The sequence below is a fragment of the Anthonomus grandis genome, chromosome 21 (genome assembly GCF_022605725.1).
Source record: "Anthonomus grandis grandis chromosome 21, icAntGran1.3, whole genome shotgun sequence".
Classification (NCBI taxonomy): domain Eukaryota; kingdom Metazoa; phylum Arthropoda; class Insecta; order Coleoptera; family Curculionidae; genus Anthonomus; species Anthonomus grandis.
In genome coordinates this window covers 69,490-213,668 of record NC_065566.1, presented here as the reverse complement: position 1 = coordinate 213,668, position 144,179 = coordinate 69,490, and the positions used below count along the sequence as shown (strand labels likewise).

Below are 144,179 nucleotides of genomic sequence, written 5' to 3'. Positions count from 1 at the left end.
ACACTATCTGGCTATAATCCACTAAAAACCGTTTTTCTTCAAATGTTACCGTTTTTCCGCAACGAGCTGTTATTTAAGAAAAACCCCCAAAAATAGGCCGTTCCAATCAACCAGTCATACCCTCGAGACACAGGGAGCCATCTCATGGTACAATAACGTTGGCGGTCCAGCACCAAATTGACCCAATGTAAAGGCATACGGACGACTATCACTATCGAGTCGCACATGGCTAGATGACGTAAGCGCGGGGTTTTCGGGGTATTGTGGCGGCAAATTCGGCCCGTTTGCGCTACGAGTTAGAGTAGGAAAAGCGGTTTGAGAGAAGGATGGAGGATGTCTGGCAACAATTATAAACGCGTCGTGTTCGTCTCGTGACGTCATGAGTTATTTTATTAATGAATATTATTAGTATTATGGGGACAATTTTACGCGGTTTCTTGATAAATTATTAGGATAAATAAAACGAATATAAATATTAATAAATATATATTTGAAATATACAGAGGGTATTGATATTATGGAACATTTATGAGGATAATAATAGTACATAAATAGAATTATACGGGGGGTTTTAAGGCATTTATAAGGAAAATATTACTTATAATTATAGTAATCATATTATAAAGGGTGTTTGAAGGTTTAATGACATTTACAAGAAAGATAATATTTATAAAAATAGTAATAGCAGCATAAAGTCAAGGTATAAATATCTGGAAAAAAAATAGTAATAATAGTTTTATTTTAGTTAGGGTTCTTTTAGTGGGGGTTGCTAAATTGGTAATAAATTTATATTAATAGTTTATCAATTTAGAAAAAAAAGACATTGATGCGGTGTCAAAAAAGGTGTATTTTTATATTTTTTTTACTATATTATTGAGATCACGGCTTTCATAGCTTCAATTCAATAAGTTGATAAATTTTTTTATTCGTTTTTTTTTTCTTTAAATTTTTTTTATTTTATTATAATTGCCTTTTAAAATAAAAATTAAAAAAAATACAAGAAACAAACCACTTTTTCCTATCCTAATACATTGCTTCTTATGGGACCTAATGTTTCTCTTTATATTGTGACACTCGTATAAATCGTGGAAAATTTTGTCATAAAGCTTTTTCACTAGTTTTTGAATGGACATTAACTAGAAAAAAGAATTTTTGAATTCGGAGCATATTTTGAAAAAATGGTCATTTTGACCCCGGATTTGGTTCGAAAATCGAAAATTGCAAAGAAATAGGGTTTCTGTTCATTTTAGAGTCAAATTGATAATAACCTTTTTTAAGGGTACTCTGAAGTAGTGTAGGATAGAAAAATAAAAAATTGACATTTTTCCATAGGGCTCTTGATAATTCGATATTTATGTTTTCCAGTTTTTTTCAATTTTCTCCGATTCTATAATAGCTAGAACCGATTTATTTTGACATGCGGATACCTCATAGAATTCCTGAGAACTTTTATTTGAAACAAAAAGTTGTCAGAGTTACAGTTAATTTAGAAAAAAATAAAAATCATTTTTTCGAAATTTTTCGTGGGTATGCCCCTTTCGATTTTTGACCAAAAAAAAATTATTTTTTTATTGAGTTTTTTTACTGGAAATTATTAGTTTAGGGTTTACTTTAAAATTTGCCAATAATTATTTTAGGAAAAAAAAATGGTACCATGGGAAAAAACGAGTTTTCTTTTGTTTTTTCCACCTTTTTATTAATATCTCGGTTTCTATAGCTTCGACTCAATTCACTGATGGTTTTTTTTACTCCTTTTTCTTCATCTGTCTACTCCTTTCATATTTATTTAGTATTGGCTTTCAAAAATAAAACTGAAAAATGACAAAAATCCACGAAAAAACCCGATTTTCTTATCCCAAACATCAATTCTTATGGGACCTAATCTTTCTATTTATATTGTGCCACTCGTATGAATCGTGGAAAAATTTGTCATGAAGCTTTTTTACTACTTTTTAAGTTGTCTTTAAGCAGAAAAAAGAAATTTTAAATTCGGAACATATTTTGAAAAAATGCTCATTTTGACCCGGATTTTGTTCGAAAATCGAAAAATGCAAAGAAATAGGTTTTCCGTTTGTTTTAGAGTCAAATCGATAATAACCTTTTTTAAAGGTACTTCGAAGTAGTACAGGATAGAAAAATAAAAAATTAAAATTTTTCCATAGGGCTCATGATAATTCGATATTTATGTCTTATAGTTTTTTTTAATTTTCTCCGATTCTATGATAGCTAGAACCGATTCGTTTTGACATACGGATACCTCGTAAAATTCCTGAGAACTTTTATTTGAAACAAAAAATTGTCAGGGTTACAGTTAATTTAGAAAAAAATAAAAATCATTTTTTCGATTTTCGACCAAAAAAAAATTATTTTTTTATTTAGTTTTTTTACTGGAAATTGTTAGTTAAGGGTTTACTTTAAAATTTGCCAATAATTATTTTAGGAAAAAAAATGGTACCATGGGAAAAAACAAGTTTTCTTTTGTTTTTTCCACCTTTTTATTAATATCTCGGTTTCTATAGCTTCGACTTAATTCACTGATGGTTTTTTTTACTCCTTTTTCTTCATCTGTCTACTCCTTTCATATATAATTAGTATTGGCTTTCAAAAATAAAACTGAAAAATTACAAAAATCCACGAAAAAACCCGATTTTCTTATCCCCAAACATCAATTCTTATGGGACCTAATCTTTCTATTTATATTGTGCCACTCGTATGAATCGTGGAAAAATTTGTCATGAAGCTTTTTTACTACTTTTTAAGTCGTCTTTAAGTAGAAAAACGAAATTTTGAATTCGGAGCATATTTTGAAAAAATGCTCATTTTGACCCGGATTTTGTTCGAAAATCGAAAAATGCAAAGAAATAGGTTTTCCGTTCGTTTTAGAGTCAAATCGGTAATAATCTTTTTTAAAGGTACTCTGAAGTAGTATAGGATAGAAAAATAAAAAATTGAAATTTTTCCATAGGGCTCATGATAATTCAATATTTATGTTTTATAGTTTTTTTCAATTTTCTCCGATTCTATGATAGCTACAACCGATTTATTTTGACATACGCATACCTCGTGATATGCCTGAGAACTTTTATTTAATACAAAAAGTTGTCAGAGTTATATTTTATTTATAAAAAAATAAAAACCATTTTTTCGAAATTTTTCGTGGGTTCGATTTTTGACCAAAAAAAAAATTATTTTTTTATTGGGTTTTTTTAATAGAAATTGTTAGTTTAGGGCTTACTTTGAAATTTGCCAATAATCATTTTAGGAAAAAAAAATGGTACGGTGGGAAAAAAACAGTTTTCTTTTGTTTTTCCCACATTTTTACTTATATCTCGGCTTCTATAGTTTCGATTCATTTCGTTTTTGGTTTCTTTTATTCCTTATTCTCCTCATGTCAATTCTTTTTATATCTTATTACTATAAGCTTTCAAAAATAAATTTGAAAAATAAAAAAAATCGACATAAAAACACGGTTGTCTTATTCCAATACTCTAATAAATGGGACCCTCTTTTTCCTTTATCTTGTGGCATGGATAAATCGTGGAAAATTTATTTATAAATCTTTTTACTTAATTTTGAATGGCCTTTAAGGTAAAAAAATACATTTTGAATTTGGAGCATAATTTAAAAACGTAAATGAAATTATCTGCATACTATGGCGAATACGCCATAACGTTCGTCAGTACAACAGTGTATTATAATTGAGGACTCTGTTTTAGCGTATTTACCATAGATGGCGCATTATAATAAACTAAGAAGGTATCATTGAATTTTGGTTATATTTATACGAGTGTCTTGAGAGCGGAGCGTATTGTAACACATCATGGTTCTCTGAAGCATGATACCCAGAAATAAGTAAGTAATATTTCAATAAAATTTATTTCTGATTATAATAGATAATGAGACCTTCCCTTTTCTCTCTGTATTTACTATAGATGTTAATTTTTTCGAAGTACTAAAATAAGAAAAAGTGGGGTAGAGCACCATGCCGAGGCTAAGGTTTGAACTCAGAGCCTTATGAGGATACGGAGGCAGGTCTCTTGCCCACCGCGTGTTTAGGGCACTCCTTGGATAATTTTGGAGATTTTTTTTTGTAATACTGACAAAAATTTTAAAAAATTCTACTGGTCCCCACGGACCAAAGTAGACGCAAAGCGTCTACTTGTTATATAGTCGCAGACTATATTATGCACGCAACGTCGGGCCCGAAAAATCGTGTTTTTTTGGAAATAAAAATTCATATCTTTGGCTGTATGGTTAGCGAAACGATGAAATTTGGCATAGGGTCTCTCAATACATTGAGAATGATGGATCCGTAAACAATTTTTTTTTTCCGGTACCACCAAACGGAGCGGTACTGTCTCAAAATCAAAAATTCGTAAAAAAATGGGTCAAAATTCATTTTTGCACAAGATCTCAATTTTAACGCTGTCAAAAAAATTGAAATTTTTAGGCATAAAAGACTTTATAGTAATTCATGTCTGTATACTTTTTGGGCCCGATCGGTATACAGGGTGAGTTGTTATAAGCGAACAAAAGTGACTAAAAAAAAAATTCAAACTTCTCCAGAGGCTAAAAAAAAATTTTTATAAAAAAAGTGTTTCGGCGAAAAGTCTTCGTTTTATAAGAGATTTAACATACTTGGAGCTTTTTTTTGTAAAAAATTTATTTTTCGAGTTCTGGCATTTTCAGTTTTTTGGGATTTTCCGCCAAACGATACTTATTTTGGGAAATTTTTTTTTTTCAAAAAATAACTTCATCCTTTACCTTTCATATGCCATATAACCGAAATTTTTGGAAACCATACAGGGCGAGCAATAATGAACTTCACCCATGAAGGTCCGACCCGAAAATCACATTTTATTTAATAACTTTTTCGTAGTGGCACCTGGACCATTTATATTCTCAGGCATTAAATACTTTAATAACCCCATTATTTATGTAAAATTACAATCTTCCAACATTAATAGGTTCTGAGCAATTCGAATTTTCGCGTTTAATTCATTTGCCACGTCCCTGTACATGGTGAAAAGATCAGACATCATCTAAAAGATCCGAAATTTTGTTTTACAACACATACTAAAATTTCAGGGTTCCAGCGATAGTACAAGTACCCGAAAAATGCGATTTTATGAAAAAAGTCCATTTTTTTGCGTTTTTGCAGGTAATTGGAGGTGTCAACCTAAACTCTGATGAAATGGCTAGTGGGAACAATACTTTGACGCATGGTGGATACAAATTTTTTGCTCGTGACAGGTGGCCGGGACTTGGTTTGGTTTTTTGTAAAATTATGAATGAAAATGAACCGGAAACGATCAGGGAAAGGAAGCACCGAATCAGAAAATGAATGGGCTTTCCGAATCTGTGCATATCAATTGGGGAAATTGTGTATTGCGGCCAGGAAAATTCGGCAAACATTTTGACGTCTTCGAAAAATGCCGTTTTTTTGAAAAGTCAGTGGTTTCATACCGGGGTGAGACGAAATGAAATTTGCCCGATTATTTTATTAAAATTATTCGAATATATACACGGGTCAGTCGTAATGATCTATTTAATTTAAAATAAAAATTTAGATATTAGGTGAGTTTTTACTACTTAGTTTATTATTAATATATGTTAATAATTCTTAAACATTGCTTTTGGGTTATAAATAAAATTTTTTTGAAATGATTGATTTTTAAGGTTAGTCGAGTATCATAACTTTTTTGGTATTGGTGCGATTTGGTTGAAATTTGGTACCTAGTACCTATTTCGGATAAGATTAATAAATTTTGACAGATATTTGACATGACTATGTTTTAAGGTCACGTGACTACCTTAACTTTCTTCCTATTTGTCCGATTTGATTGAAATTTTGTATTTGGGGTTTATTTAGGATGCAATTATTAATTTTTCACAGATATTTGACATTTGACTTCCGGGTCACGTGACTATTGTAACTTTTTTGCTATTGGTCTGATTGGGTTCAAATTTGGTATTTGGGCTTTATTTAGAATGCAATTATTAATTTTTGACTAATATTTGACATTTGACTTCCGGGTCACGTGACTATTGTAACTTTTTTGCTATGGGTCCGATTGGGTTCAAATTTGGTATTTATGCTTTATTTAGGATACAATTAATAAATTTTAACAGATAATTGACAAATTATATTTTAAAGTCACGTGACTTTCATAATTCTTTTGCTATTGATCTGATTGGGTTGAAATTTGAAATTTGGGCTTTATTTAAGATGCAAGTAATAAATTATGACAGAAATTTGACATATTGAATTTTAAAGTCACGTGACTTCCATAACTTATTTGCTATTGATCCGATTGGGTTGAAATTTGGTATTTAGAGTTTTATTAGGATGCCATTATTGAATTTTTACAAATTTTTAAAATATTGCGTTTTTAAGTCACGTGACTATCAAAATTTCTTTCGTATTCGCCCGATTTGATTGAAATTTTCTATTAGATTATATGTATATATTTATAGATAAAATTTTGTAGTACCCTATTGCTTTTAACTTAATTGTTTCTTAGATTTGCCTTTGAAAAACAAATTAAAAAATCATCGGTTCGAATACATAGGCTTTAAAGGGAACTTATCTTCTTTTTTGAAAAATTTTGTCATAAAGCTTTTTCATTACTTTTTGAATGGTCTTTAGCCAGAAAAAAGAAATTTTGAATTTGGAGCATGTTTTGAAAAATTTTCATTTTGGGCCGGATTTTGTTCGAAAATCGATAAATGCAAATAAATAGGTTTTCTGTTCATTTTAGAGTCAAATCGATAATAACCTTTTTAAAAGGTATCCTGGAGTAGTACAAGATAGAAAAATAAAAAATTGAAATTTTTCCATAGGGCTCTTGATATTTCGATATTTATGTTTAATAGTTTTTTACAATTTTCTCCGATTCTGTGATAGCTATAATCAATTCGTTTTAACATTCGGATACCTCGTAATATTCCCGAAAACTTTTGTTTAAGACAAAAAGTTGTCAGAGTTATAGTTTATTTAGAAAAAAATAAAAACCATTTTTTCACAATTTTTCATGGCTATACCCCTTTCGATTTTGGAGCAAAAAAAAATTTTTTTTTCTTGGGTTTTTTTTACTGGAAATTGCCAACTTAGGGCTTACATTATAATTTGTCGATTATAATTTTAAGAAAAAAAATGGTACCGTGGGAAAAAACGAGTTTTCTTTTATTTTTTTTCACATTTTTACTAATATCTCGACTTGTATAGCTTCGATTCAATTCGTTGATAGTTTCTAATATTCCTTATTCTCCTCCTGTTAATTCTTTTTATATTTTATTACAATTGCCTTTCGAAATAAAACTGAAAAATCTTAAAAATCGACGTAAATACATAGACTCTTATGGGACCTAATTTTACCTTTATATTGTGCCACTCGTATAAATCGTGGAAATTTTTGTTATTAGGCTTTTTTACTAGTTTTTGAATGGTCTTTAACCAGAAAAAAGAAATTTTGAATTCGGAGTATATTTTGAAAAAATGATCATTTTGACCCCGGATTTTGTACGAAAATCGAAAAATGCAAAGAAATAGGTTTTCCGTTCATTTTAGAGTCAAATCGGTAATAACCCTTTTTAAAGATACTCTGAAGTAGTACAGGATAGAAAAATAAAAAATTGAAATTTTTCCATAGGGCTCTTGATAATTCGATATTTATGTTTAATAGTTTTTTCCAATTTTCTCCGATTGTATAATAGCTAGAACCGATTCGTTTTAACAGGCGAATACCCCTTAATATAGCGAAGAACTCTTATTTAATACAAAAAGTTGTCAGATTTATAGTTTATTAATAAAAAAATAAAAACCATTTTTTTGAAATTTTTCGTGGGTATACCCCTTTCGATTTTTGACCAAAAAAAAAATTTTTTTTCTTGGGTTTTTTTAGTGAAAATTGCCAGTTTAGGGCTAAAACTAAAATTTGTCAATAATTATTTCAAGAAAAAAAATGATACCGTGGGAAAAAACCAATTTTCTTTTTTTCCCACATTTTTACTAATATCTCGGCTTCTATAGCTTCGATTCAATTCGTTGATGGTTTCTTTTATTTCCTATTCTCCTCCTGTCAATTCTTTTGATATTTTATTACTATTACTTTTCAAAATAAAGAGAAAAATTAAAACAAATCGACGTAAAATCCCGTTTGTTCTTTCTTACAATAAATAGACCCTTATGGGAACTTCTCTCTGAATTTGGTATTTATGGTTTATTTAGGATACAACTAATAAATTATGACAGATAACTGACATTTGAGTTTCAGCCTAGGTCAGGTGACCGTAAGTGCAAGTACCGTAACTTTTTTGCTATTGGTCCGATTCTGTTCGAATTTGGTATTCAGGCTTTATTTAGAATACAATTAATATACTTTCACAGATATTTGAAATATAAGACAGTATATTGACACACAACGCGACTATATAACAAATTATGGTTCTTTGAAGCATGATACCCCAACAACTGGTCCTCTCTTTCCTTGGCAGATAAACGTTAGCCTCACCTAAGTACACCTGATAATTTGCGATTTTTTTTAAGAAATCCTCTAAGGCCCATCACTGACAAGACCTAAAGGTTCCAAACTGGTCCCCACGGACCAAAAGTATAGGAGCGAAGCGACTATACTTGTTATATAGGAGCGTCTGCGACTATATTAAGCACGCCACCTCGGGTCCGAAAAATCGTGTTTTTTTGGAAATAAAAATTCATATCTTTGGCTGTATGGTTAGCGAAACGATGAAATTTGGCATAGGGTCTCTCAATACATTGAGAATGATGGATCCGTAAACAATTTTTTTTTCCGGTACCACCAAACGGAGCGGTACTGTCTCAAAGTCAAAAATTCGTAAAAAAACCGGTCAAAATTCATTTTTGCACGAGATCTCAATTTTAACGCTGTCAAAAAAATTGAAATTTTTAGGCATAAAAGACTTTATAGTAATTCATGTCTGTATACTTTTTGGGCCCGATCGGTATACAGGGTGAGTTGTTATAAGCGAACAAAAGTGACTAAAAAAAAAATTCAAACTTCTCCAGAGGCTAAAAAAAAATTTTTATAAAAAAAGTGTTTCGGCGAAAAGACTTCATTTTATAAGAGATTTAACATACTTGGAGCTTTTTTGTGTAAAAAATTTATTTTACGAGTTCTGGCATTTTCAGTTTTTTGGGATTTTCCGCCAAACGATACTTATTTTGGGAAAATTTTTTTTTTCAAAAAATAACTTTATCTTTTACCTTTTATATGCCATATAACCGAAATTTTTGGGAACCATACAGGGTGAGCAATAATGAACTTTACCCATGAAGGTCCGACCTGAAAATCACTTTTTATTTAATAACTTTTCAGTGGTAGCACCTGGACCATTTATATTCTCAGGGATTAAATACTTTAATAACCCCATTATTTGTGTAAAATTACAATCTTCCAACTTTAATAGGTTCTGAGCAATTTGAATTTTCGCGTTTAATTCATTTGTCACGTCCCTGTACATGGTGAAAAGATTAAACAACATCTAACGGATCCGAAATTTTGTTTTACAATACATACTAAAATTTCAAGGTTCCAGCGATAGTACAAGTACCCGAAAAATGCGATTTTATGAAAAAAGTCCATTTTTTTGCGTTTTTGCAGGTAATTGGAGGTGTCAACCTAAACTCTGATGAAATGGCTGGTGGGAACAATACTTTGACGCATGGTGGATACAAATTTTTTGCTCGTGACAGGTGGCCGGGACTTGGTTGGGTTTTTTGTAAAATTATGAATGAAAATGAACCGGAAACGATCAGGGAAAGGAAGCACCGAATCAGAAAATGAATGGGCTTTCCGAATCTGTGCATATCAATTGGGGAAATTGTGTATTGCGGCCAGGAAAATTCGGCAAACATTTTGACGTCTTCGAAAAATGCCGTTTTTTTGAAATGTCAGTGTCTTTATACCGGGGTGAGACGAAATGAAATTTGCCCGATTATTTTATTAAAATTATTCGAATATATACACGGGTCAGTCGTATGATCTACTTAATTTAAAATAAGAATTTAGATATTAGGTGAGTTTTTACTATTTAGTTTATTATTAATAAATGTTAACAATTCTTAAACATTGCTTTTGGGATATAAATAAAAATTTTTTGAAATTATTGATTTTTAAGGTTAGTCGAGTATCATAACTTTTTTGGTATTGGTGCGATTTGGTTGAAATTTGGTACCTAGTACCTATTTCGGATAAGATTAATAAATTTTTACAGATATTTGACATGACTATGTTTTAGGGTCACGTGACTACCTTAACTTTCTTCCTATTTGTCCGATTTGATTGAAATTTGGTATTTGGGGTTTATTTAGGATGCAATTATGAATTTTTCACAGATATTTGACATTTGACTTATAGGTCACGTGACTATTGGTACTTTTTTGCTATTGGTCTGATTGGGTTCAAATTTGGTATTTGGGCTTTATTTAGGATGCAATTATTAATTTTTGACAGATATTTGACATTTGACTTCCGGGTCACGTGACTATTGTAACTTTTTTGCTATGGGTCCGATTGGGTTCAAATTTGGTATTTGGGCTTTATTTAGGATACAATTAATAAATTTTGACAGATAATTGACAAATTATATTTTAAAGTCACGTGACTTTCATAATTCTTTTGCGATTGATCCGATTGGGTTGAAATTTAGTATTTGGGCTTTATTTAGGATGCAAGTAATAAATTCTGACAGGAATTTGACATATTGAATTTTAAAGTCACGTGACTTCCATAACTTTTTTGCTATTGATCCGATTGGGTTCAAATTTGGAATTTGGGGTTTATTTAGGATGCAATTATTGATTTCTTACAAAATTTTAAAATATTAAGTTCTAGGGTCACGTGACTATCAAAATTTCCTATTTGATTGAAATTTGCTATTAGATGATATGTATATATTTGTAGATAATATTTTATATTACCCTATTCCTTTTATGTTAATTAGTTAAATTATTTCTTAAATTTGCCATTCAAAAAAAAAATTAAAAAATCATCTGTTCGAATACATAGGCTTTAAAGGAAACTTATCTTCTTTCATAATATTGTAGCAATATTATAGATTTTGAAAAATTTTGTCATAAAGCTTTTTCATTACTTTTTGAATGGTCTTTAGCCAGAAAAAAGAAATTTTGAATTTGGAGCATGTTTTAAAAAAATTTTCATTTTGGGCCGGATTTTGTTCGAAAATCGAAAAATGCAAAGAAATAGGTTTTCTGTTGATTTTAGAGTCAAATCGATAATAACCTTTTTGAAAGGTATCCTGAAGTAGTACAAGATAGAAAAATAAAAAGTTGAAATTTTTCCATAGGGCTCTTGATAATTCGATATTTATGATTAATAGTTTTTTACAATTTTCTCCGAATCTGTGATAGCTATAATCAATTACTTTTAACATTTGAATACCTCGTAATATTTCCTAGAACTTTTGCTTAGGACAAAAAGTTATCAGAGTTATAGTTTATTAAGAAAAAAATAAAAACCATTTTTTTGAAATTTTTAATGGCTATACCCCTTTCGATTTTGGAGCAAAAAAAAATTTTTTTTTCTTGGGTTTTTTTTAATGGATATTGCCAACTTAGGGCTTACATTATAATTTGTCGGTTATCATTTTAAGAAAAAAATGCTACCGTGGGAAAAAACGAGTTTTCTTTTATTTTTTTTCACATTTTTACTAATATCTCGAATTCTATAGCTTCGATTCAATTCGTGGATGGTTTCTATCATTCCTTATTCTCCTCCTGTTAATTCTTTTTATATTTTGTTACAATTGCCTTTCGAAATAAAACTGAAAAATTTAAAAAATCGACGTAAAATCCCGGTTGACTTATCCCTATACATAGGCTCTTATAGGACCTAATTTTTTCCTCTATATTATGGCACTCGTATAAATCGTGGAAAATTTTGTCATAAAGCTTTTTTGTTAGTATTTGAATGGTTTTCAACCAGAAAAAAGAAATTTTGAAATCGGAGCATATTTTGAAAAAATGCTCATTTTGAGCCCGGATTTTGCTTCAAAATCGAAAAATGCAAAGAAATAGGTTTTCCGTTTATTTTAGAGTCAAATCGATAATAACCTTTTTTAAAGGTACTTAAAAGTAGTACATGATAGAAGGATAAAAAACTTTAATTTTTCCATAGGACCCTTGATAATTCGATATTTATGTTTCATGGTTTTTCTTTATTTTCTCCGATTTTATGATAGCTAGAACCGATTCGTTTTAACGCACGGATACCTCGTAATATTCCCGAGAACTTTTATTTAAGACAAAAAGTTGTCAGAGTTATAGTTTATTAAGAAAAAAATAAAAACCGTTTTTTCGAAATTTTTCATGGCTATACCCCTTTCGATTTTGGAGCAAAAAAAATTTTTTTTTTCTTGGGTTTTTTTTACTGGAAATTGCCAACTTAGGGCTTACATTATAATTTGTCGGTTATCATTTTAAGAAAAAAAAATGATACCGTGGGAAAAAACCAGTTTTCTTTTGTTTTTCCCACATTTTTACTAATATCTCGGCTTCTATAGCTTCGATTCAATTCGTTGATGGTTTCTTTTATTTCTTATTCTCCTCCTGTCAATTCTTTTGATATTTTATGACTATTACTGTTGAAAATAAAAAGAAAAATTAAAACAAATCGACGTAAAATCCCGTTTGTTCTATTTCAATAAATAGACCCTTATGGGAACTTCTCTCTAATTTTGGTATTTATGGTTTATTTAGGATACAACTAATAAATTATGACAGATAACTGACATTTGAGTTTCAGCCCAGGTCACGTGACTACCGTAACTTTTTTGCTATTGGTCCGATTCTGTTGGAATTTGGTATTCAGGCTTAATTTAGAATACAATTAATATATTTTGACAGATATTTGAAATATAAGACAGTATATCGACACACAACGCGACTATATAACAAATTATGGTTCTTTGAAGCATGATACCCCAACCACTGGTCATCTCTTTCCTTGGCATATAAACGTTGGTACACCTGATAATTTTTGTTTTGTTTTAAGAAATCCTCTAAGGCCCATCACTGACAGGACTTAGAGGTTCCAAACTGGTCCCCACGGACCAAAAGTATAGGAGCGAAGCGACTATACTTGTTATATAGTCGCAGACTATATTATGCACGCCACGTCGGGCCCGAAAAATCGTGTTTTTTTGGAAATAAAAATTCATATCTTTGGCTGTATGGCTAGCGAAACGATGAAATTTGGCATAAGGTCTCTCAATACATTGGGAATGATGGATCCGTAAACGAATTTTTTTTCGGGTACCATCAAACGGAGCGGTACTGTCTCAAAGTCAAAAATTCGTAAAAAAATTGGTAAAAATCGAGTTGCTCACGAGATCTCAATTTTAAAGCGTTTAATCGAGCTGAAATTTTCAGGATATATGGGCTCTTGGGGCTTACGTGTCTGTATACTTTTTGGGCCAGATCGGTATACAGAGTGAGTTATTATAAGCGAACAAAAGTGACTAAAAAAAAAATTCAAACTTCTCCAGAGGCTAAAAAATAATTTTTATAAAAAAAGTGTTTCGGCGAAAAGACTTCATTTTATAAGAGATTTAACATACTTGGAGCTTTTTTTTGTAAAAAAATTATTTTACGAGTTCTAGCATTTTCAGTTTTTTGAGATTTCCCGCCAAACGATACTTATTTTGGGAAAATTTTTTTTTTCAAAAAATAACTTCATCCTTTACCTTTTATATGCCATATAACCAAAATTTTTGGGAACCATACAGCGCGAGCAATAATGAACTTTACCCATGAAGGTCCGACCTGAAAATCACATTTTATTTAATAACTTTTTAGTGGTGGCACCTGGATTATTTATGTTCTCAGGGATTAAATACTTTAATAACCCCATTATTTGTGTAAAATTACAATCTTCCAACATTAATAGGTTCTGAGCAATTCGAATTTTCGCGTTTAATTCATTTGCCACGTCCCTGTACATGGTGAAAAGATCAAACAACATCTAAAGGATCCGAAATTTTGTTTTACAACACATACTAAAATTTCAGGGTTCCAGCGATAGTACAAGTACCCGAAAAATGCGATTTTATGAAAAAAGTCCATTTTTTTGCGTTTTTGCAGGTAATTGGAGGTGTCAACCTAAACTCTGATGAAATGGCTAGTGGGAACAATACTTTGACGCATGGTGGATACAAATTTTTTGCTCGTGACAGGTGGCCGGGACTTGGTTTGGTTTTTTGTAAAATTATGAATGAAAATGAACCGGAAACGATCAGGGAAAGGAAGCACCGAATCAGAAAATGAATGGGCTTTCCGAATCTGTGCATATCAATTGGGGAAATTGTGTATTGCGGCCAGGAAAATTCGGCAAACATTTTGACGTCTTCGAAAAATGCCGTTTTTTTGAAAAGTCAGTGGTTTCATACCGGGGTGAGACGAAATGAAATTTGCCCGATTATTTTATTAAAATTATTCGAATATATACACGGGTCAGTCGTAATGATCTATTTAATTTAAAATAAAAATTTAGATATTAGGTGAGTTTTTACTACTTAGTTTATTATTAATATATGTTAATAATTCTTAAACATTGCTTTTGGGTTATAAATAAAAATTTTTTGAAATTATTGATTTTTAAGGTTAGTCGAGTATCATAACTTTTTTGGGATTGGTGCGATTTGGTTGAAATTTGGTATTTGGGGTTTATTTAGGATGCAATTATGAATTTTTCACAGATATTTGACATTTGACTTCCAGGTCACGTGACTATTGTAACTTTTTTGCTATTGGTCTGATTGGGTTCAAATTTGGTATTTGGGCTTTATTTAGAATGCAATTATTAATTTTTGACTAATATTTGACATTTGACTTCCGGGTCACGTGACTATTGTAACTTTTTTGCTATGGGTCCGATTGGGTTTAAATTTGGTATTTATGCTTTATTTAGGATACAATTAATAAATTTTAACAGATAATTGACAAATTATATTTTAAAGTCACGTGACTTTCATAATTCTTTTGCTATTGTTCCGATTGGGTTGAAATTTTGTATTTGGGCTTTATATAGGATGCAAGTAATAAATTTTGACAGAAATTTGACATGTTGAATTTTTTAAGTCACGTGACTTCTATAACTTTTTTGCTATTGATCCGATTGGGTTCAAATTTGGAATTTGGGGTTTATTTAGGATGCAATTGTTGATTTCTTACAAAATTTTAAAATATTAAGTTCTAGAGTCACGTGACTATCAACATTTCCTATTCGATTGAAATTTGCTATTAGATGATATGTATATATTTATAGATAGTATTTTGTATTACCCTATTCCTTTTATCTTAATTAGTTAAATTATTTCTTAAATTTGCCTTTAAAAAAAAAATTAAAAAAATCATCGGTTTGAATACATAGTCTTTAAAGGGAGCTTATCTTCTTTTGTAATATTGTAGCATTATTATAGATTTTGAAAAATTTTGTCATAAAGCTTTTTTATTACTTTTTGAATGGTCTTTAGCCAGAAAAAAGAAATTTTGAATTTGGAGCATGTTTAGAAAAATTTTCATTTTGGGCCGGATTTTGTTTGAAAATCGATAAATGCAAATAAATAGGTTTTCTGTTTATTTTAGAGTCAAATCGATAATAACCTTTTTGAAAGGTATCCTGAAGTAGTACAAGATAGATTAAAAAAAAATAATGTTTTTCTATAGGGCTCTTGATATTTCGATATTTATGATTAATAGTTTTTTACAATTTTCTCCGATTCTGTGATAGCTAGAATCAATTCGTTTTAACATTCGGATACCTCGTAATATTCCCGAAAACTTTTGTTTAAGACAAAAAGTTGTCAGAGTTATAGTTTATTTAGAAAAAAATAAAAACCATTTTTTCGAAATTTTTCATGGCTATACCCCTTTCGATTTTGGAGCAAAAAAAAATTTTTTTTTCTTGGGTTTTTTTTAATGGAAATTGCCAACTTAGGGCTTACATTATAATTTGTCGGTTATCATTTTAAGAAAAAAATGCTACCGTGGGAAAAAACCAGGTTTCTTTTATTTTTTTTCACATTTTTACTAATATCTCGACTTCTATAGCTTCGATTCAATTCGTTGATGTTTTCTATTATTCCTTATTCTTCTCCTGTTAATTCTTTTTATATTTTATTACAATTACCTTTCGAAATAAATCTAAAAAATTAAAAAAATCGACGTAGAAACCCGGTTGTCTTATCCCTATACATAGGCTCTTGTGGGACCTAGTATTTCCCTTTATATTATGGCACTCGTATAAATCGTGGAAAATTTTGTCATAAAGCTTTTTTGTTAGTATTTGAATGGTTTTTAACCAGAAAAAAGAAATTTTGAAATCGGAGCATATTTTGCAAAAATGCTCATTTTGAGCCCGGATTTTGCTTCAAAATCGAAAAATGCAAAGAAATAGGTTTTCCGTTTATTTTAGAGTCAAATCGGTAATAACCTTTTTTAAAGGTACTTAAAAGTAGTACATGATAGAAGGATAAAAAATTTTAACTTTTCCATAGGACCCTTGATAATTCGATATTTATATTTCATGGTTTTTCTTTATTTTCTCCGATTTTATGATAGCTAGAACCGATTCGTTTTAACGCACGGATACCTCGTAATATTTCCGAGAACTTTTATTCAAGACAAAAAGTTGTCAGAGTTATAGTTTATTTAGAAAAAAATAAAAACCATTTTTTCGAAATTTTTCATGGCTTTCGATTTTGGAGCAAAAAAAAATTTTTTTTTCTTGGGTTTTTTTTACTGAAAATTGCCAACTTAAGGCTTACATTATAATTTGTCGGTTATCATTTTAAGAAAAAAAATGCTACCGTGGGAAAAAACGAGTTTTCTTTTATTTTTTTTAACATTTTTACTAATATCTCGACTTCTATAGCTTCGATTCAATTCGTTGATGGTTTTTATTATTCGTTATTCTCCTCCTGTTAATTCTTTTTATATTTTATTACAATTGCCTTTCAAAATAAAACTGAAAAATTTTAAAAATCGACGTAAAATCCCGGTTGACTTATCCCTATACATAGGCTCTTATGGAACCTAGGTTTTCCCTTTATATTATGGCACTCGTATCAATCGTGGAAGATTTTGTCATAAAGCTTTTTTATTAGTTTTTGAATGGTCTTTAACCAGAAAAAAGAAATTTTGAATTCAGAGCATATTTTGATAAAATGGTCATTTTGACCCCGGATTTTGTTTGAAAATCGAAAAATGCAAAGAAATAGGTTTTCCGTTTATTTTAGAGTCAAATTGGTAATAATCTTTTTTAAAGATACTCTGAAGTAGTACAGGATAGAAAAATAAAAAATTGAAATTTTTCCATAGGGCTCTTGATAATTCGATATTTATGTTTAACAGTTTTTTCCAATTTTCTCCGATTGTATAATAGCTAGAACCGATTTGTTTTAACAGGCGAATACCCCTTAATATAGCGAAGAACTCTTATTTAATTCAAAAAGTTGTCAGATTTATAGTTTATTAATAAAAAAATAAAAACCATTTTTTTGAAATTTTTCGTGGGTATACCCCTTTTGATTTTCGACCAAAAAAAAAAATTTTTTTTTCTTGGGTTTTTTTAGTGAAAATATAATTTTTTTTTTAGCCAGTTTAGGGCTAAAACTAAAATTTGTCAATAATTATTAAAAAAAATTATATCGTGGGAAAAAACCAATTTTCTTTTGTTTTTCCCACATTTTTACTAATATCTCGGCTTCTGTAGCTTCGATTCAATTCGTTGATGGTTTCTTTTATTTCTTATTCTCCTCCTGTCAATTCTTTTGATATTTTATGACTATTACTGTTGAAAATAAAAAAAAAAATTAAAACAAATCGACGTAAAATCCCGTTTGTTCTATTTCAATAAATAGACCCTTATGGGAACTTCTCTCTAATTTTGGTATTTATGGTTTATTTAGGATACAACCAATAAATTATGACAGATAACTGATATTTGAGTTTCAGCCTAGGTCACGTGACTACCGTAACTTTTTTGCTATTGGTCCGATTCTGTTCGAATTTGGTATTCAGGCTTTATTTGGAATACAATTAATATACTTTGACAGATATTTGAAATATAAGACAGTATACTGACACACAACGCGACTATATAACAAATTATGGTTCTTTGAAGCATGATACCCCAACCACTGGTCATCTCTTTCCTTGGCATATAAACGTTGGTACACTTGATAATTTTTGTTTTTTTTTAAGAATTCCTTTATAGCCATTCACAGACAAGACCTAAAGGTTCCAAACTGGTCCCCACGGACCAAAAGTATAGGAGCGAAGCGACTATACTTGAAAATTACAAGTTTAGGGCTAAAACTAAAATTTGTCATAAATTATTTTAAGAAAAAAAATTATACCGTGGGAAAAAACCAGTTTTCTTTTGTTTTTCCCACATTTTTACTTATATCTCGGCTTCTATAGCTTCGATTCAATTTATTTATGGTTTTTTTTATTTCTTATTCTTCTCCTGTCAATTCTTTTGATATTTTATTACTATTACATTTTAAAATAAAAAGAAAAATTAAAACAAATCGACGTAAAATCCCGTTTATTCTATTTCAATAAATAGACCCTTATGGGAACTTCTCTCTGAATTTGGTATTTATGGTTTCTTTAGGATACAAGGAATAAATTATGACAGATAACTGACATTTGAGTCAGCCTAGGTCACATGACTACCGTAACTTTTTTGCTATTGGTCCGATTCTGTTCGAATTTGGTATTCAGGCTTTATTTAATATATTTTGACAGATATTTGAAATATAAGACAGTATATCGACACACAACGCGACTATATAACAAATTATGGTTCTTTGAAGCATGATACCCCAACCACTGGTCATCTCTTTCCTTGGCATATAAACGTTGGTACAGCTGATAATTTTTGTTTTTTTTTTAAGAATTCCTTTATAGCCCTTCACAGACAAGACCTAAAGGTTCCAAACTGGTCCCCACGGACCAAAAGTATAGGAGCGAAGCGACTATACTTGTTATATAGTCGCAGACTATATTATGCACGCGAGGTCGGGCCCGAAAAATCGTGTTTTTTTGGAAATAAAAATTCATATCTTTGGCTGTATGGCTAGCGAAACGATGAAATTTGGCATAGGGTCTCTCAACACATTGGGAATGATGGATCCGTAAACGAATTTTTTTTCCGGTACCACCAAACGGAGCGGTACTGTCTCAAAGTCAAAAATTCGTAAAAAAACCGGTCAAAATTCATTTTTGCACGAGATCTCAATTTTAACGCTGTCAAAAAAATTGAAATTTTTAGGCATAAAAGACTTTATAGTAATTCATGTCTGTATACTTTTTGGGCCCGATCGGTGTACAGGGTAAGTTGTTATAAGCGAACAAAAGTGACTAAAAAAAAAATTCAAACTTCTCCAGAGGCTAAAAAAAAATTTTTATAAAAAAAGTGTTTCGGCGAAAAGACTTCGTTTTATAAGAGATTTGACATACTTGGAGCTTTTTTTTGTAAAAAATTTATTTTACGAGTTCTGGCATTTTCAGTTTTTTGGGATTTTCCGCCAAACGATACTTATTTTGGGAAAAATTTTTTTTTCAAAAAATAACTTCATCCTTTACCTTTCATATGCCATATAACCGAAATTTTTGGGAACCATACAGGGCGAGCAATAATGAACTTTACCCATGAAGGTCCGACCCGAAAATCACATTTTATTTAATAACTTTTTCTTAGTGGCATCTGGACCATTTATATTCTCAGGCATTAAATACTTTAATAACCCCATTATTTATGTAAAATTACAATCTTCCAACTTTAATAGGTTCTGAGCAATTCGAATTTTCGCGTTTAATTCATTTGCCACGTCCCTGTACATGGTGAAAGGATCAAACAACATCTAAAGGATCCGAAATTTTGTTTTACAACACATACTAAAATTTCAGGGTTCCAGCGATAGTACAAGTACCCGAAAAATGCGATTTTATGAAAAAAGTCCATTTTTTTGCGTTTTTGCAGGTAATTGGAGGTGTCAACCTAAACTCTGATGAAATGGCTAGTGGGAACAATACTTTGACGCATGGTGGATACAAATTTTTTGCTCGTGACAGGTGGCCGGGACTTGGTCGGGTTTTTTGTAAAATTATGAATGAAAATGAACCGGAAACGATCAGGGAAAGGAAGCACCGAATCAGAAAATGAATGGGCTTTCCGAATCTGTGCATATCATTTGGGGAAATTGTGTATTGCGGCCAGGAAAATTCGGCAAACATTTTGACGTCTTAGAAAAATGCCGTTTTTTTGAAAAGTCAGTGGTTTTATACCGGGGTGAGGCGAAATGAAATTTGCCCGATTATTTTATTAAAATTATTCGAATATATACACGGGTCAGTCGTAATGATCTATTTAATTTAAAATAAAAATTTAGATATTAGGTGAGTTTTTACTATTTAGTTTATTATTAATAAATGTTAACAATTCTTAAACATTGCTTTTGAGATATAAATAAAAATTTTTTGAAATTATTGATTTTTAAGGTTAGTCGAGTATCATAACTTTTTTGGTATTGGTGCGATTTGGTTGAAATTTGGTACCTAGTACCTATTTCGGATAAGATTAATAAATTTTTACAGATATTTGACATGACTATGTTTTAAGGTCACGTGACTACCTTAACTTTCTTCCTATTTGTCCGATTTGATTGAAATTTGGTATTTGGGGTTTATTTAGGATGCAATTATGAATTTTTTACAGATATTTGACATTTAAATTCCAGGTCACGTGACTATTGTAACTTTTTTGCTATGAGTCCGATTGGGTTCAAATTTGGTATTTGGGCTTTATTTAGGATGCAATTATTAATTTTTGACAGATATTTGACATTTGACTTCCGGGTCACGTGACTATTGTAACTTTTTTGCAATGAGTCCGATTGGGTTCAAATTTGATATTTATGCTTTATTTAGGATACAATTAATAAATTTTGACAGACAATTGACAAATTATATTTTAAAGTCACGTGACTCTCATAATTCTTTTGCTATTGATCCGATTGGGTTGAAATTTAGTATTTGGGCTTTATTTAGGATGCAAGTAATAAATTTTGCCAGAAATTTGACATATTGATTTTTAAAGTCACGTGACTTCCATAACTTTTTTGCTATGGGTCCGATTGGGTTCAAATTTGGAATTTAGGGTTTATTTAGGATGCAATTGTTGATTTTTTACAAAATTTTAAAATATTGAGATCTAGGGTCACATGACTATCAAAATTTCCTATTTGATTGAAATTTGCTATTAGATGATATGTATATATTTGTAGATAATACTTTGTATTACCCTATTCCTTTTATCTTAATTAGTTAAATTATTTCTTAAATTTGCCTTTAAAAAAAAAATTAAAAAATCATCGGTTCGAATAGATAGGCTTTAAAGGGAACTTATCTTCTTTCGTAATATTGTAGCATTATTATAGATTTTGAAGAATTTTGTCATAAAGCTTTTTCATTACTTTTTGAATGGTCTTTCGCCAGAAAAAAGAAATTTTGAATTTGGAGCATGTTTTGAAAAATTATCATTTTGGGCCGGATTTTGTTTGAAAATCGATAAATGCAAATAAATAGGTTTTCTGTTCATTTTAGAGTCAAATCGATAATAACCTTTTTGAAAGGTATCCTGAAGTAGTACAAGATAGAAAAATAAAAAGTTGAAATTTTTCCATAGGGCTCTTGATAATTCGATATTTATGATTAATAGTTTTTTACAATTTTCTCCGAATCTGTGATAGCTATAATCAATTAGTTTTAACATTCGAATACCTCGTAATATTCCTGAGAACTTTTATTTAAGACAAAAAGTTGTCAGAGTTATAGTTTATTAAGAAAAAAATAAAAACCGTTTTTTCGAAATTTTTTATGGCTATACCCCTTTCGATTTTGGAGCAAAAAAAAATTTTTTTTTCTTGGGTTTTTTTTACTGGAAATTGCCAACTTAGGGCTTACATTATAATTTGTCGGTTATCATTTTAAGAAAAAAAAATTATACCGTGGGAAAAAACCAGTTTTCTTTTGTTTTTCCCACATTTTTACTAATATCTCGGCTTCTATAGCTTCGATTCAATTCGTTGATGGTTTCTTTTATTTCTTATTCTCCTCCTGTCAATTCTTTTGATATTTTATTACTATTACATTTTAAAATAAAAAGAAAAATTAAAACAAATCGACGTAAAATCCTGTTTGTTCTATTTCAATAAATAGACTCTTATGGGAACTTCTCTCTGAATTTGGTATTTATGATTTAATTAGGATACAACTAATAAATTATGACAGATACTTAACTGACATTTGAGTTTTAGCCTAGGTCACGTGACTACCGTAACTTTTTTGCTATTGGTCCGATTATGTTGTAATTTGGTATTCAGGCTTTATTTAGGATACAATTAACATATTGTAACGAAATTCGGGAACACACTTTTATTGTCAACGTCAAAAACACTAACCTAACTCGCTTTGACTGTCGTTTAATTGTTTCCAAGGTAAAAACTGACTAAACAATTAAAACTGAATGATTTGTCACGAAGCGCGTCCTTTTTAAAACCCGATGGAACAGTTTCGAAATATTTAGAATTATCTTCATTGTTTTTGCCCAAAGAGACCAATAATTTTAGGAGAATACTGACAGTCAAAGCAAGCAAGTATACAAATTCTAGAAAATTAGAACTACAGGGATTTACAATAATATAACCTAAATAACCTAAATTGGGGCCAAAATGGGGCTCTCAAACAAGATGAACTACCTAAAAACTAAACACTATAGATGAAAATAATAAACCAAACGTAAGTAGAACCCTAAAGAAACCCTACGAATCAACTTTAACTACACAATACTAATAAAATTGTACAAAAACTAGCAGAATAATTAACGTATTTACATTTTCATAATACTGCTCCCCTCTCAAGTTTGATCGTCCCGATCAAACATGGGACCACCTGAGTCATGATAGGGCGCTAGCCGGACGATGTTTACAATTTTCATCTTCGCTGTCGGATGTCGCTGGATACGGTACACCACGTCGTTGATTCTGGTGACCACATTGAATGGACCTTCCCAATCCTTCTGGAGCTTTGGTGACTTGCCCTTCGTCCTCCGTGGATTGTATAACCAGACTTTATCCCCAGGATTAAAACCGGTAGAATTTGCCTTTATGTCATAACGTGATTTCATTCTGTTACTTTCTAGATGAAGTTTATCCCGTGCTTGTTCGTGAACAATTTGTAAACGCTCTTGTAAATGGTCGACGTACTCCTCCAGGGTTTCAGACTTATGGGGTCTTCCAGTAATAATGTCCAAAGGTAAACGAAGTTCATCACCGTAGACAACTTTTGCCGGGCTTTTTCCAGTTGACTTGTGGATAGAAGAACGATATGCCAATAGGAATGGTTGTATACAGGTATCCCAGTCGGTTTGCTTAGAGTTTACTACCATCCTTAAATAGGATTCAAATGTGCGGTTAAATCTTTCAACCATTCCATCAGACTGAGGGTGTAGTGGGGTTGTACGGGTCTTATTGATTCCCAGCAACTGGCATACTTGTTGGAATATTTGTGACTCAAAGTTCCTTCCTTGGTCTGAATGTATCTCTCTGGGTACACCAAATCGACAAATCCAGTTCTGGAACAGCACTTCAGCTACTGTCGTTGCTTCTTGGTTTGGAATCGGATAAACCTCGGGCCACTTACTAAAGTAATCCATAGCAACAAGAGCATATCGGTTTCCGGAGCTACTAGTAGGAAAGGGTCCTGCTACGTCTATGGCAATTCGTTCAAAAGGTGCACCAACAAGATACTGCATCATCTTTCCTCTTGTCCGGGTTTTTGGGCCCTTGCTTGACGAACACTGCTCACACTGTCGGCACCAGCGTTCAACATCTTGATGACTGTTCAGCCAGTAAAACCGTTCTCTCACTTTTGCCAAGGTCTTACTAACTCCAAAATGTCCTCCGCCGACACCGCCATGAACAGCTTCAAGGACTTCCGGAATACGTTTTCGAGGAAGGACTGTCAGATATGTCTTTTCTTTTCCATCTACGCTCTCCCAGACTCTTTTTAATAATCCATCTTTTATAACCAATGAATTCCATTGAGACCAATAAGCTTTGAGTTCTGGAGATTTGTCAGAAATGTCTTTCCATTCTGGTTTTGAAATTTCTCGAGATTTCAGTTCGTAAATAAGACCAAATACTGGGTCATCACACTGATCTTGGATTAAACTAGCTACATCCCACTCTTTAGAACTGTGAAGGCCAATACGATTACAAGTAAATATCTCTGGATGCTGTTTTGATTCCTTTTTAAAACAATGTTGACATGTTTCAACACAGGGTCTTCTAGATAAAGCATCGGCATTTTGGTGATATGCGCCTTTCCTATGTTCTATTGTAAAGTCATACTCTTGTAATCGTTGAAGCCACCTTGCTATTTGTCCTTCGGGGTTTTTAAACTGAAACAGCCATTTCAACGAAGCATGGTCGGTTCTAAGAATAAATCGTTGACCATACAAATATTTATGGAAATGTTCAATAGCCTTTACTGCTGACAATAGCTCTCGTCTAGTGACACAATAGTTTCTTCCTGGTTTTGATAATGTTTTACTGAAATAAGCTATCACTTGCTCACCATCTTCATATTTTTGTGATAGAACGGCCCCAATTCCAACATTACTCGCATCGGTATCCAAAATAAAAGTTTGTCCAGGAATCGGATATGTTAAAATTGGAGATGTGCATAGTGCTCTCTTTAACTGTTGAAATGCTTCTTCACAGTCTGTTGACCAACTAAATACCACTTTGTCCTCCGTGAGCTTATGTAGAGGCTTTGCAAGATTAGCGAAATTTCTTACAAATCTTCTGTAATAGGTACAAAGGCCCAGAAAGCTTCTTAACTGGTGTTTGTCAGTGGGTCGTGGCCATTTTTCGATCGCCTCTACTTTATCTGGATCAGTCTTGACACCTTTTTCTGATATTACATGGCCAAGGTATCGAACTTCTTTTTGAAATAAGCAACATTTTTTAGGACTTAACTTCAGGTTGGCCTCTCGCAGTTTAACAAATACCTTTTGAATATTCTTCAAATGATCTTCAAATGTTTTCCCCAGTATGATAACGTCATCCAGATAAACTAAACATGATTCCCAAGTCATTCCACGTAAAACTGTGTCCATAAGTCTCTCAAAGGTAGCTGGAGCATTGCAGAGTCCAAAGGGCATTACTGTAAACTGCCAAAGTCCTGTTCCAGTCGAGAATGCGGTCTTTTCCTTATCTTCTGGGTGCATCTTTACCTGCCAGTATCCACTCTTTAGATCGAGTGTTGAGAACCATTGTGAACCTGATAGCGTGTCCAGGGTGTCGTCAATTCTTGGTAGGGGATAACTGTCTTTCTTGGTAATATCATTCAGTCGCCGATAGTCTACACAAAATCTAGTGGATCCATCCTTTTTCTTCACTAGCACAACTGGAGATGTCCAAGGACTCTGAGAAGGCTCTATCACTCCTTGTGTCCTCATTTCTTGAAGCATCGAGGAAACTTCTCCTTGTTTAGCTATCGGAATTCTTCGAGGTGCTTGTTTAATCGGAGTATTGTCTCCAGTGTTAATTCGATGCTGCACCAAATCAGTTCTTCCCAGGTCTTTATCGTGCAAGGAAAACACATCTTGATTTTCTTCAAGAAGACGTCGCAATTTACTACACTGGTCCATGGTTAAATTGGCAGAAGATTCTTCAAATAGGTTTTGTAAACATACAGGAAAAGGTCTGTTTAAATAACGACTTCTATCAGCATTTTTCATGACTGCCACTACTTCAGAGCATACGCCAATGTTCTCTCCTTGTTTCAGGTGTTGATCATATCCTTTTAAATTTACCATTCGAACCAAAATAGTAGATTTCTTCTGCGTAGTTAACGTCTTGGCTGGAAAAATTCCTTGACCATATAGTTTGCATTTTTCCATGGGCTCAATCAAAACAGTTTCTCCCTCTTTTCCTCCAGTTGTAGCATAAACCACCACCTCTGAATTTCCTGGTATAGTAACATCCTTGAATAACTTAACGACTCTGGTATTTACTTTATCTTCATATAGGTGGTGCATAAAAATCTCTTCATTTCTCGTCGTCAATATCCGGTTATATACATCCATTTTAAACTGCTGAGCATTCATAACATCTAATCCTAATATGACACCATCCATGATTTCTGCCACTAGTACTGGCTGTTGGAATGTTGTTAAGCCAATGGTGACTGTAGCTTCGTGCAATCCAAGAATCGGGATCCTTTTTCCATTTGCAGACTCCAGAATTAAATTGGGTGGTGCTGAGAGCCTACAGTGTGCTACGATGTTCGGCTTCACGATAGTATGACTTGATCCTGTATCCACTACCATCTCACATTCACGGCCGCATATTTTTCCCGGTACTACCAAGCTCTCTCCAGGATGTGGCAGCCGGTTTAGTCTTATACGTGGGGCTTGGTAGCACCCAGCCAGCTTGCGCCCCATAAAGCTGACTAGTTGAAGTTTTCCTGGTTCCTTGGATCTCTTAAAGGCTTGGGGCATTGACGTTTAAGGTGCCCCTCCTCATTGCAATTCCAGCATTGCAATGGTCTTTTAGGTTTCCTCGCTAATAATGATTCAAGCTTCTTTAGGCGGTCTTCGAGATCACTGTCCGAAGTTCTGATTTGTCTTATTCGTGTCTGCCTTCTAGTTGCTTGAAAAGCTGCCTCATACTCTAGTCCATGGGCCAAAGCTTCTGATATACTTTTATGATGAGCCATCCTTAGAGCGTGGTTAGTATCTGGATCTCGAACTCCGTCAATAAAACAATTTATAGAAATTTGTTCTCGGAACTCTGTTGGGGCTGAAGGGTAAGCCAGATTTACTAATCGAGCAACATCGGCCTCAAACTGTTGGAGTCCTTCCTCGGTCCTTCCTGTTGTCTTCTAGATTTCAATTGAGCCTGGTACACTTGTTGTAGATGGGCTTCACCGTATCTCATCTCTAAGGTACGCACCAGTACGTCGAAATTGAGCTGATCCTCAGATGGCACCATTCTTAATATTTCTGTAGCTTCTCCTCTAAGGCTTAGCTTAAGATTGATTGCCTTTTCTTCGTTATCCCAGCGATTTCCCCTAGCAGCGGCCTCAAATTGATTCAAATAGGTACTCCAAGCTTCTTTGCCGTCGAATTTTGGTGGCTTTACTTTCATCATTGTTTGCATTCCAGGATCGGGATGAAGAGGAGTCCGTTTTACTTTCATCTCTAGTTCTTGGATCTTTTTTTGTACTTGCCCCAATTCTTCTTCTACTGTTGCTTCAAAGTTAGTCATTAATTGTTTCTGATTCTTCTCCAGATCTTCTTTAAGTTGTAAAACTTGTTCCTCTTGTTTTCTGTCTCGTTCCTCCTGCTCCTTTTTAAGATTATTTTTTAAATTAAGTAAGTCATCTTTCATGGTTCGAATCAGGTCTTCATTTTCTTTCTTTAGGTCATCTTTCATGGTCCTTATCAGGTCTTCATTTTCCTTCTTCAGGTCAGATTTAATTGTCTTTAGTAAATCTTCCTGTTTCTTGTCTCGCTCTTCTTGTTTGCGGTCTCGTTCTTCTTGTTCTTCCTTCAGTTTACGGTCTCGTTCTTCTTGTTTGCGGTCTCGTTCTTCTTGTTCTTCCTTCTGTTTACGGTCTCGTTCTTCTTGTTTGCGGTCTCGTTCTTCTTGTTCTTCCTTCTGTTTACGGTCTCGTTGTTCTTGTTCTTCCTTCTGTTTACGGTCTCGTTCTTCTTGTTCTACTTTTTGCTCGTCAAACTTCCTTAATAGCAGCTCCATCAATTTCTCGGTCTCCATCTTGGTCTGACTTCTTGTTAAAGGCATCCACTAAAATGAGCTTCCAAATATCCTTTACTTCTGACACCAATTGTAACGAAATTCGGGAACACACTTTTATTGTCAACGTCAAAAACACTAACCTAACTCGTTTTGACTGTCGTTTAATTGTTTCCAAGGTAAAAACTGACTAAACAATTAAAACTGAATGATTTGTCACGAAGCGCGTCCTTTTTAAAACCCGATGGAACAGTTTCGAAATATTTAGAATTATCTTCATTGTTTTTGCCCAAAGAGACCAATAATTTTAGGAGAATACTGACAGTCAAAGCAAGCAAGTATACAAATTCTAGAAAATTAGAACTACAGGGATTTACAATAATATAACCTAAATAACCTAAATTGGGGCCAAAATGGGGCTCTCAAACAAGATGAACTACCTAAAAACTAAACACTATAGATGAAAATAATAAACCAAACGTAAGTAGAACCCTAAAGAAACCCTACGAATCAACTTTAACTACACAATACTAATAAAATTGTACAAAAACTAGCAGAATAATTAACGTATTTACATTTTCATAATAATATTTTAACAGATATTTGAAATATAAGAGAGTATTTTGACACACAACGCGACTATATATTAAATTATGGTTCTTTGAAGCATGATACCCCAACAACTGGTCCTCTCTTTCCTCGGCAGGTAAACGTTAGCCTCCCTGACTCACCTAAGTACACCTGATAATTTTTGATTTTTTTTTTTAAATTTCCTTATGGCTTTTCACAGACAAGACCTAAAGGTTCCAAACTGGTCCCCACGGACCAAAAGTATAGGAGCGAAGCGACTATACTTGTTATATAGTCGCAGACTATATTATGCACGCCACGTCGGGCCCGAAAAATCGTGTTTTTTTGGAAATAAAAATTCATATCTTTGGCTGTATGGCTAGCGAAACGATGAAATTTTGCATAGGGTCTCTCAATACATTGGGAATGATGGATCCGTAAACTAATTTTTTTTCGGGTACCATCAAACGGAGCGGTACTGTCTCAAAGTCAAAAATTCGAAAAAAAATGGGTCAAAATTCATTTTTGCACGAGATCTCAATTTTAACGCTGTCAAAAAAATTGAAATTTTTAGGCATAAAAGACTTTATTGTAATTCATGTCTGTATACTTTTTGGGCCCGATCGGTATACAGGGTGAGTTGTTATAAGCGAACAAAAGTGACTAAAAAAAAAATTCAAACTTCTCCAGAGGCTAAAAAAAAATTTTTATAAAAAAAGTGTTTCGGCGAAAAGACTTCGTTTTATAAGAGATTTGACATACTTGGAGCTTTTTTTTGTAAAAAATTTATTTTACGAGTTCTGGCATTTTCAGTTTTTTGGGATTTTCCGCCAAACGATACTTATTTTGGGAAAATTTTTTTTTTCAAAAAATAACTTCATCCTTTACCTTTCATATGCCATATAACCGAAATTTTTGGGAACCATACAGGGCGAGCAATAATGAACTTTACCCATGAAGGTCCGACCCGAAAATCACATTTTATTTAATAACTTTTTAGTGGTTGCACCTGGACAATTTATATTCTCAGGCATTAAATACTTTAATAACCCCATTATTTGTGTAAAATTACAATCTTCCAACTTTAATAGGTTCTGAGCAATTCGAATTTTCGCGTTTAATTCATTTGCCGCGTCCCTGTACATGGTGAAAAGATGAAACAACATCTAAAGGATCCGAAATTTTGTTTTACAACACATACTAAAATTTCAGGGTTCCAGCGATAGTACAAGTACGCGAAAAATGCGATTTTATGAAAAAAGTCCATTTTTTTGCGTTTTTGCAGGTAATTGGAGGTGTCAACCTAAACTCTGATGAAATGGCTAGTGGGAACAATACTTTGACGCATTGTGGTTACAAATTTTTTGCTCATAACAGGTGGCCGGGACTTGGTTGGGTTTTTTGTAAAATTATGAATGAAAATGAACCGGAAACGATCAGGGAAAGGAAGGACCGAATCAGAAAATGAATGGGCTTTCCGAATCTGTGCATATCAATTGGGGAAATTGTGTATTGCGGCCAGGAAAATTCGGCAAACATTTTGACGTCTTCGAAAAATGCCGTTTTTTTGAAAAGTCAGTGGTTTTATACCGGGGTGAGACGAAATGAAATTTGCCCGATTATTTTATTAAAATTATTCGAATATATACACGGGTCAGTCGTAATGATCTATTTAATTTAAAATAAAAATTTCGATATTAGGTGAGTTTTTACTATTTAGTTTATTATTAATAAATGTTAACAATTCTTAAACATTGCTTTTGGGTTATAAATAAAATTTTTTTGAAATTATTGATTTTTAAGGTTAGTCGGGTATCATAACTTTTTTGGTATTGGTGCGATTTGGTTGAAATTTGGTACCTAGTACCTATTTCGGATAAGATTAATAAATTTTTACAGATTTTTGACATGACTATGTTTTAAGGTCACGTGACTACCTTAACTTTCTTCCTATTTGTCCGATTTGATTGAAATTTGGTATTTGGGGTTTATTTAGGATGCAATTATTAATTTTTCACAGATATTTGACATTTGACTTCCAGGTCACGTGACTATTGGTACTTTTTTGCTATTGGTCTGATTGGGTTCAAATTTGGTATTTGGGCTTTATTTAGGATGCAATTATTAATTTTTGACAGATATTTGACATTTGACTTCCGGGTCACGTGACTATTGTAACTTTTTTGCTATGAGTCCGATTGGGTTCAAATTTGATATTTATGCTTTATTTAGGATACAATTAATAAATTTTAACAGATAATTGACAAATTATATTTTAAAGTCACGTGACTTTCATAATTCTTTTGCTATTGATCCGATTGGGTTGAAATTTAGTATTTAGGCTTTATTTAAGATGCCAGTAATACATTTTGACAGAAATTTGACATATTGAATTTTAAAGTCACGTGACTTCCATAACTTTTTTGCTATTGATCCGATTGGGTTCAAATTTGGAATTTGGGGTTTATTTAAGATGCAATTGTTGATTTTTTACAAAATTTTAAAATATTGAGTTCTAGGATCACGTGACTATCAAAATTTCCTATTTGATTGAAATTGGCTATTAGATGATATGTATATATTTGTAGATAATATTTTGTATTACCCTATTCCTTTTATCTTATTTTGTTAAATTATTTCTTAAATTTGCCTTTAAAAAAAAAATTAAGAAATCATCGGTTCGAATACATAGGCTTTAAAGGGATCTTATGTTCTCTCGTAATATTGTGGCATTATTATAGATTTTGAAAAATTTTGTCATAAAGCTTTTTTATTACTTTTTGAGTGGTCTTTAGCCAGAAAAAAAAAATTTTGAATTTGGAGCATGTTTTGAAAAAATTTTCATTTTGGGCCCGATTTTGTTCGAAAATCGATAAATGCAAATAAATAGGTTTTCTGTTCATTTTAGAGTCAAATCGATAATAACCTTTTTGAAAGGTATCCTGAAGTAGTACAAGATAGAATAATAAAAAATTAAAGTTTTTTCATAGGGCTCTTGATATTTCGATATTTATGATTAATAGTTTTTTACAATTTTCTCCGAATCTGTGATAGCTATAATCAATTAGTTTTAACATTCAAATACCTCGTAACATTCCCTAGAACTTTTGTTTAAGACAAAAAGTTGTCAGAGTTATAGTTTATTTAGAAAAAAATAAAAACCATTTTTTCACAATTTTTCATGGCTATACCCCTTTCGATTTTGGAGCAAAAAAAAATTTTTTTTTCTTGGGTTTTTTTTACTTGAAATTGCCATCATAGGGCTTACATTATGATTTGTCGATTATAATTTTAAGAAAAAAAAATGGTACCGTGGGAAAAAAACGAGTTTTCTTTTATTTTTTTTTCACATTTTTACTAATATCTCGACTTCTATAGCTTGGATTCAATTCGTTGATGATTTCTATTATTCCTTATTCTTCTCCTGTTCGTTTTTTTATATTTTATTACAATTGCCTTTCGAAATAAAACTGAAAAATTAAAAAAATCGACGTAAAAACCCGGTTGTGTTATCCCTATACATAGGCTCTTATGGGACCTTATTTTTTCCTTTATATTATGGCACTCGTATAAATCGTGGAAAATTTTGTCATAAAGCTTTTTCGTTAGTTTTTGAATGGTTTTTAACCAGAAAAAAGAAACTTTGAATTCGGAGCATATTTTGAAAAAATGCTTATTTTGAGCCCGGATTTTGCTTCAAAATCGAAAAATGCAAAGAAATAGGTTTTCCGTTTATTTTAGAGTCAAATCGATAATAACCTTTTTGAAAGGTACTTAAAAGTAGTACAGGACAGATAAATAAAAAATTAACATTTTTCCATAGGACCCTTGATAATTCGATATTTATGTTTCATGGTTTTTCTTTATTTGCTCCGATTTTATGATAGCTAGAACCGATTCGTTTTAACGTACGGATACTTCGTAATATTTCTCATAACTTTTATAAAAGCCAAAATGTTGTTAGTCTTATAGTTTATTTAAAAAAAAATAAATACCCTTTTTTCGAAATTTTTTATGGCCGTACCCCTTTCGATTTTGGAGCAAAAAAAATTTTTTTTTTTCTTGGGTTTTTTTACTTGAAATTGCCAACTTAGGGCTTACATTATAATTTGTCAATAATTATTTTAAGAAAAAAAAATTATACTGTGGGAAAAAACCAGTTTTCTTTTGTTTTTCCCACATTTTTACTTATATCTCGGCTTCTATAGCTTCGATTTAATTTATTTATGGTTTTTTTTATTTCTTATTCTTCTCCTGTCAATTCTTTTGATATTTTATTACTATTACATTTCAAAATAAAAAGAAAAATTAAAACAAATCGACGTAAAATCCCTGTTTGTTCTATTTCAAGAAATAGACCCTTATGGGAACTTCTCTCTGAATTTGGTATTTATGGTTTATTTAGGATACAACTAATAAATTATGACAGATAACTGACACTTAAGTTTCAGCCTAGGTCACGTGACTACCGTAACTTTTTTGCTATTGGACCGATTCTGTTGTAATTTGGTATTTAGGCTTTATTTAGAATACAATTAATATACTTTGACAGATATTTGAAATATAAGACAGTATATTGACACACAACGCGACTATATAACAAATTATGGTTCTCTGAAGCATGATACCCCAACCACTGGTCATCTCTTTCCTTGGCATATAAACGTTGGTACACCTGATAATTTTTGTTTTGTTTTAAGAAATCCTCTAAGGCCCATCACTGACAGGACTTAGAGGTTCCAAACTGGTCCCCACGGACCAAAAGTATAGGAGCGAAGCGACTATACTTGTTATATAGTCGCAGACTATATTATGCACGCCACGTCGGGCCCGAAAAATCGTGTTTTTTTGGAAATAAAAATTCATATCTTTGGCTGTATGGTTAGCGAAACGATGAAATTTGGCATAGGGTCTCTCAATACATTGAGAATGATGGATCCGTAAACAATTTTTTTTTCCGGTACCACCAAACGGAGCGGTACTGTCTCAAAATCAAAAATTCGTAAAAAAATGGGTCAAAATTCATTTTTGCACGAGATCTCAATTTTAACGCTGTCAAAAAAATTGAAATTTTTAGGCATAAAAGACTTTATAGTAATTCATGTCTGTATACTTTTTGGGCCCGATCGGTATACAGGGTGAGTTGTTATAAGCGAACAAAAGTGACTAAAAAAAAAATTCAAACTTCTCCAGAGGCTAAAAAAAAATTTTTATAAAAAAAGTGTTTCGGCGAAAAGTCTTCGTTTTATAAGAGATTTAACATACTTGGAGCTTTTTTTTGTAAAAAATTTATTTTTCGAGTTCTGGCATTTTCAGTTTTTTGGGATTTTCCGCCAAACGATACTTATTTTGGGAAAATTTTTTTTTTCAAAAAATAACTTCATCCTTTACCTTTCATATGCCATATAACCGAAATTTTTGGAAACCATACAGGGCGAGCAATAATGAACTTCACCCATGAAGGTCCGACCCGAAAATCACATTTTATTTAATAACTTTTTCGTAGTGGCACCTGGACCATTTATATTCTCAGGCATTAAATACTTTAATAACCCCATTATTTATGTAAAATTACAATCTTCCAACATTAATAGGTTCTGAGCAATTCGAATTTTCGCGTTTAATTCATTTGCCACGTCCCTGTACATGGTGAAAAGATCAGACATCATCTAAAAGATCCGAAATTTTGTTTTACAACACATACTAAAATTTCAGGGTTCCAGCGATAGTACAAGTACCCGAAAAATGCGATTTTATGAAAAAAGTCCATTTTTTTGCGTTTTTGCAGGTAATTGGAGGTGTCAACCTAAACTCTGATGAAATGGCTAGTGGGAACAATACTTTGACGCATGGTGGATACAAATTTTTTGCTCGTGACAGGTGGCCGGGACTTGGTTTGGTTTTTTGTAAAATTATGAATGAAAATGAACCGGAAACGATCAGGGAAAGGAAGCACCGAATCAGAAAATGAATGGGCTTTCCGAATCTGTGCATATCAATTGGGGAAATTGTGTATTGCGGCCAGGAAAATTCGGCAAACATTTTGACGTCTTCGAAAAATGCCGTTTTTTTGAAAAGTCAGTGGTTTTATACCGGGGTGAGACGAAATGAAATTTGCCCGATTATTTTATTAAAATTATTCGAATATATACACGGGTCAGTCGTAATGATCTATTTAATTTAAAATAAAAATTTAGATATTAGGTGAGCTTTTACTATTTAGTTTATTATTACTAAATGTTAACAATTCTTAAACATTGCTTTTGGGATATAAATAAAAATTTTTTGAAATTATTGATTTTTAAGGTTAGTCGAGTATCATAACTTTTTTGGTATTGGTGCGATTTGGTTAAAATTTGGTACCTAGTACCTATTTCGGATAAGATTAATAAATTTTTACAGATATTTGACACGACTATGTTTTAAGGTCACGTGACTACCTTAACTTTCTTCCTATTTGTCCGATTTGATTGAAATTTGGTATTTGGGGTTTATTTAGGATGCAATTATTAATTTTTGACAGATATTTGACATTTGACTTCCGGGTCACGTGACTATTGTAACTTTTTTGCTATTGGTCTGATTGGGTTCAAATTTGGTATTTGGGCTTTATTTAGGATGCAATTATTAATTTTTGACAGATATTTGTCATTTGACTTCCGGGTCACGTGACTATTGTAACTTTTTTGCTATGAGTCCGATTGAGTTCAAATTTGGTATTTATGCTTTATTTAGGATACAATTAATAAATTTTAACAGATAATTGACATATTGAATTTTAAAGTCACGTGACTTCTATAACTTTTTTGCTATTGATCCGATTGGGTTCAAATTTGGAATTTGGGGTTTATTTAGGATGCAATTGTTGATTGTTTACAAAATTTTAAAATATTAAGTTCTAGGGTCACGTGATTATCAAAATTTCCTATTCGATTGAAATTTGCTATTAGATGTTTTGTATATATTTATCGATAATATTTTTTATTACCCTATTCCTTTTATCTTAATTAGTTAAATTATTTCTTAAATTTGCCTTTCAAAAAAAAATTAAAAAATCATCGGTTCGAATACATAGGCTTTAAAGGGAACTTATCTTCTTTCGTAATATTGTAGCATTATTATAGATTTTGAAAAATTTTGTCATAAAGCTTTTTCATTACTTTTTGAATGGTCTTTAGCCAGAAAAAAGAAATTTTGAATTTGGAGCATGTTTTGAAAAATTTTCATTTTGGGCCGGATTTTGTTTGAAAATCGATAAATGCAAATAAATAGGTTTTCTGTTCATTTTAGAGTCAAATCGATAATAACCTTTTTAAAAGGTATCCTGAAGTAGTACAAGATAGAAAAATAAAAAGTTGAAATTTTTCCATAGGGCTCTTGATAATTCGATATTTATGATTAATAGTTTTTTACAATTTTCTCCGAATCTGTAATAGCTATAATCAATTAGTTTTAACATTCAAATACCTCGTAACATTCCCTAGAACTTTTGTTTAAGAGAAAAAGTTGTCAGAGTTATAGTTTATTTTAAAAAAAATAAAAACTATTTTTTCGCAATTTTTCATGGCTATACCCCTTTCGATTTTGGAGCAAAAAAAAAAATTTTTTTCTTGGGTTTTTTTTGCTGGAAATTGCCAACTTAGGGCTTACATTATAATTTGTCGGTTATCATTTTAAGAAAAAAAATGCTACCGTGGGAAAAAACGAGTTTTCTTTTATTTTTTTTTACATTTTTACTAATATCTCGACTTCTATAGCTTCGATTCAATTCGTTGATGGTTTCTTTTATTTCTTATTCTCCTCCTGTCAATTCTTTTGATATTTTATGACTATTACTGTTGAAAATAAAAAGAAAAATTAAAACAAATCGACGTAAAATCCCGTTTGTTCTATTTCAATAAATAGACCCTTATGGGAACTTCTCTCTAATTTTGGTATTTATGGTTTATTTAGGATACAACTAATAAATTATGACAGATAACTGACATTTAAGTTTCAGCCTAGGTCACGTGACTACCGTAACTTTTTTGCTATTGGTCCGATTCTGTTCGAATTTGGTATTCAGGCTTTATTTAGAATACAATTAATATACTTTCACAGATATTTGAAATATAAGACAGTATATTGACACACAACGCGACTATATAACAAATTATGGTTCTTTGAAGCATGATACCCCAACAACTGGTCCTCTCTTTCCTTGGCAGATAAACGTTAGCCTCACCTAAGTACACCTGATAATTTGCGATTTTTTTTAAGAAATCCTCTAAGGCCCATCACTGACAAGACCTAAAGGTTCCAAACTGGTCCCCACGGACCAAAAGTATAGGAGCGAAGCGACTATACTTGTTCGTCCGATCCTTAAATCTGGTAACAAGAATGACATTTCAAATTATCGCCCCACCAGCATCTTATCGTCTATCCCTAAACTTTTCGAGCATTGTGTGGAAAATTTTTTATCTAAAGTTTTTCAAGAGATAATTCTAGATCAGCAGCATGGTTTTATTAAGGGGCGTTCAGTCGAAACAAATCTTTTCTTATTTACCAACTATATTTTTAAATATTTTGGAAAAAGCTGTGAAACTCTGAAACTTTTTATTAATGGTGTTGGATCTCTCCAGGAATCCCATTTCCTGCTTTTTGCCGACGACCCAAAAATCTACAGGCAAATTTCCACTCCAAATGATACATTTACCTAGATTGTACAGTTCTTATCTAATATAAATACTATAAAGTATTTATCTCAGCTATGTACAGCTATTCTTGTTAAAAATGAATTTGATACATAAATGATAGTAATTCGTAAATGTTTAGTTTGTATTGGTTTATCTACAAGGAGAAAAAGTGTAAATTATTAAATTGGAAGAACATATTCTACAAATATTGTGGTCAAAACCATGGGCTATCATGAACAGCTGGCGTCGCCATGATAGTATTCTGTCCTACATGTCGTCCCTGTAACACTGCGAGTCCGTTTATAAATGGGATCGTGCCTTTATAAATTGTAAACCTACACCCTGTAAAAACTGTGATAAAAGATTAAGCTAGTCAATCATAATTGGTATTTCATTTATTAAAATCTTACTCTTAACAACTAATTAATAAGAAAACTAATAAGACATCACAAAGGGCAATGTCAATTTTTAAGCTGGAAATCTAGTATAACCGCCATCTATGCCTCTTTAAAATAGATTTAATGATTTAATGATAAATAATTAAAATAGATCTTTAAAATAGATTTTTGTGTTAAAAGTATTAGAAAACTCTTAAAAAGCTCTAGTCTTAATAATATCTTTTAGTCTTTGAACTCTTTTCTTATTTCTGCTTAGACCAATTATATACCAATAAGTCATTTAAAATACCAGAAAATATATCCTGCAAATGGCTAATTGAAAAACAGATCAAAACCGGTTTTCGAAAGCCAAAAAATTCTAAAAATTAGTTAAATTTTTGTTTATAATAAAATAATTTCAGAAAAAATATAAAATCTTATAACTTAATATCTTTCTTTAAACAAAAATATTAGTTTTCGTCTATATTAAGACCACTTTTTAAACGTGATGTTATATATTTTTATAAAAATATAGTATTGTAACGAAATTTGGGAACACACTTTTATTGTCAACGTCAAAAAACACTAGCCTAAATCTGAAAGGTAGGTAAAAACTTACTAACCAATTAAAACTGAATATAATGTCACAATGCGCTTTCTTTTTAAAGCCCGATAGAAGAGTTTCGAAATATTTAGACTTGTCTTTATTGTTTTTGCCGAAACAGACAGTCAAAGCAAGCAAGTACACAAATTCTAGAAAATTAAAAATACAGGGATTTACAATAATATAACCTAAATAACCTAATTAGGGCCAAAATGGGACCCTCAAATAAGATGAACTACTTAAAAACTAGACACCACAAATAAAAATATTAAACCAAACATTAAAAGAACCCGAAATAAACACTACGAATCAACTTTAACTAGAGAATATTAACTATTATTAACCGGACACTGGTAGAATTTGCCTTTATGTCATGTGATTTCCTTCTTGTTACTTGAGCATGTCGGTTTATGAAGCTACTTCGATCATTAGTAGTCGTACGAGACGGTTGTGTCTTCGCTCGTCGGCTCTGATGGTTGATAAGTTTTGTTTTGACTTTGATTTGTCTTTCTGTTTTTGACCTTACCAGACGCGACGCGAAGTTTTGCTTTTGGTATAAATAGTTTTGATTTCCGATTAAGTTAGTACCTGTTAACCTAAACTTGACCTTAAAATCACAATTTATTAAACTTTAACTCTACAACATCAAGTTTTCGCAGTGTGTGTGATTTGATAATAAACAGTTCCGGTCTCCTGTTTTACAAATTGTTCTCGTTCACGGAACAATATTTTTTATTTAAATATTTGGACACTTTTTGAAATCAACCTGAAGAAGTTATGGCTGAATTTAAGTGTGATTCCTGTCAAAAGACCATCTTGGAGAAAGAAAAATATAAGCTTCGCTGTAGCCGGGAATGTCGCCGAAATTTTTGCATGTCCTGTACTGGTAGGGATAAGGCCACAACAAAGGTACTGTATAATCAAAAGTACCATAACATTAGATTCTTTTGCAATGTTTGTGACTTTTCTACCTTAAAATACCTTCACGACAAGGTTTCACAGTTACAAAAAGCGCAGATTCCTTTAGACATTGTTGATACTTTGGGTTCATGTCTCAAAAAGAATACGGATCTCTACCCTGTCATTACAGAACTATATGACATCTTGAGTCAAAATGATCCCAAATGGAAGGTTTTGTTCGAGAAAATGGATGACATTCACAATTTGCTTGCCAATAGTAGATCTGAAAATGGTCAAGAGTCAATATTTCACTTAATCAGAGATATGAAACAAGAGCTCTTTAACCTGTCTTCACTTCTTTTGGGAAATCACGACGAATCCGTCGAGATCCAGATTCATGATTCCCCCAAACAAGAACTTGCCAAGGAAAAGGAAGATTTACGGAAGAGTATTAATGAAATGGCCCTTAAAATGGAAAAGTTGACAGTTAAGGAAAAAGAAATCCCTAAATAAATTCCACCAATAGCAAAACGATATGATTATGTCTATAAACAACGATTTTTCACTGGTAACTAAGTTTGATAACTTTTTATCAGAAAAAGTATTTGAATTTTCCATAGTTTACCATACAACATACAACCTCTATATTATTTGTGTATATAGAATACCTGACGCTGACTTACAAACTTTCCTTCAAAAACTATTAAGCTTGCTAGAATCCTTGCCCTTAAAAGGTAATTTAATTTTGTGTGGCGACCTTAATATTGATTTTTCCAGTGTGTGTGCTGCTCAAGAATCTCTTCACTCTATTATCGTCTCAATGGGTATAGTAATGCATATTAACTTCCTACCAGAATAACTAGAAATAGTTCTAGTACCATCGAGTATGTCGTGTCATCTTTTGCTCCTGAATTCGTAGATTGTACGATATTTAATTCCGGATTTTCTGATCATGAAGCTGCATTAACTAAATTTTCCATAAATTCTAAAGGCAAAAACACGTTACGTAAGTTAGGGCGTGTTTTTGCCAAAAATAATTTCTTACAATTCAAGAACTTATGCCAAACGGCTGATTGGGATTTTCTTTCTGACGATATAGATAGTGAATTTTCTAGTTTTATAAAGTCTTTATCAAGTATTGCAGATAAGTCGTTTCCTCTTAGACCTATCAAAATTAAACATAATAAGCCATGGACCACTAAAGGCTTACGTGATTCTGCAAAAAACATGCGCTCATTATCACACCTGTTAAAATTTACAGACAGCGTATTTTTTCATAACTCTGTCAACCTTTATAGAAAAATGTACCATAAGACTATAAAAGCTGCAAAAGATATTTATTATAATAAAAGGATGATCGAATCAAGTAATGTTGCCAAGAAAGAAAGATGGTCTATTGTAAATGAATTAAGAAATAAGACTTCTTCATCTAGCACTATCCCTACTTCACCTGAGGACCTTAATCACTACTTTGTTATTGTAGCTAAAAATCGAATGGCTACCATAACACCTTCTCACGATCCTCGTTCATATCTCCCAAATGAAAATTTACATAGCTTCTTTTTTACCCCCATTGTATCAACAGAGCTTCAAACTACAATAAATGAAATAAAAAACAAATCATCATCTGGTACAGATGGGCTCACTCTCAAAATGTTTTCCAATCTGCCAAATTGCACCTTAATCCATCTAACAAACTTAATTAACAAGTCATTCCAAAATGGAGTCTTTCCTACCTGCCTTAAGACTGCAATAATTATTCCTTTGCATAAGGGAGGAGATAAACAAAAAGCTTCAAACTATCGCCCAATCGCACTCCTTCCTACTTTATCAAAGATCATTGAACGATTGGTTAAAAATAGGCTCTTATCGTTTCTGTTTAAATATAAAATTCTTACTCGTCACCAATTTGGATTCTTGAGTAATAAGTGCACAAATGATGCTATGTTTTCTCTCTTTAATAGTTGACGAAAAACAAAGAAACACAAAGTCACGGTCTCACAACATGTAATTTAACGGGCTACATGTGTTTCGCTCTAGTTAGAGCATTATCAGGCCTAAAATAAAAATACTACTTAAACAAAACTAAAAACTTACATAAAACAATAAAAAACCTTTAGAAGCATCCACACTCTTCACAGTACATAAATAAACAATAATTTTAACCTGTTACGGCTATTGCAATTCGTTCAAAGGGTGCACCAACAAGATACTGCATCATCTTTCTTCTAGCCCGGGTTCTTGGGCCCTTGCTTGACGAACACTACTCACACTGTCGACACCAGCGTTCAACATCTTTATGACTTGATTGAGCCAGTAGAACCATTCTCTAACTTTTGCAAAGATCTTACTAACTCCAAAATGTTCTCCACCAACACCGCCATGAACAGCTTCAAGAACTATTGGAATTCATTTTCGAGGAAGAACTATTAGAAATGTCTTCCCTTTTCCATCTACGCTCTTCTAACAATCCTTTTTAACAATCCTTTTTTGATAACCAACGAATTCCATTCCGGTTTTAAAATTTCTCGAGATATCAGTTCGTAAATAAGACCAAATACTGGGACATCACACTGATCCTGGATTAAACTAGTTACATTCCACTCTTTAAAACTGTGAAGGTCAATATGGTGACAAGTAAATATCTCTGGATGCTTTTGAACTAAAATAGCTATTTTAGAGAAGCATGGTCAGTCCTAAAGATGAATCGTTGACCATACAAATATTTATGGAAATCTTCAATAGCTTTTACTACTGCCAATAGCTCTCGTCTGATGACACAATAGTTTCTTTCTCGTTTTGATAGCGTTTTATTCAAATAAACTAATCACGTGCTCGCCATCTTCATATTTTTGTGATAGAACGGCTCCAATTCCAACATTGCTTGCATCGGTATCCAAAACAAAAGTTTGTTCAGTAAGTTATTAGGAATCGGATATGTTAAAATTGGAGAGGTGCACAGTGCTCTTTTTAGCCGTTGAAATGCTTCTTCACGGTCTGTTGACTAACTAAATTCCATTTTGTCCTTCGTGAGCTTATGTAGAGGCGTTGCAAAGTAAACGAAATTTCTTACAAATCTTCTGTAATAGGTACAAAGGCCCAGAAAGCTTCTGGGCACACCAGTTAGTTTGTCACTGGATCGTTGCTAATTTTCGATTGCTTCTACTTTTAATCTGAAGCAGACTTGACACCTTTTTCTGATATTACATGGCCAAGGTATCGAACTTCTTTTAAAATAAGCAACATTTTTTAGGATTTACTTCCAGGTCGGCCTCTAGGTGTTTAACAAATATCTTTTAAATATTCTTCAAATGATCTTCAATATGATCACGTCATCTAGATAAACTAAACATAATTCCCAAGTCATTCCACGTAACACTTATTCCATAAATCTCTCAAAAATAGCTTTATTGCAGTCCAAAAGGCATGACTGTAAACTGCCAAAGTATTGTTTTTTTTTTTTATTAACTTTATTTATGACCCAAAAACAGTTTACAAACTGGCACCAGGGCCTAAAACTTAACAAAAAAAGAAAAAAATACAACAAAATTAGGAACATAATTCTAAATAAATTTAGTACAATATTACTTGATTAATATAGAGATTATGGCTTACAGCCTTACATATTTAATATATTTATTTAGTTTACCTTAAGGTATTGTTTTAGTCTTTTACACATATTTTTGTAGCTTTTTAGATTCACAATAGTTTCTGGAATTTTATTGAAGACACTTATTGCACTATGTAATGGAGAGTCCTGACATTTTTTTGTTCGCACCAATGCATTTCTCAACATGTTTTTATTTCTTAGCTGATACTTTTGACAGTCTTTAATTTGTAATAATTTTCCCTTTAAACTAGTCTTAATATTATTTTACTGTATACATTTTATAAATTTAATTTGTTCATAGGTTCTTAATTGATTAATGTTTAAAATACCAGTATTTTTATAAATTATATCACTGGGTGTGTAATAATCTAAAGAATAAACTAATTTAACTGCTTTATTTTGCACTCGTTGTATTTTATTTAATAAATAATTTGGAACATTTCCCCAACATACTATAAGGTACCTCAAATGTGGTTCAATAAAGCTGTTGTAGAGTAATTTTTTTGTTTTAATATTTAACATGTGAGAGCACCTTCTCAAAGCACCAAGCATAGGAGATATTTTGTCACTAATTGTTTGTATATGATTATTCCATAAAAGTTTATTATTTATATTTAAACCTAAATATTTGTAGTCTGTCACTTCTTTAAGTTTATTGCCGCTTACATGTACACTAATATCACATTTTGTTTTATTTTTATTACTTACAATCATGTAGACAGTTTTGGTAGCATTTATATTAAGCCTATTATAACACAGCCACTTATAGTATATATCTAAAGAGTCATTTATTTCCTTTTCAAGGGTTTTAATGTCTTTGGCTGAGAACACTAGAACTGTGTCATCAGCAAACATAAAATACTTAGCCATAAGACCAGCATATTTTAGGCTATGCACATACAATAGGTAAAGCAACGGTCCAAGCACTGACTATAGATATATATATATATATATATATATATATATATATATATATATATATAGATTTTTTTTGCCTTTGTATAAGATTTGTCTACAGTGTTGGTGAATATACAAGTGTCTTAAAACAAAATTTTCATTGTCAAATATGTTTTTTTTTAATGGAACTCACTAAAATTTAGTAAATCTGTAAATGTTACTAATATTTAACCCTAATTCTACACCTAATTCTACAGACAAAATTTATAATACTCTAAACATTCAATTTTAGTCGTTTCTGAGATAAATGTTTATTATTATGATATTATTTAACTCTTATTCAATTTACTATTAAAATAGTGAAAAACGATTATAAAATTAAAATAATTAAAAAAAAATATATAGTAGCCCAGGTAGCAAAATGACATCTTGAAATGACGCCTTTTCGTACTTTTTGGTCTATCCAAATCAGCAAAGAACAATTGAAACAATGTTCAAAAAAGTTCAATTGGCAGTCTAGACCTTGCTGTACCATAAACCAACATTGAATAGACATTATAAAAAAACATGATGATCAACATAATTTCGCGAAGCGGAGTGACTTTATTACTTGCAGATTTTCTAAACTCCAACTAAGACTTACCATAGTGCAGGCGGTTGCTTCAATACGACAACCTTACTATATCCCATATTTACCAAGAACCAAATGGTAATGTATAATACATTTGTTCAACGTTGAATTGAAGATTGAGATCAAGATAAAATATGATGTTGATTCAACAAACAAAAACATCGTTGTCTCAGTTATGACATTGTGCCGTCTTATCATCGTTAATTCAACTACACCTTGCTGCCTGGGATGTGATGAATCACTGTGACGTCCTTACGACATTATAGTCAGGTCCAAATCACATCCTAAATGACGTCTTAAGAAACGTCGCTGTGACGTCCTAAGTAAAGACATCGATTAGATGTAATAAATAAAGCCCAAAAGATGTTTTAAATAAAATTGAAAAATACGCCTGGAAGACGTCAATTATTCTTGTTGTATAGGACGACGTTTAAAAAGAATGATTTCATTGAACAAATGGAGCTGATAGGTTGCTTGACATAAGAGGTAAATTAATTTTCTTCCACAATATTGTCGTCCATCATCTCTGGGAGCAGATGGCAGAAGCAAGTAAAACAGCAATTAAAAAAAATTAATTCTCGTCGATATGTAAATCCTTAAAATAAGAAAGAATATACCTGATTTGATGAAATTTTACTCTTTGTAAAGATGCTAAGGAGGTTAAATATTACAAAAACCGTCTTAAAGTGTTTATGTTGTACAGTAAATATGCTGCAGGCAATCCTGGGTACAATTTCCGACATTGTTTGATTTGCTTTTTATTTATTTTTTTGCTTTAATGTTTTGGTCACAAAAAGTCTGTGACTCAAATGTAACCTATAAAAATGACGTTGCTTAACGTCATTTGACGTCTGCTACATCGGTATTAGAATGTTCAGACTGCTGATCCGCCTCGGTTTGGCAGTTCTCGGAGTTTATACCTTTTTATTAGCTCAGCAGTAGAGGCGCTTCTTATTACATCCTTCGAAATTGCTTTATAAACACGTGTAATTTTGTTTTTTAAATCTTTCGAATTTCTTAGTTCTTCAGCGTAAATTTGTCCCTTTAAATATTCCCACAAGAAAAAATCTGATCACGTCAATAGTGGTCCTGTCAGGTGACCGGGCTGGCCACCTGATTGGACCGCTTCATTACCTTCCAAATCTGTTATCCTAAAAATTGGATGGAGTCTACCAGGTATGACGTGAAGCACCATTTTGTTGATGGTATATATTATGCCGTTCTGCTAGAGGAACTAAGAGGATGTATAGTGTATGCGACTATAATGAAATAAAAAGTAAGCAATTAATAAAAATAAAACTTGTGTTCCGTTTAAAAAAAAAACTTGACATTGAAAACTTTGTTTTTGAGACAATCTGCAGATTTACCAATACAGTAAACAATGATTTTTCTTAACTTTTTATTCGTATCATATACAGGGGCGACAAAAAATCGTGTGTAAATAGAGTTGAGACACACTTTATAACAAGACGCTTATTAAGTGGTGTTAATATAGACGAAAAGTGATATTTTTGTTTGGAAAAATTCATTAAGTTATAAGATTTTATCATTTTTCTCAAATTATTTTAATATGAATGATAATTATCCCTTTTTTAAATAAAGCAACTAATTATTAAAATAATTTATACACGATCTAATACAATATAATTTATTTGCTTTCGAGAAACTATTTTGATCTGGTCGTCAATTCGTCATTTATTCTAATATAATCTATCTAAGCAGGCGAAGAGATTAAGAAAAAAGTTGAAGGACTACAAATATTATTTATTTATAATCTTTATTTATAACAGAGATATTCTTACGTAAAAATTATTGATTTCCACTATTAGACTAATAGTAGGAGCATTGCTCGAACGATCAATAGCGCATTTATATTTATATTAAGGAAGTTTGACGAACAGAAAGTAGAACAAGATGAAAGAGATTTTAAACAGAGAAAATAACAAAAGAAACGAGATAAGAAACAGGAAGATCTATTAAATACACTTAAGTCTGATCTGAAGAGAGAAAATGAAGATCTAATTAGGACCATGAAAGATGACGCAACGAAACAAAACAAAGACTTCATTAAGATTTTATTGTTCTGTTTTTCGCACAATGCCTAAATATGGGTTCCAGATTTATTATTAGCCTTTATTAGGGCACGCAAAGAAAATGCAGCTTTATATCGGTAAACCCAGCTTTAATATCGAAGGATAAATTAATGTCATAATTGACAACTAATTTAACCTATAAACTAAATTTTAAAAATATAGGGTAATTCTTAATTTATAATTATGAAATTTAAGACTGTGAGAGAAAATAAAGTAACACTAGCACTTAATACTAATTCAATTATACATCTGATAATACCTCGCGTTGTATATACCAACGTATATACTCAGTTTCCAATTTCAGATCAAAAGAATGATGGTGGCTATATAAACAATTTTGCTAAATTTAATTTAAAATCTGTGACCATTTCTACATATTTATTCCGAAAAAACAAATAATATATAAATTACGGCGAGCCGATAAATCAGTACCTGAAGAAATCAAGCCAAAAAAGGGCTGAAACCCAATCCTTACCTGAAGATACCTGAAATCTAAGTCTGTCCGACCGGCAGTAGGGCCCACCCGGTCTAAATGAGGCTTCGTTGTTGGCAGCTATATATTTAGGCCAAAAAGAGGCAGCAGCAGATTAACCAGTTAGGAGGTCTCCAGAATGTCTAGCAGGTAGTGAAGGGTAATAGGTATTATGTATAGCAAGCGACTTGATGTGGCGGCACGTGGAATAGCAACTGAGATGAAAGCAGTAACAATAAAAAGTGCAGCAAAGGCAGAAGCACAGGATAAGCTGAAGGTACAGGCCTAAAAATGGAAACCACACATGAGGTTCAGCATGGCTGTCACGTTTTAGGGCATTTTTGTGGGTAAGTAAGTTAAATTTTATATAATTGCTCTGTGAAAAGTTGGATGCATTGATGTTTTTTTTTTTTAATTAAACCGAAAAGCAGCATATAAGAAATTAATTAAATGGAAAAATGAGAAAAAATAGAAAAAAAATTACTTATGAATGTGACATGTGCTAACTTACCGAAGATGAAATGTGGCCTTTTCTGGGGTTTATTTAACACAAAAACCAGGAAGCCCTATAAACTCTTAGGCTTACTTAGTGAATCAGCAATTAAGCTAAACTAGCACATATTAGTAACTACCAAAAAATTAGGCCAAGATAGGGTCTACCTTTTCACATGCGCATTAAGCTACTACCTATCTGTCATAAGCTATTAACTATCTGTCATACTTTATGACCAGATAAAGAATTAATCTATTAAAAATAGGATTGTCAGTTTTCCTCAGTTTTTAAGGCATGCACTTATCTGTCAAGTACCTAGGTTTAACTACTGGATACTATGTGGTACCAACATTGGTTTAAGTGATTTGCAGCTATGAAGCAACTTATAATTTGAGGCCATGGTTTAGCAACAGTGATTTACAAAAAAAACTGACAAACCCGATTGTTGACATTACTATTGTAATTAATATTGATCTTTATGACTTGAACAAAATAAACAAATAATTAATATATGCCTTATGAAAATCTAAAAGAGGCTAAATTGACCTGCAAGGTAAAATCATTGGCAGTTCTTAATGCCATTCAACTAACAAAAATATGAAATAATATCCCATATTATTATTTAGTTTCCTCATCCTATAATGTTTCGGTTTTAGATCGGGTATGTTAGGTGGGACCATCTTAATGGTGTATCATATCTGTATAGTTCATTTGAAAACTTGAAAACCCACCACGGATTTATCGAAAACAACTGTTTAAAAAAAACGCCCCAATACGTCAAAAGGTTTGTCAAGGGGGACAATTTTCTAACCTAAAATTACCCCCTTTCACCCTCTGCCCCTTGACATAAACAACATAAACAGCAATTCCGAAGATTAGACGTGGAAAAAACTAAATAACAACCCGAATTTTTTTCCGCATACTTTTCATCAACACAGATATCCTGGGCAAACTGTATTTATTGTGTATTTACTGTTTAGTTATTTATATTTGGAATTAACTATCTAAGGAAAATAAAGAATTTATTTTGCCGTCAGTTACATTTGTGACAGTCTTAGAATAGTGAAAATTTATTTGTTGAATTGAAGATTTTACTTCCAAAATGGTTTACACACTAGCCGAAAGAGTGGAAATTATTCTAATTTATGGTGCCCAAAATCAATGTGCTCGGCAAACTGCCGTTACGTTTAACGCCAGACATTCGGAAAAGATAACTTCGCATAGGTATGTTTTGGACCTTGTTACTAAGCTTACTGAAACTGGATCTGTTGCAAATAAAAAACGTGATCATCCGCGAATTTTGGATGAAGCCGCTCAAGTTGAAGTTTTGGGTCATTTTGGAATAAATCCTAATACTTCAGAACGCAAAATTGTTGCTGCCACTGATATTTCATTACATTTCATAACAAAAAATCGAAGAACTGGAGATTTCCATAGATATGCATGTTTTTACGGACTCCTCGATGTGCGCCTATGGCGCTGCTATTTATTTTAGGTCTATAGATTCCTTAGGTCTGGTAAACACAAGCCTTGTTTGTTCAAAATCTAAAGTCGCCCGTTGAAAGTAATATCAATCCCTCGATTAGAGCTTTTCGCTTCCTTGTTGAATGTTAAATTGGTGCATACGGTAATTGAGAATAAAATTAATAAAATATTTTACTGGAGCAATTCAACGCTTGAATTGCATCTGAGTCTTGTGAGCCTAAAACCTTCGTTGCAAACCGTATTTCTAAAATACAAACTCTTTCTTGTATTGATCAGTAGCGCTATGTGCCTACCGATCTAAATCCAGCCGATCACATCGTGGTATTGATCCTGGAGAAATACAAGGATTAGATTTATAGTTTTTTGATCCAACTTTTCTTTTAAGAAGAGATGAGCAATATTAGCCCAATATTAATTTATTTTATACATATTTGTTTTTTAGCAAATTAATTCGAATAATTTCTTACGTATTACGATTTAAAAATAATTTATCGCGGAAGATTAAATAAAATATTTTCAACAGGGATATTTTTTAGCTGAAATTAAACATTTAATAAGGTCTCAAAAAAGAGTTTTTGAAAGAGAGAACTTTTTGCTTTAAATGTAACAGTAGTTTAATATTATAACTAACTTAAGTTAATGATAAGCGTTGGAGGTCGACTAAAAAATTCCTATTTGCCTTTCAATAATAAAAATTCATTTATTTTGCCTGCAAGGTGTTATTTTATTATAAAATATCATCATTTTAAAAACCTACATGCTGAGCCACAAACTCAATTGTTTATTATTCGACAGTAATATTGGCCTGATTACACCTACGCCCGAGTTTTAGAAAATAATGGATCTTCCAGGATCTAGAGTGCAGTTTTCTAGAGTTTTTTTGTTCTTAAAGTGAATTATACAGGTTCTTTTTAATTTAAAAAAAAAACAATTTTTTAGGAAGTTATAATCAATTAAGGCTTGGATGTGTATTTTTATATGTTTCGTATTCAAAGCCAATACATATCAAATTATTAACCAAGTTGTCAACTTATAATTTTTAAATGCGTTTAAAAGGTTGATTGCTCGCAGAGATTTTTTATCCGAGACATATACTCGGACAACGGTACAAATTTTATCAGAGCTAGCAATATTTTAAATAAAATCAAACATAATGTATTTCAACATTTTTTAATTGAGTTACAAGGACGTCGAAAGTGGTAAACTGTAAATGACATTTACAAAATCGGTCAGTGTGTCCTGTTATATGATGATTCGGTTCAACTGGTATGGAAGATCAGAAGAATAGTAGATGTACATCCTGGTGCTGGCGGACATATTAGAGTGGTTACCGTTAAGGTGAAAAATGCGAATTTCAAACGTTGGATTACTAAAATCAGTGTATTACCAATTTATGACGATGAGTAATTTTGTTGAGGTATTGGTATATTTAAATTGCCTTTAGTTTTAGCCAGATAAGTTAATTTTGTATTTACTTAATTTTAGTATTTGAATCTGTATTTGATTTAGTGACTAGCTGAAAATTATTCTTTTGGTTTTTCTTAAACTATGAAGTTTTAAAGGAGGCCGCTATGTTGCGTTTTCTTATTTTTATTTCTAATGATCGTCCCCTTTAATATTCAACGTCGCTTACATCATTATTATGACAAGATAAGAAGCATCAAATTATTAGTAATTGTGTTTTACACTTTTTATAAGTTAGGGTACTTTGTGTTTGGCAAAAAGAAGTAATCAATAAACAAATTTAACAATTGTATAATTGTATAATTATAACAATTGTACACAAATTTAACAAAGTGTATCAAATTTACCGGCTATCATTAATTCTATAGGCAAACTGAAAGGCTCCAAACTAATCTGTCAGCAACGTCATTCCTAACAAGTAGAATGCTAAGTTTTGTGAGCTGAGTAGAATGCAGTGTTCGGTCTTACGAACAACTCCCTAAACTTTACATATGAAAAACATAAATTGAAATAAAAATGGACGGATCCAAGCGTTTTTTCAAAAAACCATAACGTTTATGACGCACTGCATATGTTTTCGTAAGTTTTATTAAATGATATTTATACAGTAGGCTGAATTGTCCCGATCAAATGTGTCAATCAGCTTACACATCATAAATGATACTTGTAGAACCTGATGATTCCGTTCAATTTATACTCTACTGATTACCATTCACTATTTGTAACTATTACTATTGTGTCGTGGTTAAGGGTTTTATGACTAGACGTTTAGGACTATTAGACTTCCGTTTAATAAATGGTTTTAAAATAGACAAAATTCACTTTACACACACTCAAGGCTTATAAACTGTTAGTTTTTACGCACTAGTGAGTAAAGTAATTTGTTATTTTTGATGTTTTTATTTTCTTCGGTAGTAGAAAAAATGTTATATAATACACATGTGAAAAGTCGCTAATGTGTCCTAATTATTAAAATAATCAATGTAATCAGTGGCGAAGCGTGAACTTTTTTTTCGGGTAGACAAACAATAAAAATCGTTAATCCGAATAAAATGTGTATTCAATATTATTCAATTTAATAAAATAGAGAATGAAAGCGCATGAAATATTAACTCAAAGAGAAAAATTATGTAGTGATATAAAAAAGAAATAAATAATTACTACTAGCATAAAAAGATAGATAGATAAAAATAAATACTACTTACAAAAAAACACAACTAAAATACAATTGCCAATATCGAACAGTCGTTCATAAATAACCACTAAAAAAACCTTTTCCATACACCCAAAAATAAAAATACTAATTATTAAATTACTATAGCACGCGCCCCCACCAAATGCAGATTCATCAAAACAAAACAAAACTGAAGATGTATTGCGGCTGACCAGATCAAGCGTGTCCATAAACAATAGCCCTCAACCGCATAATAAAATAGCTGGTCGACTTCGATAGACAAAAGCTCGAATGTCTTCCCCACGAGTAAATTTTGCATACGTAATAGGCTGAATGCTGATGCGACCGGACCTCTGTACCCTGCTAGATATGTATTTGGTTCGATTAGATGCTCCAAATTTCGGAAGACAAATATCAATGTGTCTTCCTGGGGCTCGTATACATTAATTGAGTGTCAGCCCTGTATTTTTATCTTAATCGGTGCGGCAGGCGGGGCGCGCCTTCGGATTAATCATGTTTAGATACTATATAATAATAGTAAGGTTAGCGACTACGTTCTGTGTTAATTTTTTTTAAATTTTAATTCAATAATTACATGAAATAATTACGTGATAAATTAATGACAAGCAACTGGATAATTTTTGTGACCTTAAATGTCGTCTGAAAGAAATCTTTTTAGGAGCGTCACTTTAACGTCGGCGAAAGACGTGGTTATGTTGTTCTGATTGTTTCTGTTAAGTTAATCGCTCATATCCGCCATGCATAATGACAAAACAAAGGTAAAAACACAAAGTCTCATCAAATCCATATAATTTTTAAAGCTTCACGTGTTTTGCTTCTATCGGAGCATCATCAGGCCTAAAAAATACATTAAGATAATTTTTCACAAAAAGAACGTTTATAAAATTCATTACCTAGACCTACACAGATCACATTACAACTAACAACAAAAGAAAAGCTAGGTTAAGTTAACAATTCCCACCATAGATAAAAATATATGCTTAAAAAAATGTAAAATGTCACCAGTGGGGAATGATCCAGCAACCTTTAGATTCACAGGCGCGCGTCTAACCCATAGGCCACCAAGTAACATGATCAAAAAAGGGGAACAATCCGAACTATACTAATATGTGTGAATATAAACAAACAATCTTAACAATAAAAACTAAAAATAGGATCTAAAATCGAAAAAGAAAAAAAGAAAAGATTTTTTAAGAGAGGTTGTTATAAATGAGGTGACGTTCAAACGTGAAAATATCATTCACACACACAAGGACAGGGCTCTTCTTAGCTTTAGTTATTTCCATTTATTCTAACAAGTCCAGTTTTTTGCCTTTTGAGCACTCTTGCAAAATATCCGTTCCCTGAGTTAAAGAAAAACCATGTGAGGAGGCCAATAAATGATTTGCAAACGCCGATTTAGTTTCGATCATGTCAGTATCCCTATCCTACCTGTCCACCAAACTTGTATGTTCCTTTATTCTGGTGAAAATTTTTCTCCCCGATTGCCCTATGTAAATGGCATTATAGTCATTACATCTTAATGAATATATCCCTGATTTTGAAAAGAAATCTGCCTTATCTATTGTACTAACTATCTAACTTTTTAAACTGTTTGTAGTTTTAAAAGCAATTGTAAGATTTGTAGACTTGAAAAACTTTGCAAGCTGAAAAGAAATATTACCAAAAAATTACATTGATCTAAAAAGGTGACTATTTTCATTATTAAGATGGATTAAGTTGTAAGTAAGTTTGTATTTATTATAGAATTTAGAATAAAGGCGATTAATTATATCAAGTGGAAAACCATTATTAATAGCAATATGTTTAATTATATTTAGTTCATCAAGGAAAGCTTCTCTAGAAAGGGGGATGTTGAAAAGGCGATAGAAAAGGGAATTAAAAGAGACACATTTATAGGAATAAGGGGAGTTTGAGGAGTATTGGATGACATTGTCCGTAGTGGTGGGTTTGCGCACAGTATAAAGAACAAGACAGTAGGTTCACTCTCTTGCGGCCGTTTGAAGTAGGGACTTCTAAACAGTGCCGACTTTTTTTACGCGGTCGTAAATCATTATTTAGTTTCGACGGCAATCCTTTACGATACGGGGGGTGTTTGAAATATTTTTAATAAGGAATATTTGCGTACATCGCGGCGGGCAGCGTGTAATATATGGAATTTTTTGAAATTAAAGGCACTTTGTATTATTGTTAAAATGAAATTGAAAGAATATTATTAAGTATCTCTTTTGAACAAATAACTGTAAGAAAAACACTTGGTAGATAGCTTTAAAATTAAGTTTATTAGAATGTACACAATTAAATCTTAGCTTTACGTTCCTTTCATGCTCTTTTCTTAACTGACCAAGAACTACCTAATATTACATACACTTAATTAATAATAACTTCGTTAATATACCCATTTTTTAAATATTTAATAAAATTTACATAATAATGTGATAACAACACTCAGCATATGGAACTCGGTAACACTGAAATATAAAAAGGCAATTAAACAAAAAGAACTTATTAAATGCCTAATTATTTGCTTTTTAAATAGGGGATGAAAGAACAAACCACTAAAATTCAAATAAAATGAAAATAGGTGTTTTACAACCTAGAATTCATATAAATATGCAAAATAAATATAGTTTTACATTGGGGATTATAGTACACATCAATATTTTGAAACTTAAACACTTAAAAACCACCCTTAATGACGAAAAAAATGCAGTTTTAAGTATGGTTATAAAAATATATTTTTCCATTTAAACAAAAGTAACTTTCTAAAATAAAATAGCATTTAAGTACATTAATTATAAGGTAAAAAACAAGTCCCAGTTGCACGCCTTTGGCGCACCGTTTTCAATGTTTATCAGTGGGTAACAATGGGCAAAACTCATAAATTGACCCAAAACCGGGTGGCACTACCTGCAATCAACGAAAAGAAAGAATTTTACATTGAAACTGATACCCAACTAAGGTAGTGGCATAAAATATTGGTGGATCACCAGGTACCACTTTTGCATACCTAATGAGGTTTTATTGCTCTACACACTTCTGAAATAGAGTATAGACGGTATAAGTGGCTAAAATTTATATCATTCAAATGATTGCAATGCAACTAATAATAAATCGGATAGCTTTCACTATTAAAAACCACCACTAATAACAGAATATTACCAAAAATTTTGCATTTTTTTAGATTAAAATCACGATTTAAAAAAAAATATGTACCCTAAATCCCTGACACTTTTTGAACATATTATTGGTACCTATATATAGTCCATTGTAGAAGGCTACGCTTTAATTTTTGAAATAAATACATAATTTTTTATGATAAATTTTTTTAAAACTGCTATTATTTTTATTTTATTCTTAACTTTTTTAATTTTTATGCTAATGGCTTACAATCAAGTTTATTTTTAAAGTTTTTGATAGTACATACTTGAAAAAATGTGCTAGATATTTGTCTAAAAAACGTTTTTTTTTAAATTATTTCACGTTATTATTTTACGTCATTATATTTTGTTATCTAAAAAAAGGGGTTATGTTCACGCAGTTGTATCTTAGCGCCTATAGCACCTAGATAAATCAAACAAAAGCCAATCTTTTGTTTTTAAACCAACTTTTGTTTATTAGATTTTTTTGTAGGATCTCAATTTTCCGAAATATTTAAGAAATACTGAAGAAAAGCGTGTATTTTTTTCTGTAAACTAATCCATTTTTATTTTAAAAAAAATGTATATCCCCTTTTACTCCTGCAGCCATCTACGCAATATATCGCCGGCATTTTTAAAGTACGAAATTTCCACACAACGCTATTATAGTTCTAATATTGAAGACGCCCCTGTATAACGCAGTCGCCACCGGGCAGCAAAAAAGAGTAGCATCAGAAAGCGAGTGAGAAAGGCAACATTTTGGGCGGCGCTTAGAGTGATCCTTCTATTCTAGTTTATGTTCGGTGGTTTGCGGTAGATCTCAAATTCAAGTTTGTTGGTATTTTTTGAAATAAGAACATCAAGAAAAGGTAACTTTCCATCTCTTTCTTCTTCAATGGTAAACGAGATATTTGCGTGAAGAGAGTTTATATAAATGAGGAAATCCGCCAATTCCAGATCATTTTCATTCCATACCACAAAAATATCATCCACGTATCTCCTATATACAGTGAGAAAAGCACCAAACTTCCCATTGACAATCCTTTTCTCCAAATGGTGCATAAAAATCTCACTGAGAAGAGGAGAGAGGCAAGACCCCATTGCTAGTCCCGTAACTTGTCTAAAAAACCTGTTGTTGAAAACGAAAAAATTCTAATCAAGTACTAGCTTAAGAAGTGTTAAAAGATCATCAACAATAAATCTGTCAAGCGGCGACTTAAGCAAAAGGGACCTGACTAGATTAAGGCAATCACCAGGTGGAATGCTTGGAAATAAGTTCTTAACGTCCATAGAAATTAGTTTTGAACCCTCTGGTATGCAGATATTTTTTAAAAAAGTTTGTCAACTCTGTTGTGAATTTTTTGTGGAATAAGTACTTCTGAAACCAGTTACATCTCTGAGTGTGGTATTTAACCAGGCTGACAAACTGTAACAAGGTGAGTTTACAAACAATACTACTGGCCTAATAGGAAGATTGGGTTTATGGATTTTTGGAAGGCCGTAGAGGAGAGGAGTTCTGGGATTCATAGGGTATAATTTTTCATTTCTAGTATGAAAAAATTCTAAAGTCAGATTACACCTATCAAGGGTTTGTTTAACCTTGGAGAAAAAAGAGCTAGTAGGATCTTTGTTTACATTACCAAAGTCACCTGAACCCAAAAAATCCAAAACCTTCTCTATGTAATCATCCCTCTTAAATATAATCAGGCAATCACTCTTGTCAGCTTTTGAAAAGATTGTGTTTTTTATTTTATTTTTAAGAAAAGTTAGATGTTTAATATTAAAATTAGATCTAAATTAGATTAAACCTAGGTACTTGACAGATAAGTGCATGCCTTAAAAACTGAGGAAAACTGACAATCCTATTTTTAATAGATTAATTCTTTATCTGGTCATAAAGTATGACAGATAGTTAATAGCTTATGACAGATAGGTAGTAGCTTAATGCGCATGTGAAAAGGTAGACCCTATCTTGGCCTAATTTTTTGGTAGTTACTAATATGTGCTAGTTTAGCTTAATTGCTGATTCACTAAGTAAGCCTAAGAGTTTATAGGGCTTCCTGGTTTTTGTGTTAAATAAACCCCAGAAAAGGCCACATTTCATCTTCGGTAAGTTAGCACATGTCACATTCATAAGTAATTTTTTTTCTATTTTTTCTCATTTTTCCATTTAATTAATTTCTTATATGCTGCTTTTCGGTTTAATTAAAAAAAAAAAAACATCAATGCATCCAACTTTTCACAGAGCAATTATATAAAATTTAACTTACTTACCCACAAAAATGCCCTAAATTGTTTATATAGCCACCATCATTCTTTTGATTTGAAATTGGGAACTGAGTATATACGTTGGTATATACAACGCGAGGTATTATCAGATGTATAATTGAATTAGTATTAAGTGCTAGTTTTACTTTATTTTCTCTCACAGTCCTAAATTTCATAATTATAAATTAAGAATTACCGTATATTTTTAAAATTTAGTTTATGCATTAAATTAATGTCAATTAAGACATTAATTTATCCTTCGATATTAAAGCTGGGTTTACCGATATAAAGCTGCATTTTCTTTGCGTGCCCTAATAAAGGCTAATAATAAATCTGGAACCCATATTTAGGCATTGTGCGAAAAACAGAACAATAAAATCTTAATGAAGTCTTTGTTTTGTTTCGTTGCGTCATCTTTTATGGTCCTAATTAGATCTTCATTTTCTCTCTTCAGATCAGACTTAAGTGTCTTTAATAAATCTTCCTGTTTCTTATCTCGTTTCTTTTGTTATTTTCTCTGTTTAAAATCTCTTTCATCTTGTTCTACTTTCTGTTCGTCAAACTTCCTTAATATAAATATAAATGCGCTATTGATCGTTCGAGCAATGCTCCTACTATTAGTCTAATAGTGGAAATCAATAATTTTTACGTAAGAATATCTCTGTTATAAATAAAGATTATAAATAAATAATATTTTTAGTCTTTCAACTTTTTTCTTAATCTCTTCGCCTGCTTAGATAGATTATATTAGAATAAATGACGAATTGACGACCAGATCAAAATAGTTTCTCGAAAGCAAATAAATTATATTGTATTAGATCGTGTATAAATTATTTTAATAATTAGTTGCTTTATTTAAAAAAGGGATAATTATCATCCATATTAAAATAATTTGAGAAAAATGATAAAATCTTATAACTTAATGAATTTTTCAAAACAAAAATATCACTTTTCGTCTATATTAACACCACTTAATAAGCGTCTTGTTACAATACGCTTCGCGTATTGTAAGAACGCATCCTGCTAAATTGAGCGATTTTCGGACCCTGCGTCACATAAACGTTAATAACTTTGCTCCTATGGCGAATTTTTTTTTCTGGTTTTCACCGTTTTATGTGGGAAGGTTGAGGCTACGTGATGGTGTAAATTTTTTTTGGCCACGCCGCCCCGAAGGGGCGGGCGTGGCAAAAAACTGCTTTTTTCGCGAAAACAGGATCTTTGGCGGGTGGGGGAAAATTGACTGAGCCGAATTTTATGAAACTCATTGACATCAAAGACCTCCACGGAAACCTGCTCCCAAAGGGCGCTTTTTAAGATAAACTCTTTAGAAGTCGGATTTTTCTGTGAATGAATTTTGAACTTTTTGCGCGGTACCTCGCGGACTTAAACGGCTGTGGGGCCTAAACGGTAATGTTCCCGACAATGCGAATAAAACAGCCCTTTTCTACGTAAATGTAGCTTTCTTTTTTATTAAAACTATTTTTTTCCAAAAGAAACTTCTTCCGAGATAAACGAGCTCAAACTTAAAATTTTTTTTTTCGAAAAAAAAAAAGTGAATTTTTCGAGAAATAAATTTTTTTCTACTTCTAAAAAATTTTTTTAATTTTTTTTGTTTACACCGTTTGAAAGCTTAATCCTTTAGGATTAAAAAGAGGTATTATTCGTGGTGCTACGTATTATACAGGGTGAGCTGTGTTAACAAATATAAACCCCTTTTTGAGCCTTTTTTTGACCGTTTTTTTCTACTTTTCTTAATAACTCTTTATTGGCAGCACCTAGAAATTTCAAACTTTCAGCATTTTAAGAACTTTTTAAATCCTATTTTTCGACATAGTCTACAGTCTTCTACGTAGAGCGGTTTTTGCTCTACACCTTTTTTTAACTTTGACGCTTTATACCGGCATACCTATGACACCTACGAAAACCATTTTTTTTCTGAAATCACCGGACACTATCTGGCTATAATCCACTAAAAACCGTTTTTCTTCAAATGTTACCGTTTTCCCGCAATGCGCTGTTATTTAAGAAAAACCCCCAAAAATAAGCCGTTCCAATCAACCAATCATACCGTCGACACCACGGGAGCCAACGCATGGTACAAAATAGTTGGCGGTCCAGCACCCAATTGCCCCAATGTAAAAGCATACGGACGACGTCACTATCGAGTCGCACATGGCCAGATGACGTAAGCGCGGGGTTTTCGGGGTATTGTGGCGGCAAATTCGGCCCGTTTGCGCTACGAGTTAGAGTAGGAAAAGCGGTTTGAGAGAAGGATGGAGGATGTCTGGCAACAATTATAAACGCGTCGTGTTCGTCTCGTGACGTCATGAGTTATTTTATTAATGAATATTATTAGTATTATGGGGACAATTTTACGCGGTTTCTTGATAAATTACTAGGATAAATAAAATGAATATAAATATTAAGAAATATACAGAGGGTATTGATATTATGGAACATTTATGAGGATAATAATAGTATGGAAATAGAATTATACGGGGGGTTTTAAGGTTGAGGGCATAAATAAGGAAAATAATATTTATAATAATAGTAATAGCAGCATAAAGGTTAGGACAAGGTATAAATATCTGGAAAAAAAAAATAGTGATAATAGTTTTATTTTAGTAGGGTTCTTTTAGTGGGGGTTGCTAAATTGGTAATAAATTTATATTAATAGTTTATCAATTTAGAAAAAAAAGACATTGATGCGGTGTCAAAAAAAGGTGTATTTTTATATTTTTTTACTATATTATTGAGATCACGGCTTTCATAGCTTCAATTCAATAAGTTGATAAATTTTTTTATTCGTTTTTTTTTCCTTAAATTTTTTTTATTTTATTATAATTGCCTTTTAAAATAAAAATTAAAAAAAAAAACAAGAAACAAACCACTTTTTCCTATCCTAATACATTGCTTCTTATGGGACCTAATCTTTCTATTTATATTGTGGCACTCGTATGAATCGTGGAAAAATTTATCATAAAGCTTTTTTACTAGTTTTTGAATGGTCTTTAACCAGAAAAAAGAAATTTTGAATTCGAAGCATATTTTGAAAAAATGGTCATTTTGACCCCGGATTTTGTTCGAAAATCGAAAATTGCAAAGAAATAGGGTTTCTGTTCATTTTAGAGTCAAATTGGTAATAACCTTTTTTAAAGGTACTCTGAAGTAGTGTAGGATAGAAAAATAAAAAATTTACATTTTTCCATAGGGCTCTTGATATTTCGATATTTATGTTTTACAGTTTTTTTCAATTTTCTCCGATTCTATAATAGCTAGAACCGATTTATTTTGACATGCGGATACCTCATAAAATTCCTGAGAACTTTTATTTGAAACAAAAAGTTGTCAGAGTTACAGTTAATTTATAAAAAAATAAAAACCATTTTTTCGAAATTTTTCGTGGGTATACCCCTTTCGATTTTCGCCCAAAAAAAAAAAAATTTTTTTATTGAGTTTTTTTACTGGAAATTATTAGTTTAGGGTTTACTTTAAAATTTGCCAATAATTATTTTAGGAAAAAAAAATGGTACCATGGGAAAAAACGAGTTTTCTTTTGTTTTTTCCACCTTTTTATTAATATCTCGGTTTCTATAGCTTCGACTTAATTCACTGATGGTTTTTTTTACTCCTTTTTCTTCATCTGTCTACTCCTTTCATATTTAATTAGTATTGGCTTTCAAAAACAAAACTGAAAAATTACAAAAATCCACGAAAAAACCCGATTTTCTTATCCCCAAACATCAATTCTTATGGGACCTAATCTTTCTATTTATATTGTGCCACTCGTATGAATCGTGGAAAAATTTGTCATGAAGCTTTTTTACTACTTTTTAAGTCGTCTTTAAGTAGAAAAAAGAAATTTTGAATTCGGAGCATATTTTGAAAAAATGGTCATTTTGACCCGAATTTTGTTCGAAAATCGAAAAATGCAATGAAATAGGTTTTCCGTTCGTTTTAGAGTCAGGTCGGTAATAATCTTTTTTAAAGGTACTCTGAAGTAGTATAGGATAGAAAAATAAAAAATTGAAATTTTTCCATAGGGCTCATGATAATTCAATATTTATGTTTTATAGTTTTTTTCAATTTTCTCCGATTCTATGATAGCTACAACCGATTTATTTTGACATACGCATACCTCGTGATATGCCTGAGAACTTTTATTTAATACAAAAAGTTGTCAGAGTTATAGTTTATTTATAAAAAAATAAAAACCATTTTTTCGAAATTTTTCGTGGGTATACCCCTTTTGATTTTTGACCAAAAAAAAAATTATTTTTTTATTGGGTTTTTTTAATAGAAATTGTTAGTTTAGGGCTTACTTTGAAATTTGCCAATAATCATTTTAGGAAAAAAAAATGGTACGGTGGGAAAAAACCAGTTTTCTTTTGTTTTTCCCACATTTTTACTTATATCTCGGCTTCTATAGTTTCGATTCATTTCGTTTTTGGTTTCTTTTATTCCTTATTCTCCTCATGTCAATTCTTTTTATATCTTATTTACTATAAGCTTTTAAAAATAAATTTGAAAAATAAAAAAAATCGACATAAAAACACGGTTGTCTTTTTCCAATCCTCTAATAAATGGGACCCTCTTTTTCCTTTATCTTGTGACACGGATAAATCGTGGAAAATTTATTTATAAAACTTTTTTACTTAATTTTGAATGGCCTTTAAGGTAAAAAAATACATTTTGAATTTGGAGCATAATTTAAAAACGTAAATGAAATTATCTGCATACTATGGCGAATACGCCATAACGTTCGTCAGTACAACAGTGTATTATAATTGAGGACTCTGTTTTAGCGTATTTACCATAGATGGCGCATTATAATAAAATAAGAAGGTATCATTGAATATTGGTTATTTTTATACGAGTTACTTGAGAGCGGAGCGTATTGTAACACATCATGGTTCTCTGAAGCATGATACCCAGAAATAAGTAAGTAATATTTCAATGAAATTTATTTCTGATTATAGTAGATAATGAGACCTTCCCTTTTCTCTCGGTATTTACTATATATGTAAATTTTTTCGAAGTACTGAAAAAAGAAAAAGTTGGGTAGAGCACCATGCCGAGACTAAGGTTGAACTCAGAGCCTTATGAGGATACAGCAGGTCTCTTCCCCACTGCGTGTTTAGAGCACTCCTTAGATAATTGTGGAGATTTTTTTTTGTAGTACTGATAAAAATTTTAAAAATTTCTATTGGTCCCCACGGACCAAAGTAGACGCGAAGCGTCTACTTGTTACAATACGCTTCGCGTATTGTAAGAACGCATCCTGCTAAATCGAGGGATTTTCGGACCCTGCGTCACATAAACGTTAATAACTTTGCTCCTATGGCGAATTTTTTTTTCTGGTTTTCACCGTTTTATGTGGGAAGGTTGAGGATACGTGATGATGTAAATTGTTTTCGGCCACGCCGCCCCGAAGGGGCGGGCGTGGCAAAAAACTGCTTTTTTCGCGAAAACAGGAACTTTGGCGGGTGGGGGAAAATTGACTGAGCCGAATTTTATGAAACTCATTGACATCAAAGACCTCCACGGAAACCTGCTCCCAAAGGGCGCTTTTTAAGATAAACCCTTTAGAAGTCGGATTTTTCTCTGAATGAATTTTGAACTTTTTGCGCGGTACCTCGCGGACTTAAACGGCTGTGGGGCCTAAACGGTAATGTTCCCGACAATGCGAATAAAACAGCCCTTTTCTACGTAAATGTAGCTTTCTTTTTTATTAAAACTATTTTTTTCCAAAAGAAACTCCTTCCGAGATAAACGAGCTCATACTTAAAATTTTTTTTTTCGAAAAAAAAAAAGTGAATTTTTCGAGAAATAAATTTTTTTCTACTTCTAAAAAATTTTTTTAATTTTTTTTGTTTACACCGTTTGAAAGCTTAATCCTTTAGGATTAAATAGAGGTATTATTCATGGTGCTACGTATTATACAGGGTGAGCTGTGTTAACAAATATAAACCCCTTTTTGAGCCTTTTTTTGACCGTTTTTTTCTACTTTTCTTAATAACTCTTTATTGGCAGCACCTAGAAATTTCAATATAATCCACTAAAAAACCGTTTTTCTTCAAATGTTACCGTTTTTCCGCAACGAGCTGTTATTTAAGAAAAACCCCCAAAAATAAGCCGTTCCAATCAACCAGTCATACCCTCGAGACACAGGGAGCCAGCTCATGGTACAATAACGTTGGCGGTCCAGCACCAAATTGACCCAATGTAAAGGCATACGGACGACGTCACTATCGAGTCGCACATGGTCTGATGACGTAAGCGCGGGGTTTTCGGGGTTTTGTGGCGGCAAATTCGGCCCGTTTGCGCTACGAGGTAGAGTAGGAAAAGCGGTTTGAGAGAAGGATGGAGGATGTCTGGCAACAATTATAAACGCGTCGTGTTCGTCTCGTGACGTCATGAGTTATTTTATTAATGAATATTATTAGTATTATGGGGACAATTTTACGCGGTTTCTTAAAAAATTATTAGGATAAATAAAACGAATATAAATATTAATAAATATATATTTGAAGTATACAGAGGGTATTGATATTATGGAACATTTATGAGGATAATAATAGTATATAAATAAAATTATACGGGGGGTTTTAAGGCATTTATAAGGAAAATATTACTTATAATTATAGTAATCATATTATAAAGGGTGTTTTAAGGTTTAAGGACATTGACAAGAAAGATAATATTTATAATAATAGTAATAGCAGCATAAAGGTTAGGACAAGGTATAAATATCTGGAAAAAAAATAATATTAATAATAGTTTTATTTTAGTTAGGGTTCTTTTAGTGGGGGTTGCTAAATTGGTAATAAATTTATATTAATAGTTTATCAATTTAGAAAAAAAAGTCATATAATTGCCTTTTAAAATAAAAATTAAAAAAAAAAAACAAGAAACAAACCACTTTTTCCTATCCTAATACATTGCTTCTTATGGGACCTGATCTTCCTCTTTAGATTGTGACACTCGTATGAATCGTGGAAAAATTTGTCATAAAGCTTTTTTACTAGTTTTTGAATGGTCTTTAACTAGAAAAAAGAAATTTTGAATTCGGAGCATATTTTGAAAAAATGGTCATTTTGACCCAGGGTTTTGTTCGAAAATCGAAAATTGCAAAGAAATAGGGTTTCTGTTCATTTTAGAGTCAAATTAGTAATAACCTTTTTTAAAGGTACTCTGAAGTAGTGCAAGATAGTAAAATAAAAAATTGACATTTTTCCATAGGACTCTTGATAATTCGATATTTATGTTTTACAGTTTTATTCAATTTTCTCCGATTCTATAATAGCTAGAACCAATTCGTTTTGACAGGCGAATACCTCTTAATATACCCAAGAACTTTTATTTATTACAAAAAGTTGTCAGAGTTATAGTTTATTTATAAAAAAATAAAAATAATTTTTTCGAAATTTTTCGTGGGTGTACCCCTTTCGATTTTCGACCAAAAAAAATTATTTTTTTATTGTATCAATCATTTTAGGAAAAAAAAATTGTACGGGGGAAAAAAACCAGTTTTCTTTTGTTTTTCCCACATTTTTACTTATATCTCGGCTTCTATAGCTTCGATTCAATTCGTTGATTGTTTTTTTTTTTTCTTATTCTTCTTCTGTCAATTCTTTTGATATCTTATTACTATTAACTTTCAAAAATTAACCTAAAAAATAAAAAAAATCCACGAAGAAACCCGGTTTTCTTATCCCCAAAAATGAATTCTTATGGGACCTAATGTTTCTCTTTATATTGTGACACTCGTATAAATCGTGGAAAATTTTGTTATAAAGCTTTTTCACTAGTTTTTGAATTCTGAGCATATTTTGAAAAAATGGTCATTTTGACCCCGGATTTGGTTCGAAAATCGAAAATTGCAAAGAATTAGGGTTTCTGTTCATTTTAGAGTCAAATTGGTAATAACTTTTTTTAAAGGTACTCTGAAGTAATGTAGGATAGAAAAATAAAAAATTGACATTTTTCCATAGGGCTCTTGATATTTCGATATTTATGTTTTACAGTTTTTTTCAATTTTCTCCGGTTATATAATAGCTAGAACCGATTTATTTTGAGATGCGGATACCTCATAAAATTCCTGAGAACTTTTATTCGAAACAAAAAGTTGTCAGAGTTACAGTTAATTTAGAAAAAAATAAAAATCATTTTTTCGAAATTTTTCGTGGGTTCGATTCCCCTTTCGATTTTTGACCAAAAAAAAAATTATTTTTTTATTGAGTTTTTTTACTGGAAATTATTAGTTTAGGGCTTATTTTAAAATTTGCCAATAATTATTTTAGGAAAAAAAATTGTACGGTGGGAAAAAACCAGTTTTCTTTTGTTTTTCCCACATTTTTACTATAGTATCGCGGCTTCTGTAGCTTTGATTCAATTCGTTTATGGTTTCTTTTATTCCTTATTCTTCTCCTGTCCATTCTTTTTATATCCAGTTACTATTGGTTGTCAAAAATAAAACTGAAAAATCAAAAAAATCCACGAAAAAACCCGGTTTTCTTATCCCCAAACATGAATTCTTATGGGACCTAATCTTTCAATTTATATTGTGGCACTCGTATGAATCGTGGAAAAATTTGTCATAAAGCTTTTTTACTTTACACGAAAGTGCAGTAAAGGCAGAGCAACGTCAGCCCAGTGCTGCAATTGCGGCGGGGACCATCAATTTCAATTGGGACTTTGTCAATGCAACGGTTGGTGCTTTTTACCCAGCGTTGCCAGATGTGGCGCACTTAAACAATATACTATTTCTATTTCTTTTTTGATAATTACAATAACAAACTCGGGTTTATCTCAATTTTAATCAAATATCCTTAGCTATTCGTGCTTTGGTGGCAAATTTTAATTTCAATTTCATAACTGGCAACACTGTTTTTTGGTCAGAATAACCCCAAATTGCCCCGGCCCCGGTCATCCACTAGATGGCGCTTCAAACATAGCAAAACGCCAAACACGTGATTAACAGGCACCTTACCTTTCTATTTGCGGCTTTTCTGTGGTTTTCACTTCAATTTCATGATTTCAGTACTCTTTCTCGGACCTCTCTCTCATTATATTATGTCAGTATTGCTTCATGACTTTAGTCAGTGTTACCACACCTAGTACATTTGTACTAGATCTAGTACTTTTTAATAGAATCTAGTGGTCTATTACGTACTGATCAAAATCTGGTACGTTTTTTAAAATTATATTCATACTTTTACAATATTACACACATACATTTATAATAAAAATATATTGTGTGCAACTTATCGATTGATAAGACAACAAATGGGGAAACAGAGATGTGGCATAAGTCTATCCTTTATTTCCAATCGGAATAAAAGAGACGGACTTATGCAATGTTGACTTAACAAAACTCTCATTGAAGACGCATTCGGTATTATACAACATACATGATATTAAAATCACTGCAACCCACAATACAGTATAGTAAAAATGAAACAGCTGCTGCAGGGATGCAGCATTAATGTGTGAGTACCTGAGGCAAATTGTTTATTCTTTAATTTTGTTGAAAAAAATACCACTAGCAAAGCTGTTCATTGTTTTTATATTTTATTTTGACTTTTATTTTACTTACATCACCCCCCCTCTCCCTCAGCCGTTAAAACTATTTTTTAGCTTATTTGTCAAATCTGTTACATTCTGAGACTTTTTATTCTGGAATCTAGTACTTTTATAAAAATCATTGTGGCAACCCTGACTTTAGTTCTCTTTGTGTGGAATTAAGTTATTGTTGTACGGTTCGAGTTGTTGGTGGTTTGGTTATTTGCAGCCATTTTTTGCAATTTTCCAAACTTTCCGGCGAATACGTACATTCACAGGACCTTCAGAGTATTTTCGATTCAGTGTTAGTGATTAGTGATTTGAACAGTATAGTAGTGACTTAGTTAGTGGTGAACACTATAGTAGTGAGACATTTATAAACTCAGACTTTTTGTTTTGTTTTATTTATTATTTCAATTCTGCCATATTGCAAAAGTAAGTGTACATTATTATACTCTGTAGTCAATAAATTTGTTTTTAGTCATAATTACAGTTATAATATCCAACTGCATTTGCTGTTAGAACCTCATAGACATAACAATGGTTATATGTAGATTTAGTAATATCCAACTGCATTTGCTGTTAGAACCTCATAGACATAACAATGGTTATATGTAGATTTAGTAAACCTAACATTGATTATTTGCTATATTCAAAAATACCTTCCAAAGCTATGTTTTCCACATTATTTTAACTTACATAAAAAGATTGGTATGTAAATTAATAAAGATAACCACAGCAATAATCAGAAACTGCATATGGAAAAAATAAAAGTATACGTTGCCATTGTAAAACCCTATTGTTGTAATAAAATAATATTCAACTCTTTAATAATAGTGAAATTTACTGTACTTTTATTCTTACACTTCACAAATTCAACTTTTACATGATATTCCTAAGACAATGGTTAAGAAAGAAAACAATATTATATTCAGATCTTTAATCCTTAAAGGCATCAATTGCTGTTATATAACATTTTCATATTCCTAAACTAAAAACATTGTTTGAAACTTGAAAATTTGAAGAAACTTATGCTACTTACAAAATCATATAATTAAAACATGTAAAATAATAACATATATGTAACAACAGAAAAATATTTAAATATTCGAGAAGCACTGTCCTGTGATATGGTCAGGCAATTCCTAAGATTAAAATTGTGAATAGAAAATTAAAGTTAGCAGTTAACTTGATCCTGCACCATTACATATCACTTTCGTATAAAGCATTTTTTCAATAAAGCATAGGTACTTCCAAAGTGCCTTTCCAAAATTCTGATCAAGATTTGGATATTATTCAATATTGTAAGTATCAGTAAGTTATGAAATATTTATGCTACCAGAGACTGTAGTACTCATCAGTGGTTGTCACATCAGTAATACACAATATAGACTTATCATTAGAAAAAATAATATTTTCATTAATAGATTGCTTATAAAAAAATCTTATTTAAGCATAATGAAATAATTGTGCTTGGAAGTAGTATTACATTGATGCAAACCATATTTTTATTTTGATCGTTAGTAAAAAAAAAATTCAGTGGGATTATAGGGATGATATTAGTGGAAAAATTCAATTTAATAATATATCTACATTAAAATTGCTAATGCATATTTAAATTCAGTTAATATTTTGTATTGCAAACATAATGTTATTTATTACCAAGATTTTAAAAATATACTGGATATATATACATATTATAAATATACAGAATTAACTTAGCTTAGTTCTTTTGAACTTTTGTTTTTTTTTACCAATAAGTATTGAATAGTTTACTAAAAAATAAATTGAGTAACAGTGAATATTTTTGAGGTCATTATTTACCTCAATCTTATTGTTTTTATTTATTTATTAATTTATGAAATACATGGGCAAACCTCATTAAATATTACAATCTTTCAAGATTATAAATGCATTATATGGTTCATAGTAGTAATAATATAATATAAAGAATTAAATTCAAAATAAGAGAACACTAACAATAAAAAAAACATATAAAATCATAATATAACAACACTATTACCAAGTAATAACTTATTACAAGGCAGGAGATCTTTTTACCTGATTGTCAGTGAAATTATGAATGTCAATACACCACATAACAGTATTCGAAGACTTATCTGACCAGAGAACAATAAATGAGACTGGTTGACTCATCTGTGAGATGATTACAATTTCTAATAATTTGTTATTTGTTATTCTGGGTGTTGACCCAGCGACTAGGTAGCCCTCACACCCTTATCACATTGTAAATATGCTCCACAAATGCCAACCTCTCATCATCAAGTGACACCAAGGTCTTTTATAAAAGAGACATATTTAATAGTGTCAGTCTACATATTAACAATGTTGTTCTTCCGGATGTTAAGCAGGCAAGAAATGTGGCCTTCATTTTTGATAGTTCTCTTAATTTTGAGTTACAGTAAAACTGTTTTACATAAAGAGCACCAAGCTTTTTTAATTCTGAATTTTTTGTGTTTTTAACTAGCTCTAGTGGATTTGTATTTAGAACTGAATATTGTAAAATGCTTATAAGGTAATAATTTTAATTTAAATAATATGTTTTTTTGTAGACTCAAATATGTTTATAGGTAGGTATAAGGTAACTTGTCGTAACTTTAGGTTTATGGTAACCTGCATAGTCAGTTTTAAATTGTTTATTTTTCTCAATCTTTTCCATATATTGTATGTTATGTTTTTGATACTTGACATATAATATACTTATATTTTCTACACAAATAAAATACTAATCCGGCAAGTGTTCTTGCCATCATCAGACTTGAGTTACTTAACACATCTGTGTGTATACTGTGTGTGTACATGTGTTAAGTAACTCAAGTCTGATGATGGCAAGAACTGCCGAAATGCATCCCTCCTGAATGTCAAAGTCAAAATATACTTTATTTGTTAAGTTTACAAATTTGTGCTAAAAGCTTCCTAATCCTAGAATTTACAATACTAGTATTTATTTGATTATACAGCATACAGGATAAAAAACAGAATACAGATTTTGATTTACATAGAAGCATATTTTATATAATCAAAGAAAAAACCAAAAAAGAAGAAAAGAAAAGGCAAGAACCAACATATAACAAGTAGACGCTTCGCGTCTACTTTGGTCCGTGGGGACCAGTAGAAATTTTTAAAATTTTTGTCAGTACTACAAAAAAAAATCTCCACAATTATCCAAGGAGTGCCCTAAACACGCAGTGGGGAAGAGACCTGCTGTATCCTCATAAGGCTCTGAGTTCAAACCTTAGCCTCGGCATGGTGCTCTACCCAATTTTTTCTTTTTTTAGTACTTCGAAAAAATAAACATCTATAGTAAATACAGAGAGAAAAGGGAAGGTCTCATTATCTATTATAATCAGAAATAAATTTTATTGAAATATTACTTACTTATTTCTGGGTATCATGCTTCAGAGAACCATGATGTGTTACAATACGCTCCGCTCTCAAGTAACTCGTATAAATATAACCAAAATTCAATGATACCTTCTTAGTTTATTATAATGCGCCATCTATGGTAAATACGCTAAAACAGAGTCCTCAATTATAATACACTGTTGTATTGACGAACGTTATGGCGTATTCGCCATACTATGCAGATAATTTTATTTACGTTTTTAAATTATGCTCCAAATTCAAAATGTATTTTTTTACCTTAAAGGCCATTCAAAATTAAGTAAAAAAGTTTTATAAATAAATTTTCCACGATTTATCCGTGTCACAAGATAAAGGAGAAAGAGGGTCCCATTTATTAGAGTATTGGAAAAAGACAACCGTGTTTTTATGTCGATTTTTTTTATTTTTCAAATTTATTTTTAAAAGCTTATAGTAAATAAGATATAAAAAGAATTGACATGAGGAGAATAAGGAATAAAAGTAACCAAAAACGAAATGAATCGAAACTATAGAAGCCGAGATATAAGTAAAAATGTGGGAAAAACAAAAGAAAACTGGTTTTTTCCCACCGTACCATTTTTTTTTCCTAAAATGATTATTGGCAAATTTCAAAGTAAGCCCTAAACTAACAATTTCTATTAAAAAAACCCAATAAAAAAATAATTTTTTTTTTGGTCAAAAATCGAAATTTTTCGTATACCCACGAAAAATTTCGAAAAAATGGTTTTTATTTTTTTATAAATAAACTATAACTCTGACAAATTTTTGTATTAAATAAAAGTTCTCAGGCATATCACGAGGTATGCGTATGTCAAAATAAATCGGTTGTAGCTATCATAGAATCGGAGAAAATTGAAAAAAAACTATAAAACATAAATATTGAATTATCATGAGCCCTATGGAAAAATTTTAATTTTTTATTTTTCTATCCTATACTACTTCAGAGTACCTTTAAAAAAGATTATTACCGATTTGACTCTAAAACGAACGGAAAACCTATTTCTTTGCATTTTTCGATTTTCGAACAAAATCCGGGTCAAAATGAGCATTTTTTCAAAATATGCTCCGAATTCAAAATTTCTTTTTTCTACTTAAAGACGACTTAAAAAGTAGTAAAAAAGCTTCATGACAAATTTTTCCACGGTTCATACGAGTGGCACAACATAAATAGAAAGATTAGGTCCCATAAGAATTGATGTTTGGGGATAAAAAAATCGGGTTTTTTCGTGGATTTTTGTAATTTTTTAGTTTTATTTTTGAAAGCCAATACTAATTAAATATGAAAGGAGTAGACAGATGAAGAAAAACGAGTAAAAAAAACCATCAGTGAATTAAGTCGAAGCTATAGAAACCGAGATATTAATAAAAAGGTGGAAAAAACAAAAGAAAACTCGTTTTTTCCCATGGTACCATTTTTTTTCCTAAAATAATTATTGGCAAATTTTAAAGTAAACCCTAAACTAATAATTTCCAGTAAAAAAACTCAATAAAAAAATAATTTTTTTTTGGTCAAAAATCGAAAGGGGAATCGAACCCACGAAAAATTTCGAAAAAATGGTTTTTATTTTTTTCTAAATTAACTGTAACTCTGACAACTTTTTGTTTCAAATAAAAGTTCTCAGGAATTTTATGAGGTATCCGCATGTCAAAATAAATCGGTTCTAGCTATTATAGAATCGGAGAAAATTGAAAAAAACTGTAAAACATAAATATCGAAATATCAAGAGCCCTATGGAAAAATGTAAATTTTTTATTTTTCTATCCTACAGTACTTCAGAGTACCTTTAAAAAAGGTTATTACCAATTTGACTCTAAAATGAACAGAAACCCTATTTCTTTGCAATTTTCGATTTTCGAACCAAATCCGGGGTCAAAATGACCATTTTTTCAAAATATGCTCCAAATTCAAAAATTCTTTTTTCTAGCTAATGTCCATTCAAAAACTAGTGAAAAAGCCTTATGACAAAATTTTCCACGATTTATACGAGTGTCACAATATAAAGAGAAACATTAGGTCCCATAAGAATTCATGTTTGGGAATAGGAAAACCGGGTTTCTTCGTCGATTTTTTAGGTTAATTTTTGAAAGTTAATAGTAATAAGATATCAAAAGAATTGACAGAAGAAGAATAAGAAAAAAAAAGAAACAATCAACGAATTGAATCGAAGCTATAGAAGCCGAGATATAAGTAAAAATGTGGGAAAAACAAAAGAAAACTGGTTTTTTCCCCCGTACAATTTTTTTTTCCTAAAATGATTATTGGCCGATTTTAAAGTAAGCCCTAAACTAACAATTTCCAGTAAAAAAACTCAATAAAAAAATAATTTTTTTTTGGGCGAAAATCGAAAGAGGTATACCCACGAAAAATTTCGAAAAAATGGTTTTTATTTTTTTATAAATAAACTATAACTCTGACAACTTTTTGTAATAAATAAAAGTTCTTGGGTATATTAAGAGGTATTCGCCTGTCAAAACGAATTGGTTCTAGCTATTATAGAATCGGAGAAAATTGAATAAAACTGTAAAACATAAATATCGAATTATCAAGAGTCCTATGGAAAAATGTCAATTTTTTATTTTTCTATCTTGCACTACTTCAGAGTACCTTAAAAAAAAGTTATTACTAATTTGACTCTAAAATGAACAGAAACCCTATTTCTTTGCAATTTTCGATTTTCGAACAAAATCCGGGGTCAAAATGACCATTTTTTCAAAATATGCTCCAAATTCAAAATTTCATTTTTCTGGTTAAAGACCATTCAAAAACTAGTAAAAAAGCTTTATGACGAATTTTTCCACGATTCATACGAGTGTCACAATCTAAAGAGGAAGATCAGGTCCCATAAGAAGCAATGTATTAGGATAGGAAAAAGTGGTTTGTTTCTTGTTTTTTTTTTAATTTTTATTTTAAAAGGCAATTATAATAAAATAAAAAAAATTTAAGGAAAAAAAAACGAATAAAAAAATTTATCAACTTATTGAATTGAAGCTATGAAAGCCGTGATCTCAATAATATAGTAAAAAAATATAAAAATACACCTTTTTTTGACACCGCATCAATGTCTTTTTTTTCTAAATTGATAAACTATTAATATAAATTTATTACCAATTTAGCAACCCCCACTAAAAGAACCCTACTAAAATAAAACTATTATCACTATTATTTTTTTTCCAGATATTTATACCTTGTCCTAACCTTTATGCTGCTATTACTATTATTATAAATAATATTTTCCTTATGAAAGCACCAAAACCTTAAAACATGCTGAAGATTAATATTACTTTTATTATAAATAATATTCTCCTTATTAATGCACTTAAACACCCTGTAGATTTATATTACTATTATTATAAATATTATTTTCCTTATAAATGCCTTAAAACCTTAAAACCCCCCCGTATAATTCTATTTATATACTATTATTATCCTCATAAATGTTCCGTAATATCAATACCCTCTGTATATTTCAAATATATATTTCTTAATATTTATATTCATTTTATTTATCCTAGTAATTTATCAAGAAACCGCGTAAAATTGTCCCCATAATACTAATAATATTCATTAATAAAATAACTCATGACGTCACGAGACGAACACGACGCGTTTATAATTGTTGCCAGACATCCTCCATCCTTCTTTCAAACCGCTTTTCCTACTCTAACTCGTAGCGCAAACGGGCCGAATTTGCCGCCACAATACCCCGAAAACCCCGCGCTTACGTCATCTGACCATGTGCAACTCGATAGTGACGTCGTCCGTATGCCTTTACATTGGGTCAATTTGGTGCTGGACCGCCAACGTTATTGTACCATGAGCTGGCTCCCTGTGTCTCGAGGGTATGACTGGTTGATTGGAACGGCTTATTTTTGGGAGTTTTTCTTAAATAACAGCTCGTTGCGGAAAAACGGTAACATTTGAAGAAAAACGGTTTTTAGTGGATTATAGCCAGATAGTGTCCGGTGATTTCAGAAAAAAAATGGTTTTTGTAGGTGTCATAGGTATGCCGGTATAAAGCGTCAAAGTTAAAAAAAGGTGTAGAGCAAAAACTGCTCTACGTAGAAGACTGTAGACTATGTCGAAAAATAGGATTTAAAAAGTTCTTAAAATGCTGAAAGTTTGAAATTTCTAGGTGCCGCCAATAAAGAGTTATTCAGAAAAGTAGAAAAAAACGGTCAAAAAAAGGCTCAAAAAGGGGTTTATATTTGTTAACACAGCTCACCCCGTATAATACGTAGCACCATAAGTAATACCTCTATTTAATCCTAAAGGATTAAGCTTTCAAACGGTGTAAACAAAAAAAATTAAAAAATTTTTTTAGAAGTAGAAAAAAAATTATTTCTCGAAAAATTCACTTTTTTTTTTTCGAAAAAAAAATTTTAAGTTTGAGCTCGTTTATCTCGGAAGGAGTTTCTTTTGGAAAAAAATAGTTTTAATAAAAAAGAAAGCTACATTTACGTAGAAAAGGGCTGTTTTATTCGCATTGTCGGGAACATTACCGTTTAGGCCCCACAGCCGTTTAAGTCCGCGAGGTACCGCGCAAAAAGTTTAAAATTCATTCACAGAAAAATCCGACTTCTAAAGGGTTTATCTTAAAGAGCGCCCTTTGGGAGCAGGTTTCCGTGGAGGTCTTTGATGTCAATGAGTTTCATAAAATTCGGCTCAGTCAATTTTCCCCCACCCGCCAAAAGATCCTGTTTTCGCAAAAAAAGCAGTTTTTTGCCACGCCCGCCCCTTCGGGGCGGCGTGGCCAAAAAAAATTTACATCATCACGTAGCCCCAACCTTCCCACATAAAACGGTGATAACCAGAAAAAAAAATTCGCCATAGCAGCAACGTTATTAACGTTTATGTGACGCAGGGTCCGAAAATCCCTCAATTTAGCAGGATGCGTTCTTACAATACGCGAAGCGTATTGTAACAAGAATAATAAAAAAAAAATTATGATCAACAGATATATATAATTAATTTTAAATGTTAAAATGAGTCATTAAAATACTCTTCAATGCTGTAGAAAGGTTTTGGTAAGATTAATTTCTTTAGTTCTCTCCTAAACTTTTTAAGGTCTGTAACAGTCCTAATCGAAAAAGGAACATGATTAATAAATATAAGATAGTCTCTCATAAGTGAGGAATATAAGAGAGTTTCTTGTAAGTGAGGAAATTAGACGATTAGCATTTTATTTGTGGAGAAAAGACTTCCCCTACTAACTTTTCTATATTATATTGACTCCACTTCAAAATGGACTTTTTTCTTAATATAATATAATAATTTTTAGTGTTATAAATTATTTTGTTTTGTTTGTTGTAATCAGGTATTATGGAAGAACATACCCTGGAACTAACACCTGTTGTATGTACACATAATATGTATGTTTATGTTAGATGCAATAAATATTTAAGAAAGTGAGTTAGTAATGCTATTGAAAGTATGCAAAAAGGAAAAACGCCATAGAGGTGTAGGAAGTTGAAAAACGTACTTGCTACTTCCACATTTGCGCATTGAAAGAACAGCAAATATTATCTAAATTTATTGACTGCAATTTTCCAACACAGTTTCCATATAGACCATGTAGGCCAACTGCACATTATGATCCGACCTAAACTTTTTTTTGTGGGTGGAATTTGTAGCAAAATTTTCCTAAAATAAATGAGGTTTTGGAATTTGGTTTAGAAATTGGTTACAAAGTCCAGTGTTACCTAAATTAATAATATTGGAAATAACCATTCAGCAGTTTTGTTTTAAATATACAGTCTCTAAAAAATAACATGGATGAGCTTCATCTATTATTTGATTCATGTGATTTTTCCGATATTGTATTATTAACTGAGGCACTGGCTGAAGCCCAATAAATGTTTTTTAATATTTAATTATGTTCCTATATCATTTTTTTATTGTCAACATTTCATACATGGTGGTGATAAGTTTGAGAATTTTCTGTTGGGGAAAGTTTCTGAATTCTCTCTTTGTTTTTGTAGACATATTAATTTGTATGTTTCGTGTGTTTACAGACCACCCACTGGAGATATTAGTATATTTCTGGACAAACTTGATCCTCTATTATCGTAATAGTGACTTTAATAATAACTTCACTTGCCAAATCATATTTCTCTTTTAAGTATATTGGAGTTTTACAACTTAAAAATGCATGTTTTTTCTCCCACACATATACCATTCTCATCTGCAACTACTATTGACTATTTGTGTACAGATTTAAATGATGTCTTATCTATAGTACTCTCTTCTGGTATTTCTGGGCATGAAGCAATTCTTGCTAAGATTCCATGCAAGATTGGATTGTTTTTCATTATGTGGGAAGAATTTTCAGCAGAGCAAATTTCAATTCTTTTTTTTCTACTACAGCCTTGATAAATTGAAATGCAATTGAAATGGCTTCTGATGATTTTTCCTTATTTTTTCTTGTGCTATGTGACAAGATAAATTATTGTTTTCTCCAAAAAAAGTTTAAAATGAGAAATATAAAACCGTAGGTCATAGAAGACCTTAGAATTTTTTCTCTAAAAATCTCTGTTTTATAACTAAATTGTGCAAATATACCTACAACTAATAAATATATTCCTTTTTGTCATAAGAAATACCGTAGAAATGCCGTAGTCTATACAGAAAGACATTTACAAAAAGGCTAATTATTATAATGGCCACTTAAATGTGTGATCAAATAAGCAGAGAGAGTATTGGTCAATTCTTAATGATTTTAGGCATTTTCATAAAAAAAAATCTGGACCAGAGGTGAGACCAAATATTTTAAATGATTTTTATTGTAATATATCTTGCTCAAGGATGTAAGTAGTAATATTGATCCCTGACATTATATTTAGCAAAAGGCAGTCCTTTTAAAAGCTTAAAAAACCATAAATCATCTGGAGCTAATGGAATATTATCAAAGTTACTACTCTGTTTGCCTGACTCAGCATTGAATGCCTTAGTTTCTGCCATAAACAATATCTAGCATAATGGCATCTTTCCTTTATGTTTAACAGGCAGTGGTTGTCCCTCTTCATAAAGGTGGGGATTTGAATGAGCCTTGTAATTTCCGTCCAATATCTAATTTATGTACCCTATCCAATATAATTAAAAAACTTGCAAAAAGCAGAATTTTGTCAGAATGTTTTACACATAATAGCATTTTATCTGCCAATCAATTTGGATTTCAAACTGATAAAGGGACCCATGATGCTTTTTAGCTTTTTGGAGAGTTTCTATGTGTTCTTGAATTCTGGAGAGTTATTGGTGGCAGTGTTTTGTGATCTATCCAAGGCATTTGATTGTATGGATCATGGAATACTGTTATCTAAGCTCAATAAATATGGCTTGAGGGGTGTGACATTACATTGGCTGAAATTCTATCTATCAAATTGTACTCAGAGAGTCACACTATCAGGGTGTTTGTCTGATTTTAGATCCGTTGAGTCTGGAGTACCTCAAGGTTGAGTGTTCGGACAAGTATTATTTTTGGTGTATGTAAATAACTTAGGCTTATTTACATACACCAAAAATAATATTTTAAGTGTGACATCCACAGCATCATGTTAAGTGAAAAGTCCCTCCTGCAAAACAAAGAAAACTGCAAGTTTCTTGATATTATCATTGATGGTCGCCTTCAATTCAAAGATCAAAAGACATGAGCTGGGAGGACTAGTTGCACATTCAGTCTAGTTTTCTTTTATTGAGTCTCAACTTCATTATGGCATGTCTTTTTTAAACTTAAGCAACAAGGGGTTAGTGACCATTATTTTTGTGATTCAAAAGAAACGTAGTTTGTTATGCATGTTTGTTTGTGTTGTGTTATATAAGGTTAAGAGATTCTTGTAAACCCCTCTTCATATCTCAAAAAATCGTAATTCTATTTTCTCTTTTTATCTTGGAAGCAGCTACTCTTATTCATAAATCTTCCTCTTTAAACCTTCCTCTAACACTGGTCGTTGACTTGTCAGGTAGATAATTTTCTCCTACCATAATCCCTACATCTTCCCTTATCAGAAACTCGCTTATATAACTTAGTAAAAAAATTTACAATCGTTCGTCTATCTATTAGAAAAAAAAATAGATATTAAAAAGTTGAAAAGTAAGTTGAAATTACCGTTTGCAATATTTTTATTCCATTTGCAAGCTCACTCCCTGGATTTATAGTAAACTGGGTCAAATATTTTAAAATATTTTAATTTATTGTTTTCTTATTGTGTTTATTTCTTGTGTATATGTTTTGAAGACTGTCTAATTATGTTCGTGAAAGTACTTTTAATATGTTAATTATACATCTTTTACTTTATTTAATATTGTAACCAAATCTTTTGTAAAATGGAGTTTCCCGTATATTGATTGAATAAATGAATAAATAAATAAATAAATAAAACATATTATAGCCTTGACAAATTTTTTATTGATACTTTTTGACCTTTTCTAACATCATTTTCATATTTTGTTTAATTTAATTCCTTTAATTTCTGTTTTGGCAGCAGTTTAACGGATATGAGGTTAGTAAATATATCTTAATGGATTAATAAGATTTTGATAGATGTGCATAGTACATGTTAATAAAGAAATTGTAAAAAAAAGTAGCCATTTTGAGAATAGTAGCAGTAAATCTTTGTTTTTAGATTGATTCTGTTGTATATAGTACTATTATATATCCAAATTTAAATTACTGTTTGTCATTATTAATCTCATGTAAAAAGGCTGATATTCAAAGACTCCAGTTACTTCAAAATAAAGTAATGCTAATTATTTTATTTTATACATTTTACACTCTAATTATTCAATTATTAAAACACTTAAATGGCTTTTCATATACCTAAGTATAAAGATGTCTTTAAGAATACAATATATTCAGAATTATAAATAGTTAATTTTATTTCAGGTCTGCAGATATGGTATCCCCTATCTTCCAATGGATGAAACCACCATATTGACGCCTATTAAACTGGACCGGAAAATAGATACCAATAAGGAGTTAAGAAAAACCATGTCCGAGAAATTGTTGCTGATAAAAACAAAATTACAAAGTAAACCTGATCTGTCCTTCGAAGGATTTTTAGCAGATCTCAGTATGTCAAAAGAAGAATATCTAACAATAATTCAACACAACATATTTAAGACAACAATGTTCCTAAAGAGAAGACCCAAAGATTGTTTCATCAACAACTTCAATGCAGAAATGTTCAGTATGATGAGAAGTAATATGGATATTCAGCTAGTGTTTGAACCGTATGGTTGTTGTACCTATATAGTCAACTATATAAATAAATCCCAAAGAGGTGTGTCAGATTTACTCATGAGAACAATGGAAGCAATTAAAAAAGGCAACCTGGACATCAAAGGTAAATTAAACACAATGGCGTCAGTTTTTTTAAATGCTAGTGAAGTGAGTGCTCAAGAAGCGGCCTATTGTGTGCTTCAGATTCCCCTGCATGAAACATCCAGTGGATATATTTACATTCCTACTAACCCAATAAAGGAAAGAACAAAGCTATTAAAATCCATAGCAGAACTAAAAGAAATGCCCGATGATGACACCAATATCTATTGTGATGGTTTGATTGAACATTATGAACAGAGACCAAACGAACTTGAAAATATTTGCTTGGCAGAATTGGCCGCCTATTATCAATTCTCCAAAAAGGAAGAACAATCAAAAAAAGCAACCATATTTCCATTGAAAGATGGGAGCGGAATCTTAGTTAAAAGAAGTCATCCTAAAATCATATCCTATCGACGTTATGGACTACAACAGGACCCTATAAACTATTACCGAGAACAGATCATGTTATATGTTCCATGGAGAAATGAAGTAGATGAAGTTGAAAATGTTGATCAGCAAATAAAATATGTTGACCGATATGCTGAAATAGTTGAAAATAGACGGAAATTTAATGTTTTAGATGAGAAAATATTAGAAGAGGCATTGCAATGTGCCCAAGATAGAACAGATGACCTCATTAATAATGGCTTTGAGGGCAATATCGACAATGAATACATGGCATATGCGATAGATAATCCCGATTATAATCCATTTGATGGCATTGATAGAAACCAAAATGAAGCACCTGTGAAACATATGGCATTTCCCACCCCTTATCAAATTCCAGACTCAGAGTATGTGGAACTTATAAGCAAACTAAACCAGAAACAATATGAGTTCCTAAATATTGTACAAGACCAGTTAATTGAAAAACAACCATTTTATTGCGTACTTAGTGGACCAGCTGGTACAGGAAAAAGTCACCTAATAACAGCCATAACTCAAACATTATTAAGACATTACAATTCAATTCCTGGAAATAATCCTGAAAGCCTCAAAGTTTTACTGGCTGCACCAACGGGCAAAGCAGCATTTAACATTGGCGGAATAACTCTACATTCTGCTCTGTCCTTACCAGTTAATCAATACGATGATGACTTGATTCCCTTAAGCCATGAAACAGTCAACACAATCTATTCTGCCTTATGTGAACTTAAACTAATCATAATTGACGAGTATTCCATGGTTGGTGCCAAAATGTTTGAATATGTAAACAGTAGATTGCAGCAAATCTTCAAATCTGATGCAGCTTTTGGAAACATCCCTATTATCATGTGTGGCGACAGTCGTCAACTACCACCAGTGGGAGATTCCTTTATATTTTTGCCATCAAAGAGGAATCCCTACAAGGAAATCTGTGGCACTTATTTATGGGACCTTTTTAAGTACTTTGAATTGACCGAGATAATGAGACAAAGTAACGACAAATCATTTGCCATAGCCTTAAATAATATGGCCTGTGGTGCGATGACTGACGACGATGTGAAGTTAATTAAATCGAGAGAGGTTCCTACTGACTTCCAAATCCCAGAAGACACCATCCATTTATTCAGTTACAATAGTGATGTGGATGCATACAATAACGAAAAATTGTCTACGTATAACACAGAGCGGTCGGTGAGTGAAGCCAAAGATGTAGTTAAAGGTAGTTGCTCTGAAAAACTAAAAACATTATTTTTGGAATATGCGAAAGGTTTAAAAAAATCTGAGAGTTTTGGCTTGATGATGACTGTAACTCTACAATTAAATGCAAAATATATGATCTCTCTCAACATAGATACCAAGGACGGTTTAGTCAATGGTGCAACAGGTGCCCTTCGAAAAATTGAATATGATCACAATCAGATTCCAAATAGAGTATGGATAGAATTTTTCGATACAAAGACTGGTATAGATTGTCGAAACAAACATAAAGCCCATATGGAAGACCACAACATACCGACCACTTGGACACCAATACTAAAAACTGCAAGAGCGATCAAAATCCAAAAAGGGAGTAACGTCCACGTCGAAAGGCTACAATTTCCACTTCTCATCAGTGAGGGAATCACCATCCATAAGAGTCAAGGTGCTACCTATGAACAAGTGGCTGTTCACATAAGAAAACAAATGTCCAGAAGCAGTGTGTATGTTGCCTGCAGCCGAGTTACCAAACTTAGTGGATTGTACATCATTGGATAATTCAAGGCTCCAAGACCACCAACCGACAAAGATGTTGCTTTCAAGGAACTCAAAAATTTGCAGACTAATAAGCTTCTAATATCCAGGTATGAGAACCAATTTGTCAAAGATGTTCATGTTAAAAACGTCATTGCTTATCAAAATGTGCAAAGCTTATCAAAAAATCTCAAATTTATAAAAAACAATCCGATCTTTAAAGATGCACATTTGTTATTTTTTGTTGAGACTTGGTTACACAAAAACAGTACTACTAATATAGAAATAAATGGTTTTGAATGTTTTGCAAATTTATTCAGTAATGAAAATGTAAGCAAACCTTTTGGCATAATTTGTTATAAGAAAAAAGATTTAACTGCAAAAATAAGTTCAATAAATAAGTACACTAAAAATTTCTCTGGAATAGTTTTTCAAGCTGTAACATTTCTTTTAAATGATATTTTTGTTATGGTAGTATACAATCCTCCAAAATTAACAATTTTACAAGCCCAACGTTATTTAAGTGACATTATTTTTGGTCAGCAAGGACGGATATTAGTTATTGGTGATTTTAATCAAGACATAATAAATGAGACACAAAATGGCCTTAAAATGACTTTGAATTTCAAAGGTTTAACATCTAAACTTAGTGTAGATGAATCTACTACAAAATCTAATACTCAAATTGATTGGCTTTTTAGTAACTTTAAAAATTTACAACATTTTATATATAATACCGTTTATAGTCATCATAAAGCCACAGTGGTTAGTATTTATGATAAAGATTTTATTCCAACATTACCAAAAACTGTTAATGAGTCTAAAAAAATATCTCAAAAATTACACTTTAATGTTAAGAATACTAATAATAATAATCAATATTTAGCAACCCAAGCATCCTTACAGGAAGATGAAGAAAGTATTAATAATGATGATTACATTATTTTAAAGTTCTGATGATGAGAGTATCCCTAATGTTTATAGCACACCACCTTCATTGATGAATAGAGATAATGTTTCGTGTTATGCTAATAGTGTTTTACAGTCACTTTTATGTTTACCAGAAATTCGTGATTCAATTTCAAAGCGAAACACCAACATTAACTCTAGGATTCATGACATTATGCTAAAGAGAACAAATTCTGCAATGGCAGTGAGACACTTACTAGGAGGCATATTCCTACGGCAAGAGCAACAAGACGCTGAAGAATTCTGTAGAAAATTATTGAGAAAATTGGACGTAGACGATGTTCAAATCCACATTAATGCTCGAGCCCATCTGGATGTAAAACATTGTGAAAACTGCAACATTAATGAATATGGAACCAACGATATGGTCAGTATATATATAGCATATTTTCCGGAAAACTGTGGAAATAATATAAATTTTGAATTGATGTTTATCCCTTGACAAAGTGAATTAATATGTCAAAATTGTAGTAATAATTTAACAACATTTTCCAAACTTACCTTTGTTTCTAAATATTTAGTTTTACAACTTCAAAGGTCTCAAATTAGAAATGGTCGTTCAGTTAAAATAAATACCACCTTCTCAAATTTTAATAATCAAAATGTAGTTTTAGATAATTTCAGATTTAAGGTGAAGTGTGTTATCAAGCATCATGGTCAAGAGATTACTTCTGACCATTATACATCTGTGGTCAACATTAATAATCAATGGTGGAATTGTGATGATAATAATATAGGTAAAGTATCTAATTTTGATGACACATTAAAAGATGTCTATTTGATGATATTAGAATTAATTACAAACTAAGATAATTAACAAACGCTTATATTTTTTTAATTTACATATTCTCATTTTTTGCTTCTTTTACATTAAAAGAATTAAACAAAATTATATGCAAGCATTTCATAATTTTTAATAGACAATGTTCATGATAAAATAATAGATACTTTGAATAGAATTTTTTCTATACTGTATTTATCAAGTCATATTTATTATCACTGATTTATTGTTTAAAGTAAAAAATATAAAACATATTATAGATATGGAATTTCAGATAGATATTAGATAGATACTAGAAATAAATTGCCTTACTTTGAAATAAAAGACGTTTAAATAACAATACGTGCAGAAAATAAGAAAGCTATTTGTAAAACTTCTAAATAATATGAGAAAACGAGCAAAATAAATATTACATTTATTTATTACCTAGAATGTATAGAAAAATAAAAAATTAAATAAATTCTTTGGTCCATATATTTTTTGATTATATAGTTAATATTTATATATTGCAAAATATTGATATCTCAATTCGAAGTTATACTTTCTTAACAGTTTTTATTTTTTAAACTTTACTTTACAAAAAACTGTAATTTCAAGTAAAGTCTTGATACAAGACATTTATTATGTTGCAAGAAATAATAAACCATTTTGGTATTTGTAATATGATTGAAATTGCATTAATATGTTCAAATGTTTCTATTTGTTAAGATTGTTTTACTTATTTTCCAACAACAAAAATAACAGGTTATTAATGATAATATTATTGATAATTAATATTGTGACCAACAAATATTTTTAAAATCATTATAATTTGTTTCTATAATACACTATGATTGTCTTATAGCTTTAGCTACAGCACCACTTGACATTAATGGCGACTTAAGTAAATAAAAAGGCTTAAATAAAAGTACTAAAACAGCTAAAAATGCTAAAGTACCATAAAGCCCAATAAAACTACAAGTAGCTAAAAAAATTAAAGTTGTGTTGTGCTAAATCATTAATCCAATCAGGTATCTTTAATGCAACTTTTTTTTATTGGTTGGTCAATATTATTATAATTTTAAATATTGTCTCATAAATGTATAAGATATTAGTCTTGCTTCTTATAATCAAACATTTTTTCAATCCTATTTAAATACCTAAAATGGTAATAGTATTCAAGTACATGGCTAAGTATTTTTAACTTGATAATTAACTATCATTGTCTTATAGATTTAGCTACAGTGTTACTTGACATTAATAGCAACTTAAGTAAATAAAAGGCTTAAATAAAAGTACTAAAACAGCTAAAATTGCTAAAGTACCAAAAAGCCCACAAACACTACAAGTAGCTAAGAAATGTCGAAGTAATGTTGTGCTAAAACATTAATCTAATCAGGTACAAATTCCAATGTTTTTTCGTTGGATTGGTGAACGTTAATAAAGATTTTTGTTTAGCGTTATTAGTTCTATACGGTACTAAAAGTTGTTCACTCAGCTTTGAAACAAATTTATTGTATGCAAATATTCACAATTTTGCAATATATTTATTATTATATGATCAAGGATACAAATTATATTATCTAAGGGGCAAAGAAAAACAATTTAAGAAACATACCTGTAAAAAAATATGTTTTGCAATTTTAAACTTCAGTAACTTAGAATTTCAAGTAAAGTCTAATAAAACATTTATTATATTGCAACAAATATATATAAATTGCATTAATATCTCCAAATGTTTCTATTTGTTAAGAGTTCTTTACTTATTTTCCATCAACAAAAATAACAGATTATTTATGATAGTATTATTTATAACTCATATTGTTATAAATAATACCAACAAATATTTTTAAAATCATTATAATTTGTTTCTATAATAAACTATGATTGTCTTATAGTTTTAGCTACAGCACCACTTGATATGAATAGCAACTTAAGTAAATAAAAAGGCTTAAATAAAAGTACTAAAACAGCTAAAAATGCTAAAGTACCAAAAAGCCCAATAAAACTACAAGTAGCTAAAAAAAATTAAAGTTGTGTTGTGCTAAATCATTAATCCAATCAGGTATCTTCAAGGCAACTTTTTTTATTAGTTGGTCAATATTATTATAATTTGAAATATTATTGTGTCATAAATGTATAAAGTTAAATTAGTCTTGCTTCTTATAATTAAACATTTTTTTAATCTTATTTAAATACCTAAAATGGTAATAGTATTCAAGTACATGGCTAACTATTTTTAACTTGATAATTAACTATAATTGTCTTATAGCTTTAGCTACAGTACTACTTGACATTAATAGCAACTTATATAAATAAAAGGCTTAAATAAAAGTACTAAATCAGCTAAAAATGCTAAAGTACCAAAAAGCCCAAAAACATTACAAGCAGCCAAGAAATGCCCAAGTAATATTGTGCTAAAATATTAATCCAATCAGGTACAAATACTAATATTTTTTCGTTGGGTTGGTTAACCTTATTAAAGATTTTTGTTTAGCATTACTAGTTCTATACGGAACTAAAAGTTTTTTACTTGGCTTTATGAAAATGTTTATTGAATATCAATAATTACATCTTCGCAATATATTTAATTTTATATTATCAAAGATATAAATTGTAATAACTAAGGTGCAAGGAAAAGAAAAGGAACATACCTGATAAAAAAATTGTAACATATGTTTTACTGTTACATGCTTTAATCCTTTTAAGTAACTATTAAAAAAACCACAATAATATTATACATATAATGGTCAACAAATAACAAAACGATTACAATAATTGGCATTTAGAGAATTAGAGTACTACATAAACGCTGATACATAAGTACTAAAATAGCTAAAAAAAGCTTAAGAAAGTACTAAAAGCGCAAACAGTACGAAATTTACTGAATCATGCCAATTTTATTGTGTCGAACTATTAAATCAATTATGTGCATATTTATTTAGAAGCACTTTTTTCCAGCATAACCAGCTTTGTAATATTATGGCAGGTTTTAGAAAAGGAACAACATATTGATATGTATATTAATGAGGATATTTAATAATTCTCTTTTTGGTAAATAAATACTTGTAATAATAATATATTCTAATATGTATCTATAAAAAGATAATATAATTGGACCATAAAACATATTTTTATTTTCACACATAAAAATATGTTTTGGCAAATGTTGGCTCGCTGACCCCGCAGCAACAATTGTCTATTGCTTCCGAAAAATTAATTATTTTTTGGATATGCAATACTGATGAGTCCATAATGAGTACGAAACAATATGTTGCTCATCAGATGCCAATATGTTTTTTTTAATTATATTTTCTTATAGGCACCATTTTAATCGCGGCCAACCAGGTGATAGTAACCAGATTTCAATTTAAAGGAAACACGTTAAAAGGGCTTGACAATGAATTATTTTAAAGAAAATCTTGTATATTAAAAACATTTCTTTACAGGTCATTAAAATGCAAGACACAGAAATGACATCCCTTACTAAGGAATAGATACGTTCAAAGATTTCAGCAAAGCAGATATTTCTTTTTTGTTGCACAATATTTGGTAAGTTTGTTGTAATAATTTTTAATAAATTGTCTTAATATTATTTTTTATAGAACAATTAAGTTACATTTTCGTTTCGCAGCTTCATCAACTGATGCATTATTAGAAGCGCATAGACTTTTTTCCCTATTCACAAATTTGTTTAACATAACATACATTTAAACTTTTCACTTAATAGTTTCTCGGTTATTGAGCTATAAATTTCTAATATCAATTAACTTTTTCTTTGCAAAGTTAGTCGGTTTTTCGTGATGAGACTCTACCATGACTTTCTTTATTGTACTTGAGTGGAAAGTCTCGCCCGGTTGTTAATTTTTAATCATTGTATGTCTTTAAACGGTTGTGATTTTCCATATGTTGTTGTGAAGTAATTATTCTATAAAACTCTTTTTCTCCAGAAAGTTTGTTGGTCTTCTCAAATAACTTTTTAAATCTTATTCATAATTTTTAATTTCTAATCGAAGATCATCATCCCTATTTTCAGTTAGCATTGGTGATGACTGGATGGCGAAAGCGCTCTGCTAAACTAATACTTTTAATTTTCATTACAAAGAGGTTTTCGTGTTACATATAAAATTGGTATTTTAATTACCTTCTTAATATACCAAAATACGAATCATTTATGTTCCCATGTCAAAAATATAATTAAAAAAAAGTACGTTTTTTGAGACTTTTTCTTAGTATTATCACAAATATAGAGAGAAAATTTATCTCGTTACACTTTTGTATATACATACATTACTTTAGAGGAAATTATTCAAATTAACACAGAAATATTCTTATTACAGGCCCTTCAAATTGGAGAACAACCATGCATCTTAAACCAGAGGCTCTCCAGTCCTAACTAATGCTCCTAAGCAAAGTCTACGAGAAATACAAATAATTTCAATATTGTGTTAGCTACATTAACGTTTTAGTAAGTTAGCTATAATGATTATATAACTTTTTTTATATTATTAACTATTTTTATTCGAAGAAAATGCTTTCAATAGTCTTATTAATACAAGTACATAAATGTGATTATGGTAAAAAGAAGTCATGAACCTTCCAAAAGGAGTAAATACATGTTTAGAAATTAAATTTTAATGGGGTGTAAACGGTGAGATCATTTTGTAATTAAAATTTATCAAAATTACCTTACTTACTGTTATAAAATATCTGAAAGTAACATCGTAATATCTTATGTAATCAAGGCTTCTGCACCGCCCTGCAGAACAAGAACCCACTTCTATAGAACAGCCCAAGAATGACAGTGTTAGCTTTCACGACTATAATATATTATATAAGAATGATTGCCCATATTATATGATAATTGTGGCATTCTATTTTTACCATTCAGATTTATACTAATTTTTTTTTAATTGAAAAATTAATAAACTTTTCTTTGATACGCATTTATTTTAAGTAATATTTTTTGGTAAATTCACATTAATTTTTAGGAATTATAATGTCGCTGCAAATGGGCCAAACCTCAACAACGGGAAATGATTGAAGAGAAGTTACTTCTATATTCGCGTTACAAGAGAGAAGGAATTATAATTGTATTGGGACAATTAAAATGTGGATTTTACCTAGGGACAAATTCAATTATTTTAATTATAGAAAGGCTTTCTTTATATCCGACAATAAATGTTCCTTAACAAACAAATATTTTTATCGGATACTAAAAAATCGGTGAAAATAGGGTTTCTTTAATTTTTATAGTTTTTCTCTTGGCAACTTATGCAAATGATACATTTAATAAAAAAAATTACATTTATAAATGATTCGAACGATACCTTCATTTAGGGATTACTTAAAAGTGTTCCATGTTTTCTCTTCAGATAATGCATACAAAAAAAAAAATTAGTAAAAATAAATAACTTATGTTTATGTGGCAATAAGATCCAACTTCAATGAAAATTAAAAGTTGATAATATGGAATTTTTTATGAATACATAATCAAGAAACTAAATTCAGTGCATTCTATGTTAAAATTATAATTTTGTAATCATATATTTTCATTATATCGAAATTATCATGACAGTGTAAGCTTTTTACTCCAAAGCCTCTGAATTTTCAGTACCTCAAATATATTTGGAAATACTGTATACAACTTAGATATATTTAGGTAAAAATGTATAGGAAACATTAATTGTTTTATTTGTCGCACGTTAAATATTAGCTATTGTTTTGGTCAACTCGAATGTATTTTAAAACGTATTGTAGTAATCTTTTATATTAAACAAAAAAAATCTTTAATTGTGATTGATATCCAAATGTTAACATTAGTTTATGTAATTTATATGTAACAAATAGAGGTGAATTTTATAAATAAAACTTGTATCAATCTTTTTAATTATTTATTAAAATTAAAAAAAATAATTGGACCCGCCACCGTTTCCACGGCCGCGGTGTCCACCTCGTCCACGGCCGCGGTGTCCACCTCGTCCACGGCGACCACCGCGGCCATGATCCGCCCCCCTGGCAATGAGGCGCCTTGCAGGTCTCCTGTCTAAAAATAGAAAATATTTCATTAAATTTTCATTTCTATTTTAATAATTTATACAGGGTGTCCAAGAATTCTACGATCATATAACAAATAGTGAGTGATAAGCTCAACTTAGTTTTTTTTTAATTGTAAATATTATTAAAGAAGGCGCTTCAGAAGTCACATATTAGACTATTTTATATTATAATTTTGTAATTTAAGTTTATGTAAAATTAATTAACTTAAATTACAATCTATATGGTATTTGGCCACTATAATCAATATACTTTAATTAAAATTAGACACCTTATGTTTTCAAAACTCAGATAAAAAGATATAGTGAAAAATATATAAGATCTTTTCATTATTTTATTTCACTCTATAAATTAAAACCGTTTTAGTTTAAAATATATAAAACTTACCATTGCTTGCTGTCGGCCGGTTCTGAAAGAAATTTTTTTTAAAATTATTTATAACAAAACTAGTGACGTTCAATTAAAAATGTGATATTTAAAAAGAAATTAAATAAGACAAATTACATATTTTTGTATTATAATTTTAATTTATTTTTCTTTTTTTTAAATATAAAAATAAGAATTAAAATAAAAAGGGCTGCTTACCACTAAGGCGTTGACCTGCCCTTGCAGGGCCTCCAACATTCCAAGTACTGAAAAAAAAAAGTACCAAATGTAAGCATTATCCTTTTTAGGTATTATATTAAGGTAATTAATTATCCGGCACACTTCTTTTTCATAACTTAAAATATCATTTCAAAAAAATTAAAAATCCCATTTAAAATTCAAAAATTGAAGTAATTTTGGAAAAAAAATCAAAGAAATGATAAAACCAATAAAATAAGTTAATCAAATCATAGTCACAATTGCAAGTTTTACTTTTTCAAATTAGAAATTCATAAAACATCTTTCTTGAAAATTATCATTATAGTTCGATTATAAAGTCTCTTATTTAGACAAGTTGACAATTTAAAAAGTTAAACATGTTTATAAAATATGAAATCTCTGTTTTTCAACTTTTACAGAATAAATTAATTTTTTTATTGTTACATTTGTGGTTTCGAACTAATATAAATATGCCATAAATGTTGTGTATGTCTGGATTTTCCAAAGTATAGGGTTTTGGAAAAAATGGTCTTGTGGAATCTCTATAAACTGTCAGTTACATTATTCTAGATGTAATTTATATTGCTTAGATTATTGTTAAGAACTTGATGAATGATATATGGTTGTAATTTTGAAGCGTTTTAAACGTACTTTTAAAAAAAAAAATTATCATAAAAAAATACATGTCTTGAAACAAGAAAAATGATTGAAACATAGATATCGCCACAGCTGAAAAGTATTATATCCATTACCTGTACATAGGCAAACCTTTAAATTACCCCTTAAAGTTTGTAATAATTTGGTTATCAAGACTCGAAAGAGTTTGTAATGTTGTTTTCTTCACACTTACAAGACATATCATACTTATACATATTTAAGCTTGTAATCATAACAAGTATATTGTGTAAGTTAACATAATTATTATACTAATTTTGTCATAAAAAATTCTATACAATGTTAAATACATTTGACCTATATGTTATAATGACATTTGAAAAGGGCTTTTTTTTGAGGATATTGGTATACTCTATCTACTATTTAAACCCTTTTGTATACAAAAAAAAATAATTTAATTATTCACTTTTAAAACATGAAGAATGTACTTCTGAAAAAACATATATATGTCATATAACATTCAAAAGCTAAAGTAATTTCTGGCAAATTCAATAATATGACAAAATGAATTTATTATGACTGTCTTATCATATTAATCTATATGCGAAACTTTTTTAAAAGTTATGGCTCTAGCATTCCTTCCTTAAAGGTTATCATTATGTCTGACTATAAAATTAAATTTCAGCCTAAATAGACATGGTTATCTTCAATATCTATAAAATATGAAACAAAAAATTGTTAAAAATAATTTCTATAAAGATTAAAAAATTATATAAATATTAGTTGACCTGTTACCACTTTCTTTTTCTTAAAATAAAATGGGTAAACCAAATGACAATTTTGCTTATATTGATAAAATCACAATTAAAAAAATCGGATTAAATTACTATCAGGGGTGGCCACTGAAGGGGCGGCAGTGGTGGCGGCGGTCGCCAAAGGGGCGGCAGTAGTGGTGGCGGCGGTCGCCGAAGGGGCGGCATTGGTGGTGGCGGCGGTCGCTGCAGGGGTGGCGGTCCCCGATGATGGAGGGTCTATAATAACCAAGAAAGAAAAGATATCAAAAAATGTTAAACCTATTATGCCATATTGCTTAAATTTTTAAAATAACAAAAAACACTGATTTAATTTGAATTACTCACCATCAACTGCAACACCCTCATTAGGCTCATTGACAATCTATAAAAAAAATGTGATAAATTTAATAAACATTAAAATAATAATGCCAGCCTAGTCAAAATATTGTACAGAGTGTCAAATTTTTCTGCCATCATCTCTGTCACTATTAATTATATTTTATGAAAAAGTAGCGTAAAAACCGCGCTGCTTTAACTCTAATAGGTAGCAACGAAGATAAGCATCAAAAAATAAATAATTTGAACAGTTCTTCTCATTGATCCTAAACTATTACTCATTATTGTTATGGTAACACAAAAATATCTGCATTTGTATCCGCTTTTACTTAAAATCAGAACTAAGCGGACATTAAAACATTCTTGCTTAATATACACCAGGTGTCCCAAAATGCTTTTAACAGCATAGAACTTCGCTAGTTTTGAAGATTTAAGCAAAAAATTTCAAAATGCGTTTTTCGCAAATAAAATCAAAAATTAATACTTACTGCGCTTTGTTCCGCCATTTCAACCGAACTGAACAGAAACTGTGGTTTCCACATCCACTTCATCTCCAAAATCAAACCAACCAATGAGGAGATTGTTATTGATCACGTTATTGATAATGTTATTTATCGATATTGATCACCTGACCTGACCGGCGAAATAACATATTAGTGCCTGTACATAATGGTGAATTCACATATGAATCGTTTTAATTGCGCCAGTAAAAATTCGTGCGCCAGTAAATTAAATTTGCACGTGTGTACATCGATTTGTCCAAAAAAGTTTGTATACTTCTTACGTGCTTATAGGATGTATATAGATAGTATTTCTGATAAAAGTTAAGATTGTCGAGAAACGAATCAGAACGAAATCAGAAACTTTGCGAGTTCAAATTATTTTATTTATTACATTTTATTGATTATAATAATAATAAAATTTATTTGCATTAATTTAATATAAAGAGTTACAATAATAAATAATAAACTTAGTTAAATTAGAATAACATAAAAAGAAACTGAAAGACAATTTATAAAAGTTCGGGTTCAGTACCTGAATATATTCTACATCCTATGAATACTTGAAATAGGTATTAATACATCCATGTAAGATGTGTAAGGAAGAATAAATAATTCAAAACTAAAGACATTTAAAAAAACCAACCGAAAAAAAACGACAACAATAGAACATAATTACATGTATATCAATAATACACACTAACAAATTGTAATAGTTGAAAAGTAGTGCCTTTTAAGTAATTGATTACATTTTTTATTTTACTGGTTCAAAGATACAAATAATAAGAACAAAATAAAATAAACAACAACAAAAAAAAAGCTGCATCTTTAGATGTTTTTTAAACCGGTTAACAGTAAGGCTTTTAAGATGAGGCGAGAGTCTATTGTATAAGCAAAAGACGTTATAAGAAAAACTCCTTTCAAATATTGCGGTGGTATGTTCTGGTGGAGTTATTAAATTTCTAAACCTTACATTTATGTTCATCTGGCACATCTGTCCTATACCTAATTTTATTTAAAAGGTAAAGAAGTGTTTTGGTGATAATAATTGCATGTGAGTTGCATTTTCTGCTGCACGGGGAGCAAGTGCCAATGTGAGTAGAGCAACCTTAGGGAACCATACGCTTTCTTAATATTCAAATTAACATGCTCTCCAAAACGAAGATCAGTATCCATCAGAAGCATAATTATTTGCATCATGATTTTTGTTCTTTCTAAAAAATAATAACACAGATTTATTTGGGTTAATTTGCAAATTATGTTTTTCTGAATATTTAACAAGATTTTTTAGGTCCTTTTCGATACATTTTTCAGCAAGTTCCTATTCTTTTGGTTTAAAAAACTATAACATTTGCTTATCATCGGCATATTGATGAACTGTTTCATGATCAATGCATAAAGCAATATTACACGTATAAATAGAAAACAAAAGGGGTCCCAAAATTGAGTCTTGTAGTACCCCGTTTTTAATTGCACCTTGCTCCGACTGCCCCAAAGACGTTTTAACATATTGGCTCCTCCCATTTAAAAAACTTTCTGAAAGAGCTATTGCTTGCTCTGAAAATCCAACAAAATGTCAAATGGACAGCAGTATCTCATAATTAATAGCGTCAAACGCCTTTGAGTAGTCTAAAAGGATTAGTGCGGTGGTATTGGCTTTATCAGTTTCCCTACATAAATCATCGGTTATATTTACTAAAGATGCTGCGCAGCTATACCCAGTCCTGAAACCTGACTGATGTTCTGGCAGAAGATTAAATTTGTTTATATGTTGTCTAATTTATTTATTCATTACCCTCTTTAACATTTTTTATAAACATGATAATATGCTGACTGGGCGTAAATCATTATAATCAACTGCAACTTTCCTTTTTTTTGTAACGGTTTTACTTTGGCAATTGTTCAAGCAGTGGGAAAGATATTTTCAAGAATGCATGAATTAATTATATGACAAATAAAAGGCAAAACTTTCGGAGACCACATTTTTATCATCTGAATATTAATTAAATCTGGTACCACTGCAAGAGACTCAATGGCCAATAAGTGTTCCTTTACTTCATTTACAGTGACTGTTTTAAAAGCAAATAATTCGGAAACAAAAGAGTTTTATTATTGTTTTTATAAAAATGTTAATATATAAAAAAGAAAATTACAAAAAAAGGTATTAATTTTCATTAGTTTCTTCTCTTCGTTGTTAATTGTTAACCCTATATTCGTTAAATTGCGCAACTGTTTATAATAATCCCAATGAGAGGCATTTTCAGATTCAGGCATTTTTGCAGCTACTGTATGCATTTTCTTTTAACTTTATCATTAATACTATATTGTCGGTTAACCAGGATCTTTTTATTTTCACGGTTTTAACAGGAGCCAAAACATTAAATTATTAATTATTTATCATTTCCATTTACCAAGGGACAGACCCATCACCCATAAACCAATCAGATTATTTATTTCTGAGCTGCGCAGCATTTCTCGAATGGTTACGACTGGCTATCTGCAGTTGATCTTAAATCTCTGAGTGAGCCACTTTGTACTTCTTCTCTCCATAAACCTTCTACTATTGTTCCATTTTGGAAGTGGAAGAAACTGCTTTTTGAAAATACTCGTCCATCAGATGGTCTTCCGTTTGCAGCCAAAAATCCAGTGTTTCAAATATTAACTTTAAACCTACTAAATTGCCAAGTGGCACTGAGTAGACTTTACAAGGGCTACAGGAAATTTTTCAAAAATTATATGTAAAGCCTAATACAAAAGAGGACAATGAGTTTGATTGTTTTGGGAGGTCGGTGGTTTGTTCGTTGAATAAGCTACTGGAAACAGTCGCTTTGAAATCGATAGCGTACATACACTCTTATCTTATACGGTTGGGTTGGGTTGGATTTGGGAGCATTTGATGTAATGCTCAGCAACTACAACCACCTTCCGCCTCTGCCAGTCATGAATATAACACTATGCCGAAATTCAAACCTTTCGTATAATAACAAAAATACTCACGACAGAAATTTTCGTTCCAGTCTGCAGCAAGAAGAGTCGGATCTACTTGTAATGTATATTGCAATGAAGTGAAAGAATCTCCTGTTGTAAGATATTTTAATATGACTTCCAATTTCAATTATGGTGTTAACGCGTTTCTCAGATGAGTGTCCATTTTCATAATACGTGACTTCACACAATCTAGAAAAATTACAAAATGTTGTTTTTTCATTCGAAGATAATTTTTGTAGTTTGCAGGATATAAGTCGACAGCCAATACTTGCTTCAATTTACACACGGTCTTTTCGTTTGGTAGAGATTTTTTTTCTCCTGAAAATTTAGCGACTGTTTTGCAGGCTTCGCGAAGTTCGATTGACATATTACGTACTATATGAAAATGAAACTGTCATGACAAATATTTCTGTTTTAGCAGTAGTATGAACCTTTATTACTGGCACGCAAATAGAACTGACGCGACCGTTGGCGCCACTAAACGCATACATGTGTAAATTCACCTTAAAGCAATTAGGATAATTCATGCCAAAGGGTGCCGACGTTGTCAATTTTTTTTTCTTCGATAAATAATTACTAATATTATCTAATAGTAATATTAAAATGCAGATTGTTGTATATGAATGATTTACTGAAATTTTGAATACTAAAGGTTAGTGGTTAAAAGGTTTGATTTATATCATCAATATAATAATACAGAGGCTATTGTAACTTTTTTGCTATTGAACCAAATGGTATTGTAAAATGAACTTTCCTAAAAACAAATAATACGCTAGCCACGCCCGCCCCGAAGGGGCGTTCGTGGCAAGAAACTGCTTTTTTTGCGAATACAGGATCTTTGGCGGGTGGGGAAAAATTGACTGAGCCGAATTTTATGAAACTCATTGACATCAAAGACCTCCACGGAAACCTGCTCCCAAAGGGCGCTTTTTATAATAAACCCTTTAGAAGTCGGATTTTTCTGTGAATGAATTTTGAACTTTTTGCGCGGTACCTCGCGGACTTAAACGGCTGTGGGGCCTAAACGGTAATGTTCCTGACAATGCGAATAAAACAGCCCTTTTCTACGTAAATGTAGATTTCTTTTTTATTAAAACTATTTTTTTCCAAAAGAAACTCCTTCCGAGATAAACGAGCTCAAACTTAAAATTTTTTTTTTCGAAAAAAAAAAAGTGATTTTTTCAAAAAATAAATTTTTTCTACTTCTAAAAAAATTTTTTAATTTTTTTTGTTTACACCGTTTAAAAGCTTAATCCTTTAGGATTAAATAGAGGTATTATTCATGGTGCTACGTATTATACAGGGTGAGCTGTGTTAACAAATATAAACCCCTTTTTGAGCCTTTTTTTGATTTTTTTTTTCTACTTTTCTTAATAACTCTTTATTGGCAGCACCTAGAAATTTCAAACTTTCAGCATTTTAAGAACTTTTTAAATCCTATTTCTCGACATAGTCTACAGTCTTCTACGTAGAGCAGTTTTTGCTCTACACCTTTTTTTAACTTTGACGCTTTATACCGGCATATCTATGACACCTACGAAAACCATTTGTTTTCTGAAATCACCCGACACTATCTGGCTATAATCCACTAAAAACCGTTTTTCTTCAAATGTTAACGTTTTTCCGCAACGAGCTGTTATTTAAGAAAAACCCCCAAAAATAAGCCGTTCCAATCAACCGTCATACCCTCGAGACACAGGGAGCCAGCTGATGGTACATACAATAACGTTGGCGGTCCAGCACCAAATTGACCCAATGTCAAGGCATACGGACGACGTCACTATCGAGTCGCACATGGTCAGATGACGTAAGCGCGGGGTTTTCGGGGTATTGTGGCGGCAAATTCGGCCCGTTTGCGCTACGAGTTAGAGTAGGAAAAGCGGTTTGAGAGAAGGATAGTGGATGTCTGGCAACAATTATAAACGCGTCGTGTTCGTCTCGTGACGTCATGAGTTATTTTATTAATGAATATTATTAGTATTATGGGGACAATTTTACGCGGTTTCTTGATAAATTATTAGGATAAATAAAACGAATATAAATATTAATAAATATATATTTGAAATATACAGAGGGTATTGATATTATGGAACATTTATGAGGATAATAATAGTATATAAATAGAATTATACGGGGTGTTTTAAAGTTTAAGTGCATTAATAAGAAAAATATTACTTATAATTATAGTAATCATATTATAAAGGGTGTTTGAAGATTTATTGACATGTACAAGAAAGATAATATTTATAAAAATAGTAATAGCAGCATAAAGTTAGGACAAGGTATAAATATCTGGAAAAAAAAATAGTAATAATAGTTTTATTTTAGTTAGGGTTCTTTTAGTGGGGGTTGCTAAATTGGTAATAAATTTATATTAATAGTTTATCAATTTAGAAAAAAAAAACATTGATGCGGTGTCAAAAAAAGGTGTATTTTATATTTTTTTTACTATATTATTGAGATCACGGCTTTCATAGCTTCAATTCAATAAGTTGATAAATTTTTTTATTCGTTTTTTTTCTTTAAATTTTTTGTATTTTATTATAATTGCCTTTTAAAATGAAAATTAAAAAAAAAACAAGAAACAAACCACTTTTTCCTATCCTAATACATTGCTTCTTATGGGACATGATCTTCCTCTTTAGATTGTGACACTCGTATGAATCGTGGAAAAATTTATCATAAAGCTTTTTTACTAGTTTTTGAATGGTCTTTAACCAGAAAAAAGAAATTTTGAATTCGGAGCATATTTTGAAAAAATGGTCATTTTGACCGCGGATTTTGTTTCTGTTCATTTTAGAGTCAAATTGGTAATAACCTTTTTTAAAGGTACTGTGAAGTAGTGCAGGATAAAAAAATAAAAAATTGACATTTTTCCATAGGGCTCTTGATAATTCGATATTTATGTTTTTCAGTTTTTTTCAATTTTCTTCGATTCTATAATAGCTAGAACCTATTCGTTTTGATAGACAGATATCTCGTAAAATTCCTGAGAATTTTTATTTGAAAAAAAAAGTTGTCAGAGTTACAGTTAATTTAGAAAAAAATAAAAATCTTTTTTTCGAAATTTTTCGTAAGTATACCTTTTTCGATTTTCGACTAAAAAAAAATATTTTTTTATTCAGTTTTTTTACTGGAAATTATTAGTTTAGGGCTTACTTTAAAATTTGCCAATAATCATTTTAGGAAAAAAAAAAATTGTACGGTGGGAAAAAGGAAGTTTTCTGTTATTTTTCCCACATTTTTACTTATATCTCGGCTTTTATACCTTCGATTCAATTCGTTTATGGTTTCCTTTATTTCTTATTCTTTTCCTATCAATTCTTTTTATATTTTATTACTATTGGCTCTCAAAAATAAAACTGAAAAATCAAAAAAATCCACGAAAAAACCCGGTTTTCTTATCCCCAAACATGAATTCTTATGGGACCTAATCTTTCTCTTTATATTGTGCACTCGTATGAATCGTAGAAAAATTTGTCATAAAGCTTTTTTACTAATTTTTAAGTCGTCTTTAAGCAGAAAAAAGAAATTTTGAATTCGGAGCATATTTTGAAAAAATGGTAATTTTGACCCCGGATTTTGTTCGAAAATCGAAAATTGCAAAGAAATAGGGTTTCTGTTCATTTTAGAGTCAAATTGGTAATGACCTTTTTTAAAGGTACTTTGAAGTAGTGCAGGATAGAAAAATAAAAAATTGACATTTTCCCATAGGGCTCTTGATAATTCGATATTTATGTTTTTAGAGTTTTTTTCAATTTTCTCCGATTTTATAATAGCTAGAACCAATTCGTTTTGACAGGCGAATACCTCTCAATATACCCAAGAACTTTTATTTGATACAAAAAGTTGTCAGAGTTATAGTTTATTTAAAAAAAAATAAAAACCATTTTTTCGAAAATTTTCGTGGCTCTACCCCTTTCGATTTTCGACCAAAAAAAAAATTTTTTTTTCTTGGGTTTTTCTTTAATGAAAATTGCCAGTTTAGGGCTAACATTAAAATTTGTCAATAATCATTAAAAAAAAAAATTGTACCGTGGGAAAAAACCAGTTTTCTTTTGTTTTTTCCACATTTTTACTCATATCTCGGCTTCTATAGCTTCGATTTAATTCGTTAATAGTTTCTTTTATTACTAATTCGTTTCCTGTTAATTCTTTTTATATTTTATTACAATTGCTTTTTAAAATAAAAAAAATCGACGTAAAAACCCGATTGTCTTATCACAATACCCTAATAAATAGGACCCCCTCTTTTCGCTTTATCTTGTGGCACGGATAAATCGTGGACAATTTTCTTATTAAACTTTTCTACTAAGTTTTGAATGGTCTTTAAGGTAAAAAAAGAAGTTTTGAATTTGAAGCATAATTTGAAAACGCAAATGAAATTACTTTAAAAACAGCGATTATCTGCATACTTTGGTGAATACGCCATAACGTTCATCAGTACGACAGTGAATTAATTGATGAGTTGATTCAGCATATCCACCCTAGATGTCGCTAAAGAATTAACATTAATATTTTTAGTATATTTTTTTTTATCTTGGATGGCCTTTTTAATAGAAATGTTTACTTTACTTACACTCATGAGACCTAAACTTTTTTGCTCTTGGTTTAACCTGGCTTCTTAGGGCAGAGCCTATTCCCTTCACCAAAAATGTAGGAAATAGAGAAAATAATATTGTCATTTGCCAATAAAAACGACCTTTATTGTCCTTAATGTTTTTAGGCTCTAATGCTACATAATATACAATCATAATTTTTAATAAAGATATTACGTGTGTGTCTATATTATGTGTTATGCTTTAATACATGTTGTCCTTATCTTAATAAAAAAATTTATATATGTACATATAATTTCTGCCTATTCTATGTGAACTATACAATTATTATTTAAATACTGTATAAAATTAATTAACTTAATAAAATTACAAAAATATTTATTACATGTCAAACTTTATTATGTGCTCATATGAAAAACTTAATTTTAACTTCTGCACTTTTTTCTTTCACATCCTCCAACTTTTTGCAGCAAAATGAATTTCGGCTCTGCTGTTGGTGCAAAATTGAAATCATGTCCCTTACTGGAATTTGACATCGGCTCACCTTCTACCAAATCGTTGACAGTTTCTCTGTTTGAAGTACCATGCTTCAAAGAAGTGGACAAACTTGTACTGGGTATAGATAACTTTGTACTAAGCAATTCTGTATTTACCTTGAAAAAAAACAAGCTTCGAAATAAATAAAGATAAGTTGGAAGTATAGACTTACCTAGGTTTTTGACAATGTCTTTAATTTCTCCTTGGTTAACCTCTTTGCATGTGGAAAAGTAGTGAGGCCATTCATTGTATTTTTGTCAACAATTACATACCAATGCATGGACTGAAGGTTTTTTATCCATTTGCCTACAAGGAGCAAAATTTATAGAATACCTCATTTGGGTATTAAAAAAAATAAAAGATTTAGTAAAAATACCTTAGTATTCCTTAGCAGAGATATTCATTTTTCTTTTTCCAGGGGCTCTTTTGGAAATTTAAAGATATGACAGGTCCGTTTTTCGCTATGATGCATTCAATCTGGTGCAAAACACATAACCTTTGTTGGTGTAGTCCACTACAATCACAAAAACAAAATCAAATATAACAATCAAAACATTATGACATAACCTTAAAATGTATGTATTTTCATAAATTTCAGGATTATTCACTAAAAATTGGTAATTATGAAACTGAATTTAAAAAGAAAAACTTTCGTATGTGTGTAATTGTGATACTTACATTTTATTTTCATATAGAAAAGTAAGAAAGATGCGGAGACTTTAATATATCTTCCAACATTTGTTTGGATTTGAAATGAGATGAAATTTGGATGAGAAACTCATTTTCATCACAATCCATTCACTCACAATCCATTTCTGAGACATATTTGATACAAAAAGTTGTCAGAGTTATATTTTATTTATAAACAAATAAAAACAATTTTTTCCAAATTTTTCGTGGGTATACCCCTTTCGATTTTCGACCAAAAACAAAATAATTTTTTTATTTAGTTTTTTTACTGGAAATTGTTAGTTTAGGGCTTACTTCAAAATTTTCCAGTAATCATTTTAGGAAAAAAAAATGGTACAGTGGAAAAAAAACAGTTTTCTTTTGTTTTTCCCACATTTTTACTTATATCTCGGCTTCTATAGCTTCGATTCAATTCGTTAATGGTTTCTTTTATTCCTTATTCTTCTCCTGTCAATTCTTTTTATATCTAATTACTATTACCTCTCAAAAATAAAACTGATAAATCAAAAAAATCCACGAAAAAACCCGGTTTTCTTATCCCCAAATAATAATTCTTATGGGACCCAATCTTTCTCTTTATATTGTGGCACTCATATAAATCGTGAAAAAATTTTGTCATTAAGCTTTTTTACTAGTTTTTGAATGGTCTTTAACCAGAAAAAAGAAATTTTGAAATCGGAGCATATTTTGAAAACATGCTCATTTTGACACGGATTTTGTTCGAAAATCGAAAAATGCAAAGAAATAGGTTTTCCGTTCGTTTTAGAGTCAAATCGGTAATAACCTTTTTTAAAGGTACTCTGAAGTAGTACAGGATAGAAAAATAAAAAATTGAAATTTTGCCATAAGGCTCATGATAATTTGATATTTATGTTTTATAGTTTTTTCTAATTTTCTCCGATTCTATGATAGCTAAAACCGATTCGTTTTGACATACGGATACCTCGTAATATTCCTAAGAACTTTTATTTAAAACAAAAAGTTCTCAGACTCACAGTTAATTCAGAAAAAAATAAAAATCATTTTTTCGAAATTTTTCGTGAGTGTACCACTTTCGATTTTTGACCAAAAAAAAATAATATTTTTTATTGGGCTTTTTTACTGGAAATTGTTAGTTTAGGGCTTAACTTAAAATTTGCCAATAATCATTTTAGGAAAAAAAATGGTACGGTGGGAAAAACCAGTTTTCTTTTGTTTTTCCCACATTTTTACTTATATCTCGGCTTCTATAGTTTCGATTCTTTTCGTTTTATATCTTATTACTATAAGCTTTCAAAAATAAATTTGAAAAATAAAAAAAATCGACATAAAAACACGGTTGTTTTATTCCAATAATCTAATAAATGGGACCCTCTTTTTCCTTTATCTTGTGGCACGGATAAATCGTGTAAAATTTATTTATAAAACTTTTTTACTTAATTTTGAATGGCCTTTAAGGTAAAAAAATACATTTTGAATTTGGAGCATAATTTAAAAACGTAAATGAAATTATCTGCATACTATGGCGAATACGCCATAACGTTTGTCAGTATAACAGTGTATTATAATTGAGGACTCTGTTTTAGCGTATTTACCATAGATGGCGCATTATAATAAAATAAGAAGGTATCATTGAATATTGGTTATATTTATACGAGTTACTTAAGAGCGGAGCGTATTGTAACACATCATGGTTCTCTGAAGCATGATACCCAGAAATAACTAAGTAATATTTCAATGAAATTTATTTCTGATTATAATAGATAATGAGACCTTCCCTTTTCTCTCGATATTTACTATAGATGTTATTTTTTCGAAATACTAAAAAAAGAAAAAGTTGGGTAGAGCACCATGCCGAGACTAAGGTTTGAACTCGGAACTAAGGTTTGAGCTTTTTGAGGATACGGCAGGTCTCTTCCCCACTGCGTGTTTAGGGCACCTCATGGATTTTTGTGGAGATTTTTTTTTGTAATACTAACAAAAATTTTAAAAATTTCTACTGGTCCCCACGGACCAAAGTAGACGCAAAGCGTCTACTTGTTACAATACGCTTCGCGTATTGTAAGAACGCATCCAGCTAAATTGAAGGATTTTCGGACCCTGCGTCACATAAACGCTAATAACTTTGGTTCTATCGCGAATTTTTTTTTCCGGTTTTTACCGTTATATGTAGGAAGGATGAGAGTATATAACGGTGAAAAAAATTTTCCGCCACGCCCACGGCGTAGCAAAAAACGGTTTTTGGACGAAAAAAATTTGATTAAGTCGTTGTGGAAAACTGACCCGGCCGATTTTTCTAAAACTCATTGCCGTTAAAGACCTTTATATAAAGCAGCTCCTAAAGGGCGCTTTTTAAGATAAACCCTTTAGAAGTCGGATTTTTCTGTGAATGAATTTTGAACTTTTTGCGCGGTACCTCGCGGACTTAAACGGCTGTGGGGCCTAAACGGTAATGTTCCCGACAATGCGAATAAAACAGCCCTTTTCTACGTAAATGTAGCTTTCTTTTTTGTTAAAACTATTTTTTTCCAAAAGAAACTCCTTCTGCGATAAACGAGCCCAAACTTAAAATTTTTTTTTTCGAAAAAAAAAAAGTGAATTTTTCGAGAAATCAATTTTTTTCTACTTCTAAAAAATTTTTTTAATATTTTTTATTAACACCGTTTGAAAGCATATTCCTTTAGGATTAAATAGAGGTATTAATCATGGCCCTACCTATTATACAGGGTGAGCTGTGTTAACAAATATGAACCCCTTTTTGAGCCTTTTTTTGACCGATTTTTTCTATTTTTCTTAATAACTCTTTAATGGTGGCACCTAAAAATTTCAAACTTTAAGCGTTTTTAAATACTATTTTTCAACGTACTCTACAACCTTCTACGTAGAGTAGTTTTTGCTCTACACCTTTTTTTAACTTTGACGCTTTATACCGGCATACCTATGACACCTACGAAAACCATTTTTTTTCTGAAATCACCGGACACTATCTGGCTATAATCCACTAAAAACCGTTTTTCTTCAAATGTTACCGTTGTTCCGCAATGCGCTGTTATTTAAGAAAAACCCCCAAAAATAAGCCGTTCCAATCAACCAGTCATACCGTCGACACCACGGGAGTCAACGCATGGTACAAAATAGTTGGCGGTCCAGCACCAAATTGACCCAATGTAAAGGCATACGGACGACGTCACTATCGAGTTGCACATGGTCAGATGACGTAAGCGCGGGGTTTTCGGGGTATTGTGGCGGCAAATTCGGCCCGTTTGCGCTACGAGTTAGAGAAGGAAAAGCGGTTTGAGAGAAGGATGGAGGATGTCTGGCAACAATTATAAACGCGTCGTGTTCATCTCGTGACGTCATGAGTTATTTTATTAATGAATATTATTAGTATTATGGGGACAATTTTACGCGGTTTCTTGATAAATTACTAGGATAAATAAAATGAATATAAATATTAAGAAATATATATTTGAAATATACAGAGGGTATTGATATTACGGAACATTTATGAGGATAATAATAGTATGGAAATAGAATTATACGGGGGGTTTTAAGGTTTTGGTGCTTTCATAAGGAAAATATTATTTATAATTATAGTAATCGTATTATAAAGGGTGTTTTAAGGTTTAAGGACATTTACAAGAAAGATAATATTTATAATAATAGTAATAGCAGCATAAAGGTTAGGACAAGGTATAAATATCTGGAAAAAAGATAATAGTGATAATAGTTTTATTTTAGTAGGGTTCTTTTAGTGGAGGTTGCTAAATTGGTAATAAATTTATATTAATAGTTTATCAATTTAGAAAAAAAAGACATTGATGCGGTGTCAAAAAAAGGTGTATTTTTATATTTTTTTTACTATATTATTGAGATCACGGCTTTTATAGCTTCAATTCAATAAGTTGATAAATTTTTTTATTCGTTTTTTTATTCTTTAAATTTTTTTATTTTATTATAATTGCCTTTTAAAATAAAAATTAAAAAAAAAACAAGAAACAAACCACTTTTTCCTATCCTAATGCATTGCTTCTTATGGGACCTGATCTTCCTCTTTAGATTGTGACACTCGTATGAATCGTGGAAAAATTCGTCATAAAGCTTTTTTACTAGTTTTTGAATGGTCTTTAACCAGAAAAAAGAAATTTTGAATTCGGAGCATATTTTGAAAAAATGGTCATTTTGACCCCGGATTTTGTTCGAAAATCGAAAATTGCAAAGAAATAGGGTTTCTGTTCATTTTAGAGTCAAATTGGTAATAACCTTTTTTAAAGGTACTCTGAAGTAGTGCAAGATAGAAAAATAAAAAATTGACATTTTTCCATAGGACTCTTGATATTTCGATATATATGTTTTACAGTTTTTTTCAATTTTCTCCGATTCTATAATAGCTAGAACCGATTTATTTTGACACGCGGATACCTCATAAAATTCCTGAGAACTTTTATTTGAAACAAAAAGTTGTCAGAGTTACAGTTAATTTAGAAAAAAATAAAAACCATTTTTTCGAAATTTTTCGTGGGTATTCCCCTTTCGATTTTTGACCAAAAAAAAAATTATTTTTTTATTGAGTTTTTTTACTGGAAATTATTAGTTTAGGGTTTACTTTAAAATTTGCCAATAATTATTTTAGGAAAAAAAATGGTACCATGGGAAAAAACGAGTTTTCTTTTGTTTTTTTCACCTTTTTATTAATATCTCGGTTTCTATAGCTTCGACTTAATTCACTGATGGTTTTTTTTACTTCTTTTTCTTCATCTGTCTACTCCTTTCATATTTAATTAGTATTGGCTTTCAAAAATAAAACTAAAAAATTACAAAAATCCACGAAAAAACCCGATTTTCTTATCCCCAAACATCAATTCTTATGGGACCTAATCTTTCTATTTATATTGTGCCACTCGTATGAATCGTAGAAAAATTTGTCATGAAGCTTTTTTACTACTTTTTAAGTCGTCTTTAAGTAGAAAAAAGAAATTTTGAATTCGGAGCATATTTTGAAAAAATGCTCATTTTGACCCGGATTTTGTTCGAAAATCGAAAATTGCAAAGAAATAAGATTTTTGTTCATTTTAGAGTCAAATTGGTAATAACCTTTTTTAAAGGTACTCTGAAGTAGTGGAGGATAGAAAAATAAAAAATTGAAATTTTTCCATAGGGCTCTTGATAATTCGATATTTATATTTTACAGTTTTTTTCAATTTTCTCTGATTCTATGATAGTTAGAACCGATTCGTTTTAACATACCGATACCTCGTAATATTCCTAAGAACTTTTGTTGAAAGCAAAAAGTTCTCAGACTTACAGTTAATTTAGAAAAAAATAAAAATCATTTTTTCGAAAATTTTCGTGGGTATCCATCTCTCTTTCGATTTTCGACCAAAAAAAAATTATTTTTTTATTAAGTTTTTTTACTAATAATTGTTAGTTTAGGGCTTATTTTGAAATTTGCCAATAATCATTTTAGGAAAAAAAAATTGTACGGTGGAAAAAAATCAGTTTTCTTTTGTTTTTCCTACATTTTTACTTATATCTTGGTTTCTATAGCTTCGATTCAATTCGTTGATTGTTTCTTTTTTTTTTATTCTCTTCCTGTCAATTCTTTTGATATCTTATTACTATTAACTTTCAAAAATTTATCTAAAAAATAAAAAAATCCATAAAGAAACCCGGTTTTCTTATCCCCAAACATGAATTCTTATGAGACCTAATCTTTCTCTTTATATTGTGGCACTCGTATAGATCGTGGAAAATTTTGTCATAAAGCTTTTTTACTATTTTCTATTATTTTCTTTTCTTTTTTCCACATTTTTACTAATATCTCGGTTTCTATACCTTTGATTCAATTCATTGAGGGCTTTTTTTATTCCTTATTCACCTGTCAATTCTTTTGATACTTTGATACAATTGGCTTATAAAAATAAAACTGAAAAATCAGAAAAATCTGCCTAAAAATCCTTTTGTCCTCAATACATCTCAATACATACATTCTTATGGGTCCTAAGGTTTTCTTTTTATTTTGTGTCATTTTATCAATCTTGAAAAATCTCGATTTTCGACCAAAAAAATATTTTTTTTTCTTGGGTCTTTTTACAAAAAATTGTCAGTTTAGGACTTTTTTAAAATTATTTCAGCTAGGAGGCTGAGAGCAATGGGAAACGTCTTGAAAATTACATTGTTTATGCCGTTAAATAGTCTCTCCCCGGTGGGAAAGGAGAGGAGCGCAAATCCCTGTACCTCAAAAGTCCCCAAAAAGCTATTAGGGACACATCAAACTCGGCATTAAAATATAAAATAATTATGGAAAATGAAATCAATATTATTAAAATTCAAAAAGAGAGACTGGAACTAGCGCTCTTCCGAAAGACTCCCCAGGATCATAGAGGGCTAACTAAACTTCTCAGGGAAAAGGGAGTGGAATTCAACTTCTTTTTCCTCGAGGAGGATCGAAAACTGAACGTCATTCTCAGGGGGTTCGACCGTAATTTTAATCTTAAAGAAATCAAAAAGGAACTAAACCTGATGGGGTTCGACCCAAAGGAAATTTGATAGTTTAGAAAGAGGCCAACAGGTTTATCAGGGTTTTTGGTTCCAAAAGATCAAGAAGATATTTATAAAGTTGACACGCTATTAAATATTAAAGTTTGCGTTGAGTGTTTAAAAATCTTCACTATTGAAAATATAAGGTAAATCGGACAGTGCCACAGATGCCAGGAATACGGGCACGCAACGAGTAATTGCAGTGCAATGTCGCGTTACCATAAATGTAAAGGGGTGCACCTATACACTGAGTGCACTAAATACAGAGCAACGCCCGACCAGTGCTGCAATTGCGACGGGGACCATCAATTTCCATTGGAACTTTCAATTGTCAATGCAGCGGTTGGTGGCTTTATACCCAGTGTTGTCAGATGTGGCGCATTTAAATAAAAAATTAAATAATATACTATTTCTATTTCTTTTTGATAATTACAATAACAAATTTGGGTTTATCTCAATTTTAATCAAATATCCTTAGCTATTCGTGCTTTGGTGGCAAATTTTAATTTCTATTTCATAACTGGCAACACTGTTTTTCGATCAGAATAACCCCAAATTGCCCCGGCGCCGGTCATCCACTAGATGGCGCTTCAAACTTAGCAGAACTCCAAAACCGTGATTAACACGCATCTTACCTTTCTATTTGCGGTTATTCTATTGTTTTCACTTCAATTTCATGACTTCAGTACTCTTTCTCGGACCTCTCTCTCATTCTATTATGTCAGTGTTGCTTCATGACTTTAGTCAGTGTTACCACACCTAGTGCATTTGTACTAGATCTAGTACTTTTCAATAGAATATAGTGGTCTAGTACGTACTGATCAAAATCTAGTACGTTTTTTAAAATTATATTCTTATTTTTACAATATTACAGACATATATTTATAATAAGAATATACTGTGTGCAACTCATCGATCGATAAGATAACAAATGTGTGCCAGACGGACTTGATGCAATGTTGACTTAACAAAATTTTCATTGAAGACGCATTCGGTATACAACATTATATAATGTTAAAATCACTGCAACCCTCAATACACTGTAGTAAAAATAAAACAGCTGCAGGGATGCACACAATTTATGTGTGGGTACCTGAGGCAAATTGTTTATTCTTTAATTTTGTTGAAAAAATACCACTAGCAAAGCTGTTCATTGTTTTTATATTTTATTTTGACTTTTATTTTACTTACACCCTCCCTCCCCCTCACCCGTTTAAACTATTTTTTAGCTCATTTGTCAAATCTAGTACATTCTGACACTTTTTATTTAGGAATCTAGTACTTTTATAAAAATCATTGTGGCAACCCTGACTTTAGTTCTCTTTGTGTCGATGTCGAATTAGGTACGTTATTGTTGTACGGTTCAAGTTCATGGTGGTTTGGTTATTTGCAGCCATTTTTTTTTGCAAATTTCCAAACTTTCCGGCGAATACGTACATTCACAGGATCTTCAGAGTATTTTTGATTCAGTGTTAGTGATTAGTGGTTTGAACAGTATAGTAGTGACTTATATTAGTGATGAACAGTATAGTAGTGACTTATATTAGTGGTGAACAGTATAGTAGTGAGACATTTATTAACTCAAAAAAGACTTTTTGTTTTGTTTTATTTATTATTTCAATTCTTCCATATTGCAAAAGTAAGTGTACATTATTATACTCTGTAGGTAATAAATTTGTTTTTAATCATAATTACAGTAATAATATCCAACTGCATGTAGATTTAGTAAACCTTTTCTTTTGTTTTTCCTACATTTTTACTTATATCTTGGTTTCTATAGCTTCGATTCAATTCGTTGATTGTTTCTTTTTTTTTTTTATTCTCTTCCTGTCAATTCTTTTGATATCTTATTACTATTAACTTTCAAAAATTTATCTAAAAAATAAAAAAATCCATAAAGAAACCCGGTTTTCTTATCCCCAAACATGAATTCTTATGAGACCTAATCTTTCTCTTTATATTGTGGCACTCGTATAGATCGTGGAAAATTTTGTCATAAAGCTTTTTTACTATTTTCTATTATTTTCTTTTCTTTTTTCCACATTTTTACTAATATCTCGGTTTCTATACCTTTGATTCAATTCATTGAGGGCTTTTTTTATTCCTTATTCACCTGTCAATTCTTTTGATACTTTGATACAATTGGCTTATAAAAATAAAACTGAAAAATCAGAAAAATCTGCCTAAAAATCCTTTTGTCCTCAATACATCTCAATACATACATTCTTATGGGTCCTAAGGTTTTCTTTTTATTTTGTGTCATTTTATCAATCTTGAAAAATCTCGATTTTCGACCAAAAAAATATTTTTTTTTCTTGGGTCTTTTTACAAAAAATTGTCAGTTTAGGACTTTTTTAAAATTATTTCAGCTAGGAGGCTGAGAGCAATGGGAAACGTCTTGAAAATTACATTGTTTATGCCGTTAAATAGTCTCTCCCTGGTGGGAAAGGAGAGGAGCGCAAATCCCTGTACCTCAAAAGTCCCCAAAAAGCTATTAGGGACACATCAAACTCGGCATTAAAATATAAAATAATTATGGAAAATGAAATCAATATTATTAAAATTCAAAAAGAGAGACTGGAACTAGCGCTCTTCCGAAAGACTCCCCAGGATCATAGAGGGCTAACTAAACTTCTCAGGGAAAAGGGAGTGGAATTCAACTTCTTTTTCCTCGAGGAGGATCGAAAACTGAACGTCATTCTCAGGGGGTTCGACCGTAATTTTAATCTTAAAGAAATCAAAAAGGAACTAAACCTGATGGGGTTCGACCCAAAGGAAATTTGATAGTTTAGAAAGAGGCCAACAGGTTTATCAGGGTTTTTGGTTCCAAAAGATCAAGAAGATATTTATAAAGTTGACACGCTATTAAATATTAAAGTTTGCGTTGAGTGTTTAAAAATCTTCACTATTGAAAATATAAGGTAAATCGGACAGTGCCACAGATGCCAGGAATACGGGCACGCAACGAGTAATTGCAGTGCAATGTCGCGTTACCATAAATGTAAAGGGGTGCACCTATACACTGAGTGCACTAAATACAGAGCAACGCCCGACCAGTGCTGCAATTGCGACGGGGACCATCAATTTCCATTGGAACTTTCAATTGTCAATGCAGCGGTTGGTGGCTTTATACCCAGTGTTGTCAGATGTGGCGCATTTAAATAAAAAATTAAATAATATACTATTTCTATTTCTTTTTGATAATTACAATAACAAATTTGGGTTTATCTCAATTTTAATCAAATATCCTTAGCTATTCGTGCTTTGGTGGCAAATTTTAATTTCTATTTCATAACTGGCAACACTGTTTTTCGATCAGAATAACCCCAAATTGCCCCGGCGCCGGTCATCCACTAGATGGCGCTTCAAACTTAGCAGAACTCCAAAACCGTGATTAACACGCATCTTACCTTTCTATTTGCGGTTATTCTATTGTTTTCACTTCAATTTCATGACTTCAGTACTCTTTCTCGGACCTCTCTCTCATTCTATTATGTCAGTGTTGCTTCATGACTTTAGTCAGTGTTACCACACCTAGTGCATTTGTACTAGATCTAGTACTTTTCAATAGAATATAGTGGTCTAGTACGTACTGATCAAAATCTAGTACGTTTTTTAAAATTATATTCTTATTTTTACAATATTACAGACATATATTTATAATAAGAATATACTGTGTGCAACTCATCGATCGATAAGATAACAAATGTGTGCCAGACGGACTTGATGCAATGTTGACTTAACAAAATTTTCATTGAAGACGCATTCGGTATACAACATTATATAATGTTAAAATCACTGCAACCCTCAATACACTGTAGTAAAAATAAAACAGCTGCAGGGATGCACACAATTTATGTGTGGGTACCTGAGGCAAATTGTTTATTCTTTAATTTTGTTGAAAAAATACCACTAGCAAAGCTGTTCATTGTTTTTATATTTTATTTTGACTTTTATTTTACTTACACCCTCCCTCCCCCTCACCCGTTTAAACTATTTTTTAGCTCATTTGTCAAATCTAGTACATTCTGACACTTTTTATTTAGGAATCTAGTACTTTTATAAAAATCATTGTGGCAACCCTGACTTTAGTTCTCTTTGTGTCGATGTCGAATTAGGTACGTTATTGTTGTACGGTTCAAGTTCATGGTGGTTTGGTTATTTGCAGCCATTTTTTTTTGCAAATTTCCAAACTTTCCGGCGAATATGTACATTCACAGGATCTTCAGAGTATTTTTGATTCAGTGTTAGTGATTAGTAGTTTGAACAGTATAGTAGTGACTTATATTAGTGATGAACAGTATAGTAGTGACTTATATTAGTGGTGAACAGTATAGTAGTGAGACATTTATTAACTCAAAAAAGACTTTTTGTTTTGTTTTATTTATTATTTCAATTCTTCCATATTGCAAAAGTAAGTGTACATTATTATACTCTGTAGGTAATAAATTTGTTTTTAATCATAATTACAGTAATAATATCCAACTGCATGTAGATTTAGTAAACCTAACATTGATTATTTGCTATATTCAAAAATACCTTCCAAAGCTATCTTTTCCACATTATTTTAACTTACATAAAAATATTGGTATGTAGATTAATAAATATAACCACAGCAACAATCAAAAACTGCATATGGAAAAAATAAAAGTATACATTGCCATTGTAAAACCCTATTGTTGTAATAAAATAATATTCAACTCATTAATAATAGTGAAATTTACTGTGCTGTTATTCTTACACTTCACAAATTCAACTTTTACATGATATTCCTAAGACAATAGTTAAGAAAGAAAACAATATTATATTAAGATCTTTAATCCTTAAAGGCATCAATTGCTGTTATATAACATTTTCATATTCTTAAACTAACAACATTGTTTGAAATTTGAAGAAACTTATGCTACTTATAATCATATAATTAAAATATGTAAAACAATAACATATATGTAACAACAGAAAAATATTTTAACATTCGAAAAGCACTGTCCTGTGATATAGTCAGGCAATTCCTAAAATTAAAATTGTGAATAAAAAATTAAAGTTAGCAGTTAACTTGGTCCTGCATTCAGTTACATATAAAGTATAAAGTATTTTTTCAATAAAGCAGAGGTGCTTCTAAAGTGTCTTTCCAAAATTCTGACCAAGATTTGGATAGTGTTCAATATTGTAAGTATCAGTAAGTTATGAAATATTTATGCTACCAGAGACTGTAGTACTCATCAGTGGTTATCACATCAGTAATACATATAGACTTATCATTAGAAAAATTAATATTTTCATTAATAGATTGTTTATAAAAATATCTTATTTAAGCATAATGAAATTGTGCTTGGAAGTAGTATTACATTGATGCAAACCATATTTTTATTTTGATCATTAGTAAAAAAAAATTCAGTGGGATTATAGGGGTGATATTAGTGGAAAATTTCAATTTAATAATAGGTATATCTACATTAAAATTACTAATGCATATTTAAATTCAGTTAATATTTTGTATTGCAAACATAATGTTATTTATTACCAAGATTTTAAAAATATACTGGATATATATATATACATATTATAAATATACAGAATTTACTTAGCTTAGTTTTTTTGAACTTTTGTTTTTTTTACCAATAAGTATTGAATATTTTACTAAAAAATAAATTGAGTAACAGTGAATATTTTTGAGGTTGTTATTTACTTCAATCTTATTGTTTTTATTTATTTATTAATTTATTAAATATATGGGCAAACCTTATTAAATACTACAACCTTTCAAGATTATAAACACAGTATATGGTTCATAGTAGTAATAATATAATATAAAGTATTAAATTCAAAATAAGAGAACACTAATAATAAAAAAACATATAAAGTCATAATATAACAACACAATTACCAAGTTAACAACTTATCACAAGGCAGGAGATCTTTTCACCTGATTGTCCGTGAAATTATAATTCGATAGGGCTATGAATTCCATACAATATTTTATGAAAAAAAACATTGAAAGTGCCATGATGTCTAATCCCCTGATATGGAACATTAAATGTTATCTAATCATGTACAAGTTTGAAGATGAACCATTTACCATAGACCTCCATATGAAGTGGCATCTGAGCCAGAGAGCCAGGTGGAGATATGAGACCCATAAGCACAATGACTCAAAAATGTAGGTTGAACCCTTTCAAGAGTGTTAATCAAAATTTGGTGAATTGGGGACCATACCACATAACAGTATTCGAAGACTGATCTGACCAGGGAACAATAAATGAGTCTAATTGCCTCATCTGAGAGATGATTAATTAGATTTTAGAATTTCTAATAATTTGTTATTTGTTATTCTGGGTTTTCACCTAGCAACTAGGTAGCCCTCACACTCATATTATAAAGATCACATCACTTCACTATTGTATCACATCACACCCAGTTCATAAAGAGCAGCAAGCTATTTCAATTCTGAATTTTTTGTGTTATTAACTAGCTCTAGTGGATTTGTATTTAGAACTGAATATTGTAAAATGCTTATAAGGTAATATTTTTAATTTAATTAATATATTTTTATGTAGACTCAAATATGTTTATAGGTAGGTATAAGGTAACTTGCTACAAATTTAGGTTTATGGTAACCTGCAGAGTCAGTTTTAAATTGTTTATTTTTCACGATTTTTCCCATATATTGTATGCTATGTTTTTAATACTTGACATATAATATAATATAATAATTTTTACTGTTATAAATTATTTTGTTTTGTTTGTTGTAATCAGGTGTTATGGAAGAACACACCCTGTAAATAACACCTGTTGTATGTACACATATATGTATGTTTATGATATATGCAAATAATATTTAAGAAAGTGAGTTAGTAATGCTATTGAAAGTATGCAAAAAGGAAAACTTAACTTTGATACACAAATTAATGAGTAAAATACCTTAAATAAAAACTGATTTTGTGACAATGACAATCTGAGATTGTGACAATAAAAACATTAGAAAATAAGTCTGCAACCTATAAGATGGAAATTAATTTATTACAATAAGATGTTAATGATTTTATTAAGCTGAAAAGGAAAATGATAGAGTCCATAAAGGTGTAGGAAGTTAAAAAACATACTTTCTATTTCGACATTTGTGCATTGAAAGAATAACAAATATTATCTAAATTTATTGACTGCAATTCTCCGTCACAGTTTTGATATAGACCATGTAGGCCAACTGCACATTATGATCGACCTAAACTTTTTTTTGTGGGTGGAATTTGTAGCAAAATTTTTCTAAAATAAATGAGTTTGAAGTTGAAATTGGTTACAAAGTCCACTGTTACCTAAATTAATAATATTGGAAATAACCATTTAGCAGTTTTGTTTTAAATATACAGTCTCTAAAAAATAAGATATATGAACTTCATCTATTACTTGATTCATGTGATTTTCCTGATAATGTATTATTAACTGAGCACTGGCTGAAGCCCAATAAATGTTTTTTAATATTTAATTATGTTCCTATATCAATTTTTTATCATCAACACTTCATACATGGTGGAACTGCTATTTTAGTTAAACAAACTCTTGAACCTTTTTTCTGTAAATTCGCCAAGTTTGAGAGTTTTTTGTTGGTGAAAGTTTTTGAATTCTGTCTTTGTTTTTCTAGACATATTAATTTGTATGTTTCTTGTGTTTACAGACCACCCACTGGAGATATTAGTATATTTCTGGACAAACTTGACTCTCTATTATCTTAATAGTGACTTTAATATTAACTTCATTGACATAATCTTGCCAAATTGTACTTCTCTTTTAAGTATATTGGAGTCTTACGATTTAAAAATGCATGTTTTTTCTCCCACACATATACCATCCTCATCTGCAACTACTTTTAATTATTTGTGACATGTCATTCAGTACTCTCTTCTGGTATTTCTGGCCACGAAGCAATTCTTGCTAAGATTCCATGTAAGATTGGATTGTTTTTCATTATGTGGGAAGAATTTTCAGCAGAGCGAGTTTCAATACTTTTTTTTCTGCTACAGCCTTGATAAATTGGAATGCAATTGGAATGGCTTCTGATGCATTTACCTTATTTTTTCATGTGCTATGTTACAAGATAAATCATTGTTTTCTCCAAAACAAGTTTAAATTGAGAAATATAAAACTGTAGGTCATAGCAGACCTTAAACTTTTTTTTTTTAAATCTCTGTATTATGATTAAATTGTGCAAATATACCTACAACTAATAAATATATTCCCTTTTGTCATCAGAAATACCGTAGCCTATACAGAAAGACAATTACAAAAAGGCTAATTATTATAATGACCTCTTAAATGTGTGATCAAATAATCAGAGAGAGTGTTGGTCAATTATTAATGATTTTATGCATTCTCATAAAAAAAAATCTGGACCAGAGGTGAGACCAAATATTTTAAATGATTTTTATTGTAATATATCTCATTTCTTACTCAAGGATGTAAGTAGTAATATTGATCTCTGACATATTTAGCAAAAGTCAGTCCTTTTAAATGCTTACAAAACCATAAATCATCTGGACCTAATGGAATATTATCAAAGTTATTACTCTGTTTGCCTGACTCAGCAATGAATGCCTTAGTTTCTGCCATAAACAATATCTAGCATAATGGCATCTTTCCTTCATGTTTAAAAGAGGCAATGATTGTCCCTCTTCATAAAGGTGGGGATTTGAATAAAATAGTTGAAAAAAATAGATATATATATATAAAATTCTGCTTTTTGCAAGTTTTTTAACTATCTTGGAGAGGGCTCTCCAAGATAGTTAAAAAACTTGCAAAAAGCAGAATTTTGTCAGAATGTTTTACACATAATAGCATTTTATCTGCAAATCAATTTAGATTTCAAACTGATAAAGGGATTCATGATGCTTTTTAGCTTTTTGGAGAATGTCTATGTGTTTTTGAATTCTGTCTGAGTCATTGGTGGCAGTGTTTTGTGATCTATCCAAGGCATTTGATTGTATGGATCATGGAATATTGTTATCCAAGCTCAATAAATATGACTTAAGAGGTGTGACATTACACTGGCTGAAATCCTATCTATCAAATCGTACTCAGACAGTCACACTATCTGGGTGTTTGTCTGATTTTAGATCTGTTGAGTCTGGAGTACCTCAACGTTGAGTGTTAGGACAAGTATTATTTTTGGTGTATGTAAATAACTTAGGCTTATTTACATACACCAAAAATGATATTTTAAGTATGACAGCCACAGCATCATGTTTAGTGAAGAGTCTCTCTTGCAAAACAAAGAAAACTGCAAGTTTCTTGGTATTATCAATGATGGTCGCCTTCAATTCAAAGATCGCAAGACATGAGCTGGGAGGACTAGTTGCACATTCAGTCTAGTTTTCTTTTATTTCTGAGTCTTATCTTCATTATGGCATGTCTTTTTGAGACTTAAGCAACAAGGGGTTAGTGACCATTATTTTTGTGATTTAAAAAAAATATAGTTTGTTGTGCATGTACGTTTGTGTTGTGTTATATAAGGTTAAGAGATTCTTGTAAGCCCCTCTTCATATCTCAAAAAATCTTAATTCTATTTTCTCTTTTTATCTTGGAAGCAGCTACTCTTATTCATAAATCTTCCTCTTTAAACCTTCCTCTAACACTGGTCATATGACTTGTACAAATTGTTAATGTACCAGTTAATGTAGATACCACTACTAGAATCCTTCCAAGAAATTTAGATGACACCCAGACAATTCAAGTTCAGCTAAAGAAAAAACTTAATTTTAAAAATGCTTATTTGCTTGAAACCATTAGACCTGCAGTTGTAATTAAAGCAGCTGAATATTTGTGTCAACAACCCCTGTATGTCCAAGAAGGTATTCAAGTGTCTAACAATTGGCAGAAAGATATAGAAAACTACATTAGCTCACAACAAAATCATAATGATGATGATGATGATATATTAATAGATGCATTAATTAGGCAGATTGATCTTGAATCATTCAACTGTAGTATAACAAAACAAATAAATAATATTGCAGTGGATGAACTAAATAATTGTGAAACAATGGAAGTCGAAAAATCAAATAATGCTGTAAGGTGTAATAAAAAAGAGGCCAATATCTATCAGTTGGATGAATTTCTAGAAGATGAGGATGAAGAACCATTGAATCCTGGTGGTCAAGAAACTTTACTAAACAAGAATAATCTAGAAAACATCTGTTTCGCCCCTGGGGAAGGAAAAACTCCAATCCATTTAATGCAAGACAAGTATAGTGATGAACTTTCCTTTCCAAGTCTATATTGTGGAAAAATGAAACAATTCTTTGTTAAGTACAGCTACTCAGATGAAATTAAAATACAACTTCAGCACAAAGACAGGAGATTTGCAAGGACAGATTATCTTCTATATACATTTAAAAAGAGTCAAATAATTCTATTAACAAAAGCAGTGTACACATGCCTGAGGAAAAAGAAAAATGAAAGTGGAAAATATACAGCTGGACAAGTCAGACAACCCGATTTCATCGAGCAACTTGTGAAAAATGATGATGGCTATCATTTTCTTAATAAAATAAAAGGTTCCCCGGCATACTGGAAGCAAGAGAAAACAAAACTAATGTGTATGATTCGACAGTTTGGAATTCCAACATTATTCATAACCATTTCCGCAGCTGAAACAGCATGGCCTGAATTAATTGTAATATTAGCCAAGGTTATTGATGGTAAAGAAATTTCACTTGAAGAAGCTAATACCCTCTCTTATTTGGAAAAGACCCGTTTAATCAGGACGGACCCTATCACATGTGCTCGATATTTTGACCATAGATTTAAGTTGTTATTTAAACATATGAAGAGTGATAGTGGATCATTTAAGCAACACCCAATAGTACATTTTTACTATCGAGTAGAATTTCAACATCGTGGATCACCCCATATCCATGGATTACTGTGGTTAGCAGATGCCCCCAAATTTGATGAAACCGCTGAAAGTTTCAAAGAATGCTGCCAGTTTGCCGACAAGTTCATCACTTGCCAGGGAGATCTAGAGAGTGTCAGTGAAATAATCCAATTCAACACTCATCATCATTCAAAGTCTTGCAAGAAAGATATAAAGGGATACGAGGTTAGTAAATATATCTTAATGGATTAATAAGATTTTGATAAATGTTAATAAAAAAGTCTACAAAAAATAGTTATTTTAAGAATAATAGCAGTAAATCTTTGTTTTTTTATTGATTCTCTTGTATATAGTACTAGTATATATCCACATTTGAATTACTATATGTCATTATTATTATTATCATGTAAAAAGGCTGATATTCAAAGACTCCAGTTATTTCAAAATAAAGTAAGGCTAATTATTATATTTTATATATATTACACTCTAATTAATTCAATTATTAAAACACTTGGCTGGCTTGTCATACACCTAAGTAAAAAAATATCTTTAAGAATACAATATCTTCAGAATAATAAATATTTTATTTTATTTCAGGTCTGCAGATATGGTATCCCCTATCTTCCTATGGATGAAACCACCATATTGATGCCTATTAAACTGGACAAGAAAATAGATACCAATAAAGAGCTAAGAAAAAACATGTCCGAAAAATTGTTGTTGATAAAAACAAAATTACAAAATAAACCTGATTTGTCCTTCGAAGAATTTTTAGCAGATCTCTGTATGTCAAAAAAAAAATATCTAACAATAATTCAACACAACATATTTAAGACAACAATGTTCCTAAAGAGAAGACCCAAAGATTGTTTCATCAACAACTTCAATGAAGAAATATTTACTATGATGAGAAGTAATATGGATATCCAGCTAGTCTATGAACCTTATGGTTGTTGTAGCTATATAGTCAACTATATAAATAAATCCCAAAGAGGTGTGTCAGATTTACTCATGAGAACAATGGAAGCGGTTAAAAAAGGCAACCTTGACATCAAAGGTAAATTAAAAGCAATGGCGTCAGTTTTTTTAAATGCTAGTGAAGTGAGTGCTCAAGAAGCGGCCTATTGTGTTCTTCAGATTCCCCTGCATGAAACGTCCAGTGGATATATTTACATTCCTACTAACCCAATAATGGAAAGAACAAAGCTATTAAAATCGTTAGCAGAACTAAAAGAAATGTCTGCTGAGGACACCAATATCTATTGTGATGGTTTGATTGAACATTATGAACAGAGACCAGACGAGCTTGAAAATATTTGCTTGGCAGAATTGGCCGCCTATTATCAATTCTCCAAGAAAGAAGAACAATCAAAAAAAGCAACCATATTTCCATTGAAAGATGGGAGCGGAATCTTAGTTAAAAGAAGTCATCCTAAAATCATATCCTATCGACGTTATGGACTACAACAAGACCCTATAAACTATTACAGAGAACAGATCATGTTATATGTTTCATGGAGAAATGAAGTAGATGAAGTTGAAAATGTGGATCAGCAAATAAAATATGTTGACCGATATGCTGAAATAGTTGAAAATAGACGGAAATTTAATGTTTTAGATGAGAAAATATTAGATGATGCATTGCAATGTGCCCAAGATAGAACAGATGACCTCATTAATAATGGCTTTGAGGGCAATATCGACAATGAATACATGGCATATGCGATAGATAATCCCGATTATAATCCATTTGATGGCATTGATGGAAACCAAAATGAAGCACCTGTGAAACATATGGCATTTCCCACCCCTCATCAAATTCCAGACTCAGAGTATGAGGAACTTATAAGCAAATTAAACCAAAAACAATATGAGTTCCTAAATATTGTACAAGACCAGTTACTTGAAAAACAACAAAGGAGAAAGTTACCTAATAACAGCCATAACTCAAACATTGTTAAGACATTACAATTCAATTCCTGGAAATAATCCTGAAGGTATCAAAGTTTTACTTGCTGCACCAACAGGCAAAGCAGCATTTAACATTGGCGGAATAACTCTACATTCTGCTCTGTCCTTACCAGTTAATCAATACGATGATGACTTGATTCCCTTAAGCCATGAAACAGTCAACACAATCTATTCTGCCTTATGTGAACTTAAACTAATCATAATTGACGAGTATTCCATGGTTGGTGCCAAAATGTTTGGACATGTAAACAGCAGATTGCAGCAAATCTTCAAATCTGATGAAGCATTTGGAAACATTCCCATTGTCATGTGTGGCGACAGTCGTCAACTACCACCAGTAGGAGATTCCTTTTTATTTTTGCCATCAAAGAGGAATCCCTACAAGGAAATCTGTGGCACTTATTTATGGGACCTTTTTAAGTACTTTGAATTAACCGAGATTATGAGACAAAGTAACGATAAATCATTTGCCATCGCCTTAAATAATATGGCATGTGGTGCGATGACTGACGACGATGTGAAGTTAATTAAGTCGAGAGAGGTTCCTACTGACTTCCAAATCCCAGAAGACACCATCCATTTATTCAGCTACAATAGTGATGTGGATGCATACAATAACAAAAAATTGTCTACATATAACACAGAGCGGTCGGTGAGTGAAGCCAAAGATGTAGTTAAAGGTAGTTGCTCTGAAAAACTAAAAACATTATTTTTGGAGCATGCGAAAGATTTAAAAAAATCTGAGAGTTTTGGCTTGATGTTGACTTTAATCCTACAAGTGGATGCAAAATATATGATCTCTCTTAACATAGATACCAAGGACGGTTTAGTCAATGGTGCAACAGGTGCCCTTCGAAAAATTGAATATGATCACAATCAGATTCCAAATAGAGTGTGGATAGAATTTTTCGATAAAAAAACTGGCATAGATTGTCAAAACAAACATAAAGCCCACATGGAAGCCCACAACATACCGACCACTTAAACACCAATACTAAAAACTGCAAGAGCGATCAAAATCCAAAAAGGGAGTAACGTCCACGTCGAAAGGCTACAGTTTCCACTTCTCATCAGTGAGGGAATCACCATCCATAAGAGTCAAGGTGCTACCTATGAACAAGTGGCTGTTCATATAAGTAAACGAATGTCCAGAAGCAGCGTGTATGTTGCTTGCAGCCGAGTTACCAAACTTAGTGGATTGTACATCATTGGACAATTCAAGGCTCCAAGACCACCGACCGACAAAGATGTTGCTTTCAAGGAACTCAAAAATTTGCAGATTAATAAGCTCCTAATATCCAGGTATGAGAACCAATTTGTCAAAGATGTTCATGTTAAAAACGTCATTGCTTATCAAAATGTACAAAGCTTATCAAAAAATCTCAAATTTATAAAAAACAATCCGATCTTTAAAGATGCACATTTGTTATTTTTTGTTGAGACTTGGTTACACAAAAACAATACTACTAATATAGAAATAAATGGTTTTGAATGTTTTGCAAATTTATTCAGTAATGAAAATGTAAGCAAACCTTTTGGCATAATTTGTTATAAGAAAAAAGATTTAGCTGCAAAAATAAGTTCAATAAATAAGTACACTAAAAATTTCTCTGGAATAGTTTTTCAAGCTGTAACATTTCTTTTAAATGATATTTTCGTTATGGTAGTATACAATCCTCCAAAATTAACAATTTTACAAGCCCAACGTTGTTTAAGTGACATTATTTTTGGTCAGCAAGGACGGATATTAATTATTGGTGATTTTAATCAAGACATAATAAATGAGACACAAAATGGCCTTAAAATGACTTTGAATTTCAAAGGTTTAACATCTAAACTTAGTGTAGATGAATCTACTACAAAATCTAATACTCAAATTCATTGGCTTTTCAGTAACTTTAAAAATTTACAACATTTTATATATAATACCGTTTATAGTCATCATAAAGCCATAGTGGTTAGTATTTATGATAAAGATTTTATTCCAACATTACCAAAAACTGTTAATGAGTCTAAAAAAGTATCTCAAAAATTACACTTTAATGTTAAGAATACTAATAATAATAATCAATATTTAGCAACCCAAGCATCCTTACAGGAAGATGAAGAAAGTATTAATAATGATGATGGCATTATTTTAAGTTCTGATGATGAGAGTATCCCTAATGTTTATAGCACACCACCTTCATTGATGAATAGAGATAATGTTTCGTGTTATGCTAATAGTGTTTTACAGTCACTTTTATGTTTACCAGAAATTCGTAATTCAATTTCAAAGCGAAACACCAACATTAACTCTAGGATTCATGACATTATGCTAAAGAGAACAAATTCTGCAATGGCAGTGCGACAATTACTAGGAGGCATATTCCTACAGCAAGAGCAACAAGACGCTGAAGAATTCTGTAGAAAATTATTGAGAAAATTGGACGTAGACGATGTTCAAATCTACATTAATGCTCGAGCCCATCTGGATGTAAAACATTGTGAAAACTGCAACATTAATGAATATGGAACTAACGATATGGTCAGTATATATATAGCATATTTTCCGGAAAACTGTGGAAATAATATAAATTTTGAATTGATGTTTATCCCTAGACAAAGTGAATTAATATGTCAAAATTGTAGTAATCATTTAACAACATTCTCCAAACTTACTTTTGTTTCTAAATATTTAGTTTTACAACTTCAAAGGTCTCAGATTATAAATGGTCGTTCAGTTAAAATAAATACCACCTTCTCAAATTTTAATAATCAAAATGTAGTTTTAGATAATTTCAGATTTAAGGTGAAGTGTGTTATCAAGCATCATGGTCAAGAGATTACTTCTGGCCATTATACATCTGTGGTCAACATTAATAATCAATGGTGGAATTGTGATGATAATAATATAGGTAAAGTATCTAATTTTGATGACACATTAAAAGATGTCTATTTGATGATATTAGAATTAATTACAAACTAAGATAATTAACAAACGCTTATATTTTTTTAATTTACATATTTTCATTTTTTGCTTCTTTTACATTAAAAGAATTAAACAAAATTATATGCAAGCATTTCATAATTTTTAATAGACAATGTTCATGATAAAATAATAGATACTTTGAATAGAATTTTTTCTATACTGTATTTATCAATTTATTATCACTGATTTATTGTTTAAAGTAAAAAATATAAAACATATTATAGATATGGAATTTCAGATAGATATTCTAGAAATAAATTGCCTTATTTTGAAATAAAAGACGTTTAAATAAAAATAACTATATGTGCAGAAAATAAGAAAGCTATTGGTAAAACTTCTAAATAATATGAGAAAACGAGCAAAATAAATATTACATTTATTTATTACCTAGAATGTATAGAAAAATAAAAAATTAAATAAATTCTTTGGTCCATATATTTTTTGATTATATAGTTGATATTTATATATTGCAAAATATTGATATCTCAATTCGAAGTTATACTCTCTTAACAGTTTTTATTTTTTAAACTTTACTTTACAAAAAACTGTAATTTCAAGTAAAGTCTTGATACAAGACATTTATTATGTTGCAAGAAATAATAAACCATTTTGGTATTTGTAATATGATTGAAATTGCATTAATATGTTCAAATGTTTCTATTTGTTAAGATTGTTTTACTTATTTTCCAATAACAAAAATAACAGGTTATTAATGATAATATTATTGATAATTAATATTGTGACCAACAAATATTTTTAAAATCATTATAATTTGTTTCTATAATACACTATGATTGTCTTATAGCTTTAGCTACAGCACCACTTGACATTAATGGCGACTTAAGTAAATAAAAAGGCTTAAATAAAATTACTAAAAATGCTAAAGTACCAAAAAGCCCAATAAAACTACAAGTAGCTAAAAAAATTAAAGTTGTGTTGTGCTAAATCATTAATCCAATCAGGTATCTTTAATGCAACTTTTTTTATTGGTTGGTCAATATTATTATAATTTTAAATATTGTCTCATAAATGTATAAGATATTAGTCTTGCTTCTTATAATCAAACATTTTTTCAATCCTATTTAAATACCTAAAATGGTAATAGTATTCAAGTACATGGCTAAGTATTTTTAACTTGATAATTAACTATGATTGTCTTATAGATTTAGCTACAGTGTTACTTGACATTAATAGCAACTTAAGTAAATAAAAGGCTTAAATAAAAGTACTAAAACAGCTAAAATTGCTAAAGTACCAAAAAGCCCACAAACACTACAAGTAGCTAAGAAATGTCGAAGTAATGTTGTGCTAAAACATTAATCTAATCAGGTACAAATTCCAATGTTTTTTCGTTGGATTGGTGAACGTTAATAAAGATTTTTGTTTAGCGTTATTAGTTCTATACGGTACTAAAAGTTGTTCTCTTAGCTTTGAAACAAATTTATTGTATGCAAATATTCACAATTTTGCAATATATTTATTATTATATGATCAAGGCTACAAATTATAACACATCTCGTGAGAGTAAAAACAATTTAAGAAACATACCTGTAAAAAAATATGTTTTGCAATTTTAAACTTCAGTAACTTAGAATTTCAAGTAAAGTCTAATAAAACATTTATTATATTGCAACAAATAATATACCATTTTGGTATTTGTAATATGATTTAAATTGCATTAATATCTCCAAATGTTTCTATTTGTTAAGAGTTCTTTACTTATTTTCCAACAACAAAAATAACAGATTATTTATGATAATATTATTTATAATTCATATTGTGACCAACAAATATTTTTAAAATCATTATAATTTGTTTCTATAATAAACTATGATTGTCTTATAGTTTTAGCTACAGCACCACTTGATATGAATAGCAACTTAAGTAAATAAAAAGGCTTAAATAAAAGTACTAAAACAGCTAAAAATGCTAAAGTACCAAAAAGCCCAATAAAACTACAAGTAGCTAAAAAAAATTAAAGTTGTGTTGTGCTAAATCATTAATCCAATCAGGTATCTTCAAGGCAACTTTTTTTATTAGTTGGTCAATATTATTATAATTTTAAATATTATTGTGTCATAAATGTATAAAGTTAAATTAGTCTTGCTTCTTATAATTAAACATTTTTTTAATCCTATTTAAATACCTAAAATGGTAGTATTCAAGTACATGGCTAACTATTTTTAACTTGATAATTAACTATAATTGTCTTATAGCTTTAGCTACAGTACTACTTGACATTAATAGCAACTTATATAAATAAAAGGCTTAAATAAAAGTACTAAATCAGCTAAAAATGCTAAAGTACCAAAAAGCCCAAAAACATTACAAGCAGCTAAGAAATGCCCAAGTAATATTGTGCTAAAATATTAATCCAATCAGGTACAAATACTAATATTTTTTCGTTGGGTTGGTTAACCTTATTAAAGATTTTTGTTTAGCATTACTAGTTCTATACGGAACTAAAAGTTTTTTACTTGGCTTTAAAAAAATGTTTATTGAATATCAATAATTACATCTTTGCAATATATTTAATTTTATATTATCAAAGATATAAATTGTAATAACTAAGGTGCAAGGAAAAGAAAAGGAACATACCTGATAAAAAAAATTGTAACATATGTTTTACTGTTACATGCTTTAATCCTTTTAAGTAACTACTAAAAAAACCACAATAATATTATACATATAATGGTCAACAAATAACAAAACGATTACAATAATTGGCATTTAGAGAATTAGAGTACTACATAAACGCTGATACATAAGTACTAAAATAGCTAAAAAAAGCTTAAGAAAGTACTAAAAGCGCAAACAGTACGAAATTTACTGAATCATGCCAATTTTATTGTGTCAAACTATTAAATCAATTATGTGCATATTTATTTAGAAGCACTTTTTTCCAGCATGACCAGCTTTGTAATATTATGGCAGGTTTTAGAAAAGGAACAACATATTGATATGTATATTAATGAGGATATTTAATGATTCTCTTTTTGGTAAATAAATACTTGTAATAATAATAATATATTCTAATATGTATCTATAAAAAGATAATATAATTGGACCATAAAACATATTTTTATTTTCACACATAAAAATATGTTTTGGCAAATGTTGGCTCGCTGACCCCGCAGCAACAATTGTCTATTGCTTCCGAAAAATTAATTATTTTTTGGATATGCAATACTGATGAGTCCATAATGAGGACGAAACAATATGTTGCTCATCAGATGCCAATATGTTTTTTTTAATCATATTTTCTTATAGGCACCATTTTAATCGCGGCCAACCAGATGATAGTAACCAGATTTCAATTTAAAGGAAACACGTTCAAAGGGCTTGACAATGACAAGTCCATACACCAAACTTTGACCAGAAGACTACAGATTGAGGGAAAAATTACATCTTCCTGGAGTTTTGGATTGCTCGAGATTTAATTATTGGTGAGTAATTATATTTACTTGACATTTCTTTAAATGAATTTTATGATCCAAAATTTTTTCTTTTATTTATTTGTTTATATTATTTTAAAGAAAATCTTGTATATTAAAAACATTTCTTTACAGGTCATTAAAATGCAAGACACAGAAATGACATCCCTTACTGAGGAATAGATACGTTCAAAGATTTCAGCAAAGCAGATATTTCTTTTTTGTTGCACAATATTTGGTAAGTTTGTTGTAATAATTTTTAATAAATTGTCTTAATATTATTTTTTTATAGAACACTTAAGTTACATTTTCGTTTCGCAGCTTCATCAACTGATGCACTATTAGAAGCGCATAGACCTTTTTCCCTATTCACAAATTTGTTTTAACATACATTTAAACTTTTCACTTAATAGTTTCTCGGTTATTGAGCTATAAATTTCTAATATCAATGAACTTTTTCTTTGCAAAGTTAGTCGGTTTTTCGTGATGAGACTCTATCATGACTTTCTTTATTGTACTTGAGTGGAAAGTCTCGCCCGGTTGTTAATTTTTAATCATTGTATGTCTTTAAACGGTTGTGATTTTCCATATGTTGTTGTGAAGTAATTATTCTATAAAACTCTTTTTCTCCAGAAAGTTTGTTGGTCTTCTCAAATTACTTTTTAAATCTTATTCATAACTTTTAATTTCTAATCGAAGATCATCATCCCTATTTTCAGTTAGCATTGGTGATGACTGGATGGCGAAAGCGCTCTGCTAAACTAATACTTTTAATTTTCATTACAAAGAGGTTTTCGTGTTACATATAAAATTGGTATTTTAATTACCTTCTTAATATACCAAAATACGAATCATTTATGTTCCCATGTCAAAAATATAATTAAAAAAAAGTACGTTTTTTGAGACTTTTTCTTAGTATTATCTCAAATATAGAGAGAAAATTTATCTCGTTACACTTTTGTATATACATACAATACTTTAGAGGAAATTATTCAAATTAACACAGAAATATTCTTATTACAGGCCCTTCAAATTGGAGAACAACCATGCATCTTAAAACAGAGGCTCTCCAGTCCCAACTAATGCTTCTAAGCAAAGTCTACGAGAAATACAAATAATTTCAATATTGTGTTAGCTACATTAACGTTTTAGTAAGTTAGCTATAATGATTATTTAACTTTTTTTATATTATTAACTATTTTAATTCGAAGATAATGCTTTCAATAGTCTTATTAATACAAGTACATAAATGTGATTATGGTAAAAAGAAGTCATGAACCTTACGAAAGGAGTAAATACATGTTTAGAAATTAAATTTTAATGGGGTGTAAACGGTGAGATCATTTTGTAATTAAAATTTATCAAAATTACCTTACTTACTGTTATAAAATATCTGAAAGTAACATATCGTAATATCTTATGTAATCAAGGCTTCTGCACCGCCCTGCAGAACAAGAACCCACTTCTATAGAACACCCCAAGAATGACAGTGTTAGCTTTCACGACTATAATATATTATATAAGGATGATTGCCCATATTATATGATAATTGTGGCATTCTATTTTTACCAATCAGATTCATACTAATTTTTTTTAAATTAAAAAATTAATAAACTTTTCTTTGATACGCATTTATTTCAAGTAATATTTTTTGGTAAATTCACATTAATATTTAGGATATTAATGTCGCTGCAAATGGGCCAAACCTCAACAACGGGAAATGATTGAAGAGAAGTTACTTCTATATTCGCGTTACAAGAGAGAAGGAATTATAATTGTATTGGGACAGTTAAAATGTGGATTTTACGTAGGGACAAATTCAATTATTTTAATTATAGAAAGGCTTTCTTTATATCCGACAATAAATGTTCCTTAACAAACAAATATTATCGGATACTAAAAAATCGGTGAAAATAGGGTTTCTTTAATTTTTATAGTTTTTCTCTTGGCAACTTATGCAAATGATACATTTAATAAAAAAAAATCACATTTATAAATGATTTGAACGATACCTTCATTTAGGGATTACTTAAAAGTGTTCCATGTTTTCTCTTCAGATAATGCATACAAAAAAAATTAGTAAAAATAAATAACATGTTTATGTGGCAATAAGATCCAACTTCAATGAAAATTAAGTTGATAACATGGAATTTTTTATGAATACATAATCAAGAAACTAAATTCAGTGCATTCTATGTTAAAATTATAATTTTGTAATCATATATTTTCATTATATCGAAATTATCATGACAGTGTAAGCTTTTTACTCCAAAGCCTCTGAATTTTCAGTACCTCAAATATATTTGGAAATACTGTATACAACTTAGATATATTTAGGTAAAAATGTATAGGAAACATTAATTGTTTTATTTGTCGCACGTTAAATATTAGCTACTGTTTTGGTGAACTCGAATGTATTTTAAAACGTATTGTAGTAATCTTTTATATTAAACAAAAAAATCTTTAATTGTGATTGATATCCAAATGTTAACATTAGTTTATGTAATTAATATGTAACAAATAGAGGTGAATTTTATAAATAAAACTTGTATCAATCTTTTTAATTATTTATTAAAAATAAAAAAAATAATTTGACCCGCCACCTCGTCCACGGCCGCGGTGTCCACCTCGTCCACGGCGACCACCGCGGCCATGATCCGCCCCCCTGGCAATGAGGTGCCTTGCAGGTCTCCTGTCTAAAAATAGAAAATATTTCATTAAATTTTCATTTCTATTTTAATAATTTATACAGGGTGTCCAAGAATTCTACGATCATATAACAAATAGTGAGTGATAAGCTCAACTTAGTTTTTTTTTTAATTGTAAATATTATTAAAGAAGGCGCTTCAGAAATCACATATTAGACTATTAATTATTAAAACTTAACATTTTGCTATTTTTATATTATAATTTTGTAATTTAAGTTTATGTAAAATTAAGTAATTTAAATTACAATCCATATGGTATTTGGCCACTATAATCAATATACTTTAATTAAAATTGGACACCTTATGTTTTCAAAACTCAGATAAAAAGATATAGTGAAAAATATATAAGATCTTTTCATTATTTTATTTCACTCTATAAATTAAAACCGTTTTAGTTTAAAATATATAAAACTTACCATTGCTTGCTGTCGGCCGGTTCTGAAAGAATTTTTTTTTAAATTATTTATAACAAAACTAGTGACGTTCAATTAAAAATGTGATATTTAAAAAGAAATTAAATATAAAAATAAGAATTAAAATAAAAAGGGCTGCTTACCACTAAGGCGTTGACCTGCCCTTGCAGGGCCTCCAACATTCTAAGTACTGAAAAAAAAAAGTACCAAATGTAAGCATTATTCTTTTTAGTTATTATATTAAGGTAATTAATTATCCGGCACACTTCTTTTTCATAACTTAAGATATCATTTCAAAAAAAATAAAAATCCCATTTAAAATTCAAAAATTGAAGTAATTTTGGAAAAAAAAATCAAAGAAATGATAAAACCAATAAAATAAGTTAATCAAATCATAGTCATAATTGCAAGTTTTACTTTTTCAAATTAGAAATTCATAAAACATCTTTCTTGAAAATTATCATTATAGTTCGATTATAAAGTCTCTTATTTAGACAAGTTGACAATTTAAAAAGTTAAACATGTTTATAAAATATGAAATCTCTGTTTTTCAACTTTTACAGAATAAAATTTTTTTTATTGTTACATTTGTGGTTTCGAACTAATATAAATATGCCATAAATGGTGTGTATGTCTGGATTTTCCAAAGTATAGGGTTTTGGAAAAAATGGTCTTGTGGAATCTCTATAAACTGTCAGTTACATTATTCTAGATGTAATTTATATTGCTTAGATTATTGTTAAGAACTTGATGAATGATATATGGTTGTAATTTTGAAGGGTTTTAAACGTACTTTTTTTTTAAAAAATTATCATAAAAAAATACATGTCTTGAAACAAGAAAAATTATTGAAACATAGTTATCGCCATAGCTGAAAAGTATTATATCCATTACCTGTACATAGGCAAACCTTTAAATTACCCCTTAAAGTTTGTAATAATTTGGTTATCAAGACTCGAAAGAGTTTGTAATGTTGTTTTCTTCACAATCACAAGACATATCATACTTATACATATTTAAGCTTGTAATCATAACAAGTATATTGTGTAAGTTAACATAATTATTATACTAATTTTGTCATAAAAAATTCTATACAATGTTAAATACATTTGACCTATATGTTATAATGACATTTGAAAAGGACTTTTTTAAAAGGATATTGGTATACTCTATCTACTATTTAAACCCTTTTGTATACAAAAAAAAATTTAATTATTGACTTTTAAAATATGAAGAATGTACTTCTGAAAAAACATATATATGTCATGTAACATTCAAAAGCTAGAGTAATTTCTGGCAAATTCAAGAATATGACAAAATGAATTTATTATGACTGGCATATCATATTAATCTATATGCGAAAATTTTTTAAAAGTTATGGCTTTACCATTCCTTTCTTAAAAGTTATCATTATGTCTGACTATAAAATTAAATTTCAGCCTAAATAGACATGGTTATCTTCAATATCTATAAAATATGAAACAAAAAATTGTTAAAAATAATTTCTATAAAGATTAAAAAATGATATAAATATTAGTTGACCTGTTACCACTTTCTTTTTCTTAAAATAAAATGGGTAAGCCAAATGACAATTTTGCTTATATTGATAAAATCACAATTAAAAAAATCGGATTAAATTACTTACTATCAGGGGTAGCCACTGAAGGGGCAGCAGTGGTGGCGGCGGTAGTGGTGGCGACGGTCGCCGAAGGGGCGGCGGTCGCTTCAGGGGTGGCGGTCCCCGATGGAGGATCTATAATAACCAAGAAAGAAAAGATATCAAAAAATGTTAAACCTATTATGCGATATTGCTTACATTTTTAAAATAACAAAAAACACTGATTTAATTTGAATTACTCACCATCAACTGCAATACCCTCAGGCTCATTGACAATCTATAAAAAAAATGTGACAAATTTAATAAAAATTAAAATAATAATGCCAGCCTAGTCAAAATATTGTACAGAGTGTCAAATTTTCCTGCCATCATCTCTGTCACTATTAATTATATTTTATGAAAAAGTAGCGTAAAAACCGCGCTGCTTTAACTCTAATAGGTAGCAACGAAGATAAGCATCAAAAAATAAATAATTTGAACAGTTCTTCTCATTGATCCTAAACTATTACTCATTATTGTTGTGGTAACACAAAAATATCTGCATTTGTATCCGCTTTTACTTAAAATCAGAACTAAGCGGACATTAAAACATACTTGCTTAATATACACCAGGTGTCCCAAAATGCTTTTAACAGCATAGAACTTCGCTAGTTTTGAAGATTTAAGCAAAAAATTTCAAAATGCGTTTTTCGCAAATAAAATCAAAAATTAATACTTACTGCGCTTTGTTCCGCCATTTCAACCGAACTGAACAGAAACTGTGGTTTCCACATCCACTTCATCTCCAAAATCAAACCAACCAATGAGGAGATTGTTATTGATCACGTTATTGATAATGTTATTTATCGATATTGATCACCTGACCTGACCGGCGAAATAACATGTTAGTGCCTGTACATAATGGTGAATTCACATGTGAGTTTTAATTGCACCAGTAAAAATTCGTGCGCCAGTAAATTAAATTTGCACGTGTGTACATCGATTTGTCCAAGAAAGTTTGTATACTTCTTACGTGCTTATAGGATGTATATAGATAGTATTTCTTATAAAAGTTAAGATTGTCGAGAAACGAATCAGAACGAAATCGGAAACTTTGCGAGTTCAAATTATTTTATTTATTACATTTTATTGATTATAATAATAATAAAATTTATTTGCATTAATTTAATATTAAGAGTTACAATAATAAATAATAAACTTAGTTAAATTAGAATAACATAAAAAGAAAGAAACTGGAAGACAATTTATAAAAGTTCGGGTTCAGTACCTGAATATATTCTACATCCTATGAATACTTGAAATAGGTATTAATACATCCATGTAAGATGTGTAAGGAAGAATAAATAATTCAAAACTAGAGATATTTAAAAAAACCAACCACAAAAAAACGACAACAATAGAACATAATTACATGTATATCAATAGTACACACTAACAAATTGTAATAGTTGAAAAGTAGTGCCTTTTAAGTAATTAATTACATTTTTTATTTTACTGGTTCAAAGATACAAATAATAAGAACAAAATTAAAACAAACAACAAAAAAAAAGCTGCATCTTTAGATGTTTTTTAAACCGGTTAACAGTAAGGCTTTTAAGATGAGGCGAGAGTCTATTGTATAAGCAAAAGACGTTATAAGAAAAACCTCTTTATATTGCGGTGGTATGTTCTGGTGGAGTTATTAAATTTCTAAACCTTACATTTATGTTCATCTGGCACATCTGTCCTATATCTAATTTTATTTAAAAGGTAAAGCAGTGTTTTGGTGATAATAATTGCATGTGAGTTGCATTTTCTGCTGCACGAGGAGCAAGTGCCGATGTGAGTAGAGCAACCTTAGGGAACCATACGCTTTCTTAATATTCAAATTAACATGCTCTCCAAAACGAAGATCAGTATCCATCAGAAGACCTAAATTACGTGCTCAGTTTGAACTGGTTAACTGATTCCTCTGCATAATTATTTGCATCTGATTTTTTACATGATTTTTGTTCTTTCTAAAAAATAATAACACAGATTTATTTGGGTTAATTTGCAAATTGTGTTTTTCTGAAATATTTAACAAGATTTTTTAGGTCCTCTTCGATACATTTTTCAGCAAGTTCCCATTCTTTTGGTTTAAAAAAGTATAACATTTGCTTATCATCGGCATATTGATGAACTTTTTCATGATCAATGCATAAAGCAATATTACACGTATAAATAGAAAACCAAAGCGGTCCCAAAATTGAGTCTTGTGGTACCCCGTTTTTAATTGCACCTTGCTCCGACTGCCCCAAAGACGTTTTAACATATTGGCTCCTCTCATTTAAAAAACTTTCTGTAAAAGCTATTGCTTCCTCTGAAAATCCAACAAAATGTCAAATGGACAGCAGTATCTCATAATTAATAGTGTCAAACGCCTTTAAGTAGTCTTAAAGGATTAGTTCGGTGGTATTGGCTTTATCAGTTTCCCTACATAAATCATCGGTTATATTTACTAAGGATGCTGCGCAGCTATACCCAGTCCTGAAACCTGACTGATGTTCTGGCAGAAGATTAAATTTGTTTATATGTTGTCTAATTTATTTATTCATTACCCTCTTTAAAATTTTTGATAAACATGATAATATACTGACTGGGCGTAAATCATTATAATCAACTGCAACTGCAACTTTCCTTTTTTTTGTAACGGTTTTACTTTGGCAATTGTTCAAGCAGTGGGAAAGATATTTTCAAGAATGCATGAATTAATTATATGACAAATAAAAGGCAAAACTTTCGGAGACCACATTTTTATCATCTGGATATTAATTAAATCTGATACCACTGCAAGAGACTCAATGGCCAATAGGTGTTCCTTTACTTCATTTACAGTGATTGTTTTAAAAGCAAATAATTCGGAAACAAAACAGTTTTTTTATTGTTTTTATAAAAATGTTAATATATAAAAAAGAAAATTACAAAAAAAAGGTATTAATTTCCATTAGTTTCTTCTCTTCGTTGTTAATTGTTAACCCTATATTCGTTAAATTGCGCAACTGTTTATAATAATCGCAATGAGAGGCATTTTCAGATTTTTTTGCAGCTACTGTATGCATTTTTTTTTAACTTTATCATTAATACTATATTGTCGGTTAACCAGGATCTTTTTATTTTCACGGTTTTAACAGGAGCCAAAATATTAAATTATTAATTATTTATCATTTCCATTTACCAAGGGACAGACCCATCACCCATAAACCAATCAGATTATTTATTTCTGAGCTGCGCAGCATTTCTCGAATGGTTACGACTGACTATCTGCAGTTGATCTTAAATCTCTGAGTGAGCCACTTTGTACTTCTTCTCTCCATAAACCTTCTACTATTGTTCCATTTTGGAAGTGGAAGAAACTGCTTTTTGAAAATACTCGTCCATCAGATGGTCTTCCGTTTGCAGCCAAAAATCCAGTGCTTCAAATATTAACTTTAAACCTACTAAATTGCCAAGTGGCACTAAGTAGACTTTACAAGGGCTACAGGAAATTGTTCAAAAATTATATGTAAAGCCTAATACAAAAGAGGACAATGAGTTTGATTGTTTTGGGAGGTCGGTGGTTTGTTCGTTGAATAAGCTACTGGAAACAGTCGCTTTGAAATCGATAGCGTACATACACTCTTATCTTATACGGTTGGGTTGGGTTGGATTTGGGAGCATTTGATGTAATGCTCAGCAACTACAACCACCTTCCGCCTCTGCCAGTCATGAATATAACACTATGCCGAAATTCAAACCTTTCGTATAATAACAAAAATACTCACGACAGAAATTTTCGTTCCAGTCTGCAGCAAGAAGAGTCGGATCTACTTGTAATGTATATTGCAATGAAGTGAAAGAATCTCCTGTTGTAAGATATTTTAATATGACTTCCAATTTCAATTATGGTGTTAACGCGTTTCTCAGGTGAGTGTCCATTTTCATAATACGTGACTTCACACAATCTAGAAAAATTACAAAATGTTGTTTTTTCATTCGAAGATAATTTTTGTAGTTTGCAGGATATAAGTCGACAGCCAATACTTGCTTCAATTTACACACGGTCTTTTCGTTTGGTAGAGATTTTTTTTCTCCTGAAAATTTAGCGACTGTTTTGCAGGCTTCGCGAAGTTCGACTGACATATTACGTACTATATGAAAATGAAACTGTCATGACAAATATTTCTGTTTTAGCAGTAGTATGAACCTTTATTACTGGCATGCAAATAGAACTGACGCGACCGTTGGCGCCACTAAACGCATACATGTGTAAATTCACCTTAAAGCAATTAGGATAATTCATGCCAAAGGGTGCCGACGTTGTCAATTTTTTTTTTCTTCGATAAATAATTACTAATATTATCTAATAGTAATATTAAAATGCAGATTGTTGTATATGAATGATTTACTGAAATTTTGAATACTAAAGGTTAGTGGTTAAAAGGTTTGATTTATATCATCAATATAATAATACAGAGGCTATTGTAACTTTTTTGCTATTGAACCAAATGGTATTGTAAAACAAACTTTCCTAAAAACAAATAAGTTTTAAGAGCATATGTAAAAAAAATAATATGTACAATAATAATCATCGTGATATACAGGGTGTTTTGAAATTATTTGTAAAAAAAATAACACTTATACTAGTGGTAATTTTAATATATGAAGTTGTTTTCAGTAGGGGTTGTTAAGAATAATATGAATGTAAACCCAGTTCATTAGTATTTAAAATATATAAAAACAAACATTAACGCGGTATAAAAATACGTGTTTTCCTTCCACTATAAAATCATCGATTACTTCATTTGTATAGCTGCTTTTGAATAATTGTCTTTTACTACTTAACTTATATGTTTGATTAATTTGTACAATTGAGAATTGTAAGTAATATGAATACTAAGAGTTCTTGAGAACGAAGCGTATTGTAACACATCATGGTTCTCTGAAGCATGATACCCAGAAATAAGTAAGTAATATTTCAATGATATTTAATTCTGATTATAATATATAATAAGACCTTCCCTTTTCTCTCTGTATTTACTATAGATTGATGAAAAACAAAGAAAAACCCAAAGTCACGGTCTCACAACATGTAATTAAACGGGCTACACGTGTTTCGCTCTAGTTAGAGCATCATCAGTTACAGCATAAGTGTGTGGATGGCTTCTAAAGGCCTGATGATGCTCTAACTAGAGCGAAACACGTGTAGCCCATTTAATTACATGTTGTGAGACCGTGACTTTGTGTTTCGTCAATTTTGTATGTTGGTCTCTTAGAGAATAATGGATGAGATTTTTGGATTTACTATAGATGTTAATTTTTTCGAAGTACTAAAAAAAGAAAAAGTTGGGTAGAGCACCATGCCGAGGCTAAGGTTTGAACTCAGAGCCTTATGAGGATACGGCAGGTCTCTTCCCCACTGCGTGTTTAGGGCACTCCTTGGATAATTTTGGAGATTTTTTTTTTGTAGTACTGACAAAAATTTTTAAAATTTCTACTGGTCCCCACGGACTAAAGTAGACGCGAAGCGTCTACTTGTTATATAGTCGCAGACTATATTATGCACGCGACCTCGGGTCCGAAAAATCGTGTTTTTTTGGAAATAAAAATTCATATCTTTGGCTGTATGGCTAGCGAAACGATGAAATTTGGCATAGGGTCTCTCAACACATTGGGAATGATGGATCCGTAAACAATTTTTTTTCCAGTACCTTTTCCGGTACCACCAAACGGAGCGGTACTGTCTCAAAGTCAAAAATTCGTAAAAAAACGGGTCAAAATTCATTTTTGCACGAGATCTCAATTTTAACGCTGTCAAAAAAATTGAAATTTTTAGGCCTAAAAGACTTTATAGTAATTCATGTCTGTATACTTTTTGGGCCCGATCGGTATACAGGGTGAGTTGTTATAAGCGAACAAAAGTGACTAAAAAAAAAATTCAAACTTCTCCAGAGGCTAAAAAAAAATTTTTATAAAAAAAGTGTTTCGGCGAAAAGACTTCATTTTATAAGAGATTTAACATACTTGGAGCTTTTTTTTGTAAAAAATTTATTTTACGAGTTCTAGCATTTTCAGTTTTTTGAGATTTTCCGCCAAACGATACTTATTTTGGGAAATTTTTTTTTTTCAAAAAATAACTTCATCTTTTACCTTTCATATGGCATATAACCGAAATTTTTGGGAACCATACAGGGCGAGCAATAATGAACTTTACCCATGAAGGTCCGACCCGAAAATCACATTTTATTTAATAACTTTTTCGTAGTGGCACCTGGACCATTTATATTCTCAGGCATTAAATACTTTAATAACCCCATTATTTATGTAAAATTACAATCTTCCAACATTAATAGGTTCTGAGCAATTCGAATTTTCGCGTTTAATTCATTTGCCACGTCCCTGTACATGGTGAAAAGATCAGACATCATCTAAAAGATCCGAAATTTTGTTTTACAACACATACTAAAATTTCAGGGTTCCAGCGATAGTACAAGTACCCGAAAAATGCGATTTTATGAAAAAAGTCCATTTTTTTGCGTTTTTGCAGGTAATTGGAGGTGTCAACCTAAACTCTGATGAAATGGCTAGTGGGAACAATACTTTGACGCATGGTGGGTACAAATTTTTTGCTCGTGACAGGTGGCCGGGACTTGGTTGGGTTTTTTGTAAAATTATGAATGAAAATGAACCGGAAACGATCAGGGAAAGGAAGCACCGAATCAGAAAATGAATGGGCTTTCCGAATCTGTGCATATCATTTGGGGAAATTGTGTATTGCGGCCAGGAAAATTCGGCAAACATTTTGACGTCTTCGAAAAATGCCGTTTTTTTGAAAAGTCAGTGGTTTTATACCGGGGTGAGACGAATTGAAATTTGCCCGATTATTTTATTAAAATTATTCGAATATATACACGGGTCAGTCGTAATGATCTATTTAATTTAAAATAAAAATTTAGATATTAGGTGAGCTTTTACTATTTAGTTTATTATTAATATATGTTAACAATTCTTAAACATTGCTTTTGGGATATAAATAAAATTTTTTTGAAATTATTGATTTTTAAGGTTAGTCGAGTATCATAACTTTTTTGGTATTGGTGCGATTTGGTTGAAATTTGGTACCTAGTACCTATTTCGGATAAGATTAATAAATTTTTACAGATATTTGACATGACTATGTTTTAAGGTCACGTGACTACCTTAACTTTCTTCCTATTTGTCCGATTTGATTGAAATTTGGTATTTGGGGTTTATTTAGGATGCAATTATTAATTTTTCACAGATATTTGACATTTCACTTCCGGGTCACGTGACTATTGTAACTTTTTTGCTATGAGTCCGATTGGGTTCAAATTTAATATTTATGCTTTATTTAGGATACAATTAATAAATTTTAACAGATAATTGTCAAATTATATTTTAAAGTCACGTGACTTTGATAATTCTTTTGCTATTGATCCAATTGGGTTGAAATTTGGAATTTGGGCTTTATCTAAGATGCAAGTAATAAATTATGACAGAAATTTGACATATTGAATTTTAAAGTCACGTGACTTCCATAACTTTTTTGCTATTGATCCGATTGGGTTCAAATTTGGAATTTGGGGTTTATTTAGGATGCAATTGTTGATTTCTTACAAAATTTTAAAATATTAAGTTCTAGGGTCACGTGACTATCAAAATTTCCTATTTGATTGAAATTTGCTATTAGATGATATGTATATATTTGTAGATAATATTTTGTATTACCCTATTCCTTTTATCTTAATTAGTTAAATTATTTCTTAAATTTGCCATTCAAAAAAAATATTAAAAAATCATCTGTTCGAATACATAGGCTTTAAAGGGAACTTATCTTCTTTCATAATATTGTAGCATTATTATAGATTTTAAAAAATTTTGTCATTAAGCTTTTTCATTACTTTTTGAATGGTCTTTAGCCAGAAAAAAGAAATTTTGAATTTGGAGCATGTTTTGAAAAAATTTTCATTTTGGGCCGGATTTTGTTCGAAAATCGAAAAATGCAAAGAAATAGGTTTTCTGTTCATTTTAGAGTCAAATCGATAATAACCTTTTTGAAAGGTATCCTGAAGTAGTACAAGATAGAAAAATAAAAAGTTGAAATTTTTCCATAGGGCTCTTGATAATTCAATATTTATGATTAATAGTTTTTTCCAATTTTCTCCGAATCTGTGATAGCTATAATCAATTAGTTTTAACATTTAAATACCTCGTAATATTTAATTATCGTAATTTTTATAATATCGTATAAAAAGTTGTCAGAGTTATAGTTTATTTAGAAAAAAATAAAAACCGTTTTTTCGAAATTTTTAATGGCTTTAATTTAACTTTTTTTTTAATTTTTTTTTTCTTGGTTTTTTTTTACTGGATATTGCCATCATAGGGCTTACATTATGATTTGTCGATTTTAATTTTAAGAAAAAAAATGGTACCGTGGGCAAAAACGAGATTTCTTTAATTTTTTTTTACATTTTTACTAATATCTCGACTTCTATAGCTTCGATTCAATTCGTTGATGGTTTCTATTATTCCTTATTCTCCTCCTGTTAATTCTTTTTATATTTTATTACAATTGGCTTTCGAAATAAAACTGAAAAATTTTAAAAATCGACGTAAAAACCCGGTTGTCTTATCCCTATACATAGACTCTTATGGGATCTAATTTTTCCCTTTATATTATGGCCCTTGTATAAATCGTGGAAAATTTTGTCATAGAGCTTCTTTATTAGTTTTTCAATGGTTTTTAACCACAAAAAAAGAAATTCTTAATTCGGATCATATTTTGAAAAAATGCTCTTTTTGAGCCCGGATTTTGCTTCAAAATCAAAAAATGCAAAGAAATAAGTTTTTTTCAACTAAATGTATAGTCATGATCCCTGACCATTAACGTTGTTTAGTAGCTCTTGAATAATTACTAACATTTTGTATTTTAACATTTTTATAAGAAAAGCATTTTCTTCACTATGTCGATTAAATTATAAATAAAAAAGAAATTAGACTTGATAAAGGAAATCTAAATTTTAAAAAATGCTTCTATAAAAATATTGCGTTTGACAAGTTTACGTTGATGGTCACCACGAATCTCAAACACCATTGAAGGCAAAAATGGTTAACATCAACTATTATTATAATATTAATATTAAATATTACAATAATAACATTAAATATTATAACATTAATATTATATACAAAAACCCAGAAACCTATTCATAAAATCCTAAAATGAACATAATAAAATAACCCAAACCTAGCAAAAAAAAGTTCGTCAGTGACGACGACGCTTAAATGTCGCTGTTGCGAATCACTCCATTAAATCATCGCTACATAGAAGCACCTTAAAATACAAGGACAAAGTTAACCGTGCTTTTGACAAATAAACGTATATGGAGCGGTATCCGGGGTAACCAGCGTAAATAAACATTCATTTTAGATTCCTTTGTGCATTATAAGCGTTATAAAATTTCTTTCGGGAAATTTTTAAGGTTTATTTTGTGCTTATTTTGAGAAATATTAATTATTTCGAAGTTATATTAATCGGTTTTAGTTATAAGTTTGTTTGTTTGTCATTTTTAGGTAAGTGATTTGGAGGCGTAAGCAGTTAAGTTTTATTGTGCTGGCGATTGCTTTCTTTAAAGTCCATAAACAAGCAGTGTTTTGACAGATTTAGCTCATTGAATGTTTTAGATTTTGTTTCGCCCAGTTAGTTTTATTCTACAAAATCAAAGGTAAGTTTTTATATTAATTTAAGTATATTATCTGTCATAAGTTATATTATCTGTCAATGTGGAAGATTTTGTTCAATTTTTCGGAACAGGATATGTTAATAATTTGATATTTGACACTATAAACGTCAACGTTCTAAAAGTAAACAAGACAATGTGGTTAACAAAAAGTCTTATTTTTATATTGTTATATTTTTATTTACTTAATAGAGGAACAAAATAAAAATATTTTAGATCAATAGAAAAGTCGTTAGCCCATGATAATACCATAGTATATTTCTAATATTATTGTGTTCATAAGTAAATAGAAGCATAACAAATTTGTATATGGTCGAATACAACGTAAATTATCGTTTTTTTTTTAAAAGTGGTTCATTCAAGGATTTTTTTCTTTTAATATAATCGATTTAAGGTAAGCTTGCTAAGCAATCAAAAAAAATCTGATAATCGTTGGGTAGGTGAATTGCTTAATGACCACACAGTAATTTTAAAAACCATTTATATTATAAATATGGATAGGTAAAAAAGACAATTTAAACATTCATTTTATATTCCGTTTTTGCATCATAAGAGTAGTTGGAGTTCCTTTGGAATTTCTTAATGTGTCCTTTGTGCTAATTTTGAGGAATATTAGAACAGTTTTTAGTTAGACATTTATATTCTTTCATTTCTAGATTCTGAAGCACCCAACACTTATTAAACTGATTAGATCTAAAAGTGCTGTGCTCCATTGACAAACCAAGCAAGTAAGCAAGGTTTTTGGAAAAATTTTACTCATTGCATCCTATAGTATTTGTCTTCCATAGTTCCAATCTACAAAAGCAAAGGTAAGTTTTATCCAAATTATATATTATCAATATTATAACTTTTACACAGTTTTAAAATCCATTATCCTAAATATATGATTACAGATGTAAAAGATGTGCATGCTATAGGTCTGATTCGATTCTTCTTTTCTTTAGAGTTTTCATATATAGGTTATATAGGTTAGACTACTTAGAGCTTTAAAGGATCTAAATTAACGGTATTTTATAACATGCATACTCGAAGGTGTAAATTAATTTTTAATTACATAAAATGTAAAAAAATTTATTGTATGAAACAAAACTAGAAACATTTTTACATATAATTTTTTTTTAGTCTAGTGGTGTTTTTAAAAGTATTTATGGTAACTTTAAAAGTTATTCCTAAAGCATCAATTAAAACTAATTGTTGTCAATCTACTTGCAGTTAATTACAATAATTACAATAATTTATTGTGAGTCTTATCTTATAATATAAAGTATTCTTCATGACAATTATGCTAATTTATGTAATATAAGTTAATTTTTAAATTATTCCTGGGTAATTATTGACATTTTTAAAAAGTGCCTTTATTACTCATATGTGTGTGTCTACTAATATTAATAATCTTATTGTGTTTCTTACTGTTAAAAAACTATTAATTTTAGGAAATACTAAGTAGTAAATTATGAAATCGCAAATATCAACACACTGCATTTAAATTACTATTTTAATAACTAAAATAAAATTATGACACCATTATTGAGGCTTTGTTCGTTTTTACAAGATGGAAATCAATTCAACTTTGAGGAAAACACAAAGGAATTCCTCCTCTTCTTACTAATTATGTAATTGTAGGTTAAATATAAAAAGTAGAGCAATATTCAGAATGAAGCTAGAGAATTGTTTTAAATATTGTCAACCTTGCAAAAGGCTAAACATATTCGAAAATTCTTGACAAAAAAAACTTTTACAATCTTTTACATCTTATTGAAAGATACTTAATTTTTTAATATTAATTATAAAGCCTAGATACTTTATTTCATTCATTCAGTTTATCGTATTGTTCTATATATTGTAAGTTCTATATATATCAATTCTTAATAAAACCTAAAATCATAAATCAGAGAAAGTCTTTAAATTCTTATAGAACATCAGGTCGATATAGATTTAAAATTAATTAATTACAAAAATAAAGCTAGGATTATGATTAAAGTATGTTCAATGGATTTTTAGATGCCAAAAATGAGTAAGAAGTCTGCTAAAACAACAAGACTCCAGAATAAAGAAAAATATATGTCCAGCAAGATGGTAAAGAAAGACAGTGGTGACAAAAAGGAAAATTTAGAAATTCCTGGTAAGCCTATAAATTTGCAACAAAAGTTGCCCAAAGATATGGTTCCAGAGGATAGTACCAGCAAGGTAAAATTTAATGAAGTTGTAACACAGTTTAATAAGCGAAAATCATTGTCGGTTATTGATGACAATGATGCATTGTCATCAAAAATTGTCACTCAAAAGAAACAAAATATTAAAAGAAAGAAATTAATGATTCCTTTAAAAAAATATCACCTATAGATAAAATTGAAAAGAAGCCAGAACCTACTAGAACCAATCACCCAACCAAGTTTGAACTAGCATTAAGAGAAGGCCCCACCATTGTTTGCAGTTGTTGTTTGCGATTATGGTTTCCCACTTCATGTAGAAAAATAGATCTACAAATGCTAGAAAACAAATTTGGAAACCAATTCACTACACAAATTTGCAATGATGGGGTTTTCTTTTGCAACTCTTGCTCAACAAATATTTATAAAGGACAATTGCCAAAGTTCTGGTCCGGCAATCATAATATTGTTCACCCTATACCAGTTGAGCTAAAAGATCTGACTATCCTTGAAGAAAGGATGGTGTCGGCCAGGTTACCTTTCATGCAAATCCGACAGGTAGGATATGCACGACAGTGTTACATAACTGGCCAAATAGTCAATGTCCCTATAAATAAAGATACTTCGACCAAATTATTGCCTAGAAATGTAGAGGAGACACAAACTATTCAGGTTAAGCTCAAGAGAAAAATGAATTATAAAAATGATTATCTCCTGGAAACCATACGGCCCGCAGTTGTTCTAAAAGCGGCAAAATTTTTGTGTCAACAACCTCTTTACATACAAGAAGGCATAAAGCAATCAGATGATTGGGAAAAAAATATTAATGGCTACTTAAGATCTCAAGTAGAATCCTCTGCACAGATCTTAAATAAAGGCTCAAAAGTGGTGGAACTGGATTCTAAAACAGTGTGTAGTGAAAATTTTGAAGAATTGTTCGATAATGCGTTTTTCGAAACAATGGAAGTGCCCCTAGAATCTAAGAATGACGATAAAAATATTCAAAAAGAATCTTCAATTGAAAAAAACAATATATACAATTTAGAGGAATTCTTAGATGAAGAAGAAGAGCCTTTAAATCCTGGGGGCCAAGAAACTTTGCTTGACAAATGTAACCTAGAAAATATCTGTTTTGCCCCAGGAGAAGGTAAAACGCTAATACATTTGAT

General features: G+C 30.6%; 2 protein-coding genes and 2 long non-coding RNA genes across 9 annotated transcripts; 3 read left to right on the top strand and 1 right to left on the bottom strand.

Annotated features, from left to right (window-relative positions):
• The first annotated feature begins 78,617 nt into the window (after positions 1-78,617).
• On the top strand, positions 78,618-123,110 carry LOC126748061 (uncharacterized). Of its 2 annotated transcripts, none has more exons than XM_050457068.1 (2): positions 78,618-79,978; positions 119,918-123,110. In XM_050457068.1, exons 1-2 carry the CDS (start codon positions 78,644-78,646, stop codon positions 120,941-120,943), a joined length of 2,361 nt encoding a protein of 786 aa, XP_050313025.1. In that variant the 5' UTR covers positions 78,618-78,643; the 3' UTR covers positions 120,944-123,110. The 2 variants fall into 2 exon arrangements, with proteins under 2 accessions (XP_050313025.1, XP_050313026.1); XM_050457069.1 differs by having other exon boundaries at positions 78,618-80,699; positions 120,639-123,110.
• On the top strand, positions 86,384-88,168 carry LOC126748090 (uncharacterized). Its single transcript, XR_007664627.1, has 3 exons — positions 86,384-86,492; positions 87,281-87,408; positions 87,932-88,168. It is a non-coding gene; the product is annotated as an uncharacterized LOC126748090 (long non-coding RNA).
• LOC126748069 (30S ribosomal protein S5-like) lies at positions 88,822-135,588 on the bottom strand. 4 transcript variants are annotated; one of them, XM_050457079.1, is made up of 8 exons: positions 135,307-135,588; positions 91,816-95,246; positions 91,337-91,373; positions 91,209-91,228; positions 91,085-91,175; positions 89,583-89,629; positions 89,385-89,406; positions 88,822-88,986 (listed from the first exon to the last, which is right to left on the bottom strand). In XM_050457079.1, the coding sequence occupies exons 2-8, from the start codon at positions 91,876-91,878 to the stop codon at positions 88,844-88,846; spliced, it is 423 nt and encodes a 140-aa protein (XP_050313036.1). In that variant the 5' UTR covers positions 91,879-95,246; positions 135,307-135,588; the 3' UTR covers positions 88,822-88,843. The 4 variants fall into 4 exon arrangements, with proteins under 4 accessions (XP_050313036.1, XP_050313035.1, XP_050313038.1 ...); XM_050457078.1 differs by having other exon boundaries at positions 91,085-91,228; XM_050457081.1 differs by lacking the exons at positions 89,583-89,629; positions 91,085-91,175; positions 91,209-91,228; ... (1 more) ...; positions 91,816-95,246; positions 135,307-135,588 and adding exons at positions 129,628-129,674; positions 131,130-131,237; positions 131,346-131,379; positions 131,822-131,989.
• Positions 126,078-128,302, top strand: LOC126748091 (uncharacterized). 2 transcript variants are annotated; one of them, XR_007664628.1, is made up of 3 exons: positions 126,078-126,375; positions 126,499-126,601; positions 128,040-128,302. It is a non-coding gene; the product is annotated as an uncharacterized LOC126748091 (long non-coding RNA). The 2 variants fall into 2 exon arrangements; XR_007664629.1 differs by lacking the exon at positions 128,040-128,302 and adding an exon at positions 127,387-127,515.
• Positions 135,589-144,179: the final 8,591 nt, after the last annotated feature.

Excerpts from the sequence above, each read along its gene's own strand:
- LOC126748061 (XM_050457068.1), top strand. The coding sequence starts at position 78,644 with ATGGATGAAACCACCATATTGACGCCTATTAAACTGGACCGGAAAATA. Across the intron at positions 79,979-119,917 it reads CTGGTACAGGAAAAAGTCAC|CTAATAACAGCCATAACTCA; the intron begins CTAATAACAGCC and ends GGAGAAAGTTAC.
- LOC126748069 (XM_050457078.1), bottom strand. The coding sequence starts at position 91,878 with ATGAAGTGGATGTGGAAACCACAGTTTCTGTTCAGTTCGGTTGAAATG. Across the intron at positions 91,374-91,815 it reads AAATGGCGGAACAAAGCGCA|ATTGTCAATGAGCCTAATGA; the intron begins GTAAGTATTAAT and ends TTTTTTTTATAG. Across the intron at positions 88,987-89,384 it reads CCGGCCGACAGCAAGCAATG|ACAGGAGACCTGCAAGGCGC; the intron begins GTAAGTTTTATA and ends TTCTATTTTTAG.